Source organism: Dromaius novaehollandiae, chromosome 2 (genome assembly GCF_036370855.1).
Source record: "Dromaius novaehollandiae isolate bDroNov1 chromosome 2, bDroNov1.hap1, whole genome shotgun sequence".
Taxonomy (NCBI): domain Eukaryota; kingdom Metazoa; phylum Chordata; class Aves; order Casuariiformes; family Dromaiidae; genus Dromaius; species Dromaius novaehollandiae.
In genome coordinates, this window is record NC_088099.1 from 37,878,734 (window position 1) to 37,998,718 (window position 119,985).

The following is a 119,985-nucleotide window of genomic DNA, read 5'->3' on the forward strand; positions in this document are numbered from 1 at the left end:
TCTCTGAATCGCACGAGCGAGCTCGGCTCCAGGCTGCCCCGGTGCCGCGGCAGAAGCCCACGTCTTCATCCAGCCCGCCAGCTGCGGGAAGAGGACGGAGTATCCCGGCTGGAGGGAGGAGGGAAGGGGGAGGCGTTGGCCTTCAGCCCTGGAACATGCTTCGCCACCTGAGCTCCCCACCCTCCCGTGATGGGGACCCCAGGCTGCCCCGCCGAGCAGGTGGCCTATTCTGGGGAGCAAAAGGTGTTTTCCAAGCTGCAGCGAGTCCCAGTGACCCCAGAATTGCTCCTGTTCCCTGGGAAGATGGGGCAGGGGATAGTTTTTTGTTAAACTTGGTGAAGCAGGCTGGTGTCCCCCCCGTCCAACCCTCCTTCTTTTCCCAAGGATTTCAGATCACTCCCAGCTTCTTACTTGGTACCTAACCGTGTAGCCGCTGATACGTGGGAAGAGGTGGCGTCACCTGCCTAAATGATGAGGATGCAGCGGGGGGGGGGGGGGGGGGGGGGGCTCCAGGTCTTCCAGCCCACACGTCTTTCTCCGACTCTGTTTCTCCTTTTCCAGGGAAAGTATTCCCTGACTTTGAGTTTCTTCAGTAATTTCCTTAGAGGCCACGTTTTTATTCCCACCCCACGTATCGGAATCCACTTTGGATACTCAATCGCCGTCGTCTCTTCCTTCCTCTTCCTCTCCCACCTCCCTCACGTTGCCTGTCACCTGCAGTCCCCAGCGATTTCCCTGGCTTGCTTGGATGCTCCTCACCTCGCAGCAAACCCGTATCTTTGGGTACTCAGATAGGAGGCGGAACATCTTGCTATGAGCGTACAGGTTTGAATTATTAGGCTGTAAAGTTCATAGCATGATAAAAGCTTCAGCTGTGTTGTTCGATGGAAAAGCTGTTGGCAATAGCATCACTTTTTTTTCACTTCCTTTATCCCCCACTTCATACTTACATTCCCCTCTCACAGATTTCTGAGAAGATCTTTCATGTTCTTTTTTAATATGGCATATATACGTTTCAGGTTTCTGAGACGGTATAGAAATGGGAATGGGCATATGGCAGGAACATTTGATGTTTGCAAACGGGCAGAAAATACTTGCTAACTGATTTCCGTTGTGGAGTTATATGGGATTGTCTTTTTATATACAGGCAACTTGCACGTTCGCTGCGATATTCTTGCTCACAGTTTTTAAGCTTTCGATCCTGTGTTTATTGATAAAAATTAGCGCAATCCACCATACCCCTCCCCTCCCCATAAACGCAACATTGATCTTAATTCTCTCGTTAGAGTAATTGTATGCATAATATCTTCTTCCCAGATAAATTGGCGATTATTTTTTTTTCTTTCGCTGTGGTCTTGCCCTCCCGCCGAAGACGCGAGCTCGAGTGAAAGTAAATTATGAAACGACGGTTGCTTAATTACGAAATGACGGTTGCTTCATTAGGTAGGGTCCAAACTTCAGAGGAACTTCAGCACAAACTTCTGACCTCTCTTTCAGTGAACCCTAAGGTACTTACAGACGCGGAAACACTCTCCCTCTTACCTCCCGATAAGATCAATTGGTCAGCCAAGCTCTCTCTCCTTTATTTGCCAAATATTTCCATCACGCGAAGCGGTGATGACGTGTCTGTTCGTGCCTTCATCACCTCGTGCTGGAATTATTCCTTGTGGGTAAAACTTCCCGGCGGGTTATGGCACCGGGAGCAAAGAGCTCCCGAGCAGCAGGTGGGCTGCCCGCTCCGCGCTCCGGGAGATGCTCTCCAGCTCCTTGCGGGCTCTTCTCAGCCCTGCACTAGCATCACGTTGCCCCTACACCTCTGGCCTGGCTAGCTCGATCTTGCTAACTTCTTAAGGGTGTGCACACAGGTTTCATATCGCATCGTGGCCCAAACGGCATCTCCAGTCCTTCCCAGGTAGAGTCCCTCCACTGAGAGTTTGTTGACCTGAGAAAAGCGAGAACTCACGTCCAGCGGTTATGGATACTTCTGCTGAGCAAAGGCACATCAGCCTTTATGCTTCCTTTGCAACATGACCTACGAGATGTAGCTTTATGTTACATCCAGCTGTTTTTTCTTTTTCTTTTTACTTTTATTTTTTTAGGGGGGAAGGGGTGGCAGCCGGCAGCGCCAGGAGATGGCACATGATTTGACATGGTCCCCACGCTCGGCAAGAGAAATCGCAAAGAAATACGGTTTTTTGAAAGTGGGTGACAATTGGTAATTGCTGGCAGGCAGCAAACATCTTCCTCACAACGGGAAGGAAGTGCCTCGGAGCAAGGGCAAGAGCCGCTGGCACAACGGCAGTTAAATCTGCAGGAAAGCTGCCTCGAGTTGCGTGCAAGGAGACTGCGGCGTTTCTTCCTCTAGGTATCTGTGCTAAAGACTAGGGGGCACGCTTGACTAGAGACTAACCTTTATTGTTTAGCTTCTCATTATTTCACATGTCACAGAGGTTGCTATGAAACCACTCCCTTTTCTCCGTGCCATTATTGGACTAAATATACTTTGGCCCCGGGACATTCCGAATTGTCTCCCGAGCGTGGGAACCTCGGCGAGTGCCCTCGGCTCCACGCTACCCGCTTGGCACGACCTTCCCCCCTGCTCCCTGGGTATCTCCCGGCACACTCGCCGCGCCGCTTTCGCTGGGCTGGGGCCGCCTGTCACCGTCACCCTTCCCCTGGGGACAACGGGGGCCTGGGCCGTTGTCCCCGAGCCCTCGCTGGGGGGCCCGGGGGGGGCAAGTCGTTCGGGCGACCCCCGTGAGCAAAGACCCCCATGCAAACGGGATCCAGTGCGTTCAGGCAGGCAGAGTCCCTTCCCCTAGATTAGAAGTCTTAAGACAAATAAAGCTGAAAGCAATACTGCATAGGTGTGGTCAGGTGGGAACAGACTGAGTGTGCTGTGCGCACGTTAATTAAGGACTGGCTCTGCTACCGATTTTATTGATGAACTCTGTGTCTCAGCGCAGTCCTTTAAGTCGACTCCAGAGTAAACAACAGCTTGGAAGTACAGTCAGCTGTCGCATATTTAAGAATCGGATTTAGCCTTCAACAGGGCCGCATATGTAACCGCTTATCTAAAGAAGGCATAAAATACAGTAAGCTTTGGAAAAAATCATGATTCAGCAAAAATAGAGGGAGTGATATACTTACCCAGAGATGCAAGTCATCAGCTAGTCTGCATTTGGCCAGTGTTATGTTTAAAGGACAACGCTGTATAATTCCTCTTTAGAGAATGTGTCCGCGTGTGGATAGAAAGACATTAGTTCCATCTAACACGAAGAGTAGCGAATATCTCTTGTTATTAAAGACAGCACGCAATATATGCACCTGAGAAATGTACTCTAGGAGCTAGAAAGCGTTTTCTAGACCCTGGCTTTGCTAGTTTTTACTGAATAAAATTCGAACAGAAGTGCATGTGCACGATGAAATGTAAAGCTAATTGGAGAACAGGGGATCACATCACGGTATCGAGTGACTTTCTGCCGGGAGGCGGCTGATACAGGGAGCACCCACAACATAAACGAAGAGCATTTAAATACTGCTGAGGACGGAGCCGGAGCCAGCTGGCCCCGAAAGCGGTCATAGACCCGCGCAGATGGCGCGTCCCTCCTTGCGCACCGCGCTCCCCCACCTGCCCCCGCGGGGACGCCCACGCGCGGGGGGACTCACCAGGGACCCGGGGGGCCCCGCTGGGATGCCGTGGGCTGCCCCACTCCCCTGCTCGCTCCAGCGTGACTTTACCAGCGGAGGGGTGGTTGCAACGCGTCGAGAGTCGAGAGGCACGTGTGTGGTCCCACGCACGCACGCCGGCCCCGCGGGGACAAGGCGGGGGGACAGCGGACCCTGTTAGGCCGGGCTCCGCGGGGCCGCACGCGCGGTTGCCCCGCGCGGTCGGCACAGCCCCCTCACCTCCCATCTCCCGCGTGTATTTTCCTCCAGTGGCCGCCTTAAGCGTTGCACTCAACGTGGGCTGTTCCCGGGGAAGCGGAGGGAGCAAGAGCGGGAGAGAAAGAGATCCATGGAAGGGGCCAAGGGAAGGTGGCGGAGCCCCAGCCAGCGGAGAGCCTCCCCGGTGCGGGAAGCCGCGGAGGGAGGACAGCCGGCTGCGCGCCGCGGGGCGGGCACAAGACGGGGCCTGGGCGACCCGGCGCTAGGAGGAGGCGCGCTGCGCCGGGCACCGCGGGGCAGGTGCATCGCGGGGGTCCCGGCCCGGCGCCGGGCTGGGGGCCGCCGCCCCAGGCCGGGCGGGTGCAAAGGGCCCAGACTTGTCCTCGGGGCCTTGAGCCCGGCGCCACTCAGGGCCGGCCGAGCTGGCTCGGCAGGGCCGTCGGCGGGGCGGGCAGCTCCAGGTGTCCGGGGCAGCCTTGCCCCGTCTGCGACCCAGCCCACCGCCCAGCCCCGCGGGGCCTGTGCTCGCTGCCAGGGGCAAAGCTGCCCCGGGCCGGGCCGGGGCCGGGGCCGGGGCCGGGGCCGGTGGGGGCCGGGGCGAGGCGGGAGCGCGGGGCCGGCGCGGAGCGCGGCGGCGGGGCCGGGACGCACCGAGCGGCGGGCCGGGAGCGCCCGCAGGGACCCAGCCTGCTGGAGGAGCCCTTGCAGCCGGGGTGATGACGGAGAGGGGCTCTCTGCTAGCGGCCGGGAGGAAGGGCTGCCGGTTTTGCCCCCGTTTCCACCACCTTTGATAAAAGTGCAGAAGATCCAGCATGGCTTTTTCTTTTCTCCCTTCCTTTTTTTCCCTCGCGGGGAGGACAGGAAGACCTCTACTCCTCATGGCTCAGGTAACTTCCAGCTAGGGTCTCCTCAAAAGTCACCCTCCAATCCCGCCAGTGTGGTGAGTATCTTGGAGGATTATGTCTAAAGATAGCCGCGGTTATATCCTCGGGAATGTACCGTCCCATCTGAGCAAAGGGCTGGAAAAGTGAGGAAAAAGAGCTGTTAGACAGACACAGACATTGGAGATAAACTCCCTCCATCAAGTCAATGTTTTAATCACTGAAACCACTTCTGAAAAGGGAACCAGAAAACCCTCTTGGAGAATGCACTCAAACAGCTGTCTTCCAGTAAAGGCAAACATGTCCAATATTTCCTGTATGGTTTTTTTTCTCCCCTTTGTTTTTCTAGATACTGCGCACAGTCGCCTTCAGCACTGACAGCCTCGTTGTTTCCCTAGGTGGAGATACGGCTTCGGAGCCAGCGTCGAAAAATAGAGACCCTGCTGCTTCTGCAGACAAGAGCAGCGCCCGCTCCTGCTACCGAGCGCTCCTAATGGGACGCTGTGTAAATGTCACGCTCCTGCAGGAATGCGGTGGCGAGCAGGGCTTTGTGGAAACGGTTTCTCTCTCATTGTTAAGGAAAGAGCGGCTTCGGCTTCTCCCCGGAAGCTTTTCAAAGGGAAATAAAACAGCACAGAGTGGGCCTGAAGCTCAGGAAGAACTTTTTTGGGAGGGTAATGAAAAAGGTGGAGGGATAAGTTTAATTGTAATCAGGCTGCAACAATACACCATGTGATCATGTGGTAGCAATTATTACAAGCTCCTAGCAGAAATAGAGAGGATGTGCCATTACAGCTCACTGTACCCGGGGTTTATTTTCTTTTTCAAAATTGTGACCCGCTGATAGATAAGGCGAGAAAGGAATTTTACACTCAAAACGTTGAACCGCGAAAATCGGAGGACAGCCCAGCAATATCAAGGAATATTACACTTGAGTAACATTTTGTTATTTACTGCTACTACACGTTCATACTAGAGCATTTTTAACTGGAAAATGTTACTGACCTGATAAAACTACTGCAGTGGATATCTGCACAGACAGCCTGGCCTCCTCGCTTATCAGAACTTACTAAGAGTGAAATTAAAATGTTCTCGGCTTCCTTTGTGCGAGCGGGCAGACTTGATTGCGAAGGAATCCGTCTCAGTTTGCATGGCAAGGCAAAATTAATTGAAATTGTAGGTGGGACTTTATCACTGCATTCAGGCAGTCTGCGGCTGACAGAGAGCCTGCGAGGGCTCCCGTTCATCGGTGTATTTACACGACAGTTTGGTAAAATATTTTCTGCTACCTACCAACGTGTAACGACAGACTTCTATTGCTTTCCTCCGCCAAATATAAACAGAAATTTATCGCGTCCCCCTGGAAATACGCTTACGAAAATATTACAGAAAAAAAAAAAACCCAAAACAACAGAAGAGAGACCTTGTTCGTGAGAATGAAGTCAGGATCATTCCCCTTTTAAGTTTAACCACTGGAAATACCTCCAGCGTGCTTTCTAGAACTGAAAAATAGAAATAATACAGGGTGAAAGGATCTTTTAAGAACTCGCTCCATAAAGATTAGCCCATGCCCTACACTTAGGATGAAAGCAGTTACATTATTTTCGAACACACCTTGTTTATAGTAGATGGCAGTTTAAACGTTAGGGTTGACTGAAATAGGTAGATCTGTATCTAATGTGCGAATAAGGGGTTTTGGGTCGCTTTTATACCTGAGAGAAATGCAGAATTAAGCCCTAAGCAAATCTTCCTGGATTTAACCTTTCTGCATTTTCTTTCACGAATTCTTCGTATTTTGCAATTATCTCGGACCCCCCCAGCCCGCAGTGGGAGGGAGAGAGTTAAGATGTCCTGCGAGCCCTGCTCGTAAAGCTGCTTAGTTCCATTAGAAACACATGAATATCCTGAAATACAAATTGTCTTTGAAACGGACTCAGGAATGTTTATCTCAATACTTGATGCTTTAGAAATTACGGAAGAAAACAGCGGTGACAGTACTGCTGCAAATTAACCTTGTGGCAGGTAAATTTCATTCGCTCGTGAAAATCAAATTCGATTAAGGATCTTGCTCCTACTATCATTTTACCCCTGTGTCTTCCAAGACGTCTGGGCTGCGAAGGAAGGAGATTATTAGTAACTAAGATCACCCTATATCCCCTCTGTTATCAGCTAAGATCTTTTAGCGGCTTTAGAGAGATTTAACTGTGGCTGTGATTTCAGAAATGAGTCTCGATTTTTTTCTTAACGCTCATTAGCTAACTCTAAGCAATGGATGGAAAAGTAAGAGTGGATTTCCTTTGATTCACCATAGGTTTTCGTCTGTATTCGTACGATTTTGATTATCCTAGGAGAAATTGAAGTTCCTCTCAGCAGAGCATTCCTGTGGCAGCGCTCGCGGGGGGACACGTGTGTTATCACACAAAGGCTGGTTTTAGAAAAGCCTCCTAGATATTCTGTGCCGACAAACTTCGTATTTGCAAAACATGACATTCAGCTGAAAGTACTTTCTGTTTCTCTAAGGAGAGAGAAGTTTAAAGGCCTCTTTAGAAAAATGAGTGGCCATATTCCCATCATATGAGAAGACTTACAAATCGTTTGTATATATTGGTTTAAGGCCAAAATCCTGCAGTCCTCACTGTGGCAAGACTATCATTGGCTTCATGGCGTCAGGAACACACAGTGTCTTGGTTCAGACTTTTTATAAGGTCCATATTCTGCCTTTTCCTACACCTGCGAGTGGGGTGAAGCGTAGCCAAGGGAAGAATACAGCACTATAGGGTATGTGAAATGGTCATGGCTGTGCGCTGCGAGGGGCGGCTGCCAGTGAATATCAAAATCAGTTAGAAATTTTGCCTGGTACTGAAAGAATTCAGCACATTTTAAAATCCTCCTTCTGATAACGGTTCTTCATCCTCTTGCCCCCTAAGGAATTAATACTCATTTTAGAGGAAACGATTTCACTGGTGTATTTCTTTCCGAGATGTTTTACACGTGACATAAATGCAAAGCAGTGCGGAAGTTTGCATCAAACCTCTTGAAAAATGCTGACGCTCTATCATACGCTTGTATTTGGGATATCCTCACTTTACTCATCAATAAAAAGGAAAAAAATGGAAGAAGCTTTCGATTGGTCTTCTGGTTGCATAAATGGAAGTAATCAGTTATCAAGTTGATTTCCCCAAATTAACCGTTTGTAGAGAATGGCCAAATCCAATCAGCGGATCCAAGTAAACTCTTGCTTAGTTTTGGTTAATTTAGCGAGCTTGTACTGGGAAAAATAAAAGCTCTCGAAGAAATGGCAGCGAATAGTATATGTTCAAGGCGGGGGGAATGGCTCAAACATACTTTTATCCCTGATGTTCATTACAGGGTCCATGATTTTAAAATAACATCTGTTCTGCTCAATGCCATCAGCCCTCACGGTTCCTTTCTAATATTGAAAGGCAGAGAGCCTTGAAGGCAGGAAGGAATTACAGCCCCATAGTTGGAGAATGAAAATTGGGTATTGGAGGAAAAAAAAAAGATGAGCCTTTTCTCCCTCCTCGGTGTCGATAATTTTTAAAGATCAGTCCTCACAAAATTAGGGCAGCAAAACAAGCGCGTAAGCTCCTGCATCCGATAATAACTTTTTTTCCTTTGTGGAAATGAATACGCACCATGCAGATGTCATTTTCACTATTTTGAGAAAATGATACAATTGCGCGTCTCCCACCCACGTCACAGCGAACAAGGGAAGGGTACAGCTGTATCACTCTTCTTATCAGCGGTCAAAGGCAGGGTCCTCTTCCCTAATGACAAATACAGCTCTAGAGTGAGAGACGTATATAGAAGAGAGAGAAACAAAAAAAGAGAGGGACCTCTTTAATCTCTCTTCTGCCTTTTGCACACAGAGTTGGAGCAAGTCCAAGTGGGTAAACAAAACAAAAAAACAACCACCAAGACGCAGCAGACCGGATGCCCCCCTTCTTCGCTCCCCCCTCGCACTGGGTCTCTAAATTACATTTTCGCAGAGCTTCTCCCTCCCTATGGAGAGACGCTGGAAAAGCGAGGCAGATAAGCGAGCAGTGCTGCGCAGCCAGGGGAGAGGAGAGTGGGGGGGGGGGAGGAGGGCTGGGGGGGTGGTGGCTAGCCGGGCAGAGCGCTGCTCTCATGGCCACCCGTTTTTAACAAATCAGACGGGTCTTCGGGCTGTGAATGACAGTTCTCACATTGGCTAGACTGCAACTTTCAACTTGACCTTGGCCTCTAGCCGTGTCTAACCCGCATGTAAAACAGCGCTGCCCCATAGAGCTGCCTTCCCTTCCCCCCGTTTCCCCCCCCCCCCCCCCCGCCCCGTCCCGCTGTAAGGCGTTTTTAAGAAGCAGCTCGAGAAACCAGAGGAAAACAAACCGACCCAATTCATGGCAGTCAAGCAATGTTTGACCGGGGGAATCCACAGGTTTCAAAACTGGAGCGTGAAAGAAAAGGGAAAATATGCGGGGAATAAATATTTGCTTTTGGCCATCAGGAAGAATGCGGAAAAGAGTAAGCAAAGTCAAAATGGGAACTGTTTATTGGCTACAATTAAGAAAAAGTTGCTAAAATATTGCTAAATTACCAGAGGAATGACAGCAGCTTCATGTATCCCAAGCAATCGCACCTAAAAATCACCTTGAAAAATGCATGGGCGCCAAAGGGAGACTTCGCCCGGCTGGCAGATGTGCTGCCTGCGACAGTCAAGGAAAAGCCTGCCCGTAACAATGTGCGTCCCAGGACTGCTCTGCGCTTGCAGCAATGCGGGCAAAACAATGCTGCAACGTCAAAGGGAAGCACAATAGTATAATAAATACGCCGAGCTGTCAGGCGCGAAACAAAGCAACATGCAATTGCAAAAAAACAGTTTTCGGTTTGGGAGGACTGGGGATGTTTTGTCCACACGCATTAAGGCTGAGCGCTGTTAAGGATGAGACTAATGCTGCTTTGGGTCAACTTTATTGATAGCTCTGTGACAGAGCAGTTTAAGTTCAAGGCTGTGGGCAAATAATTGAATACTGGGGGGAAACGCATCCACGACGGTGGGAAGTGCGGCGAATATTAAAACCGGATCTTTTTTCGCTCTTGAAAAATTCCAACCTTTTTTCGTGAAAAGAAAATGCATACATTTTCTAGTTCTCTTTCGCATAGAGGTATGACCATTAAAAAGAAAAAAGAACAACAAAAAAGCATTTTCAGTTGTCTTTCCCAGCACAAAAGAGCATCGCGGGGCCATACGCACACTATACAATCCGACGTGATATTTTACAGCCAAAGGAGGGAGGTTCAAGCCGAATTGTAGGCCTCGGCTTTTATTATTACTGTAACAAATAATGCAGCAGAGTTGCGATGGAGTTATAGTTAACCCTCCCGTTCCCCGAGCCCATCCTGAAAAATCTGGGTTTCCAAACAGCCTGATTTGACTTCTGAGGCTTTGTGGCAGGACAAGCGACATAGGTCTTTGGCTTTCGATGGGCAGGAAGAAAAAAAGCAGGAAAAAAAATAAGAAGAAATAAAGAAAGTAAGTCCCCCTGGAGACCTTGCTTCCAAAGCCTTATCTGGTCCGGCGGGTGGCCCTGGGAACACCTTCCGCCACAGTGTGCGGCAGGGCCCGTGTGCCAGCATCCCGCGCCCCGGTACCTGGAGGGGAGCCGCCAGCCCTCCCCTTCGGCCCGGGGTCTAAAGCGCGGAGAGAGGGAGGGCGTCAGCCTGGCTGCCCCCGGCCGAGGGGGCTCGAATCCCGCGGGGGGGCACAAAATCAAGCCGAGCAGGGGAGAAACGCGCGGGGTGCCGGGGGGAGCCGTGCACCGCGGGGAACGCGCCGCAACAACAACAGGGCAGAAACGATCACGCCTCGGTGGCGAGGGGAGGGCGGGAGCGAGGGAAGGAGGAAGGGAGGGAGGGAAGGAGGGAGGGCGGCGGCGGGCAGGGGTCCCCCGGCGCTGCCCGTGCCCGCGCGCGGCGGCGGCAGGGGCGGCCCCGCGCCCGCGCCCGCGCCCCCGGCGGCCGCCCCGGCCCCGGCCCCGGTCCCGGCCCGGTCGTTGCATGATTTAATTATCGCCACTCGGTTCCCTCAGATGTTTATCAGCTGCTTTGCATATCACGTGGGGGCGGGCGGCCCAATGGGGGCGCGCCTGGCGCGACACTGGCGCGTCAGCCTTGGTCAAGTCCCGGAGATTTAGTATCTCTTTTTTCAGTCTTTGGGGCTTTTAAAAAAGAGCCACTAGTCTCAATGCGGATCGGGCTATGACAGCCTCCGTGCTCCTCCACCCCCGCTGGATCGAGCCCGTCATGTTCCTCTACGACAACAGCCTGGATGAGATCAATAAGAACATGGACGGGTTTCACGCGGGCAGCAACTTCGCCGCGGCGGCCGCGGCCAACCCCTGCCGCAACCTGATGGCTCACCCCGCGCCCCTGGCCGCCCCCAGCGCCGCCGCCTACACGTCGAGCGAGGCCCCCGCCGCCGGCATGGCCGAGCCCGCTGTCAAGCAGTGCAGCCCCTGCTCGGCCGCCGTGCAGAGCTCCTCCGGCGCCGCGCTGCCCTACGGCTACTTCGGCAGCGGCTACTACCCGTGCCGCATGACCCACCACAACGCCATCAAGTCCTGCGCCCAGCCCGCCTCCACCTTCGCCGACAAGTACATGGACACCTCCGTCTCCGGCGAGGACTTCACGTCGCGGGCCAAGGAGTTCGCCTTCTACCAGGGCTACGCCGCCGGGCCCTACCAGCCGGTGCCCGGCTACCTGGATATGCCCGTCGTGCCCACCATCGGCGGCCCCGGCGAGCCGCGCCACGACCCCCTGCTCCCCATGGACAGCTACCAGCCCTGGGCCATCACCAACGGGTGGAACGGGCAAGTGTACTGCCCCAAGGAGCAGAGCCAGCCGCCGCACCTCTGGAAGTCCGCCCTGCCGGGTAATACACCTGCATGGCCCCCGCCCCGGCCCCCGCCCCGCTCCCCGGCCCCGGCCCCGGCTCGCCCCGCTCGCTCCTTTCGCCAGAAAACCCCCGGGCCGGCCCCGGCCCCGCCGGCCGCCCGCACACGCCCGGCGCCGCTGGCGGGGCACAACCCCCCCAAACCCCCGGGGCGTCCGGCCCGCCCGGTGCCGAGCGCCCACGGGAGGGAAAAAGCTGAAAACGGCTGCTGGAGGCATGAGGTGTTCGCGCCCAGCGAGGCTTTTCCGTAAACACTGCAGCCTGCACCCTTGCAAGATCGCTGCGAGCGGGTAGGTTCCTCCCAATCTCCTTCTCGGGGTTTTATTATGCTTGTTTGTCTGTCTGACAGCAGCAAGGCTTTCCCCAGCTACAAGCTGCTTGCCGCAGCAAAAAGAGAGAAATCCCAAATGCTGAGCGGTGCTCCGGTAGCTGAACCGAGCCTGGGGAGCGGGGCAGGCATAGGAGGGCAGGGTAGCGCTAACCTCTGTACCACCTGAAGATGTCCTGGTCGGTTATAACGATTTTATAACGCTTGCGTGCATGGTTTTTCTGTTCCAGACGTCGTTTCGCATCCCTCGGATGCGAACTCGTACAGACGTGGGAGAAAGAAACGAGTACCTTACACAAAGGTCCAGCTAAAAGAACTCGAAAGGGAATATGCTACAAATAAATTCATAACCAAAGACAAACGAAGGAGGATATCGGCAACGACAAATCTGTCAGAGAGACAGGTCACAATCTGGTTCCAAAACAGAAGGGTCAAAGAGAAAAAAGTTATCAACAAATTGAAGACTACCAGTTAATGGATTAAAATGGAGAAGCAGCAGCTCACCAGTTTCAGGACTTTTTTTGTGTTCAGATTAAAATAATTATTAATAATAATTAAAAAAGAAAAGACAATGAACCTCTTCTTTCAGAACAAGAGATCTGTATCTTTGGAATCATAGCATTTTTTTTTAATATTGCTGTAGCGAATGGTTAAAACTGACAGTTCTCCCGAAATCCAAGGCAGACAGTGTAACTGTAAAGCCCAAATGCCCAGCCCTGAGAGATTCAATTTCAGTTAAGACACACAATTTTCTGAGAAACTTGTAAGTACTTCTATGACCTTACTATTTTAGAACACTCTTCGTGGCCACGATCTGAGAGCTGGTTAAAGTGAGGAGGTCGATGTGTACACATAAGCTTTTTTTTCTTCCATTGCAATCCAAACTGTCTCTTGAATGACTGCTCAGGTAAACCACAGTGAAAAAAAATAAAAAAGTACAATTACTGTATGTTTTTAAGCAATGCATTTTGTGTAAAAAAGTAATAATAAACCTCGAAGGTACTGAATAAGGATTTCAGAGACACCAGTAATGAAGGAAGCTCTGTGGGGAATTTATCTTGATAGCAAATTAAAAACATTGCAAACTATTGGGGATAGAAAGGAATATATTTACTTTGAGATATCTTTCTGTTGTTTTCGGTTTTTATTTTTTATTTTCAGTAGATGATTTCTTGTAATCTGAACTGTTTTTTTTTCCTGCAGACCGTACAATAGATACCTTTTAAAAGACTCTGCCTATTTTTAACCTCAAATGATCTTCAAGAATTAATATTGTAAGTCCCCGGAAAATTTTAAATGTTTGACTCTGGGTGGATACAAAAATATGAGCATTGGCATTATGTTATAGTTAAAAAAAAAAGCCACTCTTTCTGGAAAAAAATATCCGAGAACTTCGAACTGAAATACATTTTTCCCCAGAAGTATTTTGATTTATATAATCTATATTTTGATCTATAAGTAATTAGTCGTTTCTCCTTGTTTATTGTCTGTTATGAGGCCGCATTAGAACTTGTAGGGATTCTTTTACAGCACCTTTTAATCCAATCAGTTATTTCAACCAGCACATTATTTTGTTTTTATTCACTATAAGAAGCTATCTTGTAAATAAAAAAAAAATTCAGCGCACTGTGAAAATGTACTTGTGCACCCTCATTTTTTTATATTTCTACTGAAAAATGGAAATCCAAGACTTGTAGATAGGTATAGTAGTATTAATACTGTTAATAAAATAGTCACTGTAATAAAACCTGAAAGAAATACTCTTTATTTTTCGATACCTACGTGCATTTCGTAAAGAAATACAATGTATCTGCCTTGTAATTGTAATATTGCTGACTGCCATTATGTAGTTGGTATATACGCTTTTTTTTTCCGGACGGTACAAGTGTGGTGCAGCAGGCCTGATAACCAGCCTTTCTAAAGTATAAAGGATTTAGTAATGTTAACGAGCCAGGTATTTTGAAGAGGGGCTGGGGGGATAGCAGAGGGGGAAAAAAAAAAAGATGATATCGAGGTAGTGCTGCCGCTTTTCTCGGAAAATGGAAAACAGCCGGCGGCCCCTCTAGCGCAGGGACTGCGGCACCGGCGGCCTACCGCCGAGCCCGGCGGTGCCTACGCGGGCAGGTCCGAGGTATCGGTTGCAGTGACAGGGCTAGGGAGGCCTTAAACCTTGACCTTGACGAGGGGAAAAAAGGAAAAAAAAAACGAAAAAGACAATTTGTGACCTTGACTTTTGACAGCTCGCGGCGCCGGCGGCATTCGCGGGCTGAGGGCGCCACCTCGCGGCGGCCGCCGCCGCCGCCGCAGCGCCGGCACCTGGCCCGGCGCCGCGGGCCGCGCTGCCCCGCGCAACGCCCGCCAGTGTGCGCGCCTGCACCTGCGCCCGCGGAGCCGGCCCGGGCTGCCGGGCTGTGCCTGTGCATCTCGGCAGATATGCATATATATATACGTATTTTATATATATTTTGTGTGTGTGTGTGCGTGTGTGTGTGTGTGTGTGTGTGTGCGTGTGTGTGCGTGTGTCCGTGTGTGCGTGTTTGTGTGTGTGTCTGTGCGCGCCACCTGGGGCCTTAGGGATGGGTGCGAGGCTCGGAGCAGCTTATGCCACGCTTTCCTTCTCTGTCGAGGCTGGCGACTCTGATTCCCGGCGCCAGTGTGTGGCGCGGCGGTGGCCTGCCGGGGGGGACCGCGGGCGGCAGTGAGCAGCGCCCCGGAGGCTGCGTGAGCGACCGGCGAGTTTGGTCGGGCACGCAGAGAGGTTTGCTTTCGCCGCTTTTACCTCCCCACCTACCCCCTTTCTGCCGTGGTGGTCTGCGCCTCTAATTAGAGTTATTGGGAAACCTTTACGGTGAATTTGAAAGGTATCATATACCGCGCTAACTGTAGACTTCTAGACTTTCATTTCTGACATTGAGAAGGACCCACCTCTGCAGGGATCAGCGCGGAGCTTTCTGACGCTCAGATCTGGCTGTAACGCATTCGTGTAATAACTTACATTAAAAGTACCTGAAGGAGAAATATCTGCTTTCCCGGGAGCTGTCGTGGCTCGGGCTTTTCGCCGCTGCCTCTCAGCGTTTGCGAACGCGTGCGACTTTTCTGAGGGCGCCGCGGCCGGGCCGGGCGTTACCGGACTCCCCGCTTGCGGGTCTGAGGCGCTATCAGGTCTGCGGAGCGCCGGGGTTTCAAGTGGAGCAAGGCTGCGGTGTGACCTGCAGCCGCTGAGCGTGGGAATATCTGTGGCATCCCTTCGGGGACCGGTGGGGACTTTCTGAGCCAGATTTCCCTGACCTTGCTATGAAAATTACGGAGGAGAGGTGCCTATGTGACACCAATTAGGAGGCCTTGCAGTCGGACTCTGCTCTGGGGTGGGCTCTGTCTCTGCAAGGGGAGCAGCCCCACGGCACGGCACGGCACGGCACGGCACGGAGGGAGCGAAGGCAACGCCCGGCGAGCCGGGCACTGGGGCGCCTTGGGCTGCCAAGGGAGAGGGGAGCCGGGCCGGACCCCCTGCCTCTGGTAGCCAGAGCCTCGGCGGCCAGGCCCCGCTGCCCGGCCCCCTCCGCGGCCTGCCCCGGCCGCAGGGGAGTTTTCAGCGGGGCAGCAAAACGCCACGCTGGGGCTGTTCGGAGCCGCAACCGGTCACTTCTCCGGGAGCATCACCCCGAGGAGAAGGGGACGAGCTCAGCGGCCGGGCCCAAGGCTTCAGCCCCGAGGGCTGCGGCCTCGGCCCCTGGGCGGCCGCGGCTGCCCCGACCATACCCGCTGCCCGCAGGCAGCTGCCCAGCGCCCGGCTCGCAGGGCGCTACAGGCGCCTCTTCCCTATTGCGCTGCAACGCCTTCTCCTGAAGGAGCTAATTTGCTTGGAGAAAGCCACTTGAGAATTACACTTGCTCTGGCTCCGGGTGGATATTTCTATTTATTCCGTTATATTTCGCAACCTGGATAATTATTGTATGAGACGCCGCAAATTACATGTATTTCAGGTAGGAGGTGTGGGTGATCCGCACGATTCGAGCTGAGTTTCATTAGCAACAGTCAGTGACGACTGTTTTAGTGTGTCCTAAGAAGTATCTTCTATTTTCACACCGTGCCCCAGAGCGATGCAACCGAGGGGCGCCTTGCGAGAAACCCACAACGGGAATATGGCCGACTGTAGTAAAATAACAGCTCTTTCTTAAAGGTAACTTTTAATCGGAGCTGGCGTTTGAGGATTATGCTTGCACAGTGAACTGCTTCCCGTTCAAACCTACTAAGGGTTTCTAGACCGAGCGGGGATCAGAGAATTCAAATTCCCATTACTGTTCAAATAGCTGCGCCGCTTATGTGTTTCACAGCGCAGAAAGGCGAGCGCTTGGCCTGCGGTAGCTGGCCGGGGTAAGGTAACGCTTTGGGTCGGACCCCTGCTAACACGTAAGTGAGCGTCGAGGTCGCCGCAGGCTCCAGCGGAGGGGCCGGTCGCCTCTCCCGGAGCGGGAGCCCCCGCTGGCAGCAGGATCGGGCCCGCGGCGGAGCCCCGCGGCCGTGCCCGGGCGGGCCGGATCCCGCCGCCGCGGCCTGCCGGGCCCCCGGGGCTGCTCTGGGCCCGCCTGGGGAGCGACCCCCGGGGGAGGCCCTTGACTGCCGTCGGGTGAGCGAAGGCCGGCAGCTCCGCGCCTTGCTCACCGCGGAGGCACCGGCCGCGCCGGCCCCGGATCGCCTCCCGTCGGGCCGGGGTGCGACCCTCCGCAGCAACGTTTTGAGAGACGTAGGACACCGACACGGGGACGGGCGCATCGTCTCCTTCGCGAAACACGTCGCGTCTGCGGGGCTTCTGTGCCTGGCTGCCCCCTCCTCCCCGGGCCTGCCGGCCGCCTCCGTGCGCCGTCGATGCGCCCATGCGCGCATCCCCCCGCGCTCCGCCGGGGCCGCGCAGCGTGCGGGAGAGCCGCGCGGGGGGGTGGGGGTGGGTTGTTCACGTTATTTATTGCCGTCATTTATCGCCCAAAAGCTGTTGGCACATACATTTTCAAGTACAAATTGCTGCCGTATTACATATTCCCCTCTCACCAATCTGCCACCAGCCTCCTAAAATATATCTCTAATACGTTTTATAAATATGTATATCACCAACGAAAGTAATTAACCAGCGGGATACGTTACTTCCCGACGTCCGCCCATGCACGCGGTTCAAAGAAAAATATTATTTCTATTCCCTGCGTTATCCAAAATGTTTTAAAATGGTCGTGGGGAAGTTATTGTGCCGGGCTTGTGTGGTGGAGTAGTATATGCGAGGAGTTTAATTTGCAGACATTAGAAAAAAGTGCCCTGGAAGAAGTATTTGAAAGCAAAACAAGCATAAAAGTAAAAAACAAACCACACACAAACAAAATCGAGACTTTAATTTCTCAGCTCCCTTGAAAAAAAATGTTGCATACAGAAAGGGATGTGTGGAAGGAAGGAAAGGACAGAGGGAAGAAGTTAATATTGTATTTTTAGCGGATTTGTTTAAATATTGTCAGAGTAATATTTCTGTCCCAGCAAAACACAATTAAAGATAAAAAAGATTAGCTCCGTTTCATTCCAAATAATTCATGCAGGATTCAGAGATATATACTTGAATTCCAAGTGTCTGAATATGTGGATCTATAATCCTGGCGTCGTCTGTCCCTTAGATTTGAAAAGCTTAAGCTTTTGACGCGGACGGAAGGGTACCACATTTTTTTCTTTTCCCCCACCAAGAGAATAATCCGGTATTTAATCTGTACCCTCTCGAGCTCTTGGCAGTAGCAAAGGTGGTTTGCTATGGGAAATAAACCTTGACAGGAGCATATTTCCGAAAAAGAATGATAAGTAGAACTGCAGAGTTGTATTTTTCTTCCCCTTCGTTTTCTCGGAAAGACTTCTGCTTAAAAATGCTCGGGCTCTAAGAAGTCTTTCTGAAGCAAAGGGGAAAATATATGGTGCTTGACATTGAAATGATCGGAAAAGAAAATCGCGTTGTGCTTCCAGAGCAGTGACTTTATTTTGCGTTCGTCTGAACAACCGGGCAAGCATCTCGGCCTTTAGCCTATAAATTAAAGTTTAAAAAAGCTGGCTATGGCTTTAATAAAACCCCGTTCCTCGTACATTTCAGCATTCTCCGTGGGCAGTGCTCGCAATAAAATCAAGACAGCGTTTAATACAAAAAAAATATTGGCAGGCGCTAAAAGGCCGTTTGTTGCCATTCATAACTTTTAGATGCGTTTTAATGCACTTTAATGATGATTTGAAGAGATGGCCTTGCTCATACTCGGCCGGTAAAGGAGTCCAAAAGAGAAGTGGGGGGGGTCAAGAGGCGGCTTTTGCCCTCCCCCGGGGGGGGGCGGCGGGCTCGGGGTGCCCGGGCCGCAGCGGCGGCCGCGGGGGCTGCTCGGCGCGGCGGGCCCGTCCCTGCCCCCCCCCCCCCCCCGGCCTGGCCCCCTCCCCCTTGAATGCAGTTGATTCATGAACTAGGGTACGAAATGCAAATGTTCATTAAGCCTTTCCTCCCTCTCTCCTCCCTGCAGCCTCCCTCCCGCCTCTCCATCCCCCCCGCAAAAAAAAAAAAAAAAAAAAAAAAAAAAAAATTTGCTCCAGTGAATAGCTTCAACATGGCGTGCTGAAAGGCAGGACATTTGCCCGTTCCTAGATCTGAATTGTGATTAAACATCCCCAAAGAGAGCATCTCCCTTCCTCCCGCCGCTCCCCCCTCTCTTCCCTCCCCGTAGCGTGAAAGAAAGCGCCCTCTTCTACGTAGGAAAGGTCAAGTCCTACAGCGCACAACCCACGGTCATTACTGTACTGTGACCCGGGGTGTACTGGGGAGGAACGGCCGGGTGTCCCGTGATCAAAAGCACTTGGACTTTTTTTTTTCTTCTCCTGCGATGGGAACCCATGGAATTAGGCAGCATTTTAGCCTCCTGCAGTCACCTTGTTTGTGTGCAAATCGCCATCGGAAATCCTAGGGGATCAGGGGAGAGAGAGAGAGAGAGAGAGGAAAAAATAAATGGCAGTAATAACAGTAATAATAACAGCCATTATAATAATTAGCTTGTGATACTGGTGCATTTTGCAGAGAGTCTGAAGCTTATAGGAAGGACGATGTGCCCTAGTGGCTAGATTTCTCTCCGTTCAATTAAAGGCAGAAAAACAACAACTAGAGCAAAAAAAGTAAAAAACAAATTTCGCAACAAGCTAAGTCACTGAGAGCTCGAGAAGGAATGTTTTGTGGACCGGGTATATATAATCTGTAGGGGCGGAAACCAAAAAATGTGCAATTCATCCTTATTGATATGGAGGTCTCCAGCCCAGCGCGGGATCCCAGCTGTCAGTCTCCGCGGGGATATATGCTTGCGCAGGCGAGAGGCTTCTGGATGCTGGGGTAAGATTTTCATGCTCTTCCTGGCAGTGGCTGAATGTTTCTGCTCTCCCCGTGCTTGGTGGTGAATTAAGCAAGCAAGCAAACAACAAACAACCGCCCGGTCCCCCCGGCGAAGCGCCTGCACGACCGGAGCAGAGTCATTTGGGAGGCCTTTGTGGAGGGTTTCCCAGGCCCCTGCTCCCCCCCCCCGGCCCACCCACCCACCCACCCGGCTCCCTCTCTCCCGTGTGAGCCAAGCTGCTGCTCCGGGGACCTGGGTGAGGAAGGCAGGCTGGGAGGATGCTAATAGGGGGCGAGGAGCCCCTTTAGAAAAGTAAGAGTACTTCTGCTAGCTTGAGTCCTAGCTCCACCTTTCGCAGAGATGCTGCTCCCAGCCTCGCCTAGGTGGAAAGCAAGGAGGGCTCTTGGCAGGCAAGTGGGCCAGAAGAGGCTGGGGGCAGAGCCCAAGGTGCGGGCAGGATGGTCGGTAGAGCTGCCGGGTGCTTGGCTTCGCATTGCGCTGGTTTTGCGGCAGAATTAAGTCAGGCTGCATTGGAAAGCGGTTCCTGGATTTTATTCCCGGCTGTCTATACGTGTTCGCCTCCGTATTAATTTTAATCTTTCATGAGACGGGGAGCAGGGTTGACTGCTCGGTGTGGAGTAAAGCAGGGGAAGGAGGTATTGCCTCGGAGTGGCTATTTAACCTGTCTGCTTTTCTCCGTTGCATGTGTGTGTCTAGAAAGAGAAATGCCAGCCGGGCGTTGTAACCTGCCAGTTTGAATTAATCTGAACTTCGTCGTAATCGCCTTGATTGGAATGCATCGAGCAAAGTGCTCCTATTTATTTCAGATCGTATAAATCGGCCTCTCTAGTTGGCTTTGGTTAGGAGTAATCGAAAAGCAGGGAATTTTAAGTCACTCCGGTTTTAGACTTCGGGATGCCTCGGGTAGGCATACAAAAGGCTACGTTTTAATGTAAAACAATCTTGGATGGGCTTAAATGTAAAACAGTCTTGGTTGGTGTATATCTAGATATGTCAGTTTTAACAAAATGAAAAAAAAAACCCACACATACTGCCTGGATACTTGAAGGGAAAATAAAAACGAAAGAGAAAGGACCTTTAATCCACACACCCCGCTTTATCTGCTTCGAGTGATTTTGCCAATACTTCTGTGACCTCTACGTCGTGGGCTCGTTGTGTTGACGCACCTCAATTTCTACCAAAAGCGATATTCGAATCGGTGTTTTTTGAAGGCCTGGGAATGAGAAATAAGCGGTACATGGGGCATGTTTGACCCCAGCATAGTCAAAGGAGCCATATTAGGGTTAGCGGCAGAGTTATTTTTATGGGTATCTTTGCGTGACATATGAGAGAATAAACAACAAGCAGTCCTTACAGAGCAGGCTGATATGCGCATGGGAATACAACTGCATTTTGCAACCCAGCGCGTATTTTAAGCTGGTATCAGACAAATAGATAGCTGTAAAGGTTACACAAGTGTTCTAAGAGTCCATCAAAAATGTGAAGTTTGGGATTTAAAGTCGATAATTTGACAGCCCCGGTAAAGTGATACTTCCTGTATCCGCCCCCTAAAACAATTCTTGATGAAGAAATGTCTTTGCTTTGTTGGGTTTCACGATATGCGAGTAAGACTCTCCTATAAAGTTAGCAGTGTGGTACAGAAAAATCGGATGTGTTTCTTGGCGAGTTGGGCAAAATAAAAAAAAAATAGAATGCCTTTATAAATGACAGTTAAAAATCAACGTGCATTAGAGAGAAGCTTATATCCTATAAAATTAAATTTAGCTGAGAATCACAGGCGATTACCTTGACTGTGACTTTCTGTACCGAGTGCGGCAAACTGTGGGTCTTGGCGTCACAGAAACAATCTAAATACAATGAGTTTGTGTCTGCTTTTAGCCGTTTTACTTTACATGCCTTTCTGCTCCTAGTGTAGAGAGTAAATTAGATATTTTATATGTCTTGTTGTTTGCATTCTGAATTTATCGGTAGAAGAATACTCGTTTGCTAGAAGTAACACAATAGGAAATTTTTTTTTCTCTCGCTGCATATATTTCCTGGATTAACAAATCTAAGGTCAAGTTCAAGGCATCAGTTGTAGCAATACTTTTAAATGTAAGTCGGCATGGGAATGTGTTGGTGTACTTGTTTTATTAATGTGTAGGAAAGTGGCATTGCAGCCTCTGTCCTGCGTGTGGACTTTGGATGGGAACATCGCCTGAGATGTTGTCTTCTGCAGGATAACTGCGTTTTTTAGTAGCTCGGCTCTTGCAAAGAATTGCTGGAGATATTCCCTAAACCTCTCTGCCTAATTCCACATAAAACACTCCGACATGAAAACTGACTGGAACCTGCTTACTACAACCGATGTTAATTACCTCTGTTCTCTGTGGGTCTGGATGAAAGTCGGTAGGAAGTGTATGGTTTTCTGTATCGAGGGATTATAACCAGGCAAAGTCGCTTTCGCAGGCATTTTAGAGCCTGCCGTTTGGTCTGGACCCCCCTCCCGGCACCCTATGTTTGCTAGAAGTCTCTTGCACCTGTATGTGGGTACAGGGGAAGAAATGAATGAATGAATGAATGAATGCACGTTTTGAAGTGTTGGGATAAGCCTCGCCGAGCATTCAGGGGGAGAAAAGGAGACATTTATGGTAGCATCGTCAGTCAATCAATTCCCGAAATACTTAGCCGTCTAAGATAATACCTCCTTATACCCACCTTATTCCCGAGTCCGCCTCGACTCTCTTTCAGCAGGCAAGCTAATAACACTAAATAAAAGCAAAATTTAGAGGGGCTTCAGAGAAACAGAGCCTAGGGCGGAAAGTGCTTAGAGAACCGGGGTTTTTGAACACACACCGTTATGAGAAACTCTCCGCGCTTGTAAAGATGCTGGGAGTGTGCTACAACAACTCCTTTGGCCGAAAAAGGGCAAGAAAGTAGCTCTTGAGGAAGAGAAGTTATCTTTCTGGAATCAGCTGCCTGGTTTGAAAAAATGCCTTCGATATTTCTGTTTGTTGCAATTATCAGCATCAGGCTCTAATTTCAGATATAGCGCTCTAATGTCCATCATCTGAAGGGGATGTAAAATATCATGGTTGGCCGCCAGAGACGGGGAGATCTCTTTAGATCTGTAAAGCGTTTAATCCTAATGTTCAAACTAAACCGGGGGGGAGGTCGTGAAAAACAACAACCCCCCTCAAATTTTTCCATCTCAGCAATTTAAAAGGAAAGAGAGGATGACAGAATAAAGGAAAGAAAAGGACTTCGATAATTTATATGAAAAATCAATCTAAAATATTCTAGCTCAGATGAGCACAGCATTTTGATAAACTCATGCCTCGGAAATAATGTAATGCCATTAAATATACCAAAAAAACAGAATAACATTTACTTTAATTCGGATAATATTTGCTTTCTCTTTATACACATTCAGTAGTTTCCTAGCGAAATCACAACCATGCTGACTCAGGTTTTCAATAACAAATACTCTGGCCCATATCACAAAATTGATATTTCATCTTGCCGCTACCAGAAATCACCTTTTAGTTGAATTATGAGGTGGATTAATGTTTGAAAAAATTTATCTAAATACTGAAAAAATTCATTCTATGACAGTGTTAAGGGAACATAGATAGGTAAAAAAATAAAAATTAATAAATACAAAATGCAGGCGAATTCGTATAGCTCCTTACCACAACGGACAAAAAGGCAAGCAGAAAAGAGCAAACGCCTGTTGGGAACGTTTGTGTCTGAAATATTTAAAATCAAAACAGTAATCACATTTTTCTGAAGCTGCGTTCTTGGCACATTTTGCAAAGAATTGTAGCCTTATGGAGCTGTTTTAATTGGAAAGGGGGAAGGTGATGTGCTTTTCGTTGGCAAAAACGTTGCAAATTCCCTACAGTTACGTTTTTCTAACAACCCTTTGTATATTGTAATCAAATAGTAGGTTTACAACACGCTCTCCTAATTCTTGAGCTATCTTCTCATGTTCGAGTCCTAACAACTCTCACCGTTTTGATACGTGCGGAACATAAAAGATTAAAACTAGCAATCGTGTAATATTTTAATTAGCTCTTCTTGAGATAAACTCCTTTCGGTACACGCTTCTCCTGTTAATTACAGACACCCACCGTCTTGGCAAGGTAGGCTCAAAATTTTTTAAACAAAACACTGCACAAAAAGACAACAATTTAGACACTATAGAACTTGACCTTTAAAAGAACAGCGATAGTAAGTTAAACAGTTCCCTTTGCACGCGATCTGTATATATAAAAGCTAGGCTATCGAGGCATCCTAGCTTTGTTTATATTCCTCCAAAGAAGAGATGTATCTTTTTCCTCGCTTTGTTTAGCTTAGCTATGGTAAAATGTGCTCGGAGCCTCTCTCCACCTCTTGGCCACATTTGTCCTTTGCAAAATGTTCTGCAGCAGAGCTGCAGGATTCATAACATTTTTAGCCGCGTTACCCTCTCTAATCCGGCCGAAATACTTGGGAAGGCGTAACGAATGCATTTTGCTTCCCAAAATGAAATGCCTCCCTTTGTTTATGTTGTTTTCACTGAGGTTAGCAAGGGGAAGGCTCGATTTTCCCCCTTCCTCAACGCGGAAGTCCCAATTACTGTATTAAAAGAGCAATTCAACATTAGACCAAATAATCAACATTGATAATTGTGCTGAACACAGCAACTTAACAGCAGGCTCCCTGCAATTACCCGCACATTCCGGGGCTTTAAGCGTACATTATCTCTGTTTCACTTAACAGCAAATAAAGCGGAGAACTGTCTGTGCCTCGGGTGTCTACTGCCTCTCGGGCGAGCTGCGCCCCTCGCAGCCTTCCCCGTCGCCCTCCCTAATTGATCTGCCGACGGCACCAAGAGGCATTTTTGGGTCTCCTTGCGTGGAAAACCGGGCTGAGCAAATCTGCTGCTTGTTTGGGGGCGGGGGGGGGGGGGGGGGGGAACGCACACGCACCCACGCAGCGCCAGCGATGCAAACCTGGGCAGAGGGGCTGCGCGTGTGCGCGCTGTGCAAGCACACATGTGCCCGTACACACACACACACACACGCACGCACGCACACGCACACACACACGCTGCGTCTATTTCAGCAGAAGGGTCGCCGGACTTAAGCTGCCTTTTCGCCCTCCTTGCCTTAACTTGCCTTTGTTTCCCAGAGGCAGCCTCGATCCCTGGCAAGGCAGAGCCTTGCGCGGCGCGACAGCCACCGAGTGCAAAGAGGAGCAGGAAATAGCCACATACAAACCTTCACCAGCTTTGCTCCCCATTTCTATCCCCAAGGTTTGAAATTTATTTAATGCAAGAGGGGGAACTGCAGTGAGTCCAAGTAGGTGGCGTCCCGCGATTAACCGTCGGGCAGCTCTGTCGTGTCTGCTCTGACACAAGCTGAAGTTGACTGCCAAAGTGCTATAAAACCGCAGGTCAGTCTAGAACTGTTTTCGGTTCTCCTAGACGCGCCGTGTTCAATTATAGCCTTAAAAGCCCTAATACAAGTGCAAGAATTTGTTTGCCATCACACAGAGGCGGGGCGAGTCTCTGCAATGGTGGCGCCTTTGTTATCTCAAAGTCACTGAAATCCTTATACATTCCTTTTTGTTTGAAGGGAGGGGTGGTGTGTGCGTGCGTGCGAGCGGGGGGGGCACGGATTTTTCATATACAGAATGAAGCGGGGGGACACGGGAAGAATAAACAGTGCTCGGAGTCCAAAAGAGGACTGCCAAAATCCCCCCCCCCCCCCCAAAAAAAAACAAGGGGGAAAAAAAAGAAAAGGGGGCTAGGGGAGAAAGTAAATGCGAGCAGAATTATAGCGTTAAGCAAAAAGCCAACCAGAGATCTTACACACACGCCCCCCCAGCTTAAAAATAGAGAGAGAGAGGCAGACAGACAGGCAGACAGACAGACGGAGGGAAAAGCCCCAAACACTTTTACAATCCCTAAACGACAATGCAGTCTTCTGCTAGCGGTTTTGACGACATGCGATCTCTTTCCATCCACTTTCTAGCAAATATGTCAGACTCGAAGATTAATTCATTAATTTCAAGTTCAGCAACCAAACATGGAGTAAGCATAAGAAGTTCTTGCAGCAAACCAAAATACAGAGTTCATTACAGGGATATGTCCAGAGCCTTTGATTTGTGAATGGTAACCCTTGTAAAATAAGAAAAAGGCATATAAACATTAATGCTAATAAATTAGTTTACTCCACTACAAAGTAATTACTTGATAATATTGATATTTACAGCTTGAATCCAAATTAAATAGTTAACTATAATGTAAGGAAAATACATAATGAGAATATTTTCTCTGTGCACAACATGATTAGATTTGTTATTGAGTCAGTTACGATAAGCTAAGCAATAAATAAACAAATCGATGTTGACATTTAAATACCGAAGTTCTCCAGAATTTACTATAGAACTTTCTCCGGATATATAAATACTTCTACAGCACTGCAGAGGAACGGGGAGGGGCGGGGGGGGGGCCAAATTCAAATATTATTTCCTTAACATTTTAGCTTCCCTCCCATTAGTCTCCAAAACCCACAGGGGCATGGGTCTTGAAATATGTCTAATTTCATAAGATCGCCAAATTCATAATAATTGTTTGCAGGTCTGTTTTTTCTATTTTGATTAAATCCAGCCGGAACCCAAATATTTCTTTTCTGAAATCGAGCATCAGAATAGCAAAAAAATATTTTTTCCAACAGCCTAGGGATGTCCATGCCTGTAAAGGTGCTGTATTCTTTGGCGTATTTCTCTGTTTTCTTTGGCTCCACACATTCGGTGGGGTGTGCATTTTTATTGGCAGAGCAGTACTTTTTAGTCTCTGCCCTGTACAATCCGCTTTCTATATCATCCCTTTCATGCAACAATAGTAAAAGTTTAACCACGTTTTTAAAACAGGTCTCCCTGGGTCTCAGCCTTCAGCGACGGTATGAAGCAAAAAGGAAAGTATCTTGGTACTGCAAGTTTGTTCCTAGGGGTTAATAGTATGTCAAATTATTTTAACTAGGCTTCTGGCAATTAAACTTCGAATATTTGTCAAAGCGGGATAGCCCAACATCCACTGGTTTCCCAAGTATTTAGCAGCACTGTTGAGGCGAGGAGATCAGCGAAGACTTTTTGCTCAGTGGTCTTCGATTTAAAGGACTTTCTCGCATTGCAAATAAAGCGAGCAACGGTTTGGAGGGCATGAAGAAAGAGAACCTGCGTCCTGGGAATCAGATATTGTTAACTACCTCTAGTAAAGCTCGGATGAAGCCGCGCAGGGTATTTGAGGTTAATATGTAAGTAAGGGAAGGAAGACAGTAAGCGCTTAGGAAGTGAACATGAATGCAAGCATGTAATCTATTCACCATGAAAATCAGTACAGACTTGACCCTGGCACATTCTTCCTAGTAACGTTCCCAGAAAAACCCTGCAGGGCGAGGGCATTTTTTTTCGGGGAAAAAACCAAACCAAAGTAAACTGAAAAAAAAAACCAAAAAGAAAAAAAAAGAAAATAAAATCCGACTGACTTCTAGGGAGCGTTTCCCGCTCGGAAGCAGCTTTCTAGAACAAATCGTTAGCTGAACTCTCCTATTCTTCTCCTTTTCGAGTATGCCAGCGAGCAAACAAACACACAAGCAAGCAAACAAACAAGCGAAAAGGTCTCACCTAACACTGGGAATTTCTAATTCTCTCTACTCCAGGGCGCCTGGGTGCAACCGGCCGGGCGGCCAGGCACGGGGAGGAGGCAGGCGCCTTTCTGTCCTCTAAGGGGGCCCGAGGCAGAGCGAGGGGCGTTAGAGAGAGCGTGCTTTTGGGGGAGACTAGCGAAGTGACGATCTGTTGCTTCCCCTGAGATGGCTACAAAGAGCGGCGGGCCCGTGCGCGCAGCTTGTCAACTGCAGCGCGGCGTCACGTGGCCAGCACCTCCCTGCTAAGGATGGGGATAGCTTTCCACGTCAGCTTACGTCTCCAAATTTCTTACTTCACGGATCCGCTTCAAAGAGGCAGCTGCATTAGAGAATCATGTTAAGCTCAGCTAATGCGGAGAGCCCGAGGTAGCCCTAATGATGGATTTTGATGAGCGTGTTCCTTGTTCCTCTAACATGTATTTGCCAAGTTGTACTTACTACGTCTCGGGTCCTGATTTTTCCAGCCTCCCTTCTTTTTTGCCCCAGACCCCGTCTTCTCGCCCTATGACATACTCCTACTCTTCCAACCTACCCCAGGTCCAACCTGTGAGAGAAGTTACCTTCAGGGAATATGCCATTGATCCCTCCAGTAAATGGCACCCCAGGAACAATCTGCCCCACTGCTACTCCGCAGAGGAGATCATGCACAGAGACTGCTTGCCTTCCACCAACACTGCTAGCATGGGCGAGATGTTCGGCAAAAACACAGCTAACGTCTACCACCCCAGCACCAACGTCTCCTCCAATTTCTATAGCACGGTGGGCAGGAACGGGGTCCTGCCCCAGGCTTTCGACCAGTTTTTCGAGACGGCTTATGGCACCACGGAAAACCTGGCCGCGGCGGACTATGCGGGAGACAAGAGTGGCGAGAAGGCGCCCGCGGCCGCCGGGGCGGCGGCGGCAACTTCAAGTTCGGAGGGCGGCTGCGGCAGGGCGGCGGCGGCGGCGGCGGAGAAGGAGAGGCGGAGGCGGCCGGAGAGCAGCAGCAGCCCCGAGTCATCTTCCGGCAACAATGAGGAGAAATCCGGCAGCTCCAGTACGTATAAAGGCAGCGCCCAAGCGCTTTATGAAAGGGAGGTTGAAATCTAGCGCACCACCGCTGTTAAATTTTTATATGCTGTTTTATAAGCATATAAGGTTTATGAAGGGCCTTTAGATTTCCCCCAACAAAACTTTGTTATAAAAGGCGAGATCACGTGTTTAGTGCTGAAATTGGCCGTGAAATACCCACCGGGCAATGGATGCCTTAGAAAAAAATTCTTTCTCCTTCCTCTTCTTTTTAATAATAATAAAAAAAGAGCTCTGTGGTCAACTCTCGAAAATATAAGAACGCACGTTCGGTGCCTGTAAATTCGGCAGAAAAGGAGATCCTGACTCCTTTGATATCAGTGTAATCCAGTGATTTTATAAAAGCCATGTGTTGCACCAGAAGTCTAGTTAGGAGCTGGATTCAAAGCCATCGCCGTTTTAACAGTTGCGCTAGAATAGTGTTTAACAGATAAAGTAGCCGCCTGAACTGTAGCAATATATTAAAAGAAACAAATTAACCTAAAGCTGGCCTTTTTGTCTAAAGGAAGCCATTTTACTAAGGCACTGTGGCAATTACGTGTTGCCTTCTGTCCAACAGTTTGTTACTTACAATTGTTATTCAATCTGTCAAAGTCTGATTTTTTATGTGGGCTTTTTAAAAGGCAAAGCTAGTATACAGCTCGGGGAAAAAATACCTCGACAATGAACTGTACCAGAAAATGAAGCTTTAAAGGGGAAAGTAGCTATATTTAATGTAAAGGGCTTCTGAACCTTGAAACCTTTTATATTCTGCTTAATGAACTTTAAAATGGTAATGGCTAATCGAGAGGAGAATACCTTGATATCGTGCAGAGCGTGCTTTGAAACTGCAGGCTGAGGGAAACTCCTGCAGCGACCTAGCAGCAGGCTGAGTGGCTTTTTCTCTGCTGGAATGGTATGGCCAGGATTGGCTTAGAGAAGGAGAAAGAAATCCGTGTGGGTACGGTGCGGAGGCAGGCAGGGCTGGGAAACGTGTGCCTTACGCTCGATACCGCGCAGTCTGGCTGAAGGCAACCAGGTGAGGGTTGCGCCCGTGTCCGCGGCAGCGCGGTGTGCGCGGAAGCCCGGCGGAGCAGAGGGATTTCCTACAGCTCCCGAGCCGCGTAAGGCACCCCCTGCCTCCGCCGGCGCGGCCCGAGGCGAGGCTGCGGCCGTGGGGCTGCGCGGGTTCTGCCCTCCCACGGCCCGCGGCGCTGCGCGGGGCTGCGCGGGGGCCCGGCGCGGCCCCGCGCTCCCCGCGGCCTCGGGGCGGCGGAGGGCCGGCGCCTGGCGAGGGACCTGCCAGCGCCGGCCGCGGAGAGGGCAAAACGCGCATTTTCCGTAGCGGTGCGTTTGGCCCTAAGCGTCCCCCGCGCTCAGCCCCCACCCCGGGCGGTCTCCAACGCCTCTGCCTTTTTTCGCTCCACAGGTGGACAACGCACCCGTAAAAAGAGATGCCCCTACACCAAATACCAGATTAGAGAGCTGGAGAGGGAATTCTTCTTCAGCGTCTACATAAACAAAGAGAAGCGCCTGCAGCTCTCCCGAATGCTCAATCTGACCGACCGCCAAGTAAAAATATGGTTTCAAAACAGAAGAATGAAAGAAAAAAAAATTAACAGGGACCGATTACAATATTACTCAGCTAATCCACTACTTTAAAACTCATAGCGTTTTTCAAGACGAGATTAAATTCAGATTTCGCCCTTGACAAGGTCAAGCCACGGGGTTACATGGAGGAAGGCAGTGTGTATCTGACGGGACTAGAAGAATCCAAGGTTTTACATAAATGTAAATCTACTCTGGACCTTTAATGATTTTGTTTTATATATTTGCATATCAACTGGAATCGATTTGATTTTGACACACATGGCATCCATTTCTAACGTGCACGTCACCTCTGAGTGCAAAACCCATACCTCTTACCTTTGCAAGCACTGCGGTTCACCCTGCTAAGGCTTTCGGGAGTCACGAGTGGGGACGGCACCTCTGTGTACACTGACTAGCCGGGGTCTGTCTGTCTGTCTGTCCCTCTCCCCGGGTTTGCTGTGGAACATGCGTATGGAGATTTCCCATGTCGAGCTGACGTAACGAGGACCACTGCAGAATACAAACTTTGAGAAATAATCTTTTGTCCTTCCTAGAGGAAAATGTCTGTGTTAGTGGCAGTGCTCCCTTAACCATTGTTTTGAAAGGAGAATTAAAGGGGGGGAAAGAGAATGAAAGAGGGGAAAATGACATTCCTACACCTTCATGAGGCCAATCACGAGCAGTTGTAATATGGATGTAGTGATGGGTATAATCGCGTTTCCTTGGGGGTAGGGGTGGTAAGGAGCGGGTAGGGTAAGGAAGGAGAAGTAAAGTAAAGACTTAATTATTTACTTTAAGAATATCAGGTATAAATTTGCCATATATCGTAAAGAAACAATCACTGAAAAGAAAAAGCAAAGATTTAGCAAATTTTAATTAGCTCACGTTTTATTTATGACAACTGACTATGTGTTGCCATCTTTTTGGAGACAAATCATATATAAATGCTAAAAATAAAATGGCAAAAATGTGTGAATTTCAGTGTTTTAAGAGAAACAAATACATAAAGGAAACTAACTTTCTGGCTTCTGGCTCACAAACTTTCTTCAGGAAATACCTGTGGAGAACGACAGTTTGGCAAATACCACACAACACCTAATTGAAACTTGGAGTTGTGCAATGCACTAACATCAGATCATTAAAATAACTGAATCGCATGTTTTTTAGAAGGTGACTAGTGAGGAGTTTAATCAGAAGCCAAACAATGTAAATATGGTAATTTTGTTGTTGTCTACTTTAAATGTCACAAACTCTACTTTGTCGCTCAGTCGACATATGCAAAGAATGGAGAGTTGTTTGGAGTTATTTTAAATATCTATAAATATATATATTTCCCTGCAGGAACCAAAGCGTGAAAAAAATGCAATTTAAAAAGAAAAAGAAAAAAAAGGAAAATATTTAAAATTCTATATCAGTTTACAAAGGATACCGTGTTCTATCGTTAAGGTAATTTGCTGTTGAGAATATCTGAATGTATATTTCATACATGAGCGGTGTTTTACAAGACTTGTAAATAATAAAAAAAAGAACCCATGACCTATTTTGTTCAATTTTTTTTTCATATTTTTTTCCTTTGAGGCTAGAGGGTGTGGGATTTCTTTATATGTGCAACAACGTGGTGATAAGAATGTTTTTTGAACAATAAATTTACCAAATGGATATAATTTCTTTGACACAGTTCACAAAAGACAATATCTTTATATGACATCACTGTTTTCAATATGTATCATCTATATGTATATACAGTTTTCTTTTAATATGCGAAAGTATTTGGTTGCATGTATACAGTGGAACAGCGCACAAGGAAAATAAAAAAATGGAAACTTTATATTTTTATTCTGGTGTTACGTTACTGCATATTATTTTATCTGGTGTAAGTTTGGGACTCAAAAGTCTTCATGGCCTTGTTCAGTCACTTTGGGCTAATTATTATTCCTTTATGAATCTTCGCTTTTTAGTGTGGAGTAAACAAGTGAACCCAGCCTTGCCAAAGCATCGTTTCAGCGGGTTACAGGGGAAAAAATGGAAATGAAGAATATTCATAGCTCACTACACGTGTAGCCCTTTCCTCATCCTTTGTACAACACAGGCAGGGAAATGTCTTATGTTCTGGGGGTTGATGTGACAGTGCTGTTTGCTTCAGACCACATGTGTCCAGGAGAGCTACTTTTGAATTGTTGATAGTGTCGGCAGCGGCTGGGGCATATTTTATAATGCCACCACCAAAGCGAGGGTACAGGCGAGCTGATGCGTGTGTTTAGTAGCGTGAGAGCCCTAAGAAAATTGTTGTCTTTGGAAAAAAAATCCGCATGGCGGTGTGGTGGAAATGGTCTGTTTGAAATTGTCCTTGATCTCCAAGGCAGGGCGGGGGTGGGCCGAGGCGGTGGGGGTGGGGGGCACAGGGGGAAAGTTAGAAACGGGGGGGGGGGGGGGGAACCCCAGAGAAAACAATAGCTGAGATGGGAATGTGTTTTGGGAAGAGCGTCCGAATCTTTAATGTTGACCCTAATCCTAATCAGGAAAAGAGAGTACATTCTGTTTTCGTATTGTTTACTGGCTTTGAACTTCTGTATTGCTTGGACATCACCCATAACCTTGAGGTGAAGGACTTACTGACTTCGGGCCTTTGTTGACACCCGCCACCCAGTCAGACAACGTCTAGTCAAAGGAAATGTTAAAAAAGCGAGGGGAGAAAAAGGGGACTTTGCTTGTTTGTTTGTTTGTCTGGCGTGCTACGGTGGCGTGCACGTTAAAAAGAGGTGGACGGACGGACACAGGCAGGCGGCTGGGGAGGGACAGAGGGACGGATGGAGAGCTGAATGGCAATGAAAGTTTAGCAAGAAAGCTTCCTCTCCCGGTTAAAAATTAACTGGCATTCATCGCCAGTCCTGGAGACAGTTAAGCCATGGAGTTTCTCTGGTGGGGGTTTGATTTCCTAGCCCAATAAAATCGCATCCTCTGTGCCGCTGTGACAATGTGGCCATAAAAAGTGTCCGTGACTTGTCCGCTTGCATATGCCGAGTGCCTGGCGATAAACGCCGCGGAGGTTGCGCAGCCGCGTCTCCGCGGCTGGAAGCAGGGCCGCTCCGCGGGGCCGGGGCCGGGGCCGCGGCCGGGGCCGGGGCCGGGGCCGGGGCGGCGCAGAGCCCGGCTTGCCACGAGATGGCGATCTTCAGATCAATGTCAAAGCCGCCCCGGGCGAGGCGAGCAGCCCTGGCAAATCTTGGCCTTTGTTCGCTTTACATCCTAGGAGCCGCGCGCTAAATTATTTCCCTTTCTGGGCCAGGGTTTGCTCAAGCGGCGGCGGCGGCCGGCTCGCTTGTGAACCCGAGCGCGACCCTGCCCAAGGGCTGCCGAGGAGCGGGAGCCGCGGGCCCCGGTGGGCGATGCGCGGAGGTAAGTGCTTTCCTGCACCCTGCGTGGAGCACCGAGAGGCATGTGCTGTTACCAGAGCGGTTCTCAGAGAGTTTGGACGGCCCCTGCTTCGACTTTGCTTCAATTAAGCACGTTGAAAGAGAACCATAGGGAGGGGAAGCGATTCAAAATTTGGTGATTAAACTTACGAGGTGAAATAATATTGAAGGAACTTTCTGAGTTTCAGTTGACCTTTTCCTTTGTCTTCATAAAGTTTTGGCCAGCGGCGTGGAAAATCCACGTTATCTGGAAATATTTTTTCAGAGAAACTTGTAGATTTCTTCCAGTTATAAAAATCGTAGCACTGGAAATATTATGAAACTTGACATTTATGTGTGGAACAGTAGGTGTCTTCAATCAAATAGATCTATGGCAACACAGACTGCAAATGACAGACAATTCTGACGATCTTATTGGACTTGAACTGTAGTTCAGTAAATGTAGTGACTTTAGAGGCTAGTTGTTTCATCGCAGCTGGACCCAGATTGTGGTAACAAGGTTTGACACACTTATGCTAAAAACTGCGATTTGGTTGTATATTAAGTCAATGGTCGTATAAAATCAGATTTAGATATTTGGATATTTGGATATTTGGATATTTGCATGGATATCTATCTATCTATCTATCTATCTGGAATAGCACGTGTTGTAAACAAACAATAGTCACACATTCTCCTGTGCTGAGGGCTGCTCTGGGTTGTAGCTTTGAAACTCTATCCTCGCTACGAGTATCTCTAACTCCAGGTTACTTTTCTCGCCCATAAAAGTTTCACATGTTTTTGTTATGTCTCCATTTGAGAAGTGGGGGGAGGTGGTGTTATATGGACATACTAGTTTGGCTGCGTATTTTAATCCACGCGTTTCTTTCGAGAGAGTACATAATATTTAAATATCTGTCCGAAAAAGGGATCATTTTGTCCTTGTTCCCCTAAGCGTCTTCATATGTAAAGTAATGGAACATGCCTGCAGTATTTCTTAAGAAAAAGTCCTTTCAATTCGTGCTTGTAGGGAACTGCTGAAAGTATAGTTAAAAGCACATGTTCGGTCGGTAGAGAGCAGTTTTGAGATGGTTATCGGAACCTATCGATTTCATCAAAGATGTTCCACTAAAAGCTCGGGGATTTTGATCTCTTTTGACCTCTCCTCGGAAATGTCAGGGCTTAAGAAGTCACGTCTCGAGGAGGAGCAGGGCAATTGCCGAGGGTCCCTTTGCTAAATTTCATTTTACACCAGTCGAGTTAAACTCAGCATATTTGATCAAATATTTATTTTTCCCCTTGTTGTTTCCCTGCCCCATTCAATGCTCAACTGAATAAATCAAAGGGCCCCCAGCAGCAGTTAAAGCGCCCTCTGGTTACGAATTGTTTACTGACGGCCGCGGTCATAGGATAATATTAAAAAAAACAAGCTTGTTTCTTACAATAACTGTTTATTATTTCACATGATTTGGGTTTGCATGTTTCGTGGGAAGAAGCGAAACCAACTCAGTGTCTACACTGTGTTTAATTAATCGTGTACTCGACTTCAGTTCATATACCACATCCAAACCCCTGGGAGGCTTTTTCATAAGCTCTTCGGGTTTGTGTTTTGTTGTCTTTTTTTCTGCCACAATCTTTTCATTAAACGCTCTGAAATCGAAACTTCAGGCCAACATGTGTGTCTGAGAGACAAGCTATACTGCAACCAAAATGAGATATTTGTGTTTGTACCCAGATCTTATTTAAAGAAAAGACTGCTACGGAAAGGGGAGAAGCGATACGGTTTCAAATGCTTAATACAGCTGTGCGGCCCATTTCTCTCAATAAGGTTACACTTAAAAGACAGGCCCATATATTTAAGATTTTACCCATACATGTATAACCCGATATCACTGTTGCTTCTGGACGGTGTTTAGGGCTATACAGACAATGGGAAGCACCGTTCTTCTCACCAGAGGCGTAGGAATGGCGGTGATACAAACCCTTCACGAATTGGTTGGGGTGTATTTTGCTCTGCCGCATACAAGAATCCGGAGCCCATCAGAATTACTCGCAAAATATGTTCCAAATCCAACTGAGTAAAACGATACACATATACTATAAAATATACTTAGGGGAACAGGCCTCTGGATGGCTGAAATAACTGGAATAAAATTAAATCTCACCCTAATTTTTTACAAGATAATCCGCCACAACAAGCCAACCCCCCTCCCCCCATTGTGAAAGAATTTCTAGTAAAGGTAAAATTAGTGGGGCCGTCACTTGTCACCTAACTTGTCACGGACGCAGTTCCTAAACCTCCTGCTTGAATTCCGCCTTCTTTGGAGTAGATCCAGACAAAAAAAATAATTAAAAAAAAATCTGGCACACACGCACGTTCCTGACAAATGACAGTTCCAATATTAAATAACTGTACTCTGATTGCATTATTTTTTTGGCGACGTATAAAATGTAATCTGCAACTGTATCCTCAGATAGGCGGCGCATGCACTCCTGTAACAAACTGCAAGGCCATTTGCATTTTTGCAAATTGCAGTTTTCCCATGTCTATAAATGAGAATGCATTTTAATTAGCTTACAAAATGCGTCTCTTGATTAACAATGCAGTATCTTTTGATTTATACAGGATATAATAAACGGATAAATCATGATTTAACATGATGCATTTTGGAATTTCCAACCAGAGTTTGCTTAGGCTGAGCTGTCGGGTTTTATTTATTTCCTTTTTGTTTTTAATTTTAGTCAAACCAATAAAACAGGTTAACGACTCTATTAATTCATCTATTATATTTTTCTTAGATCGATAAAGCTTTATTTGGATAGTGTTGTTTATGCACGCCGTGGATTTTGATTCTCCCGAAACCACCTTATTACTGGTTTTGATATTTATCTGAATTTTATTTGCTCGATTTTATGGACCCTCGGATAGCTTTACTTACAGAATTAGAATTAAAAAGAAAATATTTCTCCTCCCCTGGCGTCCACAATATTCTTTAAAATTTCTTTTAAATAGGGGTTAAGCTCCAAGGGACACATTGCTAAGCGCTGGAAACGCAGTAGCTACACACAATGCATGCCAAATTAGCTCAGTTTAGTCAGAATTGACCATTATCTTTTATAGTTAAGAATCAAGCGAACATTATTAGTTTTACTTCACTGGGTTTGATGATGCTGGTTACTATTTGCCTTGGCCTTGTTAGCGATTAAAGAAAGCAGGGATAATACACCGCCGAGCTGAGTTCATGATCTAGACGGAGTGCCTTGACCATCAAAACAGCACTGCTCATTATGAAAATCTCAACAAAAAAGGGCACAGATCGTTTTTTTCCGATGGCAGCTTCTGCAGGACCCGGGCACTCTCCTTTTGGTCAAAGTAACCGAGGGCTAAAACCGAGCGCCTGCGTGGCGAATCTTTTGCCACAGAACCTATAGGGGGGGCAGGAGAAAAGTTAAGTAAAAAACTAGTTTTCTTCTTCCAAATAGTCTCTGGCCCCTGTGTCTTTTGTCTGATTTCTCTGCATCAGCTTTCAAAGAGGAAGGAGAAGCCAACTCGTGTTCGTTCCGATACGTTTTGAGTCATTTTATTTAGGCTGACGAGGATTGTAACGTAATTTTATAGGCCGTTTCCCCCTTTAATCCAATTTTTAAAAGCGAGCTGCTTATTTTAAAAACAGCTTTGGAAGGATTTCAAGTGTTACTCCTCGATTCCGCATGGGTTTTAGGTTTGCAATCCATTTCTATTTAATTTGGCAAATGCAAAATAAACATACCGCAAGAGCGGACTTCCCCGGAGTAATTTTTATACCTGGCCTGTGTAGAGAAATGTATTTGGAACGTGGAGTTCGGACTCACATTTCATTTTATTTAGATCTGTATTTATAACGCTAAGCCTATTGATAATAGCCTTCCTGTATACTAGCCAATAAAATGGTTCCTTATATGGTATTAATTTTGTTAGCAGTGATATGGCCCTCATAGGAATCTGATAAGGTTTGTCCATCACACATTAACACATTGTGGGGTAAGTTGGGTTGGGGAAATACAAATAACATTACAGAAGGAAATGCGGGAAAAAAATCGAAGGGTTTCTATAGGCTGTTGGATCCACTCCTATCACCGCATCCGACAGGCAAGACCCGCTTAGCACTCATAAGTAAGCTGTGCTATAACGCACATTTGCTAACACTGGAAAAATAAGACGCCTTTCCATAAAGGTTTTATGGGTATTGCCAAGTTGTTACAACCTCTCCCTGCTCCAGCGTTTCCATCTGACAAGGACGGAGCCTCGGGAGGCCCCACCAGCTTAACTCGCCTGCGGAAACTAACATTCGCGTCCCGCTGTCTTCAGCACGTTTCAGAACAACTTGTCCAGGGGAATGTCAAAATGTGGGAAGAAAAAAAAAACAGAAGAGGAAGAATTTCCTCGTCGGAGGCAAACCCTGAAATGGGAAACCACGTGAGGCTTGACAGATCGATAGGCTGCAGGGGAAGCGGCCCGGGCGCCGCCGGGGCCAGCAGCGGGAGCAGCGCTGCGGGGCCGTGCGAACGCCAAGGGGCGCGGAGGGGCGCGGAGCGGCGCGGGCCGCGCTGCCCCCCGCCGCCGCCGCCGCCGCCGCCGCCGCGCTGGCCGCGCTCCGGGGCGGCAGCAGCCTCCGGGCAGTCGCCCGCCGCGGGGAGCAGCCCAGCCCGGCCCCGGCAGGCCTCGGCTGCCAGAGGCCCCCCCCGCCCCCGGCTCCGACCTCCTCCTCCGCCTCCGGCCCCCCCTCGTGGAAGCGGAGCCCGGCGGGCCGCGGTCTCGCGGGCGGAGGGGCTGGAGCAGGGGAGCCGGCCCTGCTCGGCGGCAGGGATGGGGAGCAGACGCTGGGAAAGCCCTGAGCGGCCCCAGACTTTGTTTCGACTAAAGCACCCTTAATCCTCCGGGCCAGGCAGTTAGGCGACTTCGGAATAGCATAAGCGAGGGATGATGGAAGTGAAAGCAAGAATCATTTAGCGAGTCATTAGAAAATCTATCTGTCTCTCTGTCTGCGTGCCTGTCTGTCTGCTATCTGTCTGCTACCTCCGCCACAATTGCATATTGACTGGACAGAGCTGTCTAATATCTCTGGATTCATCTACTTACTCTTTCCATTATTTAGTACTTTGCTTGTGAACGAGACGGTGCTTTTGAAGAGACGAGAAGCGAATGATGATCCAAATCGGGAGGGGGGAAATAAAAATGATCGCCCAAATACAAACACATCATTAAACAGGGTGTGTAGCATCCTGTGAGAATCCATTTGGACTGCTCACGTCTGGATTCTTTCTGTGGCATATGTCTGGCTTTATATTTTAAGTGGCGATGAGACCTGGGGAAGAGTCCAGCGTTAACTAAAGCACTGGAAGTTGCAACCACACAATCAATCCTCCTAGAGTGGCATCGGTCCCTAATAGATTCTTCAGCGCAGCAGCGAACATTTTATTTCTAGTAAATTTAACTCTAGCCTGGGGTTTTGGTGGCGATGTTAGGCTGGAAACTGCCCATTCATCAGTAGTTTAACGCTAGCGACACGAGGCCCGTTTACAGTTTCCAATGATCCGTGATAAACAATAACATGTCTTTTATTTCTTAAAAACGAGACGATCCAATAAAGGGCGCCGAGCCTAAGCATACAAAGCAGGGCGAGCCGTGGCTTTATTAATTTCGTGGCAAACACAGGCTGTGCAGCGAGGTGAGCACGCATTACTTCCTGAACGCCCGGCTGCGGGGAGAGGAGTGATAATAAAAGCTTCATCTGTGTACCGCTTCATCCTAGGTATAATAAACATCGCGACCGCTGGGCTATTTTATAGTGGTGCGCGCGATAACGGGGAACGTGAAACTCGGAGCGAGTGCCGCCGAAGCGCACCCCGTCCGCACGCCGGAGCGCAGCGCTCCGCACAGGCGCAGGCACACGCACGTGCGCCCAGTGCGCGCGCGTGTGTGTACAGAAATCCATATCGCACATTTATATACATATATATCCCAAATTCAGAGGTCGACCTGAGAGCAGCTCCGTGCATACGAAACCAGACTGGGAGGGGTTGCTGGGGAGGCCCGGGTTGCCATTGGCTGCAAGCGTTTGCCGTGGTGCGGGGGTATCTCTAATCATATTCAGCATGTTTTGCACAAGAAATGTCAGCCAGAAAGGGCTATCTGCTCCCTTCGCCAAATTATTCCACAACAATGTCATGCTCAGAGAGCCCGGCTGCAAACTCTTTTTTGGTAGACTCCCTGATCAGCTCGGGCAGAGGGGAAGCGGCGGGAGCAGGAGGCGGAGGCGGAGGCGGAGGCGGCTACTATCCCAACAGTGGGATCTACCTGCCACAAGCGTCCGATCTGTCCTACGGGCTGCAAAGCTGCGGACTTTTCCCCGTTCTGGGCAAACGCAATGAAGGTACTTCTCCAAGCATGGTCCCCACCTCGCACCCCTACGTGTCCGGCATGGAAGTGTGGCTAGACCCGCCGCGGTCCTGCCGCATGGACGAGCCGGAGCAGCAGCAGGCCACCTCGTGCTCCTTCGCGCAGAGCATCAAGGAGGAGAGCTCCTACTGCCTCTATGACTCTGACAAATGCCCCAAGGGCTCGGCCGCCGCCGAGCCCGCGCCCTTCCCGCGCCTGAGCGCCGAGGCGGCCGCCGCCGGCGCGGGCGGCGGGGTGCCGGTGCCGGGCTATTTCCGCCTGTCGCAGGCGTACGGCGCGGCGCGGAGCTGCGGCGCGGGGCCCCCCGCCGCCGCCGCTGCCGCCCCCCCCTTCGCGCCGCGGCCGCCGGGCCGCTTCGAGGCGCCGCCGCCTCTGCCCTCGGTGCCGGGCGCCGCGCGGAGCGAGGACGAGGAGCGCTCCCCCAGCCCCCTGGCCTGCGTCTCCCAGAGGGAGGAAGAGACCCAGGCTTCGTCCTCGACGGCAGAGGAGCTCTCGCCAGCTCCGTCGGAGAGCAGCAAAGCCTCTCCCGAGAAAGAGCCCGTAGGTAAGCAAACTATGGTGGTGATGGTGGTGGTGATGGTGGTGGTGGTGGTGACGATAGGAACGAAACAGAAAAAACAAAAACAGAGAGAGAAAAGCAGTTGAGGATCATAGTGGCATCACAGTGCGAAAGGAGGATCCCAGCAGCCCTGCAGGACTGCCAAGAGGCGCTGCTCAGACTGACCTTCTGAACTTTGTAGTATTCGCGCATAGGGTTGCAGTAAAAATTAATGTCCATCCTATAGTTAAAAACCCTTAGAGCCTTCGCTCTGGGCAACTTTAGCCTGCATGCAGCTTAAACGTATAGGAAAAGAAGATCAATCTTTCCCCAGTGACGTGAAGGTGCCTACCAGATAACAGAGATGCTTGTAAAGCATCCAAAATAAGCAATAGGCAGTGCCAACAAATAAACCTATTAACGCGGTAAGTTATATTTTACGATCCAGAATGCTTTTCGAAATAACAGCCGCGCTGAAACGTGCCATCTATGAACTGCTATCAAATTAGACTGATGAATGTACCAGGCAAATCCTTCAGCGTCTGCACTAGGTAACAGGGTTGTTATTTATTAATTTGCCTATTTTTTTCGCTTCCTGAACCTCATGGCAAAAAATTACCTCCCCTTCCCTGGGCTGCAGACTTTTCAGGCACTTCTCTCCGGCCTCATTTCAGACGCCCTGTTATTCCTTCAGGCGTCCCGTTGGAAAATAATAAGAGCAAAACAAAAAGCAAGCGGAAAACAACTAGAGAGTCAGTCCCAAACCCACGAACCACTCTGAGCCATCGAGGGATCGGTATTAATCATTCCCGTCCGCTTTCAATAATAGGAATAAACACCCTGCGAAGGGGGATATTTTTTTCCCACACAAAATCGTTTGGAAACAGAGAGGCAGCGCGAAGCTTTGCGGGAATGCAGGGGCCAGAGGCAGGGATTCTCCGGCTCTGCAGCTCACCTTGTTTTCCGCCACCCGAGCACACTTACGAAGTTCTGACCCGCAGGCTTTGTTCTTTTGGAAACAGGTGTTTGGAGGGGGGGGAAATGCCCCCTGGCCGGCCCCCAGGCCGGCCCCCAGTAACTGCGGGCTGTCAGCGGCCGAGGGGGAGCCGGCAAAAGCCTGTCTTGGGGAGTCCGAGATGAACAGCCCACCGGGCATCTTTCCCCGCCGGAGGCTCCCCAGGGTTTTGGGGCAGAAGCAGGCTTTTTCCAGAGAGTTCTCGGGCCTTTCGGAGCTGTCTTGAAGCTCAGGGAAGCGAGGTTCCCACACGGGCTCCCTACATTTAACCTGTGCCCGGGGCCGCAGCTGGAGGAGGGAGCCCCTGCGCACAGGCACACGCTTTTTCCGCCCCCTCCCTCCCCGGCTCTCTGCCTCGTACCCGCTGGTAATGTCCCTTTTTTACTTTCTTAAAACTAGGCAATTCAAAAGGAGAAAATGCAGCAAACTGGCTAACCGCAAAAAGTGGCAGAAAGAAACGGTGCCCCTATACCAAGCATCAAACTCTCGAGCTGGAAAAGGAGTTTCTATTCAATATGTACCTGACTCGTGAGCGTCGCCTAGAGATCAGCCGCACAGTCCACCTCACAGACAGACAAGTTAAAATCTGGTTTCAGAACCGCAGAATGAAACTGAAGAAAATGAACAGAGAGAATAGAATTCGGGAGCTCACAGCCAACTTTAATTTCTCTTGATGAACCTATAAACACATCTTTATGGTTTAAAGAGCCAGTATCATTTTCCTAGGCTGTAGACATCCGCACCTGTATGGATTAACGATTTTAGACATTCTCAGTATGTCCTTAACCTCTTTATAGCTACTTCTTGGGGGGCGGGAGGAGGTGCGGGGGGCGAGCCATGCTAATGCACAAAATGCCTTGTATGAACTTCCCTCGTTCCTTTAGGTTTCCCCGGGTCTGAATTGTCCTTTTTAAGGCTTGAAGCAAAGAAATATTATTTCAGGAGCTGCAAATATCATTCCCCCCTATATCTCTCTCAAAAGTAAATAGACTCGGTTAAAAGCGCATTCTTTCAAATTATAGGTGATGTAACTTAGACTGTATGTAGCTTCAGAATGAATAATTTAAGCTTTGCCATATTTCTATATATTGGGTGCTCAGCTTTTGCCCCTCTGTTTTCCTTTTCTCCCCCTCCCCCCTTTTTCCTTCTAAAAACAGGACTTACAATAATGAAATGCAGGCATGCTTTAAAAGGGTTTCTCGGGAACTGGTGTTTAGAGCTTTTTTTTTTTTTTTTTTTTTTTTTTTTTTTGCTTTACCTTAGAAGTCAATAATACAGCTTTAAAATTGTCCAGGAAAATGAAATCTCTTCTCTTTAAAGGTATAAAAGAGTTGTGTTACTTATGGACTAAATTATGAAACTTACCTCTGAATTTCTCTCTCTCTTTCTGGTTGTGGAAATTTACTTAATGTAGTTTTGCTTAAATATGTGGAATTAGTGAATTTTTGTCTATAAATAACGTTACCGTTGGTAACGCATGACAAGCACACAACATTCCCCCCTTGAGAAAAACATAGTCACTTTTTCCTCACTAATTTCACTCAAAAGTGTCTATCCTGAACATCAGAAGGACTTTCTGAGCCAGAGTCTAAGATAGCGAGGGAGAATATGTCCGTCTTCCTTTATACTGTGAAGTTACATGCATTAAAGGGTCAAACATATAGGTGAAAAAAAGAAAAAATAAAGAAAGAAGGGGAAAACTATAAATACAGATATGTATAAATGTCTATTATTATGAAAATGCCGATACTGTTTTAAGCAAATGCATTCTATCGTTATTATAAATGTTAGTTCTAGCTATATCTAGTTCTTACCTTAAATCGGAATAAATTAATATTGTAATGCTGCTGTGCGTGAAAAGACGATGTTTATGTTCTCATAGAAGAATAAAAAACGTGGAATGGATCCTTTTAATTTTACCTCTTTTTGTGACTGTTTATCCTCAGGTTCTACTTTATGTCTTCAAGAACTTTTACAACAGGAATAGTTGCCTAAACCCCCTGCAATTACTTTAGGAATCTATTTAAATATTACCTAGACGGTCGTAATTTGTCTGGGCCATATAGCGATGGTGCTCTAAGGTTTGTCGGCTTTTGTTCAGTTTTATGACTTGCTAGTATATCTGGATTGTTGCTGTCTTGAACGAGTGGTTTCAGTTGACTGAGGAGCTGCATAGACTGAGGAAGCAAATTACTATTTCTTGAGGGTAGGGAACCGATTTTTTTATTTTTTTTATCAAACACCTACGAGTGTGCGGAGATCTCTAACTCCAGAGGACAGTGACAAAATCCTAGCTTTATCTCAGGGCTCAGAAGAAATCGTAAAGGTGAGCACATGGGGAGGGGGGATGTTAGACTCTCCCTGCTGCCACCGGGCTGCTTCCAGCCCCCTCAGACAAGGCTGCTCCCTACCTGGCTGCATGCGGAAGAGCTTATTTAACCGATGCTGCTTTTTGCATCCTCCCTCCCTTCTTTGCTGCATGTTTGTCTAGTAGGGTCGTGCACAAAGGGAAGGCGAAACGAGGGCTGGGGTAAGAGCGACAGCTCATGCTTTCTTCCAGGGTATGTGTGCGCTGGGAGGAGGGAGGTAGACTTTGAACCCGGGCTTATTGGGAGCCGTTAGCTTTTTATGATGTAACGTTGCCGTGCACGGCCTTTTCTTCCCCTTTCCCCCCGCATGTAGAGGCGAAAGCTGCCCGTAGGGGAGGTTATTATTATATTTCTCTTGTTTTCATTAACCCGCCAGGGCTGGCCGGGGGGCGGAGGGGTGCCGGCTGGGTGTGCGGGCGGGCGAGAGGGATGTTGTAGTCACGTTTCTGGTTTTATTTTCGTAGCGGGATCCTTGCGTTAAAGACCACGGCTATGGGGAAAGTAATAATTAGCGCCTGAGAACTGCTCTGTGGTTTAGGTAGTTTCATGTTGTGGAGGCTCCACCTTTCTCTCTACAGCACGAAACTGCCTTAATTACTTCAGTTGATATCATCACCAGGTATGCTTGGTGCCAGGGTCCTTTGTGCCCGAAGAAATCTTAACGCCGAAGTTATCTCTAGGCGTCAAGTCTCAATGCCATTGTTCCCCGCCGCAACGGAGGCTCCTCTGATTCCGCAGATAAACACGGCAGCCGAGGGGGGGAAGCGTGACAAGTTCTCCAAGGTTAGCTAGCTCCCGAGCGAGTCCCTGCCTGCTTAGGGGATTTTAATATCTCTAGCAGGCTGCATTCAAGGTCAGGTGCGTTTTTGCATTCTGCTCGGCGTGCGTCGAGCTCGGGCGGCGGGGTGGGGGGTGGAGGGGCCTTCTTTCATTTTTCTGTCTGGATTGATTCAAAAAGAGCGAGCAAAAGGCTCTCTGCTGCCTGGTGCAGGGGGAAGAGATCAAGTCTGACCCAGCCGAGCACCAGCACGAGCAAGGCCCCGGAGAGCGTGGCCAGCGGCCGGGCGGACCGCACCGTGCTTGGCCCTGCTCGTTGCCCTCGGCCCCCTCCGCACCGGGGCGGGGGGTCGGGCTGGCACCGGGCAGCCACGTCGGTGCCTGGCGGCCCCCTCGGCGCCGGGCTCGGCAGGCGCGGCCGCCCGTCGGGCCCGCTCCCCCGGGGCGCCCCGCAAGGCCTCGGTGACGATCACGACTGCGGCGAGCCCGCGGGCCGCGCTCCGCCGCGGCGGAACGGGCAACAGCGACCTCTCCGGGCCCCCGCCGCCGCCGCCGCCGCCGCCGCCGCCGCCTTTTGTGTCCGCGGCGCGCCCGGAGCCGGAGCGGCCCCCGGCGCCGGTGGCAGGCCGAGCCCCGCTCCCGGCTGGCAGGGTTTAGGGGGGAAGCCTGGGAGAGGGCACCACCCTTCAAAGCAAAAAAAAAAGGCAGAAAAAGAAAAAAAAAGACTCGGGAAAAAATCACTCGTTTGGGGGTGTTTGTCTTTTTTTTTTTTTTTTTTTTTTTTGTCACGGCGGTGATTTTTCTCATTCAAAAAAAGAAAAAAACTTTTTTAGAACTCCCAGCCGAGCTGCAGGAGCTCTGAGTAGTTTGGGAAGAGGATTTTCGCTGCTTCCCTAGCTGGATCCTTGTAGAAGGAGACGCCTTGCCTGGGGCGGGAGCAGATCTTTGCACTGCAGTCAAATATCAGCGTCTGTGTCTGTCTCTATACACACTGCGCGTCTAACGGGGTTTCTGCTACGCCTGTGTACATGCGGGGAGTGTGTTAATGGTAGATATGTGTGTACGTGCCTGCCTATATAGCGCTTGTACGTAGGTTTGCCTCTGTGCGGGATTTCCCATTTGAACCGCATCATTCTGATTTTGGATTGCATCCCCCGAAATCTGAATCTTTTTTTTCCTGTCCGCTGTGCCAAAATGCCTCTGTGTATTTGCAGAACGGGCGAGTCTGTACGAAACGTTTGCAATGGCAGGAAACGCTGAGAAAAGGCGATCCTGAACTTCCAGTTCAATAGAGATCGCAAATGCCTGCAAAATCCTCCCGCAAAGCCCCGAGCCTAGGTACTCGCTCTGCAGTGTGCTGCTCATGAAATAGCACTCACTGGTGCCCCTCACTTAAAAATGACGATGTCCTTCCTGTTGCAGCTGGGAGTAAGAGCCAGCGAAATCGTAGCTTTGCTAATTTGATTATGCCGGGATGGAGGTCTGGGAGTATTTTTATTTAGCCACGATTGCTAAAAGAGTGCTTCATTCCTAACTCTTCCGATTTCATTTTACGATTTGATGTGAACGTGTATTTTTGCCCTGTTTGTGGTCTGTTGCATCTATGTAACTCATTGTGATCCTTGAACTATTTGAAACGCGTATTGTACGAGGCTAATGCCGCCCCTCACGAGCCTCGTGGCCCGTTTGTAAGATATACTTCGGGAAAACTCGCTGTAAAAGGACAAAAAGAGAGGCGAAAGCTCGAGTGTTATTATCAAAAAGTTGACCGCGTGAAAATGTCTGTAATTTTTTACTATATTTTAACTGTTGCTTTCTGTACACCCTTTCCTGACACTTGGATGCTGGCAGTGAAAAAAATTTAGAAAAATACAGGGAAATAAAAATACAGACACGTTCTTTTAAACGTTATTGTTATTGTTATTCATTTGCTATTATTTTTGGTGAGGAACCAAAAAAATTAAACCCGCTGCAAGTTGAGAACCCAAATTCGAATATAAACATCCAGGACTCCTGCAGCTAAGATTATTTTTTCTGAATGGAAAAAGGAAGTTCTACAATCACATTTCACCACAGCTGACTCTTAATAATAAATACAAATGACGTCGAGTTCCGTCTTTCCAGGAAAGAAATACATTTTTTTTTACGGCGTGTCCATACGATGGCAACAAAAATAGGCGAGGAGATCTTTATTTGCATTTTGTAAGTCGTTAGAAAATAACGGGCTGCTTGTTTGGGGAGATCTTGTAACTATTCCGTAATTTTCTAACTCTAAGACGGGATAATAGTTTAATTATGGGCCTTTACAGTCCCGAATGGGGAGAGAGAACGTTGTTAAAATAGGATATCTGTAAGATTTCTGATTAAACTGCTGGGAAGACATTAAAACAAAAAGAAAGAGAGAAGGAGAGAGGGGGAGAGAGGGAGAGGGAGAGACACAGAGAGGGAGAGGGAGAGACACAGAGAGAGAGACAGCCCACATAGCGATGTAAAACTAATTAGAACCACACTTTTGTATGCACAATATTTACATGTGATTTTAATTATTAGCCAGCCGTCCCTACCATTTGCTGGGCTGTATTTTCAATAAAGAAACCTTTCGAGTAAATTGAGCCTCTGACGGAGATTTTCGTCCCCCCTGCATCACATTGACCACACTTCTCTGCAAACGACAGGCAATAAAGAGCGTGCACGTCCGCCGGAGAAAATCACGAAGTCCACAGTCATATTTGCAAAATGTCCAGCCACCACTTTAATTCGTAACACTGGACTTGGATCTGGCCGCGTCTCACTTTCCGCCGCACACCCTCCCCTCCTGCTGCGGCGCACTGTAACCCTCCGCCGGGCGCCTGGTGCTGCTAGCGTGGGTCCTGGAGTCAAAGGTCGTGCCAGCAAATAACTAACTATTTGCACGTAAATTTGATTCATCAGCATGCGGTACAGGCGAAAGCCAGCTCCCCTTTTACAGCCACCCTGAGAAACAGGGTGCCTTTCGGCAGCGGGCAGCACAGGGCTTTTCCTCCCCTTTGCCCCTGCTGCTTTGGCGCCTATTTAAGGACGAAGCGGCTGGACGAGCGCGGCCGCCCCGCTGCCCTGCTGCCCCTCTGCCGCTCCGACCTCCGAAATGCCGCCTGCGCCGCCCCGCGCCGCCGCGGAGCCGCGGGCCCGGCCAAGGGCACGGGCGGCGGCGGCGGGGCGCGGGGCGGGGAGGCGGCGGGGCGGTCACTGCCGCTCGCGGCGCGCCGCGGAGCGCAGCGCGGTGCCGGCCGCGGCCGCCGGCGCGTTGGGCTTTGCCGCGTCCCTGCCGAAAGGTGCCCCCCGCTCTGCCCCGGCGGGGCGGCGAGGGCAGGCGCTGCAGAGCCGTTTCGGCAGGAGGATACGTTGAATTTGACTTCTCACTTCCAGCCCCAGTTAGCTCTGAACTAAGCAGAACAGTATTATTTACAGTTAGTTCCCAAACTAAACACAATAGTATAATTTAACCTTTCCAAGCACTCGTAAATTTTTACTGCTGTGAAACACAGCGATGCAAATGAGTACGCTCATAGTTACTGACTTAATAACAACCCCGTGGCTCCTGAAACAATAACTCCTTATGAAATATAATAAATATATATTTAAATACAGTATACCGCAACTGCTATTTTGCTTTTTTATTGCTTCAATTATTGTATAATTTTATGTGAAGGTCTCCGATCAGAAGGGTTTTTTTTTTCACAGGGAACACGACCCACTGATGGGATGATTAATTATGATATAAAATAGTCCGCTTAGGGAAAAAAAAAAAGGAAAGAAAGAAGAAAGAAAGAAGGGGGGTGGCTGTAATAGGGAACCCGATCTTTTAATCTCAGTTGGCCACAATTAAAACAAACTTTGCCGTATAACTCAAATATCCCTTTGCATAAAAGCATATGGCCTCGCTATAAAAATTACGGCTGGAAAACACTGACCCATTAATAGCCTGCGGACTGATTTATACTTTATTGTTCTGCTCCCGCCACGTGACGCGGGCGGCCAATGGGCGGGCGGGCAGCCCTCAACTTATTAGTGACTCTACTTGTTCGCCAGGACCGAGTTGTTTCGGGAAACCCGCAGCCCGTAATTGCGGCGGGTCCGGCCCCCGCGCCATGTCGGCTCCCGGGGCGCTCGGCGCTTACTACGTGGACTCCTTCCTGGTGCAGGAGGGGGACGAGCTGGCGGCGCCCCGCTACGCGCCCGCGCCGCTGGGGCCGCCGCCGCGGCCGGCGGCGCTCGCCGAGCACCCCGAGCTGGCGCCCTGCAGCTTCCAGCCCAAGGCGCCCGTCTTCGGCCCCCCCTGGAGCCCCGCGCACCCCGCCGGCGCCAGCGGCGTCCCCGCCGTCTACCACCCCTACGCGCACCACCAGGCGCCCGTGGCACCGCCCGACGGCAGGTACATGCGTTCGTGGCTCGAGCCTGTGCCGGGCTCCTTGTCCTTCCCCGGGTTACCTACCAGCAGGCATTACGGCATTAAACCTGAACCGCTGGCGGCCAGAAGGGGTGACTGTACCACGTTTGACACTCACACTTTGTCTCTGTCTGATTATGCTTGTGGTTCTCCTCCAGCTGATAGGGATAAGCAAAGCCACGAAGGCGCATTCTCTGAAAGCAATGGAGAAAGTGAGGCAAACGGAGAGAAACCGCAGATCGATCCAAGTAAGTGGCACTGCAGGGGAAACGGGCTTCAGGGCGCTGCGCCGGCCGCGGGGAGGTGCCGAGGCGCCGGGCTGATCACGGGCTGCGCACCGGCCGCCGCCGCCGAGTGCGGTGCGGGAGCGGGAACAGCCTGCGGGGCTTTCTGAGGCTGCTGAAAGGGGGTCTAGGAGGGCTCGAGCTTCTCGGGCTGAAAGGAAAGCGAAAACCCACCCTGCAGCAACAACAACTTAGGAAAAAACAAAACCCGCCCTCAGCCCCGTTCCCCCCGAGCAAACCCCGCAGGACGTGCCCGCAGCCCCCTCCCCGCCTGCGCTCTCGGACGTGAGCAGGCTGCGGGAGAGGGGCTCGGGGAGCCCCGGGGGCGAGGCCGGTCTTCTGCGGCCGCTCTCGGGCGAGGGTGCTTATCCCGGGGCTGAGAGCACGAACCTCGCCGGTGGCTTGATTCCCCCCCATGCACATACCCCCACCTCCTCCCCTTCTTCTGGGTGGAAAATCCTGGGTGCTCCCAGCACTGCTGGGCAGAGAGCAAAGCCCCGGGAATTGCTACTGCTAATAACACCATGCAAATAAGGGTGCTAAGCAGGCGAGGCTTTAATCATGCCAGCCGCAGACGCAGTCGCCAGCTCCTTGGGTCTTGCCCGTGATGACACGAGAGAAGGTCAAAATTTTAAAAATGAAGCAATTTCGATGACATGCTGGTCTGGCTGGTCACTCCCGGGCTCGCAGTCCGAGGGGTGTGTGCGTGTGTGTGTTCAGGGAAGGAGGGAGGGAGCTGGTGGGGAGAAAGGGAGCGAGGGCGAGGAGGCGAAAGGGGATTTAAAAATCGCACCCCACAAACAATAAGGCAGGCGAGAGGAGGCGGGGGGTGGAGGGGCCCGGCCGCGTATGGGTGCGTGCGACCTCTCCGCGCGTCTGTGTGTTGAAGTCGTTGTGTCCCACCGTCCCGTACGTCTGGGGAAATGAAAGCAGTGTTGTAAACCCCGAAATGGGGATACCTAAGCGGTTTGCAGCCAGGATACCAAACTGCGGAGCTGCGTGGTTTTCTCTCCCTCGTCCTCCCCCCTCGCCCCCCCACCCCGAGTCTGAACTTCTCCTGTTATGTTTTCTTGCAGATAATCCAGCTGCAAACTGGCTCCACGCAAGGTCCACCAGGAAAAAGCGGTGCCCGTACACCAAGCATCAAACGCTCGAACTGGAAAAGGAGTTTCTGTTCAATATGTATCTCACTAGGGACCGTAGATACGAGGTGGCCAGACTCCTCAACCTAACCGAGAGACAAGTGAAAATCTGGTTTCAGAACAGGAGGATGAAAATGAAGAAAATCAACAAAGACCGAGCAAAGGACGAATGATGGTGATACGCGGGTTACATTGAAAACGCTTAAATTAAGAGAAACAACAAAAGTTAAAAACAACAACAAAAAATTCCTCCCCTCGAGCCCTGCCATACAATACGTCTGGGTCCAGGCCTCGTTTTTTCCCATGGCAAATTCTGGTTATGATTGTACCTTGATTGTCACAATAGCATGGAGAGGCCAGTTTGCCAGGAGAGGTACAGTAAGACTTTTAATTTTCTAATAGGAAAGCAAAAGGGGGCATTAGCACGAAAAGGCTGTTTAGCTGGCTTGTATAAATCTACCTGTTTCTTCACTTACGGAAAAAAAGAAAACAAAAAAACAAAAAAACTACCTTTTCATAATGCACAACTATTTACGGACTGTATAGTTTAGTCTACGTAGTTAATTTTATTCGCTCTTTGCGCGGCAGAGAGAGCTCTGCTCTAATACTTGAACACTGTGTTTTATTGTGGTAATTATGTTTGTGACTCAATTTATGTGCTTGGGTGCTGTACCGGATGTAATTGTGTAAGCTAGGATTCAATTTGAACTCAGGTTGTTTATTATAAAAATTGCATAGAGTATAGCTCTGTAGTGTATTAAGTCTTTTCTGTATAATTAGACAGTTAACCTTTGATTGTAAAAATATATATTATATATATATATATACCAATTTAAACACAAAAAAGTAGAAAAATAAGTTTGTCCGGGATGTCTAGGAATTACGGTTCTCAAAATATTTCGAAGCAAGTCATTTTAGTATGCACAGTTGATATATATAGTACTGTCTTCGTCAGTTGTATATATAATCTATATATTAAAAAAAGTAAATACGCAGACTAGCTTAAATATTGTTTTTGCACCAGTAAGCAGTTATCAGATTTCGGAGCTATACGTATATGTGAAAAAGGTAACTACCTATCGTTTACGTTTTAATTTTAATCAAATAATTTGATGGTTATTGTAATGAAGGTTAATTTTATTGATAATAAATTATACACTATGGAAACCTGCATTTGGTTATTGTAAATTTTTATCGATTATAAAAAAATAAATCTGGGAAGTTATGTTGATGCAGAACATACACTGTCTATTTTGAAATAGTTACCTCATGGCCTACTGACCAAATCGTTGTGTTGAAATGATATTTAACTTTTTGCCAAATAAAATATATTGATTCTTTTATATTTTGTGATGTTTTAAGATTATTAAGAAGGGGTTCTTGTACACCACTGCGCGTATCAGCCAGCAGGCGTGGCAGTGGCAGGGCAGCTACAGAGGGGAGTATTATTTTTATTTCTGAGCCAAGGCAAACGGCTCTATAAATGCAGATCCGAGATGATAATTTGGGCGGATTTAAGTCCTAAATGTATTTGCTTCCCCGAGAGGAGGCACAGCTCGCCCCTCCCGGATACAATTTCGCAAACTGGTGCTTAGCAGTGTAAGAAGGAAGCTCTTTCAGATACGGAGGGGAGCATGCTCTGAAGTTAACACATTTTTAATAAATTTGTCTGGCAGAGCGGGGGTATTTAAGACCAAAACAAAATGTCCGATGTTCTATAGCGTGGGCAATAATGTAAATCAGATTAGACGGCTACATTTAAGTTGAGATGGTTAATTAGCCTACGGTAAAACGTCCAGAACTAAGTGTGCTTCGCCAAGCTTTGTCAAAAGGCTCGCCTTACTACTACGTCCATTTTAAATCCCTTCTAGAGATAATTGCCCATGCAAAATATGTTATTTAAAGGGTCACCCATTTTTTCTTCCCTTGCGTTCACATTTGCGATTTTTTCCCCTTTCAAATGTCCCATGGCGAATAAAAACAACACGCTGTATTTTACTAGCGCCTCAGATTATATATGCACACATATATATACACATATATATAAAAAATTTTACTGACAATTATCGTAGAATTTATGGCGTCAATTTTACTCGCTGATTTAGCCAAAAGGAAGGAGCTGGGCTGGCAGCAGCCTAGAGCAGAGGAGGCAAAATAGTTCAAAAAACCCCACAAAGCATAAAGAAGGCTTCTTTCGGGTGGAAGATTTCCACACACACCCCCGTTGCACCCACCCCTCCCCCCGCCGCCCCAGACCAAACCGAGCTAAGTAACAAGGGAAAATAGCGACGTCTGTGAGCCTGCTGAAATTTAGCCTCGTTTGTGGCAGACATCTTACTGCTCAGCGTGGATATCCTCCATAATATGAGTCCCAACACACTTCTGCACAACACCAAACTGCGAATATGCCTAATAATGAAACCTCGTTGTTATACGGGCACATACTTACATATATATATGTAAATATATATATTTTAAAAGTAAAATAAGACGGAACACAGTTATGGTCTTGAAAGAAGTTGTTGTTAGGAAAATTCAGAGCCATACAGTGCAATAAAAGAAAATGACCGCTGTAACCATTTATGGGGTGTAAAACGCTGCAGGGCTGAAGACAAAAACTTAGGGAGCCGCTAAGATGTTTACAGATGTGCAGAACCGCGGGAGACAAAAAAAATAATTTTGCTTCACCTTAAAAAAAAAAGAAAAAAGAAATCCGCGATAAGATGCGATGAGCTCTAATTAGCGAAAGGGAGCTCGTTCTGGTGTGCACACACAAAAAGGACCCTAATTGATCCCCGAGCCAGTATTTGGGGATGCTGGGACGCCCTCTGTTGTTGCAGACAGAGGCAACTTCAAAGACTGAGCATTAAGAGTGTGTAATAAATGACGGGTCTGCAAACTGTCTGGAATTCGGCTCTTAATGAGTTTACAACTGTCCAGCCACAATTAAGATTTTCTACAAAAGCCTTTTCATTTGTTTTGTCTGGCTGTTTTAGATAAAGCGGGCGAGCGGAAATAACAACCTTTTATTGGCCTGCCCCTTCTTAAGCCGCGCCTGGGCGGGGGACATTTATCTTTGCGCGGGCTGGCGGGCCGCGGTGCGGCTCCGCGGGCGCCGGCTGCGCGGGGCGGCGCGGACGCGGGCGGGGTGCTGCGCTGCGCGCCGCGCGGCGGCAGGTGGCGCTGCGCGCCCGCGAAACGTCGCCCGCCGCCGCCATCAGCGCGCCGCCGCCGCCCTCCTAAAATGTCGACTTTGCGGGAGCGTAACCGGGGGGGGGGGGGGGGGGCACGGGGCCGGTGTTCGCCAGGGCCCGCAGGGCTTTCTCGCTGCTTTGCTTTTTTTTTCGTAGTTTTTGGCCGGGGGCGCCTTTTCCGCGGGCCGCTGTGAGGAGCGCCCGCGCTGCGCGGCGGGCAGCGGTTGCAAAGGCAGCGCTGGCTCCGGGGACACAGTCTGCGCTCAGTAACCCCCACGCCGAGGTGTTTCCCGCTGATGAGTAGTGAACGGACGGAGCTCTGGCTCAGCGGCGGGCTTATCCTTCCCTTTCCAAAAATACCAACTCTTCCCTGATGCAGCTCCGCGCCTGCGGGCAGTGTCCTGGTGAGAAATGTACTGTTTGGAGCAGTGGGAATGTGAGGGCTGGGGCAGGAGGGGGCTGCCGGCTGCCGCTGCCTCCCGGGGTCCCGGCCGCCCCCCGGAGCTCTGCGCGGCGGCAGCTCCGCGCGGAGAGCAGGCAGCAAGGCGAGGAAGCGATCTTCATACGCAACCCGCCTTGCGGAGCCCGCGACACAGCAACGGCAACGTTAGAAACCTTAATTTGAAAATTATTTACCGGCGAGGGAAATTCTGCAACAGTTGTCTTTGATACAAATAAAAAGCCCTGCTTGTGTCCCCAGCAGTTCCAGCTCTCAGGGACCCGCTGCAGTAGTGTTACGCAGACGCCAACAGCCCGGTGCTCCGCAAACTTGACATGTCTCTCAAAGTCATTCTGAACTTCTCCGAGCCTTTTATTTTGATTTCCCCGAGCCGTCTTCATATTTTTTTCCGTTTCGCTTGAGCTGAGCTTCACGTCTTCAGAATGACGTTTGGAGGGGCACCGTAGTGTATTGTCAGATGTTAGTTGCCAAAAAGAGAGGGGGAACAAGTAACTGTAAGGAAAATAAAGGCAGGAGGAAGGGAAGTATAAAATGTGGTCTGAAGTATGAACGCTATATTTTTCAAGTCAAAGCCACACAGGTAAATAAATCGCTGCATAGTACTCAGTAAGAGAACTACTTTCTCTGTGTTTTATTTACATTTCCTTAAACCAAAGCCAATTCCTTTACATCGAAATTCAGCATCGGGAAGGAATGTGAACACTGTGCTATTTTTTTCCACGCACCATTTCAAAGATTTAATTCTTTCTAGGGATGAACTGTAACAGCCACTCCCTGCTTTCTAATAAGAGCCTTCCTATCAAATGTTTGTCTACAATAGCATTGTTAAACTTGTTATGATTAATTTTTTTTCCTTGGGCAGTAAAATTATATGGAGATTAAAAAGTGTTTATGCCTCGTCATACTAAGTAATAACTTGGCACGGTATGTTCCATTATATTCGCGGCTAAATTACGGCGAGAAGAGATTTAAAAACAACAAAATCCTGTCTAGTATCAGCCGCATCAAGATCCTGCTTCACATAGAAACCATAATCTTGTAGTGCTCCCAGGTCGCTTATAACTTATGAGCACCATTTTATCACTACCTTTTACTTCCCAGAAAAGCTCAGAATGCAAAGAGGGGTAGCCCAGACTCATGCGAAAAATAAATAAAATGAATCCCGCCTGGAGGAACCTTTTTAAAGCGTGTGAGAGTATTGCGCTGACCGAAAGAGTGCGATTTGTGGTGGTTCATGGTTTCCTCGGGTGCAAAAAATATGTTCAACCGAAAAGTGCATTTTCAGACGCAGGGACCCAGCGTTTTTTTATATGCGGCAGCATGACATATTTAAGAGTCTGTTTCAGAGGTAGCGTAAGGGGACGGAGGGAGTAAAGAAGGTGGCGGGGACCCATGTCTAGGACTCCCGGTAAGTCTTATTCAGTGAACATTTCTCGAGAAATCTTAGGAGCCGTCAGAAAGGGCTGAAAGCGAAAGATAACAAAAAGTGGCAGTACTAGATACACACGCACAAGGATAAATACATAAACATGGATATATTACAGAAACAGAGAGCCCAAAATACAAACACTCGGCTATTCCATTCGGTCCTGCATTATCAATATTTAAGTCTAGACATCGGTTATATTTGCTGTTTCTTTCTTCTTGCATCTTGGTTTGTTGTCACCACAGGAGCAATTTATTGGTCTAATGACATCTACTTCAGCCTCTTTGATCTTCTTAGTCGTTGTCTTGTTTGCTTCGCATTCGTTTAACTTCTTGGGCCTTTATTCCTTTCCAGCAGCCTTTTCTGCCGGAATGTTCCCACATTGCGTTTCGCAGCCGCAGGGATATTGCCTAATATAGGGGAATTGAAATAAAGAAATGAAGGAAAGGCTCTTTCTCCAGATTCTCCCTTGCGCCTGCGAATAATAACTGCATTTTCAGCTGCTTAACACTTGGCAAGTATATAAATGCAGGGACCAAATTTGCATACGCCGAAGCACAAATATCGCAGGGATCTCGCCTTAAAGAATTTATTTGCTCTTGTCAGTAACCGATATTCATAGGGTTGCAATAACCACGCATAAAGAGTCCCAGAGGGTGTGTGCGCGTGGGGGGGGGGGGGGTGCGCGGGGGAGAGGGTGCTCCACGGTTACCAAACGTAAAGTTTAGGGTCCGTGCGAAATATCGCCAAGAACAATTTTAACTGGTGAGAAAGTCTTTGTACACAGGGCACCAAACTATAATTGAAAGGAGAATTTCCGGGGCAATTCCATTGTGCTCCTTCCAGTTTATGATGTGCAATACAGGCAGGCAGTAAAAGCTGTCTTTACCCGGACTCCCTGTCTGAGGGAAGGAAACTCATTTTACGATCCGTTTAAAGGAAGGGCACGGTGCAGCATCCTCAATGGAAAGCCCTTCTCATTGTTGAGAAGCCGAGTGTTTAGAAAACCAGCAACGTTACCCGTGATCTAAGTGTAACGTTGCCGTCTCAAGCTTAGGACTGCAAGGTATGTACGACGGAAAGGTAAAAGGGGCGCTAAGTAGGCGGCTGAGATCTGAATCAGCCCTATAGAGGAAATTCCTGCAACTCACCTTTCTTTTTTTTTTTTTTTTTTTTTTTTTTTTTGAGGGAGCGGAAGGGGATCAGAAAGTAGCGTCCTCGCTACGGTTTGCTTTTTTTTTTCTTTTTGTTTTATGTTTTTCTTTTCCTCCAGCGCGGGAAATCGGTGCGAGCAGGGACGGGCTGACTCTGGGAGACGCAGCCTTGATTTTCAAGGTTCAGGCAGAGATTTAGACACGGCCCCGGGGCGGCCGCCGCGCTGGCGGCCGCGGGCCGGTGCTGCGGCGGGGTCCGTGCGGAGCCGGGGCTCCTCGCCTGGGGGAGCCCCTCTCTGGGGGGGGCCTTGGTTTGGGGGGGGGGCTTGTTCTTAGGGGGCCTCGCCCTCGGGGCGCGGCGGGGGGCAGGGGGAGAGGGGCCACCCCGCAGGGCAGCCTGCGTGGATACGCCCGGCTGCAGACTGGTTTCACGGCTCCTCTCCCTGGGGGCAGAATCCCGCGTGGGTGGCTGGAAGTTTTTTGCACCCCGCCCCACGGGGAGCACATGGCCTCGGTGCTGCTGTGCCCCCCGTCGGCGGCCGCGGGGCGCGGCGCTGCGGGGCGGCTCCTCGCGCCGAGCCGGGCCGCGCCGCCGGCGGCGCCGTCCATGGCCGGGCAGCGGCGGCCCCCGGCCAGCACCACCTGTGAGGCGGGCGGGGATTGGCGGGCGGCGTCATATGACCGGTCACGTGCTGGAGGCAGCTCAGTCCAAAAGAAAATGGGGTTTGGTGTAAATCTGGGGGTGTAATGTTATCATATATCACGCTACCTCGTAAAACCGACACTGAAGCCTGCCGGACAACAAATCACAGGTCAAAATTATGAGTTCTTCGTATTATGTGAACGCGCTTTTTAGCAAATATACGGCGGGGGCTTCTCTTTTCCAAAATGCAGAGCCTACTTCTTGCTCCTTTGCAAGCAACTCCCAGAGAAGCGGCTATGGACCAGGCGCGGGTGCCTTCGCCTCCTCCATGCCCGGCTTGTACAATGTGAACAGTACCATATATCAAAGCCCGTTCTCTTCCGGATACAGCCTGGGCTCTGATGCCTACAACCTGCATTGTTCCTCTTTTGATCAGAACATTCCCGTCCTCTGCAATGACCTAACCAAACCCAGCTGTGAGAAAGCGGAGGAAAGCAACCTGCACAACCAGGCTGAGGCCAATTTCCGGATATACCCCTGGATGAGGTCTTCAGGTAGGGGCGAGCGGAGAGGGCTGCAGCTGTGGCAGCCAGGCAAAGCGTGTCGCCAGGATTACTGTCAGCACAGCCTTTCTGCTTTTAATTATAGCCGAGGCGCCATTGCGTAGAAAGCCCGTGGCATTGTATGTAAATGAGTATCATAAAACTTTTTATTGCCCAATTAATAGGTTCTATCCTCGTAAATTTATTTAACTCCGTTCGCTATGGAATTTTAGCACTGAGTTTATTTGCGCTGTTTGCTGTGGAAATGTGGAGAGCTGGCTGCGTGCTCTCAGAGCCCCCACGGGTGAGCGTCTCCCCTGCCCACTGCGCAAGTTGGGCAAAAAATCCTGCTTGGTGGGGAAGGCGGAGGGGAGAGGGGCGCTCAGGAGCGGGGCCCGGGCTGACAAGGAGTTTTCCAGCCCACGTTGCTGAGACGTGTCACTCTGGTGCCCCTGCCTTTTCCATAGAGATAAAAATCTATAGAAATGCGCTAAACAGGAAAACGCGGGGCGGGGGCGGCGACTGGGGGCGAGACTGTGTGAAAAACGAGAGCGCTGTTCTGGAGCTAAATGCGATGTATTGTTTACGATCCAGGTGGGGGAGGGGGTGTGGGGGAGCCCCCGACATTAAAATAAAATAAATACAGCCCAGCCTTCCAGCTTTTTATTTTCGCTTGCGAAATGCAAAAGTCTGGAAGGTTTTAGGGAAATACATCGCCTGGGGGAAAGTTCCTCCTCCCAAAAGTAATTTCCTCCCCCACCTCCTCTCCTGAATGCTTTCTCTCCACTTTTGCTATGTCTCGAGCAACTTAATTTTTGCCCTGCCTGAGCAGGGCAGGTCGTGTAGCAGAAATGTCTTTGTTAGGGCAAAGTGTGTGTGTGTGGGGGGGGGGGGGGGGCGGGTGGAAGGGAGAGCAGATTATTGACTCCCGCTTGGCCGTTTTGTTTTGTTTGCTTTGGTTGGTGTTTCTTTTTTTTTTCTTTTTTTTTTTTAAAGCAAACAAGCAAGGAAAAAATAAAAACTTTCCACCTCTCTTCCTGCCTAACTCCGGGACGTGTGTGCCTGCTTTCAGGTCCAGATAGGAAACGAGGGCGCCAGACCTACACCCGCTACCAGACGCTGGAGCTGGAGAAGGAATTCCACTTCAATCGCTATCTGACTCGCCGGCGGAGGATAGAGATCGCCCATGCCCTCTGCCTCACGGAGAGGCAGATCAAGATCTGGTTCCAAAACCGGAGGATGAAGTGGAAGAAGGAGCACAAAGAGGAGAGCTCCAGCACCCCGGCTCCCAACGAGCCCACGTCAGCAGCAGCGTCTGTGGAGAAAGTGGAAGAAGACGAAGAAGAGGAGGACTAAAGCGTCCCATCCGAGGAATCAGTCCCTTAGTATAATGTATGCACGTGACAGTTGTAAAAGCTCCCTTAAAAAAAAAAAGAGAGACTCACTGTTTTTATTTAAACAAAAAAAATCAGTTCCCTTTAATAAGTATCTCGCAAGCGAGCGTTTGCAAACATGAAAACGTTTCCTGGGCTGGTTTTCCAGCCCCCTCTCCACTCTCCCATCCTCCCCAAACCTGTCCTGTGCCGAACCTGTTGGTAATATCTCCTAAGAGCATCCAACAATCATTTGGTTTTCGTTCACCCCAGCTTGGGTGGCTTTGTCCAGGGGCCATTTCAGTGGGAGAACTGCTGCTTGCACATATAGTAAACCGTGACCTTCCGAAGTAACTACCTGACTCAATAGTCCCAATCATTTGTAAGGGGGAAAAGTGCATTAGGCTCACATTAAGAAAAACTACCTAATTTTGAATGAGTAGCTCTGCACTTCTCGTTTATTTCTTTATTTTTAATCATTAATTAAAACTAACAGCTATACTAACAAAAGGTTAAACTGCAAGGGGGGGAAGATGTTACACAAACCACTACAATCTACAGCAATGATTTGTACTACCTATTTTCCAGACTACCTATATATCTTGCTCCGCCTACCTATCTTCGAAAGTATACTGTATTTTAGTAGTCAAAAGAAGAATAACATACTAATGTGATTCGCAAAATGCTTTTAGAAACGTAAGTGTAGTCGTTTGAGAAGCATGCATCAATAGCTTTGGTATAGAATTTGGTACCGAAAAGGCTGAATATATTTAAATTTAAAATAATATATTTATTCCAAAGCAATTATAAATGAAAACCATATGCTGCAATATATCTCTGTTCTCGATTCTTTACTATTCCCGGTGAGGAAGCAAACACACGCCAGTATTGTACAAAGCGGTTTAATATCTTCCGTTGGCTTCTACCTTTGACTGCTTCTGCTAAAGGCCGTTTTCTTATTCTAGTTTGATCTTACTTAATATAGCGGAAAGTGTTATTTGAAAAGTGAATTTAAATGACCATGTTACCACCTTTCAAAAAACTGTTTATTCTGATTATCCGAATGTGTTAATATGTAATACCGTGAATTTTCCTACAATAGCAGATACTGTATATTTGAACGATTTTTTTGTCATTTATATTTGTCTTGGAGCTCATTTGTAAGATCATGTCATAAATTGGGAAGTATGTAATTAATTTGGAAACTTTGTAGCATGATGTATTGTTAAGAACTCTGTATAAATTCGTCTTGAAGGTTTGGCTAAAGTTTATTCAAAAATTGTATGTTACAATGTGTTTCGACGTGTTCGTTGTGAAGATTTGGATATGCCGTGTAAGTATTGGAAGTGGAAAAAAAAATGTCTGTGAACTGTCTTTGGAAGTGATACCGTGTTCAAATATCTCCCACGATAAATGTGTTTTATGTTACACAGAAAATAAATATGCTTGTTGACAATGAATTGTGTTTCTTTATTAGGGAAGCAGTTCGAAGGAAGCATCAAAAATAATTTACAAAGACAAATAAAGAAATTAGACCATATAAATCTCCCCCCCCCCCCGTAATCAGAAAAAAAAATCCAAGGTGATGAATTGATAGGAATCAGTCAGTTTCTCTATCTCGACTTCATGATTTTTTTTTCTCGCTAGCGCAGTTGATTAATAAAGCGGAAAGCCACCTTATGGGAGGGCTTCCTTCCACTGCGCTCCAGTGTCCTCTTGAAATCATAAACCCAATCCGGGCGGCCCGTGACCAAGCCGAAATCGCAGGCAGGGAAACAATCTTTAGTAATGAACGGAAAGTGCGATACGAAACTTCCCAGGGTAAATTATGTGTTCGGGTGTGTGTGCGGCTTGTGTGTGCGGCTTGCTCTGGGAGGGGGCACCCGGGTGGTATTAAAAGAGGGAAAACCACCGTGATTCAGAAAATACATTATTTTTTCCAGGTACCAAAGAACGTCAACGGGATCAAATATTTTCAATCATTAAAAAAAAAAATCCGAAAAGTCCCTTTATAAGGTCAGATAAATACAGGTAGGATGCGAGCATCATTTGCACAGAACTTCCCTATTTCTACTACGTTCAGCTGCTGGTCCACGCACTAATCGTAATTTTAATAAAATTAATACAAACTCTAGGTCTTTTAAAAAAAACTCCAGAGCTGCCTCTGTGGTAAGATGGCGCCTCTCTAAGACCTGCCTCTTCTTAGTGATGAGGAAAAGGCCATAAATCCGTTGTTGTTTATGAAAATTTACAACTTTGCAATACAACTTTATGAGTTGTTCGGTTTTTCCATTGGTCGTTGTCGGTCATGTGGATGGTAACCGTGAACATGAACTTTTTTATAATTTCCCTTGCGAGAATAGAGCCGCATTCTTTTGCTGAGCTCTGTCCTGCTTCGGATCTCTCTGGCTTTCAATCCCCATTTCGTTTGTTCTTTGTAAGGCAATAGTGAGCAAAGTGTGCGGAGGTTCGGCATAAGCAGCCGCCTAGAACACAGATCCGGGATGGCAATTTCCAGTTCCCCCGCTGGAAGGTGTGGCATATTGGATTCAAAGCACTGGCGTGGCAGATTTTCAACTTGCAACCTGGCTAATTTCCTGCTTCTTCTGGCACCAAAAGGAGGGCGATTCGTCTCCTGTGCAGCCAAAGCGACAGCTGTCAAAGTCGCAGGGGCTCCTGTGAGCCAGAACCTAAAAGGTGAGAAATGTATATGACACTAATGTAAGCAGGAAAACATGCTTTAATACATTTAAATATTAGACATGTGCAATTGTAGCAAATGGAAATGTGACCGGCCAAAAATAGCTGTGCCTGCAGCTCAGTTTATTTTGACTTAACCCGTGCATGCAAAAATAATCATAAATAAAATGTCTACTTTCTATTATTTAGTAAGGAAGCCGTGGATTTTTCACGAAGTTTATTTCTGTTTGCATCTGTGAGGGGGTTGCTGTGACGTGTGGATTATTTGCTAATAATTCAGGTTTACAACCTCAATCCGAGGGGATTTTTTTCCAGCACGAAAAAAACCCCCAAACACTAATTTTTGTTTCGCAGCGTTAACCTGAAGTTAATTCGCGTCGCTATAAAATGCGGATGTATTTATTTTTGACCGTTTCAGAAAAACACGAGCCGGCACAGTGTCTCCTCGCTCCCTGGCACAGCCAGGGGAAAGGTTATTTCTAGAGCAGCAAAGCAGCCTAAACGTGCCTTTTGGTTGTCGTTGTCGGAGAAGCCCTGCTGCAGGGCGGCTGCGCCTCGCAGCGCGGCCGTGCGCGGGCGCTGCGCGGAGCTCGCCGTGCAGCGAGCAGCCCCATTTCAGCGCCGGCGAGGAGGCTTTTGCGGGGCGCCCCGCTCCGCGCAGGCAGCCGTGCCGCGGCCACGGGCGCCGGTGCCGGCGGGGCCGGGAAGGCGCCGCCGAGCCGCGCCGAGCCGCGCCGCGCCGACGCGCCGAGCCGAGCCGCCGACCAGCTCCGCGGCCGGTTCCGCGTGGGAAGGAGCCGCCGGGAGCGCGTGAAATGCTGGCGGCAGCGCCGCGCGGAAAGCACCGCGCTCGCCTTGCGCTGCGCTATCCGCCGGACTGGAGCTGCGGCGAGCGCCGGATTATTTATTGCGGGGCCGCGGGTGCTCAGTGCTGCCACGGCGTGGCGGAAAGGCGGAGGCGGGCGCGGGCGCGCAGCGGCCCCCGCGGCCCCTGGGAAGGGCAGCGCTGCGAGCTGCAGGGCTCCCGGAGACATCCCCCTCCGCCCCCCCGCCAAAAGAAAAAAAAATATATATCGGCTATCTTACCTAAGGCAGCACCGCGGGTCGCCCACGGACAGGCTATTCCGGCCGGGCTGGCTCTTCCCCCCGCCCTCCCCCGCGGGTTTTACCTTGATGCGTGTCAGCTGCAAACACCGCCCTGGGTCGGGCCGGGTCCCCCCCAGCCGGTCCCTAATGCCGGTCCAGCCTAAACAACAGTTCGTGCTGCCCAGACTGTTTGGATTAGAAGCTATTAGTTAAAGGTTGTTTTCTGTGACGCTGCCGAGCATGAGAAGGATTTGTAAGCGGATTTATACACGAGGAGAAGGAGGCTTTTAAGCTCAAGTGGGTGATGCTCCCGCACCTGTACCGGGGCGGCCGGAGGGCCCGGGCGAGGCGGCGGCCGCGGGGAAGGCGCAGCGCGGGCGGAGCGGGGCTCGGCGCTCCGGGCGCGAGGATGCGGCGAGCAAATAAAAGGCGAATGAAATAAATGGGTGTTTGCAAAGTGTGACTTAGTTGCAATGGTAAAACGCAACGGCTGCCTCTCGGCTTTCCGGAGGGAAATGGTGAAGGAAAACTGCTGCGAAATGCGCCTAGCCAGGACATTTTCTTGGCAGAGCTTGCAGATTATTGTAATTCGGGGGGTTTCTGGGGGTAGGGGGAGGAGCGGAGAGGATGCATGAATGTGACTGAAGCGAAGATTGCAGTGCAGATTGTTTAGCTGTCACTGTAACAACTCTAACACGACCCAGGCAGGCAAATGTGCACATTTCAGTCTTTTTAATATTATGGGATCAACGAAGAACTGTTTCCACTGCCTGTGGCCAGGCTTTCGGCAGTCTTATCAGGACGCAAACAATAACTTGAAAGAGGGAAAGAAAGAACCCAAAAGAACAGAAAAAAAGACAAAATCAAATCAATGTGTAGCCGACGCTATTAAATGTGAACGCGATTAAGCCTGGCGCGACTTTTTATTTTTGTTGTGTGTGTGATGGATTCAATCAAAAGCCCACTTAGCCACAACTTTTTAAAGTATTGGCTAGTGGGTTTCACATGCCCCGAGTTTAAATTTTTCATGGTACATTTTCGTTCTGACCTACGTTGTCAAAAATCTGCTCGTTTAAATACGACTTTGTATTTACTATCTTGCGTGCTTGTTTGCTGTTGTTTCCCCCCTTTTTAGCTCTATTTGCACAGGGTAAAAAAACTTTTCTGAGGAAGGCTGGCTTTCAGTAAATACACTTTTCCTAAATGACCTCCCAAAGCATGCAGATAGGGAGATGCAATTCTACCAGGTGTGTTTATGGATTAGCCTGGATGAAGAGGTTAAGGAAGTTGAAAAAAAATTGGAGGCAATCAACATCTGAATGTGAAAGTCCAGCTGAGACTGTGAACAATACAAACTATTGTGGAGAGATGTTTTAACTCACTACTGTTTTATAGGTATCGTAATCTGCCCCCGGAAATGAGATAAATAGTCTTCCAACAACAACAAAAGTCTCTTTTTAAAGCTACTTTAGGAAAACAGAGCTCGTACGAATGTCACTTTCCACTAGAGCACGTTTAAAATTAGGCTATTCAATCTGTTGTAATGGGCGCGTATTATGAGTAAACACAGCTTGGAATGAGCAACCTCATGTTATCTTCAGGAACTGCAGGGTTACGGCTGAATTAAAAGCATCTCAGCGAATTTCATCAGCACTGTTACTGTCATTGCCCTGGGCCAAGAAATATATTTCCGCTATGGGGTAACTGCCATGTTGAAAAATGAACGTGGAAATGTTTGTTTCACGATTTTTTTCCCTCTCTTAAAGAAACACATCCGCGTTTAATCGAATTATTTGGAGCAACAACGAAAGCGATTGGCTTCTGCTGACTCATCAGCGGGGCTATATTAATTAGCAATAGTCCTCCTGGTTCGTGTCCGAGCGCGAGTGTTTGATACCCTCAGACCGACTTTGGTGGGGGGACTCGGAGAAAACAGACACGTGAAACTTTATCTGAGGCTGCCGGAGGGCGCCGGAGACCTCGCCCAGCCCTCACGAGGGGCTCCTTCCCCGGCACTTCGCACAAAATAAAAATCCCCCCCGGGGACCGCAGTTTCCTGCTCCAGCCATAACCTCTGCGGGAATTACCGGAGTGGCCGCGGAGATAGCAGACCTCCCCACGGAGGACGCGCCTTAGTTTCGCCTCCGCACAAAAGCGGGGTTTCGCGGTGGGGCGGGCTCCTGCAGCCCCGGGGCGGGGGGGTCGCCGTCCAGGGGCAGCCGCAGACCGTCGCCCCCAGCCAAGAGGGCTGCGACCGTGGCGGGGAAACGCGGGGCTGCGGCCACGGCCCCCCCGCGCCGCCGCGCCCGGCCCGCCGCCCCCTTCACGTGCTGCCCCGCGCCAACCCCCCCGCAGCACGCCCGCCGCCTCCCCCGCGCCCTGCCCACGGGGGCCGCGCGGTCCCGGGGAGGTGCCAACTTTTGGGGAGGGGTGCCAACTTTTGGGGGCTGCCCCCCACCACCCGGGGGGGGGCCCGCGCCCGCTCCTTCCCGCCGCCGGGGCGAGCCCTGCCCCCCCACCCCCCCCCCAGCGCGGCCGGGCGCGGCGGGGCCGCGGTGCCGGTAAGTTGGCGGCGCGGTGGCGGCGGCCCCGGGGGAGCGGGCGCCGCGCGCGCTCCCATTGGCCGCGCCGCCGTCAGCTGCTCCTATTTTCTGCTGTCGCTTTTGGCGCTCGGCCATCCAGAAACAAACCACTTCGATGACTACTAATAGTTATAGCCAGATGTACTAATACACAACAAATCACGGTCCGGGAGCGGGGCGAGCAAATGAGTTCCTATTTCGTGAATCCCCCTTTCCCTGGGAGCCTGCCCAGTGGCCAGGACTCTTTCCTCGGGCAGATCCCCCTCTATCCGGCTGGCTATGATGCTCTGAGGCATTTTCCGGCTTCCTACGGGGCAAGCAGCCTGCAGGACAAGCCTTACACCTCACCTTGCTTTTACCAACAGTCCAACACCGTCCTTGCTTGCAATCGGGCTTCCTATGACTATGGAGCCTCTTGTTTTTACTCGGACAAGGACATTAGTAGCGCCTCTCCCTCCGGCAGTGGCAAGCAGAGGGGACACGGGGACTATCTGCACTTTTCTCCCGGTCAACAATACAAGTCGAGCGGCGTGCACACCAAAACCGTGAATGACGAAGGCACCGACCGGAAGTACACGAGTCCCGTTTACCCCTGGATGCAGCGCATGAACTCCTGTGCGGGTAAGTCCCTTGGACGGAGCCGAGGGGGGAGGAAAAGTTTCTTTCCCGAAGATTTTTTTTTTCCTTAGATAAAGTCCAGACTGCCGGAGAGAAATGGCTCCTGCAGGGCCATGTGTAACACGAAACCTTCCCAGGTTATTTTAGACCTGGCACATGGGCACCCTGGGAACAGTGGCCGAGAGCCCAGCGCGTGGGTTCAGCGGCGAAACTTACTGCGGAATCCTTAGGAAAGGGAGCGGGGGGAAACGGGGAAGGAGCAGGGCTGTTTCACCGCTCTCCTTACCCCCCAAGCCCCACTTTGCCCCTGCGCTTTCAGGAGCGGTGCAGGACAGTGCCCCCGCCCCGAGGCTGCGGTGGCGGCCCGCTCCCCGCGCCCCCCCCCCCCCCCAGCCCATTAGCCCGCGGTGCTGGATACGGCGAGCACGTCTCGGGGCCGTGCGCGCCCCTCCGCGCCCCGCGGGTTTCCCTGCCTCCCGAGTGGACTTCCCCCGAGTGAGCCATCCTGCCTAGGAGTGGTGCTAGGGCGGTCGTACTGGAGGGGCACTTATTTTTAATAATCCCATTAGCACGGTTACTTCCAGTCCTTGCTCAGGACTTCCCTACTCGCCCCCCCTCCAGGGTTTCTGCTCGCTGGACTCGGGGTTGCGTTTCTTTGGGGAAAGTTTAACTCTCGGGAAGACCATTCTGGTGCTGCTTTGCATTTCGGTGCAATAAATTCCGGAGCAAATGGCAAAGGCTGTTCTATGCTCTTTAGCTGATGTCTATAATTATACCTAAATTACAGAGCCTCTGTTGTCATAGCCATGGCAATAGAGGGTGTTTGTGTAAACACACACATGCACACACATGCGCGCACACACACACACACACGCACACGCACACACATGCGTGCACCTCCCTGGGTCGCACACGTCTGTGTGTGTGTGTGTGTGCGCGTGTGTGTGTGCGTGTGTGTGCGTGTGTGTGCGCGCACAGGCTCTCCACATGCAGAGCGCAGGCACTGTTCAGCGATTTATAAGCGTGTTACCTCCTTCACTTTTCCTCGGTCCATCTTACAGCCTCTTTGTATCCGAGTTACCCCGTTGACCCTAAGCACGATGCGCGCCCGCATTTACAACTCTTCAGACAGGAGAAAAGGATAAAAAGGGTGAAAAAAGCCTCCAGAAAACCCGACCCCCACCTCCCCCAGTGTGATAGTGCCTGCAAAGGGAGGCAGAATGCACTAACAGCTCTTTCTGGTCTGAAATCACTGGGCCCTGTCCAACGCGATCATTTTGTCTTTACTTCTACAGGTACAGTATATGGAGCTCATGGGAGACGAGGGAGGCAAACTTACACCAGATACCAAACGCTAGAGTTAGAGAAGGAATTTCATTTTAACAGATATTTAACCAGAAGACGACGTATTGAGATTGCAAACGCTCTCTGCCTTACTGAACGCCAGATTAAAATATGGTTTCAAAACAGGCGGATGAAATGGAAAAAGGAAAACAAATTCATGAATTCCGCACAGCCCAGCAGCGAAGAAACAGAGGAAAAGTCAGGGGAGTAGAACCATATTTAGTAAACGCTACCAGGCCTTTCCTTAGCGCTCACTACTATTATTATTATTATTATTTACCTTGTGTTCCTTCTGCTACTAAAATCCTATAGGTTTGTCACAGTCTATTAATTCCCCAAAGGCTTGGTTAAAAGATGTACATTTACAATCAACTGTGACTTTCTTTAATATATGTAGAAGTCTAAGCTTTCGAGCGATGTCATGTATATATGTAACCACTTCTCCTAAGCATAGATGGCTTTGCTTAAAGTATTTGAGAAATGGCCCAGATTTTTAAATATTTGAGGTGAGCATCTGTGTGCGGGTGAGTGTCCATGGCGTGTCTGTGTGAGAACAGATAAGCGAGGGTGGGTTGTTGGTTTTTTTTTTTTTTGGTAATTAGGATTGTTCATATTGTAGAAATACGAGAGATTTTAGAAAATCTTGGTTTTACGTTTTCACTAATTCCCGCTACGTCGGGCCGTCTCCTGTTGTGTTTGGGAGTCTATGGTTTGTAGAAAAAAAAAGTTTAACACACGTATAAGGTATTTAATTTGCAAAAAGAAGAAATTTTCTTAAAAAAAATCGTTGTATAAAAACCTGAGTATGAACTTGCAGTTAAAGCACAGATTAATCGCAGGGAGATTTATAAATGCCGCTATACTGTCTCTAATCTGCACTACTAGTACTAAAGTAAAAACTCGGCGTTAAACTTTAGCACAAGCGAGCGAAGAGGTTTTTAAGGCGGGTGAATTTCTGTGGTTCCCGTTGAGCTTGCACTGAGATTTCGGTGAGCTCAGCTCTCCACGGAGGGGCTTTGAATTATGCACTACATTTCTTGCGTTTCTTGGGGACTCGTGGGCTTGGTTCTTTCTTTCTTTCTTTCTTTTTTTTTTTTTTTTTTGAATTAAAGTGTCTGTCATATTGACTCGGGGGTATTCTTCCCTGCTTTTGTGGTATCTTAATTCACATTCGCGTTTCTTAGCATTGAAAACAAAATAAATAGATAATCTAAAGAACAGCAGCTGCGATAAAAATGCTTCTATTTCGAGTTCTCTTTAAGTAAAATGAGCGCAGTGAAAATATTGACTAGTATATACATTATATTTATTACGAGTGTGTGAGTGTGCGTGCGAAGGTGTGTACAAATGTACATGTAGACGCATCGAGGCTCTTTTGTCTGAAAGGAAGCACAATTTGGGCTACCGCTCTAAATATTTTTAAAGCCACATCGCGAAAACGTTGGTGCAAAATGGCTACCATCGCATTTGTATTTTTTCTGGGAGGCGTAAAAATAACGCCGACCGTGAAGCCGCCTGGAATTTGACCCCTTAGTTAGAAAAACGCCTCGCAATATTTATCTTTCATAGGTACCTGCCATTTCGGACCGGCAGGACCCGCTTGCCTCTCGAAAGCTCTTGCACGGGGGGGGGGGGGGGGAAAGGCGGGGGGAAGGCACATCAGCGTTGCCAGCACGCGAGGATTTATCATACAGCGTTGCTGGCCTGGAGCGAATAAGCCGCTCGCGGGAGAGAAAACACGGCGGCGGCGTGATTTCCACGCGCCAGGGCCGCCGGCGGCCCGCGGGAGGGCGGGCGGGAGGCGCCAGCCGCGGAGGCCGCCGCGGGGGAGCGCGGGCCGCGGCCCCGCCGCGCCGCGCCGCGCCGCGCCGCACCGGCCGCCGGGCCTCGCCGCGGCCGCCCGCCCGGGCCGCGCGGCGCGGAGCGGGCGCGGCGCCGTCGGGGGCCGCTCACCCCGGCCCGACCCCGCGGCCGCGCCTTCCCCCGCGCCGCCAGCGGGTGGCGCTCGAGGCCGGCGGACGGGCGGGCGGCGGCGGCGGCGGCGCGCGGCGGCGGCGCGCCGCGGGCCGCCCGCGCCCTCCCAGCTCCCCCACCAGTGCACGAGTTTACCTCTAGAGGTCATCAGGCAGGATTTACGACTGGACAACAAAAGCACGTGATTTGAAGCCGTACCCCATATTTGGGTGCCTACGTAGGAGGGAACCAAGTACATGTCCCAGTCATTTCCATAATTCATCATAAATTGTGCAAGGGTGCTATAGACGCACAAAACGACCAAGAGCCACAAATCAAGCACACATATCAAAAAACAAATGAGCTCTTATTTTGTAAACTCATTTTGCGGTCGCTATCCAAATGGCCCGGACTACCAGTTACATAATTATGGAGATCACAGCTCGGTGAGCGAGCAATACAGGGACTCCGGCAGCATGCATTCCGGCAGGTACGGATACGGCTACAATGGCATGGACCTCAGCGTCGGGCGCTCCGCTTCCACCCACTTTGGTGCCAACGAGAGATCCCGCAGTTACCCGGCCAACGCCACCTCTGCCTCGACAGAGCCCAGGTACAACCAGCCCGCGACGTCCTCCCACTCGCCGCCACCTGACCCTCTGCCCTGCACCGCCGTGGCCGGTTCGCCTGTCAGCGAGAGTCACCACGGGGTGAAAAACTCCCTCGCCAACTCCACCAGCACTTCGTCCAATTCCAGCAGCACCACGCACATAAGCAGGGACGGGGTTGGCACCTCGTCTGGGACTGAGGAAGACACTCCAGCGAGCAGCGAGCAGGCAAGTGCCCCGACCGACCAAAGCACAGCCCAGCCTTCACAGCCCCAGATCTACCCCTGGATGCGAAAACTGCACATAAGTCATGGTAAAGCAAATACCCTGTTCTTTCTTTATTTCTCTGGAGGAAAAGGAGGATTTAATGTAAACCGGGTGTCTGCGCTAAGCAAGGTCGGGGAGAGGGGGAGAGGAGGGAGTGAGAGCGTGCAGCCTCCGCACACGACTCCGCTCGCAGGGAAGCCAGCTCCGCTGCCTGGGCAAGTGCCCCCCCCCAGTAAAAATGCCCGGCCCCGAAAACAGAGCCTGCCTGGCTCCCGCCGCCGGCCCCGGCTCGCCCAGCCTTGCAGGCACCGCGGGCGCGGAAGGCGCCTGAGCGCGGGGACTGCGAGCAGAGGCTGCTCCCGGGGCGCCTTTTAAGGGGGATCCTCCAGTGGCAACAGCGCTGCTGAACCCATCTATTTTTCTCCGAGCTACGCTCAGAAAGAGAATAGGAGCGGGCGAGGAGGGCAGCTTTCGCTGCTGGGAAGCTCTGGGGGAGGGGGGCAGCAGCCCCGAGCTCCGGGTGAGGGGCGCGGGGAGCCCAGCAACTTTCCGACCTGGCTACCTGCCGCGGCCCCGCCGCCGGGGGAGCAGCCGAGGGCTCGCTGCCGCCCGCAGCCTGCCCCAGCCCGCCGTGGGAAAGGGCTGCCCGCCCCAGCCTTGCTCTCCCAGCGCTGGAAAGCCAGCTCTAGCATCAGAGGCATCCTCCAAACAGCTTCTCTGGGCGGGGGGGTGGGGGGCATGTGGGGATTAGTCTCAAGGAAAAAAAATCAAAATCGAAATCAAAATCCAAGCGAAAACTTATCACGAGCACTAAATCCCTCCCCCCCCCCCACCCCAAGCCCTTCTTAAAAGGGGCTGGAGGGGGAAACTTGTTGAGCATTTATCCAAACCAGTACAAAAAACAAGCAGGACTGAGAATAACGGTCCTGGTTGCTCGTAGCTGCAACCAGACATGAAGGCTCCAAGTCGCTGCTGAGACTCTAAATCATGTACTTTTCTCTTCCAGACAACATAGGGGGACCAGAAGGGAAAAGGGCTCGGACTGCTTACACCCGATATCAGACCTTGGAGCTGGAAAAGGAATTTCACTTCAATAGATACCTGACCCGCAGAAGAAGGATTGAAATAGCACATGCTCTTTGCCTCTCAGAGAGACAAATAAAGATCTGGTTCCAAAACAGGAGAATGAAATGGAAAAAGGATAATAAGCTGAAAAGTATGAGCATGGCAGCTGCAGGAGGGGCATTCCGTCCCTAAGCATTTGATCAATTAAAAGTACTGAGCAGTATTAGCTGACCCTGCGTCTCATGTCAGTACTAAGTTGACTTTCTAAAACTTCCTTGTGTTACTTCTGTGAAGAAACCCTGTTCTTGTCGCCCTTATTCATCTTTTAATCATGAGCCTGTTTATTACCATTCTCTCGCGTGTATAAGTAGATCTGCTTTTATCGTACATTTCTTTGTCTTGAATGGCTTTGTCTTGAAAAAATAATAGATGTTTTAACTTATTTATATGAAGCGAGCTGTGTTACTTGAAGTAACTGTTAAAAAACAAAGCAAAAAAAAAGAACAAAAAAAGGGGAAAAAAAGAGAGAGAGAGAGAGAAAGAAACCCTCCCCCGGTTTAGTACAAATGTTATGTGTTGCACTCAACCTGCTTAACTGTGCATGTGTGGTCAAGTGTTAATGTCTGTATAGCTCCAAGCTGTTAAAAATATTTTTATTCAAACTACCTATATAATTCCTGTGTAATTAATGCTGTTGTAGAGGTGAAATGATGAAATCAACTGAACTTGTCCTACGTGTAGTGAATAGTGAATCTGTGACGAAAACTGTGATTCCAAGCAGTATGTCCTTGCTGTGCCTTTGTATATGACTCTTTGCACGAACTCTTAGAAGTGGCTCTTATTAAGCGCAGCTTCTGTGATGTATGTTTTTTTGTGAACAAAGTTACAAATATAGTCAAAGTCTGGCTGTTTGAGCAAACTGTGATCAGCTTTTTTTTTTGTATTTGTTTTTAAAAAAACTGACTGGAAATCAACAAAAAAAATAAACTTTCTATTGTAAAGTTTTCGTGATCTGGTTTGTGCAAAGCAAGGAGTTGTGCTTCCTGATTTGCCTCTTAAGAATATGAATCCGTGCAGAGTTTGCAATAATATTTTACCTGGCTTACGCTGCACGTTGCATATGATAGAGCTGCAATTGTCCGCTACCAGTATTTTTAATCGAAAGTTTCGCCATAAGTTCCTCCTTGATGGTTTCTCGTTAGGTGGAAAGCTGCATTGCAGGACCACAATCAACACCCTTTGTGGGTGAATCAACTGTTAGCTGTTTGCTGATGGTCGGAAAAAAACATGTGCTTTGTTAAAACACACTGCTAACTCCAAGGCGTGTTTGCATCGCTCTAGCATTTCTCCTGTGGTCTCATTAAGTATATTTGCAGGACAGCCACATCAGAGCCCTCTGCGTCTATTAGTAACACTCGATAGCCACATTCCCACTTTTCACCCTTTACAGATTTTTGGCTTTCTTCGCTACGATTAGTTTTCTATAAACGCAATGTTACTTACCCCATCAGAGCTTGAATGGTTAACTCTTCTGAGCTTCTAAGAGCAACTAAAGATTTGAACATTTACTGACTGGTTACATTGATGCCTTCCCTTAAAAGTTATAAAACAGTAAACTTTATAAGCCCCAGTTCCGGCTATATGACATTTGGGTGCCAAATGAATAGGGTTTTGTCTATGAATTAGATCGTAAAATCATCCATAGCACAGACAGATAGGCTCACTGGCTATAAAAAGTCACGTGGTGCCATTAAAGTAAGTTTTATGGTTTTGGGGAGTTGACATCCAACATTATATACCACATAACATATAATCTCACTGACGCTGGACTTCATTTGACTCTTTTGCAGGCTACGTGTGCCTCCTGGCCATTCAAATTGTCAGTTTTAGGTACAGAAGTATCCAAACCACAAGTTCTCAATACTGTATGAAAAATGGCTCCTTGCAAGTCAAGGTAAGTTTTGTGCACAAGTTGCTTAAAGTTTATTTGTACAGTTGGGAGCTCCAGGTTCTTGCTCGCTGGTTCTCTCTCTCTCTGTCTCTCTCTCTCTGTCTCTCTCTCTCTCTTTCTTTCTTTCTCTTTCCCTTTCCCTTTCCCTTTCCCTTTCCCTTTCCCTTTCCCTTTCTGTCCGCCTCGAGCTTTTCAGGACTGTCCCACCGAGCCCGAGAGGCAGATTCAACCACTCATGATACAGGTTACGCTGAAAATTCCCCCATCCCTCCACTCTCGAGCAGCGAGCTCTCTATTTTAAAGATCAAATCAAAGTAAACCACAATAAGCGACTTTGGCAGAGATGGATTTTGGGGCCTAGCTTTAATCACTTTGACTACCGCAGAAGATAATTACTTCCTTTGCTCCAATAGACTCTCCAAGTTTGGAAAGGTTTTGTTTAGCAAGGAGTAGTTACTGCCGGCGATTAAGAAAAGGGAAACAAAATAGATAGGGCTTGATATTGTCTAGGCAGTGTCTTATGGAGGCATGACAGAGTTGGAGGCGTGCTGATATGGTAATAATTTTTGGATTGGCAAAATATGTTGCGCATCAGAGCTGGTGTTAAAGTGGCGTAGATTGTACTGGAGCGCTTAAGATTCCTCTTTTCTGCATTGGGTTGTGCAGGAAGCTTTAGCTACGTATATATGTCCATCTGTGAGTGTGTAGTGTGTTTCGGTATGCACATTTATAACATTGCTGTAACTTTTTCCAGATCCTATATATAAATATATAAATATAAAACATAAATATAGATACGAAAATTATATGCGTGTGTGCACCTATGTACAAATCTATGCACATGCATGTGTAAATCTGTGCACATGCGTATGTGTATCTAATATCAGTGTATTTATGTACAGACGGTGTGTGTATGTGTGTATACTTATATACGTTATTGCGACTTTTTTTTTTAAGCGAGCCAATTGACTGTAACTTGTAGCATTAATATAAGAGACTACAGGTCATTAGAGTGCTGCAAACTATGAAATACGGGCTTGGTTTATTGAAGATTGTAAATATCCCCACAGCTCTGTGCTCTGCCTCACTCCTTCTATAGCTGGCTGGCCATTGTGGGGTAGGCCCCAGCTGCATGTTTACTTCCACATTCTTTTTATTTAAGTAGACTGTTCTCACCAGAGTGTGATTACTCAGCAATAAACTTTATGGCCGGATTTAACTTTAGTCTTTGAATTTCCAGGGCTTGAATGAAAGGGTGAAAGGAACTCTGTCTTTCTCTGGGTAGCACTAAGGCCTGATCCTTACCCATATGACTCTTACTCTAGGCAAGTAATCTCAGGGAGTGCGGATGGACTAGTCGGGTGCTAGGGAAGAGATCTGAGAATTAGTTTCAATACGTATGTGTGCAAACCAGCTGCGAGAATCTTGCATCCTGCTCAAGTTCGGGGTGGAAGTGATTCAGCACGAACGTCTGGGCAGATTGCATTGTTTTTCCTCATGTGTCACGAACTCGAGCTTGAAGAAGAAATGGGTTTTGGGGAGCGATATGAGCTTTGTTTTATTTTGCTAGTGCTCTTCTGTCGGAATATTGCAATTTACGTTATATGTGGTGCTGCCAGCAAAATGAGAGAAAGGTATTGGGGTACAGAAGAATAATTAAGATTGTTATGTGCCTCTATATGGTCTGCACGGGGTCCAAGAATGCCATTGCAGACTGATCCTATTTTTAATTTATTCCCCTTTAATAATAAAGGAACAGTAATGATTAATGCTGGTTCACCCAAAAGATTTAATAATTTTAAAAAATTTTAATAATTAGAGTCACCCCCCTGTGTAAGATAAATGGAGTCTGGAGCCTTTTGTGTTTGTGTATCTTTCTAGGAGCACGAAACAAAATACATACGAGTATACTCTATATTAAAAATATGGAGAAAACTTGAAAAGTGCATATTCAAATGCACATTTGGAAAATCATTTCCATAATAAACAGCTGGAGATTTTATAGTACAATAGTTGTCATACTTTCATCAATAGGAATACCAGAAAGTTACATATGATAGGCACATAATATATTATATTGTATGCCATAAAATTTTATAGCGTGAGGCAAAGGCATAAAAACACTTTAAAAGTTTTGGCTTCTTTTATATACGGGTTCTTTGCTGAAGGAAAATCCTCTGCTTGTCGCATAGAAAGATACTATCTGCAAACAATTCACGATTACTCCATATTCAGCAACATTGCGTTATTAGAATTATCTGATATATATACAAACAAACACACACACGTTCAACTAATATTTTAGAAATTTGTATATCATCTCAGATTGCGATTTTTCACTGAGTGGAGTAAAAGGATTTGCTACTATTATTTTCACATTTTTTAGTGTAGTTCCTAGAGTATATTCTATGTAATGCTGTGTACAGAAATTCAATAACTGTGGAAAATGAAAAATAACAGAAACCCCCATAGGCATATAAACCGGCAAGTACTGTAAGAAACTCTGCAATAGCAAAACAAAGTTATCTAGAAATGACAAGTTTTCAGTATTTCTGGCCCTGCCCTGTCCTAACCAGGACAGTTTAAGTCCTTTAACACCAGCAATGCATTAAGGTTTTATAATCCACTTCGCAATTTAAAATTCAAACAACTTCAGAATGTCGAACTCTAAAAAAAATATTCCCAGGTCCTAATTGTTTTCAGAGTGAAAATGTCATGGAGAATAATCGCTTGGAATCAAGAGACAGTTCTTATCTGTGCACATTATTTTTCTACTGTGTTTGGGGGATTAATGCGTGCGAGTTTGTTTTACTTAAGGCATGGCAAGTGGCGTTCTGCACATTGAAATATAGTTTACCTAATCCTTTGAAAGAAATACTTGGGTGTAGTGTGTCATGTCTGAGCGTAAGGCCAATTAAAGATTAGGCAACTCTCTTAATGTGTGTAACTAGCGACTTTATAAGTCATAACTTTCTCTAAACCAGAAGTATAGCAATTCGATTGAAAGTCATCCGTAAATTACAGCTCTGCAGCGTTGGCTAAGCCCTGCAAACGCCCTAATTGCAGAACATTACGGGGAAATTATTATTCTGCCATTTCCTTACATTTAATAAGTGTGTATCTGTGGAAGGGTGACAATACAAGGGTTTGCAATCTGCTGCATGGGAAATTGAACGGAACAGATCAGGAGGGGCGGATCAGGAGGTTTCGATTTCAAACCCTGGATACTGGAGCAATGCCTTTTCCCTCCCCGCAAATACAGATTTAACGCGTTAAAAGCAGACATAAGTAAATCTCCTGACCAAGTTAAGACATCGCTTTGCTTTCTTAGCTCTTTCTCTTTGCTGCCCTTAAAATATTCCCAATTTATTGTTAGAGATGATAGTCAGAGCGCAGAAATACAGCTCCCACAGCCGCCTGATCATATTTGAAAATATTATCCCTTTAAATTAAAGCATCCTCACTAATGTCTCTCTGGAAGGCAAATACTCATGGACCATCACAGTCACATGTTCGTGTAGCTACACGCACAAGCAATATCAGATCTGACACAAACAGCGTGTAAGATTTGCAAGGATTTCGCCTTATAACGCACAGAAGGAATCTTTCCTATATCCCCCCCAAAATGTCTTTTCAATAATAATATTTGCTATGAAGGTTATTGGGTAATTATTGCAATTTTTGTGGAACAGTCCTTGCTTGAGGTGAAGTCTGTCTCTGGATAACAAATGGCAGCCCGTGCAGTTCACTGCCAGGTTAAGTAAATGCAGAAAAGATAAATCTGCACACCCTAGGAATCACCAGCAGAGCTCGCTTTAGACCAAGTTCACAGTCAACTCGTTTGCCTAGACAAGGCTTCGCAAACAATTAGAGTTGTTTCTTTATGTTTAAATCAAGGCGAAATGACTAAGACCCTAGCAGCAGCGAGCCCCAGCTTTTCCCCCAACGCTAGTCGCTACATTCCTTCCAACCTCACGCCCCAAACTTACCCAGCGTTTCACCTGCAATTGTAACCATAAAGCGCCTTTGAGTAACAGGCTTCCCTCCAACGCTGGCGAAAGGGTGTGCAAACTGATTTAACAGCACTTTACCAAGCTGAGAGGTTAAAAATAAAAAAAAAAGCAATTATTAAAAATGCAAAAATATCCGTATTTCTCAACAACAAGAAGAAGGAAAAAAAACACATTAGCAAGCTGGGGGAAACGGCAGAACTATTGAAACAGACAGTGCGAGTCGCTTACTCCTAAAAGAAGCTGCATAGCTTTTGTATATCTTTGTGGTTAAGGGCGTTACAACTGCAGGTCAAAAAGTTGAGGGTCAAAAGTTTACGTTTTGCACCACTCTTAGTCATTCGCCCAGACAGAGTTTGATGTCAATGTTATAGCCGAGATCTTGACTATCAGCACAAAAGATAAAATAGCTTTGAGTTACGTGTGTATCACAGTATGGACTCCAGGTGAACCCTACTGGCTGAATGACCTCAATTACCGAGGAAAGGATAGAAAATTCCTCTTTTCAAGAGTAATACACGTTGTATTTCATCTTGAATTATCGGCCACATTTGTGGCTGAATATCTCGGGTTCAGCGCGGCAGGTAAACATGCATGTTACCCCCACACCAGCCACTGGTGCTGTCTCCTCAAAGCGTCAGGTAGCAAAATGTTTCATCCTTGTTTATGATATAATAACCTGTTTAAAGAGGTTTAATGTTAAGCCTTCTCACTTTGCAAAATGGCAGGAAGATAAGATAGGAGCAAAGCTATTAACGTGTCTATCGATCCTAGCTGCGTCTTTGTTTTTGCTCTTATTTCTGTAGCGACCACTAAACTGTGCTTAAACAGGACACGCTGGAGATAAAACTGGCTGGTTATACGTTTAGTTCGAAAGAGCTCGTTTAAAAAGCAGAGCGATGGGGACATGTTGTGCTACCGATGGGAAATGCTGCTGAGGACCCGGCGCCCCTGCGCCGCCCGACGGTGCGGGGGGCTCCCGAGCCTGCTGGAAGCACCCCGAGACGGCGCTTCGCGGTGAAAGGAGCGTCCGAGAGGCAGGAGGGTGTCCCCTTTCTCCAAAAAACGTTTAGTGGGATTTCTTTGTGCAGGGAGTTATTTCCACGTTGCTGGGATTTTTTGTTGTTGTTGTTCCCAAAGCCGCCTCAGTGTTGAAGCTCTAACTCCTCAGTTAGGCGTGTCTGGAAGAAAAACTGGGTAATATTAGCAGGGAATTTCATTTTGAGGGGAGACAACTGTGCACCGCTTCCGGATTGAGGCTGAAACTGTACGGATCGGGGTCTGTGGAAGAGGGAAAGGGTTTTCCAAAATATTCAGAAGCAGATGTGAAAGGTGTGGAGGAGGGGGCAGTGCAATGAGGAAGCCAGAGCAAGAGTGCACCTCGCCGCCATCCATGCGTAGCTGCTTCTCGACCCCAAAGGCAGGCGTGTACACCGTCCTCTATGTACCGGGTACACGTGAATTATTTGCCAGAGACACAGCTGGATCATGGTATTCTAGCGATATTTCTCGAGAACAAATATGCGAGGTGTTAGATTTCAGATTAGCCGAAGTTATTGTTGGAGATTTTGCCTAAAGTACCTGCTGAAGCGAAGAAAGCGTACATAAGTATTTGCTGGGCATGCAGACATTGTTCACAGGATCCTACTGCTGCTAACTTGTAGTGAGCCCCTGTATTACACATCTGGGGAGCCTTTTCTCACTGGAGATATTCTACAACCTTTCACGTCTAGAGTATTTATTTGGTGTAAGAGCAAAGTCTGATAACAAGCTAAAAACACTAGCCAAGTATCTATTTTGTTAAAGAATAGTAGGCAGATTGTTTCCAAGAATAACAATGCGTCTTTCATACTGCCCGAACGAAAGCTGTTACTGTAACTGGGTAACTCAAGAGTAGGTGACTGAAATACATGTTTCCTTATCAAAACAATTAGTCGCTCGAATTCCATATTTTCAATCTAGTTTAGAATAAAAATATCAATGAGAATATTTTCAAAGAAGTTCAAACTGCAACTTCAACAAATATTGACTCTTCTTAATTGTTGTTTAAATTATGCCTTAAAAAAATAAGGAGCAGAACAGTTTTTAATTCGAGACGCACTATTTCTTTCCTTTCACTCTCTGCATTCAGCACATGGCATTCTGGCGCGGAAGGTCTGGTCAAAAGACCATTCATTCAAAACCCGAGCACAAATCACATTTTATATGTGTTTATTTAACCACGCCAGGACAGAGCGAGCAAATCCCGCCAAACATCCAGTTGTTACGAACATATCCTATGCCAGCAAAGTCATCGCTTTTGTAAAATGATGAACTTGGGGCAAAAACGTGAGCGCCTTGCCCCAGGGGTGACCATGGAAAACGCCCGCTTGCAAGGGCGAGAGGCAGTAGCTGTGTCGAGGGCTTTGGAGAGCCGGGAACAAAGGAGGGGATACAGTCGATACATCCCATAACGTTTACATTTTCCCGCGATTTTTTCTTAATTTTCTCTTAGAAGTAGTGACCTGGGCAAAGCACCCTGCTATCTAAAAGACACTGTTATAGACCTTTTAGAAAAACTAAGTCCAAGGCCGAGGTGAACTTCAGGTCACCGCGTCTAACAAATATGAAAATGTCGCCTGGTGAAGGGCACGCCTTGTTATTTAACAAAGACTGTCAATGTGTAAGATTAATAAGAAACAAAATGCACACGGTGTCACTTTTCGGTCACTTTGAAACTTGGGACAGCCTTGCATTCAAGAGGGGAAAGCGGGGCTAAATATATTCAAAATGGTTTAAATCAAATTCAAACCAGGCTGCTAGCGCGATTCTGTCTCCTCCGTCCACTTTCTGTGCAGGGAGCCCGGGCACAGCGAAAGGTTGACTTGAATTATGATTACTATTACGATTATTGTGATTATTTTCTCTTTCGTGGTAGTTGTGCTCTAGCCGCGCACGTGGAAGCTAGCAGACGTGCTTGCACGTGCAGGAGAAACAGGGGGATCCCCCTGTGCCACTGTTTGGGTATGTATGAGGATGGCTCTTCTTGGTGCATGGAGATTAACTCTCTCACTCTCAACTTGATTTCGGTGGACACCCCATCTCTTCCTCGGCCCTATTCGGCCGGTAAACGCTCGGTCCTTTATTAACTGATTAAATTCTCCTCCACCAGTTAAAGCGAGCCTTTAGTCCTTCTATAAAAATAAGGAACCCAAGGGACTTTTTCTTTTTCTTTCCTTTCCTTTTCTCCCTTTAAGCGGCTAGAATGATGCTACAAGTTTGTAAAGGGAAGTACCAGGGAAAAAAAGGTTCTGAGATTGTTTATTACAGCCATAAATCTTGCAGTAAAATGTCGAAATGGCCGTGTGCAAGATAACACTTGGTGGTCTTGGCTGGGTTCTTGTTTATGATAACAAAACCACAAAGACATGGAACAGGCCTTTTGGAGGTCCTGCCTCAGCACATCTTTGCGGACTAAAAGAGCCACACGAAAAAACAGACTTCAGCTCAGCAGCTCAGGTCACCTTGTAAATTTATAGTCGTATACAAAATTGCATCCTTCTCTGTTTAACCAAGCGCCAGAGACACACGGTAGAAAGAGGTGCAGTTAAACAAGTATACTTTGAGATCTAATCACGATAAATAATGTGAAGCAGAACCTGGTCAGCTCTCCGAATATAGCACTGAGCGTGCAAGTTGAGGTACCAGTTTTCGTTGTGTTTCGCTGTGGCTTGGAAGCAAGGTAATCTGCTGTTATGGTCTAGCCATGGTGTCTCAGGACTTCCCTTATGCCGAAGATAATATTTACGATAATCCAGTGTAATTCATCTGGTGCTGCCCAGCAGGTATTTGTACGAATGTGTCTGCATGTGTGCATGCTGTATCTCTTTACGCCGGGAAATGCTCTCTCCTCGTGGTGGTCTTTGAGAATCTTTTATTTCTACGGCAATGTAGGTTGGAGCTTTATTCTTTTACAATATTTCTTTTAATAAAACAGTCTCTTCTTTCCTGTCAAACGTGTGTTGCTGAACAGTTGCGGCTGTCTCTATCTGCGTGTGTGTAACCGCATTTCCTTTCCATGCAGAGTAAATAGAGAAACTTATCTATTACACCAGTTAAAGAGCTCCATAGATGTGCTGTTGGAAATGAGTAAGTAAATGTGTTTTAACTCTCTTTACAAATTGGACATTCGATATGAGCAGGAAATGAGTGATTGTTTGGATAAGTACCCCAGTATACCCGAGTGCTGGAAATGTTCTAACATATTACAAGCCGTCTGCAATGTGCGTGTGTCTGTGTATAAAATATAAATCGATACGATATGTGTCTAGTTAGACAGAATATATATTCAAATAGAATTTTATTGCACGTATCCATTATCTATAAAACTGCAAAAGACAATAATCTGAATTTAAACCAGGGTAACTGTTAGTGTAATATCTTTAGGAGGGAAAGATCTAAAACGTATCATATTTACGCTTGATGTATTAGATGTATTTTGCCATACCAGAAGATGAGATTACCCACTCAGCAATTATATTCTCGAAGGGTGCGGTAAATATTTCTATGTGTTTATATGCTTCCCTGAAAAACGGAAAAAATCCGAAAAGTTCGCTTCTAACTTCCAATCACCAAGAGCAGATGATGTTCAATAAGTATTTTTCTCCCCTTAGAATAAGAGTCTCATTAGTTTAACCATCCAATTTCAATTACCTAAGGTCAGGGCTGTTGCCTCTTTTCCTTCTGAGCTGCAAATATCGTTAACAGTCTCAGTTTTAGCAACGCAGAAGTGCCAGAGTGCCCTCTCCCTCCTACGCCAGGGTTTGAGAGTTACTTCTGCGAAGGCGCTGGCGATTTCTTGTGGAATTAAAAAATAATAAATAAAGCCAACACGAGGCATAGCAAACCGGGAAATTCGTAGTTTGGAAAACGCTGCTATGCGGGGAGAGAGGCTCGCTGTTAGCCCTTCCGTCGGTAGGAAGTATTTGATATCAACGTGTCCTCCTTCCCCTCTGTCCCTTCCCCCTTTCCTCCCCGTTATTCCCAGGCTCGCTGTATCCCTCGCACCCCGCAAGACGCTTAAAGAGACCCTCTTCGGCCTTCCCGCGACGTTCATACTAACTTTTGCATCTATTCCTCCAGCTACCGCGGCTGCGGAGGTGCGAGGAGATAAGCAACTTCCAGCTCTGCGAGCTCAGCAAGGCTTGCGCTACCGCGCGACAGACCGCAGTGAGAGCAGCGCGGGCTAAGGGCGCGCCGGCAGCCGCGCAGCGCGCAACCCCCGCTCGGGCTTTTGGCGACGGACGCGCTTAGAACCACGGCGCGGTGCGGCTGCCCCCGCGGAGCGCGCGCGGGCTGCTCCTGGGCTGCGCGCCCCGATTCCTGCGCTCTCCCGCGCGGCCCCCGGCGGAGAAAGCGTCGCGGGGGAAAGCGTCAGGTTGGGAGGGTTGTTCCTCGCGTGACAGCGCTCGACGTGGCCCCGCTCCCGCGGGCAGGAGCAGCCGGCGACGCCGGCGCGGAGAGGGCGAGGGCAGCGGCTCTGCCGCGGCGGCTCCCGGGCGGCGGCGGGGGGCGGCGGGGGCGGCGGGGGGCGGCGGGGCCGAGGCGCGAACCTGCCCGCGCCCCCGCGGCCGCTCGCCCTCCTTCCATTTCCTGATCCGGGGTCCGCGGCCCCTCGCGGTAATTGGCGCTGGCGGTCAGGTGGTGATGGTGTGTCGGGTGTGTGTGTGTGTGTGTGTGTGTGTGCGCGCGTGTGTGTGTTGCGTGTGCGTGTGTGTGTTGTGCGCGCTCCAGGGGTGGGAAGAGAGGAAGGGAGGGGAGCGCGGCGGGGAGGGGGGGAAAGCTGGAGGCCCAAACTTTGGCAGCGGCGAGCACTTGACAGCAGCGGGAGGGGGAGAGGGAGGGTGGGGAGGGAGGGGGGAAGGGGAGGGGCCTCGCCGAGCCCAGAAAAACGACAACGCGAGAAAAATTAGTATTTTTGCACTTCACAAATTAATGACCATGAGTTCGTTTTTGATAAACTCCAACTACATCGAGCCCAAATTCCCTCCCTGCGAGGAGTACACGCAGCACAGCGGCAGCGCCGCCAGCTCCGCCAGCTACCACCCGCACCACGCGCACCCGCACCCGCACGCCCCGCCGCCGCCGCCGCCGCCGCCGCCGCCGCACCTGCACGCCGCGCACCCGGGCCCGCCGCTGCCCGAGTACTTTCCGCGGCCGCGCCGCGAGCCCGGCTACCAGGCGCCCGCCGCGCCGCCGGGGCCGCCGCCGCCCGAGGCGCTCTACCCCGCGCCGGCTCCCTCCTACCCCCAGGCGCCCTACAGCTACAGCGGCGCCGGCAGCGCCGCGCCGGGCCCCGAGCAGCCGCCGCCGGGCGCCTCGCCGCCGCCGCCGCCCGCCAAGGGCCACCCCGGGCCGGCGCAGCCGCTGCTGCCGGGCCACGCGCTGCAGCGGCGCTGCGAGGCGGCCCCCGCCGCCGGCGCCGGCACCGGGCCCGGCTGCGCGCTGCTGCCCGACAAGAGCCTGCCCGGGCTCAAGGGCAAGGAGCCCGTGGTCTACCCCTGGATGAAGAAGATCCACGTGAGCACGGGTGAGTTGCCCTTGCCAGGGGAGGCTGGGATGCGCCCGCAGAGGAGGGCAGAGGGGAGGGTGCTCCCGGGGCCGGGACGGGTGCTGGCCTGTGTGGGTTTTTTTTCCCCTCCTTATCCTTCCGCGTTCCTAATTAAAAAAAAAAAAAAAAAAAAAAAAAAAAGTGAGAAACCTTTTGTATCCGGGGTCCTTTATCAAAAGATTTACGAGACGCCAAACTGTTAGGGCAGTAATTATAGCCCCCATAAATTTAATTGCCCTGCAGTGGCTCTGGGCCATGTGTCTTTGAAGCTTTTCTTCTAACCCAAATGCCCATCACCATTTTTTATTGCTCCTCGATTGTCCCCACTGCCGTGGGGGCTGTGAAACAATTTTTCTTGCCGTTATGTATCTTATTTGAACCTGGTGTCACGTTATTATATAATGATTATGTTCAATCGCTTCCCCCCCCCCTTTCTTTCCCTCTGCTCTGCGTGTGCGTGTGCGTGTGTGTGTGTGTGTGTGTGCGCGCGTGTGTGTGCACGTTCAGTCAATCCCAACTACAACGGAGGGGAGCCCAAGAGGTCTCGCACTGCCTACACCAGACAGCAGGTCCTGGAGCTGGAGAAGGAGTTTCACTTTAACCGGTACCTGACCAGGAGGCGACGCATCGAGATCGCGCACACCCTCTGCCTCTCCGAGCGCCAGGTCAAGATCTGGTTTCAGAACAGGCGCATGAAATGGAAGAAAGACCATAAACTGCCCAACACCAAGATGCGCTCCTCAAACCAGTCCACACAGAGCCAGCAATCCAAAGCACAGACACAGGGCCACCCCCATCCCCTCGATGGGGCTACACCCAACGCAGCCGCGCTATAAATATTACGGTTTTTTAAATACATATATATATATACACACACCTATCTTTTGGGCTTTTCCAGCTGCCCGTGCTGCTGGCTGGCCATTTGGACCAAATAACTGTGTAAAACAAAAGAGAGCAGAAGCAGAGAAGGAAGAAGAGACGTGCCCAAGAACGGGTACATGTTTAAACCAAAACCCGGACGATTGCCTACATTGTATATAGATAATGGTTCCATGCCCATCATTTTTTTTCTATTTATGGAAACACTCTCTTGCCCTCGGTGTAAGAGAGTGCTGGATACTGTCACGGACGAATTCTCTGTACCTAAGAAGGACTCCTTTTTTTGTTTTTTTGTAGAGAACACTTAAAAAATAAAAGACGGTTAAAACAAAGCAAAGACCTCGTGAAACACTTGTGTAAGGCATTGACTTGAATAGCGCTGTTCCGTGGCGTGTTCGTGGATTCTCGGGGGTGTGTGTGAGGGTGCACACCCACGTTTGCACACACACAAACACACCGAAGAGAGCGAACGCATTCACAGGCGGTCAAAACGAAAACTGCCCCCCTTACACTGTCTAAAAGAAAATGTTTTATGTATCAAAGGTAACTTAACTGGTTTTAGGTGTAGCCCCTGCAGTAGCTGTGATATATTAGTTTTTCTCCACATTCCCTATCGCATTTATTTAAAAAAATATTGCTATAAAGGCTCTTGCTGTTTTCATATTTGGCACCGTCTAAATCGTTTGGGTCCATGTACAATTTGTGGATTTTTGGTGTAATGTATACAGTGCCAAATGCTGGTAATAAAGATTATTCTGTACAAAAGAATTAAACGCTTGAAACACAAATCCACTCAGTGCTGTTTCATACACCTTGTGCTTTGCTGGTATTGGCGCCAGGGATGGAAAAAAATATGGTTTAACATATTGTTTTAACTTGGAGTAATCATGTCAATAAGGTAATGGTTGTATTAAATATAGTGAAAAACGTGCTCACTCCTAATTGCTTGGCTGGGAAAAGAGCACTGTGGGACAAGGAGAGGTCTCGTTTTATTGTATAGGTGAGTGGTATTCTTTTTAGCCGTCTATATGGTAGAATTAGTCTGTCTCTCCATCTCTGTGCATATGACTATTTTCGACTGCGTTACTGAGAAACTGAGCTTCCACTGGGAGCCAGTAAGCTCCCATGACGGATTTTACTGCAGGAGAAGTCACACATGCTCCCCATGATAACACTTTAAATCTTTGGCCAGCCGTGATTTATTCGTTCATTTTCGTCCGATTATGACTTTGCAATTGGCTAGCGCTTTTGAAGGGAAAATACTTGGGCGGTAACCTAAAGTTTCTCTAGCTGCCTTTTCTGTTCCTGTTTCTTCTTTGTTTTCTTTTTTTTTAAAAGGCAATTTCGAAATGTGTTGAGCAAATCCCAGCAATGATACGAAATTGTGTACAACTCAAGAGGTTTATTTGATAGAGATTCTCGAAATGCTTGTGGCATAATGGGGTTCAAGGGCTTCCAATTCAGACCGTGCTTCTCGCTGTCTCCAGGCAGCTACTGAGCACAGCCAAAGTGGAAACGCTAACGGGGAGTGTGTGCCACTCTACCCTGCAAGAGTTTTCACAACACTTTCTCGAGAGTAGCACCGCACTAGGTAGGAAAAGTCATAGAAATGAACTCCAATGCTAGTAAACCTTCCAGAAAAGGACTGAAGGCCAAGATACCCTTACTCACCCAAATATCTCCGAGAGTAATTATTGGAATCAATGTTTTTTTCCACGTGGGTAAGACCGCCAGGGTAGGGTGCCTTGTCCCCCGTCCCCCCCAGTAAGAAATCACACTGCCCCAACAATACTGTGAGCATCACTGCCTGTCCAAGGAGCACGCACCATCCAGTGAAAAATTTAACGTGTCACCGGCAGAGTATGTTCAGCATCAAAGATGTGTCGGTTGCAAATACACTTAGCAAACACTGCTGTCTCCAAAACTGACCAACAAGCAGGCCCGAAAAGCGTGCTTCCACTCACATATTGCTGCTTGCTAAACCCTAAACTGCCAGCTGCCACCTTATAAAGGCAGCAGAACATAGCTGTAAGTGAGGTAGCTGCTATCTGCAGTCGTGTAACTCTCGCTTTGTTTATTGCTGAAGAATCCCTCATTTAAAGACAAAATTAGCCCGAATTAGCACAACTGAACAAAAATCCGGTTGAAACATATTAACTGGCAATGCAGAATGTCTTTAGTGTGCAGCCTATGCGTGTAAACCTGGTTTGCTCCCATTGTAAAGAGACATGAAATCACGCTGCAAATAGCAATTTTAGCGGGAATCATTAATCACCTACTACAATAAATACTTCTTTGTAATTCAACAGAGGTTCTGAAAGGCATTCTCTTGGAAAAGTCTGTGAAGACGCAAAGGATTTTCCTGGAAAAAAAATGTGGTCATGTGTAAAGACACAGCATCTTGGCTGTCTGCTAAAAAAATGTACACTCACTTGGTGGAGATTGAACCGCGGACTGCAAAATATCCCATGGCAGATTATCATCATTTAAGGTAATTTTTCCTTTATACCCCCTTCCCCCTCTCCCTTTTTAAGAGCGGCACCGCGTCCTCGGGACGGGAGCCCTCCTGCTCCCGGGTCCTTACCGCCCGTCTTACAATAACTTCGAAAATTACATCGTCCAGCTTAAATTCTCGCATTGTGTTCCCTTTGCTAAGGCAACCAGGGGTTCACCGAGAGGACAAATTTTCTATCCCATTAATTGTTTTTTTTAGAGAAGCAGTCTGACCCTTCAAACCCTTGACCTTTAAAGACAGTATTCTTTTTAATCCGGCACTTGGACCTAAAGGTCTCTTTCTCTCCCTCCCTCTCGCTCGCTCTCCTGGTGTCTCTCACACACGTATTTATCTGCTCTCGCCACAAAGGCGAGCGCGGCCCAAAATGCTGGAAGTGGAAGTTTGTCAATATTTCAAAGAAAGACAAAATCACCCCGGAGTCAATCTGATGGCCGCAGGGAACGGCACGCCGCTAGCCCGGCACCCACCTCCCCCCACCCAGCAAGAAAAATGGTAGTTTTCCAAGGTCTCCCTCCTCGTTTCTCCTACAATCTCTTGCTATACCTGGTGTTTTATTACAGGGGGAACTCAGCTGTGACAAGCGCCTTGTGGTATTTAATAACTAGAACCATTCTGCATTGGAGGTTTACCCAAAGCTGTGACTTTTTTTTCTTTTTTGCAGGGTACTTGGTGTCCCAGGGACACTCAGTTTGTAAGCGCGGGAGCGGGGGAAGCTCGCACACGGGCAGGGATCTTGACAGGCTTGTCATGAACCTCCGTTTTTCCTCGGGGGCCTGCCCCACGGCTGCCCTGCCCCACGGCTGCCCTGTCCCGCGGCTGGGGGCCGAGCCGCATCGCCCCCGGCCCCCCGCCTTTCCCACGCTCCGCTCCGCGGAGCCTCCGCACGCCGCGGCCCGCCCGCGCCTGCCCGCGGAGCCCCCCGGCCTGGGGCGGGGGCAGGCGGAGAGCCGCCCAGGTCTGCCGGGGGCTGCGCGGGGCTGCGCGGGGGGGCGGGGGGGCCTCCGCGGTTGGTGGCCGCCGGCAGCGCCCCCGCTCCGCCCGGCCCGCGCAAGGCAAGCCTGACCCGCGCAAGGCAGGGCAGCCCCGGGGGCACCGTCCCTGATCCGACCTTATTTCCCGGTGCCGTAAGTGCTACGTGCTCCCCCCGCCCCGTGTTAACACCCGCTGCTGAACGAAGGTCTAGATTCAAAGGACTAATTTTTTTTGGGGGGGAGGGGGGGTGCAGAGCTGCCCGCTTCGCCCAGAAGCGGGACAAGCCCGCCTTACTGCTGTCCAAGCGCCCTCCCTAGATACCGAGGAGCTGTCAAAGCCAACAGCGATTAGGGGACCCGAGCACGAGGATCCCTGCGCTCGCAGATAAAGGTGTTGCGTCTGTTCTGGTGGAGATATTGAAATTTTAATCTTTATGGTCACGTGACTCATTAAATAATTAATGCAGATAGTCAGGAATGGATCTGTGGCCGTCAGTCCTCACTAGGAGTGATTCTCTCACAAGTGAAACTCAACTCCTTATTACTGGAGTTTGTTTTTCTTTCTTTTTTTTCCCCTTTAAAAAAAAGCACCTGATTTATCTTGAAAGATTCTAAACTTCTTAAGCAAGCAGTAGGGTCTGTGTTGGTAAGTAGGTAGTGTGTATTTCTAGCTTGATGACTTTAATTGTTTGTGCTTGCTTTGTCTGCTGAGCATTTGCTTAATAAGTTTAATATTTAGAAATGTTAAATCTTTGTTTTAGCTACCTTGTGGCCACATTATGGCTTTTGGCGATTAAGTGTTACCGAGGCAAACACATTTGATAATGTTCTAATCCACACTGTGGAAGGCTGGGTGCCACAGTGCAGGAGGACCTGCTTTGTTCAATTTTCCTGGCGCTAATAAATCACCGGCTCCTAATGCAGGGCCAAGAAAGCAATGGAAAGGCAGCGAGCATTGTAAAGGAAAAGTCATGGGCGAATTTCTCTATGACTCATTAGTCTGAACGATTTATGTACGAACTTAAAGTGCCGCAATGAATATTAGAGTTTGGGATAACAACAAATTAAAAAAAAATGTCATAGCGTTTGTAAAGTGCTTTATTGCTACTTAGCAACTCTTTCAAGAAGAAGCATAGTTTAAAAGACTGTGGCAGTGTAAAATATGGTGGCGTGACTTAATAGCTCCAAAATAAATAACAGAAAGTCGCTGGCACCATTTTCAGATACACACTCCATATTTAACACGAGTGGCGCGATCCAATCAAGACATGCTTGATCAATGTTTATTGCCGTTTGTAACATGACTATTGATTAGGGATCAAAACGGGTAAGGTATGAGTCTGAGCCTAAAATGCCACTGGGTTCCCTCTGTGGCCGCTCTGGGCTGGCGAAGTGGAGCGAAAGGTAGAGAGCTAAGAATAACCCCAGGCAGCAGCTCTGGGGCTCCGAAGATTGCAGATTGAACTTTCAATTTTCTTTTGTGTTTGCCAGTAGACTTTTGCAGTCAGCGCTCTAAAATTTATGAGACGGCAATAAACAGCTTAGTAGGCTATTATTGCATGATTTTATGTAGACTGGAGTTCAACACCAAATTTGAAATTATTAGAGTAATTATGGGACTACTAAATTACCAAAGCAAAGTCTCTACTCTAAAAGTTCTCCCAAGACAGACTTAATATTTCCATGGCTCAGATGACATCCTTCCACGAGAACTGTGTTATTTAATTATTAGCATTTACATTTACTGACAATTTTAAGATGCGTTAGATAGCTTTTAGTAGTGAGAATGAATACGGGGGTACATTATTATATCTGACAAATTCCTATGTAAACGTGATTCAGTAAGTGGCATCCGAATAATGTGACTATTGTCTTACTGGATTGTGTAATATTGTTTATTTTTGGGGAGGGAGTGTTCTTTTTTTTCTCATTCAGTGGCTTTTAATGTCAAAAAAAAAGTTTGGGGCCCAATCCTGTTTCCAGTGAAGTCGATTGTTAAACTCTTTATGCTTTGGTGGTGCCAGGATCGGGCCCGGACTAACTGTTTGAATAAAAGCCCGACCACGATACGTCCTGCATCTAAACTGGAACCCTTTCCGCGTTTTGTTCAACAAAGATGAACACCACTAGTTGTGTTTAATGTCTGTTCTTGATTAAATGATCCTAAACAAAGGTTTCCCAGAGGAAAATAAAGCAGACATTCATGTAACAAGAGTTTGGAATGACAATATTTCCAAACACTTGGAGACAGAAGGCATAGCTGTCTCCGAGAAAGCCCCGCGCGTTCCCCCTCGGACCGCAGCGCTCTTCCCGTGCCGGGGAGCCGCGTCGGGGGCGCCGCGTCCCGCTCCCGTCCCCCTCCCATCCCGCTCCCGTCCCTCTCCCATCCCTCTCCCGTCCCCCTCCCGTCCCGCTCCCGCACGCTCCCGTCCCACTCCCGCACGCTCCGGCCCCTGCGGCTTTCGCGGGGAGCCCGGCAGAGCCCGTCCTGCCCGCCAAGGAGCAGATACCTCCCCCTGCTCTCCTCCTCAAAGCATTGTTTGTTGCTTGTTTACAGAGAGCCTGGGCACCGAAAAACGCCGATCTGCTCGGCCGGCAGAAGCCGGGGACAGTTCAGTCCGACTCTTTGCAATTTTAAGAGGTAAGCGCCCGGGAGAGCGTGCCGTATATCGGGGGGGCTTCATCGCCGGTTGCATCTGGCGTCTAGAAGAAAGCCATTTGCCTAGTACCTGCATGCAGAAAAAGCCTGTCGGAATGAGATTTTTGTTGTGATAAATATTTAACCTAGCTGGAATTTTTCTGGATTGGCTCTGTTCATCTTCTGTGGCTGGTGAATGCGCCTGTCTGGGCAGACAAAGAAGTATATGAGACCTGAGTAATAGCGATCCTTATAAAGGCATTGGGAACAGGAAGGATGCAAAGTCATTCGGAGAGCGAAAGGGGTTGAGAGTTTCTTTGTCCATTGCTCCTTCCCAAATCAGAGTCGTAAGGCAAGAGACAGACAGTTGGAGGCATTTCAGCGCTGCATGGCTTATCGCGGCTTGTTTGTTTGCCTCCTCGTCGAGGAGCTCCGCAGCGAGTCCTGCGTGTTGTGCGACTGGAAATGTTGAGTTGATGTGGCGATGTCAGCAAAGCTGACTTTTGTCTGAGTACCTGCAGCAGAAGGGATCCTAACCAAGCTGCAGGTATTTGTCTCTCCTGGCCTTGTTAGCACCGGACGTAGGTTGATGTTTAATGACGGAGAGTAGTTAGAAGCCGGGGTGCGGCTGTTCCTCTGACAAGAGCAACGCAAAGCTTTCCACAGCCAGCCTCGCCTTGCGGCAGCCCTACAGCAGGGAGAATTGTGTAGAATTAGCTTAAAATCCTGCTAGATTTACCTTCTTGTTTTTGGACGCTGATGTACAATTAGAATATTTTACTACCTTTTAAAAGCAGCCATCAATTACAGGGCTACAAGGGCTCTTTGTGTTGACTTAATGGGCTGCTTAAATCTTAACTAGAAAAAGCCACTGCAAATGCCTATTCACTGTTAGGATGGGAAATTAAGAGCGAAAATGGGATACGAAAGAATAATCAGACCTTTCTCCGGTGGCATGTATCTACAACATTTCGTGCAGAGATATTTTGGATTCCTAAAATGACCCAGCACTCACAGACTGGGCTCTTTCTCAGCAGAACTGCTTTCACGAGGCTGCAGTAGATAGCTGTATTCTTTTTATCTGCTTCGAAATGATCAAAGACCAACTTTATCTCCATCAGACGCACAGATGTAGGTAAACAGCTCTGCATCCTCGCAGATCTCAAATCTTTCGAGGAAGCAAGGAAATAAATACTTGTATCATATGGTGATTCCCATTTCTTCTCCACATGGGAGCGATAGCCTTACCTCCTAACAAGGGACATAAACGTAAACTTGAAAGACAGTAAAAAGCTCTAAATCTATTTATATTAAAGGTAACTTTAAACAGCATTAGTGCTAAGAGTGGCTATTAATGCCAGAGCTTGCACAAAGGCACTCTCTAGTGAATGCACGTTATAAACTCAAATATGTTTGTTGTTACTGAGCTTGGAATTTCAGCTCAGCTCGAAGCCATGTGTATAAAGCACAGAAAAATCAGTAGCAGACCTACTGATAAGCTCCATCTTTTCTTCTAGAAACACTGTTTCAGGTCTCCAAAGCATCGGAGTAATAAAACACAACGTTGAAAGTCCAGAAAAAGGAACAAAGCCATATATGGGGCGGCAGGGCAAATCAAACGTCTGCTACTTATGCGATCATTTGAATTCGTATTTGAAAACTCATAATCATGTTAGCAGAGCAAAGAAAGCGTTTTCTAAGATCAATGGAAGGGAATCATTTTCAGCTGAGGTCCAGGACACCACAAAGCTAGGAAGACTCACCCTCCTGCCTTCCCAAAGCACACCCTGTAGAACGTATTCACACGTCAAGAAGTTACTTTTCTTAAGAATTAATTAGTTTCCCAACTACATACAAGAAGTTAATTGTTAAACAGTAGCTTTAGCATTAACTTGACCATTAATACTAATAAAGATGTTCATAGAAACAGGGTTTTGAAGCCAATAGCCATAGCTAGCGTCAAGGCATTTAAGCTGACTTACGATTGTGATTTATGGCTTTTGTAGTTTCTATTTGCTCAGGACTGCAAGTTCTAAAGCCATCTTTCTGCTTTTGACGCAAAGCAGTCGATAACTTTTTACAACAGACCCAAGAAAGTCTTGCTCGGCTTTTTCAACATCTGCTCTATTCCCCATTAATTTCAGTTACATTGTTGCAGAAGAACTTCTCTGCGTGTTTCTTTCATGGGATCTAAGCGCATTGCATTTAAAAGAGCCCTGAATCCACCACGAGTAAATACCGCTCTTGGTTCACGTTTAGTACGACGCCTACAGAGTTACAAGTCGTGCTCATAGTTACAGACTTGGAGATGCCGTGTGTGGCTAATGCTCTCTATTTCTCAAAGGTATATACTTTTTTATTCCAGTTCTTAGTGAGGGATAATATGCGTGCACCCTGCTACTATCTTAGTCACTTCAATATGAAAAATTGCAAATTCTTCCTCTGTTGTAATGTCACGCTGACTTTTCTGCAATGTCCACTAATATATACTGTTACTGATGGGTTTAAATTCCAGTGTCCCACTTCCACGATCCAAGTGTGAGTATGTAAGGCAAAAATAAATCACATTTAAAAGCAATTCGCATCCTGTTCAGTCAGGTGCAGGTGAAACAGTAAAAGGGGAGAGGCAGTTAGCTGAAAGTTTCCTTCGAGTTCGTGGGGCTGGTGGAAAGGTTTAGGCAAGGGTGTATACATCATGATGCAAAATGCTGGAGTGGCAGAACTGGAGCAGGAACACGTTAAGAGCGTGAACTATCTGATTTTCTTTGACTCTTTCCGGAGAAGTTGTGTGAGTTTAGGGTTTCTTTTGTTTGTTTAGCTTATTGTGTCAACAGCAAAAGTTAAACACCCTTAGAGGGAAGATGTAGGGTGTTCGCACAGAGGCGAAGCTGGTTCACTTGGTAGGCTGGCTCAGGGGCTGAATAGGGCTCTGCTCTTTTTTTTTTATTTTCCCCCCCTTAGGCAGAGAGCTCCCCCCTTCCTTTTTTTTTTTCATCGTTACAAACCTATAATTTTGTGCATCACTCAAACTAGATGTATAGGAAATGCGTAAGCACAGGTTTAACAGCAAGGTCCCAAAAGGTTTTGCAAAATTCAGAGCCACGCCAGTGAAGGAAGGTGTATTCTTCATAGTGTGTTACAAGGACAAAAACCAACTAGCCTCTTAGAAGAGACTCTTTTTTGCCTTTGTCAGGTAATTATAGGTCTTTCTGGTTTCTACAGGAGCCCTGATGTAGAGTGTGGGAGTCGAGCAAGCCCTGTACAATGGCAGGGTAGAGAAGGCTGGGCGTGTGGGGGGAGACTGGTAATCGTCCCACTTGGAAGAGGGCTGGAAATATTAGTATTAAGATTTGGGCTTTCTTAGGGGGTTGCAGAGGACATGCAGCGTGGAGCAGAGTGGCGGGCCTGCAGAACAAATGCCGGTTAATTAGGCTAAGTATCAAAGTGCAGTGTAATCCCGTATTATGGAAAGAATTGCTCTTACCTTCCAATGGGCTTTGTGTAAAGAAATGTTAGTGTGGGAGGAAAGAGAATCAACCCCCCCCCAATCACCTCCATCTCTTGATTTTTTTTCCCTCCCTTAAAACTCTTCTTTAACATATTGGGTTAAGGCTTTAAAAGCAAAGGCTCGCTCTAAGAAATCCTGTTCCTTCAGTGATTCCCTATTTCAAATAAAAGGATTTAAGTTGACGTATGACCACGTGAGCACATAATACAGCGCATTATTGTGGCATTTGGAGTGGAGACCCGGTCTGGCTCCGTCTGCGATTACGCTTTTCCAGTTTCTGTTCAGAGCAAGCACTGCTTTCTATTATTTTTTTTCCTGCCCCCATCACCGTCCCCGCAAGAGCTGGCCATTTCGCTGACAGCTTTCGTTCCTTATGGAAAGATTATTGTCGAGCCGAGAGGACGCAATGCTTCGTTAGAAAGGATGGATTTTATTTTAAGGTATTTCCGTTGATTGTTCATTTATGTGGTGAGTTATTGCTGTTCGAGGCAAAGGTCAGTAGAAAAGGCTGGAGCGAGTGCGTGTGTGTGCGTGCGTGTGTGTGTGCCCCCGAAGCCAGCCCGCTTCCCCCTTTGTTTCAATTTGCTGCGGTAAATATTCAACTCTCCCCTCGCAGCAGAGCAGACCAGGGAGAGTTTGCTTCTTTATTTATTTTTCTCCATAGAAATCCCACACTGCATTTGATGGCCAGCTGCCTCGGCTCCATCCCCTCGATTGCCGTGTTATCGTTATTTATGATCGGCTAGAGATGGGAATCTTCTTTTATTCTTTTTTTTTTTGGTTAACTTTTACGCTTGTGTGTTTGTTTACTTATTTATGTCTTTGGGGGGTTGGAGAAAACGGTGTGTGTGGGGGGATACTCCTCGGCTGAGGTCGCGCTCGGGTGTGCGGCGGCGCCGGTTGTTGTTTTATGTGTGTTTGTTCGGCCGATGCCGCTCTGCAAATCGATGAGTATGCAATTGTGCTGCCATTTTATTTATGATGCTTTAGTGGTACTTTGTTTACCGTGCACGGAGGGCTGCATGGGCGCCCTGCTCGGTGGCAAAGCTTCCTCTTTCCAAACGAGCCGGACTCTCGTCTTTAATTGTCCTCGGTGAGAAGGAGCTGAACCAAGATCGAGCCATGGCTTCTAACAATAAATCAACCCTGGAAATGTGTTTTTTTTTCTCTGAACGAGGATCTGGAAAGCGAGAAGAAAAGGGGGAGGAGAGGAGAGCATACACTAATCCTAAATTCTTCTCCATACCCTCTTATATATAATATATATCAGTATTTATAAATATGTGAGTATATGCTTATGCATATAAATATATGTGAATATAACTATACATAACGAACGCAATTTAAATGTCGAAAATGAAAGAATTACTTGATTATCCAAGGAGGGCAAAATGTTATATAAAATGACATCCCCCGGCGGGTCCCAGCTTTGGGAAAGGTCACAGCGCTGAGGTTTTTTTCCTCCCAATTTGATCAGCGCCTCTTGCCTATTTCTGCTGTACCATTTTGTCCCCAGTTACTGGGTGCTTGTAATTACTCAGCTTCCGAGGGGTCAGAGTGAGGGGGAGAGAGGAAGAAAAGTGAACACCTAGAAACAAAACGTCTGCTTAAAACAAAAAATGGATATTTCCACTTGAAACTATTAGCGGCCATTCTGTAAGGACCTGCAGGGCAGAAAGAGTAGTGCTGGTTTCTCGCTTTCTTGCTCTCTAAGCTGCCTTGAGAGCAGAATCGACCAAAATAAATGCTATTTCCCCTTCTTGCCGCCCTGAATCATGTTGTCCTTTATCGGACACAGTGTCTCTCTTGTGCCTTGCAAGGAGACCTGTTTCACTCCCAGCAGCGTGTCTAAAAGGGAAGGTCGGCTTTGCCATATTTTGAAATGGGCCAAAACGCGCCTCCAAAATAAAGTGTAAGCTTTAATTGCAGCTCAATTACTTGGCAGCGTTTCCTCTGATTTATGACCCAGTTCGTATGTATTTTGACCCAGTTAAGACACTCATAAATAATACCGTCCTGCTCTAGAGCAAAAGAAAGCAAGGGGAGTTTTGTAGAAGAGGGATATTTCGGGCGGCTTGTGTAAATAGCCTCAGTGTGCTGAGCAAATAGCAAAGTGTCCGTTGCGGTTCTTTGGTGTTCGAGAGCACGAGAAGTAATTCAGATTAAACGCGGCTGCTTGGGATTTTGGCTAGCTCACTCCTTCTCTGAGGCAGCTAATATCCCCGACAAACTGTCTAATGACTTGGCTAGGCAACGCTTCCAGAATTTGTCCCATTCTCCTGCGAGTCCCCTCCTCGCTATTTCGTCCCTAAGAGATCCCCCAAACCTGCTATGAATTGTAGTGCTGCCTGCTTGTATTGCGGAACATCCAAGGACAAAACGCTTTACAGTCATTATTTTGTTCGGAAACTAACAATAATTCCGAGCAAGGGGAGAGTCCCGCAGAATGTGACCCTTTGGGAAGAAAATGCGGCTCATTTCTGACTCACGTATCAGCCTCAAACCCTCCCAATCCTTCTCCGAGCTCAGCGCTATCGCTCTCTGCGGAATGTAGCAGAAAGAAAATATTCGGCCTCTGAGGAGAAAAGACAGATAAAAGCAGCGGGGATCTGTGCGTTGAGACATGTTACCTCGACTTATACCTCCATCATAAGACACATAAAAAAATCATCTTCTCGTGTTTAAAATGACCTCTTTGGGGAGAGAATGGGCGTGGGGAAACGGGGCTAACAGTCGAAATATCGCAAAATATTCTTTGCAGGCAGTAAAACCAGCCGCGGAAATACTTCACTATTCCTATGAATCACTTCAGCTCTCACAATTAAAGTTCCTTGCAAATCCTTTCAGTTTAAAAAAGATCCCACTCCCCTCCCCCTTCTCTGTCCTCGCTCTTAAATACTCTTAAATACTCGCTATTAAGGAAATATAGACAGAATATCCAGCTAGAGACAGCTCCAAAGTTTAACCGCACTCGTAGGAAAAGATCAGGCAAGCTTTCGGCAGCTCTCCCCAAACCGGCACCGTGCCTCGCGTCCGCAGGTTTCTGGAGTCCTAAGTTCTCACTTCCAAATTTTCCTCTTTATTCCGGAGGGCTCCATCAGGGCTCGGCGGTGCCTCTCTCTATTTGGTCGGGAAACAGGGCGAATGGCAGATCAGCAGTTTCAGAAGAAAGTGTGGGGTTGATTATTGACTAAAAAGACTTTTCTTCCGATGCAACATTCAGGAGGTTGTTTGAAGCAAAATGCATACGCGGGATTTTTGCCTCTTCTCTCCTCCTACGCTGCCCGCTTCCCCTTTCATGTGGTGCCTTCTCACTTATGCCATAAGGAGCAAGTGTTTTCTGTTTTAGTGCTCTGTTTACAGCTTTGGTGCATGAAGTCATAAATCTTGCATAGCCATAAATGACAAAAACCATTGGTATGCGTAAGAGGCCACCCTAGCCTTATAGTGCTTTTTATTTCTCGCTTCCCCCTCGCTTTGTTTGTGCTTTAAGATGACGCTGGGCTCCCTCGTGCTTTAAACGGACTAGTTATATTTTTAATGCCTTAATTAACGAAGTAACGTCAGATTTACACCCAGACGTTATTCCGAGGTTCCGCTTAGCGCGCGGAGCCCAGAACCTATCCAGGCGGGTAGGGGCTGCAACTTGATTTAAGTTCTCCTGCGTGCACGGTAGCTGCTGCAGACACCGGGGGGAAGGCGGCACCACCGCCGCCGAAAGCCCCGGGCGGCGGCGAGAGCCGGGGGCACCGTTCCCGGCGCTGGCGCGGAGCGGGGGGCACCCACGCGGGACCGCGGCCCATGCGGCTCCGCTGCCCGCCTAGGCAGCACATGCGTGTGTGCCTGCGCGCCCGTCCCGGCGCTGGGGAGGGCTGGGGGGGCCGGGGGGCCCGGTGTGCATCTGTGTGTGTGTGCGCTCACGCATGCATGAGTTAATAATTAGTAACTCTAATGATTTCCATCGCGGCTTGGAGAGCGTTGCCCAGAGCGGGGATCCTGGTGGGCTCTGCTTGGCTCTCCGGACCCCAGCCCGGCTCGGCGGGCTGCTCTCCTCGCCGCGGCTCCGTGGGGCTGCGCCGGGCCCCCGGCGCCGGGGAGCGGGAGAGGGGCCCCCAAACCCCGCTCGTAAGAGGGACAAAACAAACAAGCCCAGCGCGGCACCCCGGAGGCTGGTGAGAGCGACCCTTTGTGAGCGCCGTTTGTCTTCATTAGCATAATTTTCCTGGACTTCAGTGACGCCCGGGTGCTGGGGGGAGCCGCACTCCTTCACTGCCACACTCCTTCGCTCCTTCCCCCAGCCCCCACCCTGCCCCAGGCTTCCCCAGGCGGCTGCCTTTCTTCCTTCCTTCCTTCCTTTTTTTTCTTTTTCCTCCTTATTTTTTCCCCAGTCCCCCCTTTCTCCTTTCCTCTCTCTCCTTCCCTTCCCCTCCAGGCGCGGGGAGCAGCCCGAGGAAACGGCCCCGCGCTGCCGGCCCCGCGCAGGGGGAGCTCGGGGCGCCGGGGACCGCTCGGGGCAGGGCGGGGAGGGGGCCGGGGCCGGGGAGGAGGGGGCCGGAGCCGCCGGCCCCATCGCGGGCGGGCAGCGCTCGCCCCTCCCGGCGGCCGGGGTTGCCGGGTGAGGAGCGGAGCCGGTGCCCATCCCGCAGCCGCAGGGACTTGGCTGGGGGAAAACAGTCCTTGCTCCCTGGGTTGTGTCGCCGAGCCTCCAAAAAAAAAAAAAAAAAAAAAAAAGGAGCATGCTGGCTTCCGCCTCAGTCGTCAGAAGTTAAGGTAAGCAGGCCACAAATACGCTGCTATCAGTCGTGAATGGCGGAGTTTATGTCCCAGTGATTTATGACCGTAGACTTAAATGTCGGTTCAAGAAGAGTTCACAAGCTGGGGCTTCCTTCCAGGCAGTGACTGATACCCTTACACTTCGTGTTCAGGCAGCTCTCTCCCCCCCCCCCCAACCTTCTCTCAACTTTGTCTTTATCTTAAGAAAATCTTTCAGGGGGGCTGCCTGCTTTTTTCCCTCCTAGATTCGGAGTTTGGGGCTCGGCTGGGAGTTATAGGGAAGGGGTCTGGCGGTTTTAGCAATAGGGGAGGAGGAGGAAAGGAGTGGTTAGGGGGCAGCTGAACTGCGAAGTTGGGGAATGGGGGGACCTGCCTCCCCCAAGCTGCTTTCATCTGCTGTCTCCAGTCCGGCTGAAGGGGATGGGGTGGTTGTTGGTAAAGGGCAGGGGTGTATTGCACGAATGGAGATGGAGCCGATGAAACGGGCACTGGAGAATTTGGGGGCCCAGCCGTGTTCGTGAGAGCTGGCCTTTTGTCTTTGCGGGGGGAGCGGGGAGCTCTTCCCACTCCAGGCACCAGTTCCGGCTGCAAACTCTCCCCCCTCCTCTCCCGCCAGGGCGCTGTTATTATCGTTATCGTTGTCGCTATTACTCCCGCTATTACCGTTTTCGAGAGTAGTGGCCGTGTACTCCTCAGGTTACGCCGCTTCTCTGTAAGTTTGTAGGACCTATTTACTTCGGAGGCCGAAAGTGGGTGTCGGCTTTTACTTGCTGGCAGACGGCCCAATATTCAATAATATTTTGCCTTCGAAATGACGTTGCCCCTTGTTGGCGTGCGGTTGTCTGCGGGGCCATCGCGGGCCTCGGCTGCTGCCCGGCAGTGTGCGTCGGGGCTGCTCGGGCAAACTTCAAACCGGCCAGGAGGACGCGACGTATTTGAAGTCGCGATCATGAAAGACCGGTGCAGCTGTAAAAATCACTGTTGCCTCATTATTTCCTCATTTCGCTCTTGCAGTAGTGTCTCTATTCTCCCCGTCTGAAGCAAAGGAATTGAGAAAAATCACACCAGGCCTAGATATCGTTAGCAAAGAGAGGCGAGGAGCTGGAAGTTGTCTATGTTCCTCAGATCTTGTTCGGCTTATTAGCTTAATAACATCCAAAGAGCTTGATTAGCGCAATAATACGGTCGCCGCCCTGCTGTAGGTGTGTTACCTTAATTTCGTTACGACCTAACAAAGGCGATACTGTTTTCTAAGAACTTGTGTAACTTGAAAGGCGTAGCGTGCGGTCATTTGGTGCATCTGTTGTGTAACATTTTTCGCCTTGAAGCATTTGTCCTAGTTAGATGTTTGGGGGGAAAGTATCCAGCAGCATAAATACAAGGAAAGTGGCAGAAAAAATTGGGGCTATTCTGACCTGAAAAGACGGAGTTGTTTGTCGGCAAGGGGAGTGGGGGGAAGGTGAGGAACACAATTTAGTTTTTGAGAACAATGTCTGTGAGTGTGGGAAGAGCTCCTAGATCGGAGATAACGTACAGGTCCCCTTTACCTTTAGTGTGAACAATTCTTTAAATGGTTGTTTTCAGGCAGGTAAGCAGTAGAATTTAATTGGGAAAAAAAAGAGGAAAAAAAGGACGGGGCAGGGGGGAAGAGAGGGAGAGAAAAGGGATTCACCCGGGCAGGAGAGGCATTCTCTGGGTTTGTGTCCACCCTCTCTCTCCCCAGCCAAGTGACCCTCATACATCAAATTACATAGCAGTTTCCAAGACAGAACGTATTATAGCGAAGTTGGAAGGAAAGTTCAAGCCGTGGTCATGGAGATGAACGCTGGTTTTTCAGGTTCCTGGTGTGTTTTTTTCCCCCCAATCCATCATGTTTTAACAGGTAGAATCTGGCTGATCCCGTGAAAAGTTAGTGTCTTGGAAATAACTGCCAAAAAAAAAAAAAAAAAAAAAGGCAAAGTGCCTCTTTCGCCCCTCCTGGGCTCCCTGCGGTGGCTCGGCGTGGAGCAGGTCCAGCCCAGCGGCCCGGAGCGAGCCCCGCCGGGGGCTGCGGGCCGCGCCTCGCTCCCACGCGTGTCCGCGGAGGCGCTGCTTTGGGGGCGCCTGCCCTGGGCGCCCGCAGGTAGGAGCGAGCGCGGAGGGGAGCAGGCGGTCGCTTTGTTTGTTTTCCCATCGAGCATTTCACGCACAAGCCAAAATCTGTCACTTAGGATCGGTGCGCATAAATATCTCTGGCTACGAAACCTTCCCACCCCACTCCTGCCCCCTGCCACACAGCGAGAGGGGCCATCTCATGAGCTTCTTTGAAGTTGTAGGGAGACCTGCAACCTGGAGAGAAAGGCTGAAAATAAACTGACACTGGTTACAAGCGAGGGTTTGATCCTGGAGTGGGAATGAAGGAATAGCCCAGCCCCTCCCCAGCACAGATTCCTCGATCACCCTTATCTCAGAGACTGGTATTAAAACAGCCTCTCGGTGATAAACGAGCAAACCCCTTGCCGTGTGGTGCCCTGCTCTGTTTCTTTGGAAGAAAGGAAGCAAAAAACCTCGAAAGCCCCTATCCCGGTGCAGCAAAGTGCGTATTTGTAGCTGCCAGTAAATCCAGGCAGCTTTTATATCAAAATGCTCTGTGCCTGAGGCCAAGTCATGCTGCTAAATATTGCTGACCACTTTTTCTTTTATGGCTTTCATGTCACTTAGCTATTGAAAGTAAGATGGATTTGTACCATTTCTTCACCCTGCTCTGCTCTCCCCACACCCCAGGTCTGCCCGGAGTGGCCATTGGAGGAAGAGCGCCACGTGACAGAGGGGTGCCAATGTTATTCTCCAAGGGTGTCAAGACCCTGTCAGTTTGCGAAATAAATATTGGGAAACAACGAAATGCAAAAAGCGACCTACTACGACAGCTCTGCAATCTATGGTGCCTACCCCTACCAAGGAGCAAATGGTTTCCCTTATAATGCGAGTCAGCAGCAATATCCTCCGTCTTCATCACTTGTGGAAACTGAGTACCACCGCCCCGCGTGCTCCCTCCAGTCCCCCACCAGCTCCGTGTCCCACCACAAGGCCAATGACATCAGTGAGAGTTGCATGAGGACCCTCCCCAGCCAGCCTCTCCAGCCCCCCGGCCTCGCGGACCCGCAGGCCCCGCCACAGCCACCTCCAGCCCAGCAGGCGCAGCCTCCACCTCCGCTCTCTGCCTCACCATCTCAAAATGCCAGCAGCAACGCTGCCCCAGCCAACCCCACCAAGAGCCCGGCTCTTAACTCGCCCACCATGTCCAAACAGATATTCCCGTGGATGAAAGAGTCTCGGCAAAACACAAAGCAGAAAAACAGCAGTTCCAGTTCAGGTACGAAACACGCTCCCCCTTTCCCTGGGTCCCCCCGGGCTGGCCATGAGTCCTGCGGGAGGAGGGGAGCCCTGTCCGCCTTCACTTCTGGGAGGGAAGGGAGGGGCTTTTTTTCTCTCTGGGGTGACCCTCTCCCCTCTTGGGAAGGGGTTCCCACTGCTTGCAACGGGAGCTCAGCTAACACCCCTTGTAAAACTTCCCCAGCCTTGCAGGAGGGAGCCAAAGTGATTTTGTTTCCCAGTGGCTGAAACAGTTGCGCCCTCCTGCATCCATCGCATTTCGTAGGTAATCCCCCCTCCAGTAAATCATGTCAGTGTGGAGCAGCCTAGCCAGGGGCCTGTCCTGAGTACTTTGTTGGCACAGTGCTGTTAGATTAATAAGACAGTGACCTATCTCTGCTGAAGTGTAACACGAATAAAATAGCTCATAATCATGTGCAGTCAGGATCAATGTCCTGCATGCAGTCAGAAGCTCTTCCTACTTTAACAAGCTGATTGGCAAAGTTACAAGCCTGGTAAACAAAAATCATTCTGGAGTGCCATAAACTTGAGCCAATAAAATATTATTTGAGGGATGGAAGTGTATATTAACACTTTTATTACTCAAGGAAACCCAAATCGATAGCACTGGTACTAGCTCTAACGCCCAGGACTTGTGTTTATGTTAACCTCTTGCTCTTTTTCTCTTAAATGTTTCTTGGAAATAGAGTCCGAAACTTTAGCAAATGTCTTCTCTAGTGTGTTTTTTAAAGCTGTGGTGACATTCCTGTTTACAGCCTTCCATATTGTATATTTATTTTATTAAAAAGCAATAACATTTAAATATGTGTGTATGCCTATATACAAGCATAGCCGCTGTATGTTCTTATAACATATACTTTACCTCCCAATCACTACCATATGTTTGTTTATGCTATATGCTAGATATGGTAGAAACACAGTGTAGTCAATTCTCTGCATAAGTGCATATTCTGTGTTTTAGTAGACACCTTCCCTTCAGACATCTGTACCTGATTTGTATTTTTATTGGGGTTTTCAGAAAAAGAGGGTGGTAGATCTTTGCAGTGCTGAGAAACAACTAGCTCTTGAAGACCCTGATCCTGGGATGTCAGCAGAGCCATAGGTTCAGCTTCACAGTTTCTAAACCCCACTTTTTTTCCCTGGGACTTTCTTTTTCCTTGTTGTAAAGCTAACCAGTGTGCTGTAGTATTGACTGTCATTTCTAAAGGAAGCAAGTATAGTCTATGGTGACCCCACTGAGGTGAAGGAAGTCCATTGTGAGCCATTTGAGGCTTGTAGCTTGACATGACTGAGCTCCAGGTGGGAGTACTCCTTGCACACCTGGGCTTCTCGTGCCCCAGAGCTGGACTCTCCAGGTGCTGGTGTTGTCTCTGGTTGCCGTGTTCAGGTTCGTCATGCTGATTGTGTTCTTTGTGTGATTTACATAGGTGAGAGTTGTGCTGGTGATAAAAGCCCTCCAGGGCAAGCCTCCTCTAAGCGAGCCCGTACAGCTTACACAAGTGCCCAGCTGGTAGAACTGGAAAAGGAGTTCCACTTCAATAGATACCTTTGCAGGCCACGAAGGGTAGAGATGGCTAATTTGCTCAATCTCACAGAAAGACAGATCAAAATCTGGTTTCAAAACCGCAGAATGAAATACAAAAAAGATCAAAAGGGCAAGGGCATGATGACCTCTTCAGGAGGACAGTCCCCAAGCAGAAGCCCTGTCCCTCCAGCTGCTGGGGGATACCTAAACTCTATGCATTCTTTAGTAAACAGTGTCCCCTACGAGCCCCAGTCGCCTCCACCATTTAACAAGCCTCATCAAAATACCTATGGCATCCCTGCGTCATATACTGCTCCTCTTAATAATTGTCCACCTCCTCAAAAGAGATACACGGGGACAGCAGCTGTAACACCTGAATACGATACTCATCCTCTTCAAGGCAACGGTTATGGGAATCCACATATACAGGGAAGCCCCGTCTATGTAGGGGGCAACTACGTGGAGACCATGACCAATTCTGGGCCTTCCATCTTTGGTCTAACTCATCTCCCTCATCCTCCCTCTGCCAACATGGACTACAACGGGGCTGGGCCAATGGGCAACAGCCACCACCATGGACCTTGTGATCCACACCCGACATACACAGACCTTACTGCTCACCATCCTTCTCAGGGAAGAATTCAGGAAGCGCCCAAACTCACCCATCTGTAAGACACAGGAGTCACTAAGTGGAACATGAAGTCCCCAACTTTTTAACAGTACTTGCACCCTCCCCTCTCTCTTTCCTTCCCCGACTATGTGCCCTCTCCTCTCTTTCTTGTTTTCTTTTTGTTCGTTTTGGTTTTGTTTCCTTTGGTAAAAGCGTTCTCTAGTTTATGTGACGTAGCAATATTTGTTGCTTGAATTGCTCTATAGTTTCACTAGTGGATATTTATCTTCTTGAACTGTAGCCTTGTGTCTCACTTTGGGAGTATACATAGGCTTTATACTTTACCTTCTACACTTTTATCAAAACAGGGTATATGAACAAATTTTCTATAAAAGGAATTCTTAAATGTGAATTTGTTCGTACATGATTGATCCCACGGGGAAGCAATTTTTTTTATTGCACTTCTTTTAAATAGCGAGAAAGACATCAAAAGCGCTTGGACAGGGGCTCCCTGGACAGTTATTAATACGTGTAAGTCTTTCAATGTGTGTATGCTGGTGAACATTCAGATTTATTTATATTTTTTTTTTGCAAACATTGAATAATCTAAGTGTTTAAAATTTTATTTATCCCCATTTGTTCATATTTATATATATATAAAAAATCTGTACCCTGAATATTCAGGAGGTATTTACCTGGCCATATGTTAGAGGACATATCGGCATGTGTAGGAAATATCATTTGAAAGGAAACTATAACTCCTTTATTAAAAATGATGATAACGATGATGATGATGATGCAATAAAATCTGGGAAAAAGATCGCAGTTTGAATAATTTATGCTTGCAACATCCAGCTAGGCGGAGAGTCTGTAAAGCTGAAAAGGCTAGATTTGTTTTGAAAGTTATACATTCCTTGCTGCTCACGTTCTGAAAAAAAAATAAAGTTTTTATTCTGAATAATAAAGAGTTAAGAAGGTATTATTTGCAGGGCAAGGGAAGGGAGAGCCCTTCATGACGTGGGGAGCTAGCACACTCGGCTCTAAACTCGCAAGTACCCGCTCTCCCTCCAGAATGGCTTCATGGCCGTTTTTCAGTGTTTTACAGACAGGCAGAGGGATTTTTTTGTATGAGCTTTAAAAACCTGCAGCGGGCGATGTGTCCTGCTGCGCTCCGCGTGCGGCGGCAGCCCGGCCGCAGAAGGCGGCGAGCAGCGCGCCCTCTCCGCGCCCGCGCAGCGGCGGCGCCGGGCCGCGGCCCCGCCGTGGGGGCGGGCTGTGCTCGCCGCCAGGGGCCTCTCCCCCGGCTCCGCGCCCGCGCAGGAACAGCGCCGCCGGCCGCGGAACCCTGCGCGCAGCGGGGGCGGGAGAAACGCGCGGAGCGCTCTCCTCGGCGCGGTGCCTCCCACGCCCTAAGCAGGCGGGCGGGGAGGAGGGGTGTGTGTGTGTGTGCGCGCGCGTGTGCGTATGTGTGCGCGGGGGGCGAAGCGAACCGAGGGCGGCGGAGCTCGGCACAGAGCCGTGCGCGGGCGCGGAGCGGAGCCGAGCACACCCCGCGGTGGGGGACCGGGCCCGCAGACAGAGCCGGCCGCAGCTGGGGGCAGTGCGAGGAGCGGATCTGCCCGCGGACCTGCCACCCCCAACCGCCGGATATATATATTATATATATATATAATTTTTATATATATATAAATATATATACACAAAATTTTCTGTAAAACAACCGATTTTCTCCGCTGTTTTGGGGTTGCTGGTTCGCCTCCCCAGCGCAGCCGCGGGGGAGGGCAGCCTGCGCTCCCTGCCTTCCCGCGGGGGCGGCCGCGCCGCGGGGACAATGTCGCGGAAGCGCCGCTTTCCCGGCGGCTCTCGGCTCCAGACGGGCACCGCGGGCACCCGCGGGGGGCTCCGGGCCGCATCCGTCCGAGGGGGAAGCCAGGAACTCAAAGGCGTCTGCTTAAATCCGATTTTTCTTCCTTTCAGGCGAAATATCCGTAATTTTTAGATTGAAACTTGGAAGATAAATCAAAATGGACCTTAATAGACTAGGTAAAATATACCAGCGCACATTTATAAAGACATAATAATCCTATGCTGTAGAGATAATAACGCACGCTGTTCACCATCTGTATCTTTTAGAGCACAGAAAAAATGTCGCCATTTTGGTCTCGTGCTGAAATATTATTAATCTTTGGGCTTTATCTTGTTCCCAGAGCCATCCTTGCCTGATGCTGAAACATTGTCATGCATCCATGCATCTATACAGAGCCTTTCTGCATAAATAGATAAAACATTTCCAGTCAAAGAAAGGGATTGCAAATGTATTTATACCATGTTGTTTATTATAGATATAGATATGTAACCATTGCAGGAAAGGTTATTTAGTCTGATATTTTTCACTGAAACATAATTATTACCCCATACAAACCACCGACAGATTATTATTTTGTGGGCGAAGAAAGGATTTTTTGCAGCTGATGCAAGATCATCAAAGACTTTGCTCGTTTCAAACAAGCGCACGAATAAGATTCAAAACAGCCCCCCCGCCCCGTATTAGTTACGTTACATAAAACAAAAGGTAACAGTGCAATCGGTGAATTCTTAATGTGTGCCTACTTTAGCACCACGAATTACATTTACGAAAATGTTCAAAGAGAAGGATTTTGGCGTTTCATTCCCCTCCCACTCGGAAGAAAGAAAAATAGAGGCGATTTTGTCCCCGTCTTTTCAGAAAACATATCCTACCCCTTTTTCAGAGTCTGTACATTACATACAAGAATCTGTATCTTTGCATTTAAAATTCGACCGATTGAAAGATCTCTCTGGAGGCAGAAGTAATTGATTTGCCCAAGAATTTCGCGTCCCCTCTCCAAAGGTTTTGTTCCAGGTGGTTTTTGTATTAGACTGACCACAAGAAACAAATGTGCAGAATAGAGACACCCACACAGGTTTTACTCACACAGCCTGGTTAAAGTCCAAACCTCTCTCTTTATTATTTGTCATCCTGCTGTTAATCCCAATATTTTCCAGAAAAAAAAATTAAAGAAAAGAACAAGAAAAGCCCGACCCCAAGGTAGGCGCTGAGAAGCAAAATAAAAACGGGCTCTTCCCACAGGCAGGAGAACAGTCCTCTGCCAGCATATTTTAAAAGCAGCTTTTTTCTTGTTTACTTGCGTTTCTTGCTCTGCCTCTTTTCTCGGCCACATTTGATCTTGGAAAGAGCCAGAAGCTTTAAATGTGTTCTTAAGGGCCAGTAGCTGTCAAACCTTTTGGCGGCCAAGATTGATCGCGCGCAGACACCACCAGAGCTTTGTTTGGACTAAAAGCAAGAAAATTAAACCCCTTGCATTTTCCAACAGCATCGATATTTGTAAGGCATCCCTTTTGAGGGATTAAATGACAAGTCTCGTTCTATATTTTATTTAAACAAGCAACCACCAAAAAGCCCATTTAATGCCTCCCAGCCCCTCCCCTCCCCCTCTCTCCAATGCCTTCGCAGATATGCTACATCTTGTGCGTGCATTAACTTAAAACCGATTTTTTAAATGCAATTCGTGCAGTCTGGACGTAGACTGATCCGCTGAGTACTTGGGGTCTCGTTTTTTGTTCCCTTTCTTTCCCTTTTTTTTTTTTTTTTTTTTTTTAAAGAAGACACTTGCCGACCCCTTTATGGCACCTCCGAAAATAAAGAGAGACGGAAAGGCATCGCCCTGGCGATGGTGCCCGGCTCCCGGAGGATGCGGAGCCCGGCTCGGCTGCGCCGCCCGCGCTCTGCCCGCGCACCCGCCCGCGGGACGCCGCGCCCGGCCTGCGCTCCGCGGACAGCGGACCCGGCGGCGCTGGCGGCGCCGCTCCGCTGCCCACAGGACTCCTCCGGCTGGTGATTTTGGCCGTCCTTGTCGTCGCTCTCCCCCTCGCCTCGGTTTGATCGGAAAATCGTGCCCGAACCGTCCAAATTCGGGATTGCCTCGACCTCGCAGGGGCGGATGGAAACGACGGCAGCGAGAGCCAAGGCTTGGGACGCGAGTGCCGTGCCTCAAGTTATAGCCCTCGCAGCGCTTTCGCTCTGCCTAGCCCCCTGAAAACAAACCCCCTACCAGCCCATATATTTCTTGGTAATCGAAAATACTCACCAGACCCAGCCTACTACGGTTATTAAGCAAATTATGCCAGCAGACGGGAGTATCGTTTGCAAGCTAAGGCACAAGATTTTTTTTTTTAAGAGGCAACAGCCAGACGCTTTTGCAGCCTCGCGATTTGGCTCGCCCAGAGAGATACTCCTAGGGTATATTTTACGGTCCAATCCCGGAAAGCCAACTGGAGAGGGAAGTCATGAAGCACAAGGGCTGCTGCCTATGTGACTCTTCCCCTAGAAGCAAGGTTGCTGAGGAAGATCCTGTTAAACAATGGCTCGGGCATCGGCGGCCAATTGTTCTCCATACTGTACGCCCGATAACCAAAGGAAAAAAAAGGAAAAAAATAGAAAGCGAAAGAAAACCCCCAAAAAAGGAAAGAAACGCAACACACCGAGGCTTCCTCGGGAGCAATAAACTATTTTTGGAGGAAGTGCTATTCCCTAGGAAAAAATCACGACTCTCCGCTTCAGACTCCTGCTTGGGTGCAACTTCTTATGTGGGGGCCTGGAGGTGTCAAAACTTTGAAGATTAATGGATTACTTTGTTAATGACTCGAGGCGTCAGATTGAGGTGCTTAAATGATTTGTGAGGTGCAGAGCGTTTTCCTGACAGTCCCAAACAATGAGAGAAGAGTGCGCGGGTGGAGGCGAGGGAGGCGGCAAGCTGCAGGACAAGCAGCCGCACACACACACTCGCACACACACACACACACACACACACACACACACTCACACGCACACACACACACACTCGCAGCCTCTCACACAAACATACACATGCACACGCACCCCCCACTTCATTTCACATTAGGACGCCAAGGGGCTAGATACTAGAGATATCATTTCCCTCTTTAAAAAAAGTGTAAATAAAGCCTTTCTGGCCCCCAATGAGGCGTTCCTTCCCGACTTTTTTGGATCAATCAAACAGACAGTGGCTTCTTTTGATTAAAGCCCAAATTGTCATTGGGCAGAGGCAATCATGTGACAGCCAATTCGGTCCAATTTCAACCTTGTCTCCATGAATTCAATAGTTTAATAGTAGCACGGTCCCCATACGGCTGTAATCAGTGAATTAGAAAAAAAACACCCCACCAGCGATCTTCTATGATATATTTTTTTCTTCTCTCTCTCCTTTTTCCTGGGCCTTCCCCCCCCAAGCCCCCTGAATCCGAGGGAACTTTTTCTCCGCGGGGGCTGCGAGTTGAAGGCCATGAATTTCGAATTTGAGCGAGAGATTGGTTTTATCAATAGTCAGCCATCGCTTGCTGAGTGCCTGACATCTTTTCCCCCTGTCGGTGATACATTTCAAAGTTCATCAATCAAGAACTCGACGCTTTCACACTCGACACTGATTCCTCCTCCTTTTGAGCAGACCATCCCCAGCCTGAACCCAAGCAGCCACCCGCGCCACAGCGGCGGCGGCCGCCCCAAGGCGAGCCCCCGCGGCCGCAGCGGCAGCCCGGGCCCCGCCGGCGCCCCGCCGCCCCCGGAGTACCCCTGGATGAAAGAGAAAAAGGCGTCCAAGCGATCCGCGCTGCCGCCCGCCTCGGCCTCCGCCTCAGCCGCTGGACCAGCCTGCCTGAGCCACAAAGGTCAGTTCAAAGACTTTTCGCCTTCCCCTCCGTGCCGCTTTATTGGCTTCTCGCATCCCCCCAACTTCGCTGGGGCAGAGGCTGAGGGGCGGGCGGGAGGCGAGGAAGGAGCTGGCGGGGCTCCGCGCAAACCCAAACTTTCCCCAAACTTGTTTAATGTGGGATGATTTATTTGAGTTGGAGCTGACCTCTCTTGTCTCGCTGTCCTAGAGTTAGGATATTTGACAGTAATGAAGAGTGATAGATTGCTCCCGCTCAGCTAAGCAGCTGATGCATTAATTATAAATTGCGGTATGGCTAATATAAAGTTTGCTCCGGTGCGGGGAGGCTGGGGAGCTGGAGGCAATAATTCGGCGGAGGCGGCGGAGGGGTACGCAGCGCCGGGCGCTCAGCAGCGCAACACAATGGGTTTACTGCATCCAGAGGCGGCCATTTTGTTGCAGTTGCTATTTTATGCTATATAGACATACAGATATAGAGACCCATACGCAGGGAGAGATGGAGAGAGCGCTCCCTCCCCGCCCCGGGATGCAATGTGCTTGGATGCTGAAATTCAATCTGTGCATTTATCTGTTTTGTGTGTGCGTGTGTGTGTTTTTGCTTTTGCTGCTCTGGTGGTGGTGTTCTGGGGTGTGTGCGTGCGTGGTGGTGGTGTTTTTCTTTTTCTTTTTCTTTTTTAACAGACCCCCTTGAAATCCCCGATAGTGGTAGCGGTGGATCTAGGCGGCTGAGGACGGCTTACACCAATACCCAGCTTTTGGAGCTAGAAAAAGAATTTCATTTCAACAAGTATCTCTGTAGACCAAGGCGGGTTGAGATCGCAGCTTTGCTGGATTTGACTGAGAGACAAGTCAAAGTCTGGTTCCAGAACAGAAGGATGAAGCACAAGAGACAGACCCAGTGCAAGGAGAACCAAAACGGTGAGGGGAAATTTAAGAGCTTAGAGGACTCGGAGAAGGCGGCAGAAGAAGAGGAGGAGAAATCGCTCTTCGAGCAAGCCCTCAGCAACGTCTCCGGCGCTCTTTTGGAAAGGGAAGGTTACACTTTCCAGCAGAATGCCCTGGCTCAGCAGCAGGCTCCCAATGTGCACAATGGAGAGTCCCAAAGTTTCCCCGTTTCGCCTTTAACGAGCAATGAGAAAAATCTGAAACATTTTCAACATCAGTCACCCACTGTTCAAAACTGCCTCTCAACAATGGCCCAGAACTGTGCAGCTGGCCTGAACAATGACAGTCCTGAGGCCCTAGATGTCCCTTCTTTACAGGACTTTAGCGTTTTCTCCGCAGATTCCTGCCTACAGCTTTCAGATGCAGTTTCCCCCAGTTTGCCAGGATCTCTGGACAGTCCCGTAGATATTTCTGCTGACAGTTTTGACTTTTTTACAGACACACTCACCACAATTGACTTGCAGCATCTGAATTACTGAGAAATTAAAGACGTCCTCTCAAGGGTCCTGCCTTCTCCTCCTTATTCTTCCTTTTTATTTTTCCAGTGAATTAATTTTATTCCCCCCCCTCCCATTTTCCCGGTCAGTATTTTCTGTTTATTACCTCCCTTTGCTGTGTTCGAGAGCCACTTTACCATTTCTTATGAAGTTTTAGTTGTGTTCAATTTTAACCTAGCCACATTCTAGGTCCTTCTATGAAAGCAATATATGAGGTCTGTAAGAAAGTGATCATATAGGAATTGTATCTTCACTTTCTTTTTATTTTTGTATTACATTAGGATGCGTTGTCATAAGTATTTTTGGTAGAATAAATTCTTGTTTGCTACAAGGAGCTTTCTCCTTTTTCTGTCTCCCTTTCTCTTTCCCTTTCTCTCCTCTCGAGACTGATAACACAACGGGTATTTCTCCCCCTCCCTTCTATTATTAATTTACTAATAATCAAAATCCAACGTTCTGACTATGATCTCTCCCCTTTTGACAATTTAGTACATTTATTAGAGAGAAAAAACACATTCAAATTCTTTATTGCAAGAGTTCTCACAAGAAAAAAAAAACAAACTAAAACCATTCACAACTTAGAGGGCTACTTCTTCCTTTTAATATATAAACGTAGCATGTTATCTCTGTGTCGATACAAAGCTTGGATATTCTGAACTGTAACGAAAGCAGAAACGTGCACTTTTTGTTGCAGACAAAACATAAGCTAGAGTCGGTAGGAAAAGTGCTTCCTGTAGAAACTAGCCTGTTACATACACGAAGGGCTGATTTAGAAAAAAAAATCATATTTTTCTAGCATGCAATGCTTAGCAGCCAGCAAGCTTTTTCAGGAAGCGTACCTTAAAAATATAAAAGCTCACAGAGAATGCATTTGATTATTGCTCACGTGCTGAGTGGTCCCAGAAAACAGCCCTAAAAAGAGAGGAAAAAAAGTTATTGCCAGTAAAATCAAAATGATGGCATAAAAGCATGAAAAAAGCGTCAGGGAGGATCACGCCCTCCCCCGGCTCTTTCGAGGGGAAGTGCGGGGACGCGGCGCGGGAGGTTTTCTCTTTAAGCCCGCTGGCGAGGGGAAGGTCTGGCAACGAAAAGGGGGAACTCTTCCTTTCCGAGCTGAAATTTCCTCGGGGCTCCCCACTCTTTGCTTGAGGCAGCAAAGACGGGCGTAAAAAAAAAACCTCCGGGAAATCGCCTGCGGCCGGCGGAGCGGCCCTGCCGGGGCCCGGCGCGTCTGCCGGGCTGAGCCGAGCAACAGATGCGAGCGGGGGGTCCCGCTCCGGGGCGAGCGGAGCCCGGGCACCGCTGGTCCCTCTGCCTCTGCGTGTGTGTGCGTGTGCGTGTGCGTGTGCACAGCCCGAGCGAGGGGCTGGGGAAGGCACCTCGCTGCCCGCCCGGGCGAGGAGTGTCGTCTCCCAGCTCTGCAACGCGTTGTGGAGCTGCGCTGCGTGGGTTATAGCTGGAAGGGCTGAACGCAATTCTTCCGAAAGTCATAAATCAAACTCTTTCTATGAATGAGAATGTCATCAAAGAGATCAATTGCAGGAACACATGCACAAATAAAAATCCTCTTACGTATTTGCCGGGGATGGGGATCCCCGTCTAAAACCATTAAGTGAGAAGGCGTTTAGTCATAATTCATTTTTATTGCTCTTTTAAAACAACAGCTTGGCTGAGCTGCGGACACGGCGAAACCTCGGCCCTGCTTCTTGTCCTTCTCTCTGCTGCAGCCCCGGCTCTGCGGAAAGCAGGCAGCCTCACCGGTGTTTTAACTCCTGCGGCACTGGCTTAAATCGGATTGCAATGTACGAGTTGGGATTTCTTTGGTGCCCAGATATCTGGATACTGACAACGCTTAAAAAAATAAAGAAAGAGAGAAAAGAAAGGAAAAGAAAAATACGCTACGAGATTTAAACTTTTCCCACACTCGAGTTAAACAAATGGAGCGATTCAGCAACCAGGAGTCGCCCACGCCTCTCCCGGTGAGCCCTGGAGCCATAGCGGGGGCACTGGGGTGGGGGTGGGGGTGCGAGATCTCCCACGAAAAAGCCTTAAGCACCGGAATTGCCCCCTTCGCTCCGGCTCTGGACAGGAAACGGCGCTTTCGCGGCCCGGGGCGAGGGGCGAAGGGGCTCGGCGGGGAGACGGACCCGTCGGGCGCCTCTGGGCGCGCAGCGGGGGCAGCTCCGCTCGCCGGGCGGTGGAGGGAGGGGGGGGTTCTGTCTGCTCCGGCCCTCCTTACTTTGTTGCCCCCACGCACAGTGTTGGCAGCAAAAATCCGAAGCGCTGCGAGAGAGACAATGTAACAAAAGAGACGAATCTGTGTTGAACAATGGCACGAAAAAACGAGAGAGAGAGAGAGAGAGAAAGAAGATTCCGGGATGCAGGAGGCTGTAAGAGAGGTGTTGTAATTTGGCGGGATTTACGGGTAAACCAGATCTATTTATAGTAAAATATATTTTTTTTTCTTGGGCAGCTGTTGTAAAAAAAGCCCTGAAAAGACGCCAGCTCTTTTATTAGTAAATAGTCCCAGCGGCCTGCCTTTTTCTCTGCGTTATGCAGTATTTATCACAACTGTTTTCCAAGAATGAAATAAATGTGTTTACATCTGTTACCACAGCCAGCACTGGTGCAGTGTAATTCCACAAATGCCTCCGGAGTGTTGTTGCTACTCCTCCCCGCCACGTCCCCACTGGAGTTTAAGAAACGGAACCTTTCCAGAGAGCTCTTACACATTTGTGCCTGCGCAGTAAAGGAAAGCAACTAGAAATACTAAGGGCATATGGATAAACAGCCCTTCAGCTTTTGCTGGCCTTGGAGAGGCCTTGGAGATGGACTGGGATAAGGGCTGACCTCCTAGCAGTAGGAGAGCCTTGCACCCAAGGGAGGATGTTGTGGTGTAGATGGGAGGAGCTTGCGGGTTGTGTGTGTGTGTGTGTGTGTGTGTGTGTGTGTGTGTGAGAGAGAGAGAGAGAGAGAGAGAGAGAGAGAGAGAGAGAGAGAGCAGGGAGAGGCGGCAGGGCAGAGGAGCTTTTCGGGCTTCAGAAGAGAAGCAACAATCAAGCGTGAGAGCACAGCGGTGTATGATCCGGCTGGAAATGCACCTGCAGAAATACAGAAGGCAGCTCCTCATGGGGTTGCTGCTGGTGGTGGCGAATACTGGTTTCTATCCATCTCTCCCCTAGGTTAACATTTCGCAGGACGCCTCTTTGAAGGTGCTGAAACCGGCTTGCTGGTGCCGTCCCCTCTCCCTACAGATGGGTGGGTGCCCTGGGACGGATGGATGCCCCGTCTATACCTCCCCTTTCTTTTCCCGCATACGTAAAGCGAATACGAGGTCGCAACCCAGCTCCCAGTCGCCCTCCCTCCTTTTCTATCCATGGACCCTTTTTGGGGGGAGGGGGCGAGAGGGCGATTTGAGTCGATGCTCAATGCGGTTCCCAAGGGTCCCGAGGCCGCCCCTGCCATTGGCCATCTGCCGCCTCCCGCCGCTGCCGGCCCGGGTGGCGGAGCGGGGACAAAGGGGACGGACGGGGTGGCGGGCGCTGTGCTTCCCCGCCGCCCCGCAGCCCCGGCCCGGCGGGCCGCGACCTGCGTCCCCGGCAGCCTCCCCCCGCCCGGGCCTGGAGGAGAGCGGGGGGGCCGTGGCGCCGGCAGACGGTCCCCGGCCGCGCCGCCGTGGCGAGCATCACCCGTGCCCCGACACCGGCTCCCCCTCCCCTAGCCCAGCCGCGGGGAAGCCCGGCGGCGGCGCGGGGGAGCGGGCACCCGGCCGGGGGGAGGCCGGGGGCCCGGCCGAGCACAATGGCCGTCAGTCCCCAAAGCGCCTCATTTCCATGCTAATGTCCGCGGCCGCCTGGTGATGCGGCTGGACAAGCCCCTTTAACTCTTGGCGTCGCGTCGCGCCGGGCTCTGCGGCGGGGCAGCAGCAGCGGGAGTCCCTTCCCCGTCCCCGGGCCCGTCCCCGTCCCCGTCCGCAGGGCTGATGCTCCCAGCGCCTGCCCCAGCCTCCCCCGAGCCGCGGCCCGGCCGCCCCCCCCCCGCGGCTCATGCCCAGGAGAGGCGGGGGGGGGGCGGGAGGGGAGGCCGGGGGTGCCGCTCGCCGGCCTGACAGCGCCGACAGCAGGGCAGGCGCCGGGGCACCGTCGGCGGGGACGCTGCGGCATCACTCACCCTGGAGGGGACGGCCGGTGGGCTCCGCGGCACGGGCGCAGCCGCCGGGCTCTGCGCTGCCTTCCGCTCTCGGCGGGCGGGCGGGGCCCCCCGGGGCGGCCGCCGCGCCGCGCCCTGCCGCGCAGTGCCGCGCAGTGCTGCCCCGCGGCGCCGCGCCGCGCCGTGCCGCGCCGTCGGAGCGCTCGGCGTTTAAATGCCCCCGACGCGGCGATCTATCAGCGGCAGGACCGGGAAAGTCCCGCAGGCGCCGCAGCCATTGGCTGCCGCCCCCCACGTGCCTCCGCGCCCGCGGCACCTTCGTGTCATTTTCCTGCCGGCCCCATGGAGGAAGTGGGAAAGTTGGCGCGGCCCCGCCGGACGCTGAGGACGCGGCGGCGGCGTGACAGAGGGACGCGGCGAGGATGAGCTCCTTCCTCGAGTACCCCGTGCTCGGCGGCGAGGCGGGGGGCTGCGCCGCCCGCGCCTACCCCCCCGACCACGGGATTACAACTTTCCAGCCCTGCGCCGTCGGCGCCGGCAGCTGCAGCGGGGAGGACCGCTTCCTCGTGGGCCGCGGCGTGCAGATCAGCCCCCACCGCCACCACCACCCCCCGGGCCAGCCCGCCGCCTACCAGCCCCACGGCGCCCTGGGGGTCTCCTACTCGCACGCCGGCTGCGCTCCGACGTACGGCGCGCAGGGCTTCGGCGCCGCGTACGGCCCCTACCCGCTGGGGCAGGACGCGGAGCTGGGCGCCGGCTTCCCCCCCTGCGCGCCCGCCGTCTACTCGGGGAGCCTCTCCGCCGCCGCGCAGCACCCGCCGCCGGGCTACGCGGGGGGCCCCGCTCAGTACGTGCCCCCCCCCTACGGCCAGGAGCAGCAGAGCCTGCCGCTGGGCACCTACGGCCATGCCCTGTCCCCTCTGCACGCCGGCCCCCAGGAGCACGCCCGCTCCCCGCCCGCCGACACCTCGCCGCCCGCGCAGACCTTCGACTGGATGAAAGTGAAGAGAAACCCACCCAAAACAGGTCAGTCCCGGCCGCGGGGTGAGGGCCGGGCGGGGGGCGAGCTCCTTTCCCTCGCTGCCGTCGGTGGGGCCGGGTGAGGCGAGGCGCAGGTGTCCCGGCCGCTTGCTTTGCAGGTAAAGCGCCCGAGACCCCCGGGAGCAGCCGCAGCCGCCTGCCCGCTGCGCTCAAAGCCGGCGCCGCTTGCGCCTGCCCCCCCTCCCCTCCCGCGCTCATATTTCTTGTAATTCATAAACCACTTATCAAGTTTCCTCTGACACTAGAGGCTGACTCCGGTTTAGCACCTCGCACTCCATCACTCACCCTGCCGGGGCTTCCCTCTTATCCTAAGAAGTTCCTGCTCCCTATCGCTTAGCCGGTGTGGACATATTGATTACGTCGCCTATAAATCACTCGCGCTCACTTAATGCCGTGTGTCCCCTCTTGCAGGAAAGGCCGGCGAATACGGCTTCGTGGGGCAGCCCAACACGGTCAGAACGAATTTCACCACCAAGCAGCTCACGGAACTGGAGAAAGAGTTTCATTTCAACAAGTACCTGACCAGGGCCAGGCGGGTGGAGATTGCAGCCTCCCTGCAACTCAACGAGACGCAGGTCAAGATCTGGTTCCAGAACCGGAGGATGAAGCAGAAGAAGAGAGAGAAGGAGGGGCTGCTACCCATCTCCCCCGCCACCCCCACGGGATGCGAGGAGAAAGTGGAGGAGTCATCGGAGAAGTCCTGCTCGTCGCCCTGCACTGCCTCGCCAGCCTCCTCTACCTCAGACACTCTTGCTACCTCAAACTGAGACGTGCCTGGTGCCCCCCGGCTCGGACCCCCGACTCCCGAGCCGCCTCCCTGCCGTAGCTCGAACCGATTTAACGCTGTTGTGTGTGTGTGTTGGCTGGTTGGTCTCTCGCACAGCCCCAGTGCCCCGAGCGCCCGCCCCGTCGCAGGCAGTCGCCCGCCCCGCGCCCCGCGGCCCCCGGGCCTCGGGGCCGAGAGGACAAGCTCTGCCCGCTGCCCTGCTGCTGGAGGAGGTGCGCTGGCACGTGCGTAAGGGTCTCTCTCCTCCCTGGCAAGGACGTTTCTTTGAGTTTCCCCTGAGTGAAAGACAGGCTGTCTAGGGTACATAACCTCACGAAGAGATGCACTATTGGAAGTGTTTACACGACGTATAGGACTTTCATCCTTTAATTTAATGTATTCTTTGTTCGCGTCTATGAGTTTGTTGCTTGTAAATACTTTGTCCGAGAGATTTATCTTTCTACAGATTTTTCTAGAAATGACGTTTAGATTATCAGGTTAAGCAGGGTGGGTGCGTTCGCAAAACCGGATCCGATTTTATATTGTGAAAACAGACGACCGTATCAAGTGAAACGTGTTAAACTCAAGCAGATACCTCAAAGAGTAGCGCTACTTCTGTAAGTGTGACAAACAAGGCTTCAATTGCACTAGGTTTTGTAAACCTTACCCGGTGTGCTTTCCCTTCCCGCCCCCCCCCCCCGCCACAAGTCTGTGCTGGACTGTGTTGGACCGAAGGGAATAGCTGTCCCGAAGACCTCGCCTCTCCCTGTTTTCGTATCGACCCTCCTTTAAACTCGGTGTCTTTTCAACCCAATGGTAAATGTGACGACTGGCCAAATGAATGTATATTTTATGTGATTGGTGTGTGGGAGTCTGCATGATGCACAGTGCTTTGCTGTACTGCGGCGCGCTGAGTCCGCCAGCCGCGGCGTGTGAGCGAGCTGCCTTCCTCCTCTCCTTACAATCACCGCAGCCTCTGGGACTGCAGGAATCCAGGGCAGAATTTACGGGTCCTTATAATGTCTGTAATAAATATATTCAACTTTCAGGTATCCCTTGTGTGCGTACCTCTGCGTGACGTCACCCACGAGGCACCACTCAGCTCAGCGGTGCGTTTCCATCCTTTTCTCCTGATGGGGCCTTTCCGAGGAAGAAAGGGAGGAAGAACCTCCAACATTGCTCCTCACTTTTTCTTTCTTTCTTTTTTTTCCCTTTTTCTTTTTTTTTTTGCCAGAGTCAGAGCTCGGGCTGTCCAGCCTGATTCATAACACAAACCTTCTTCCTTTTCTATGCTCGAATAATATTATTTTTAGAAAATATAAGCCCTCCTCTCCCTCCACTGTAGCATGGAGGAATTTACGATCCAGAGCTATTTTTGAAGCGCACACACGAGAACTTCCTGGGTCAAGTGCTAACCTTTTCACCTCGAGATGGATGTTGACATTTCTATAAACAGAGCACAATTCAAAAGCAGAAACTGTCTTCAGCCAGTCTTTCCTCACATCGCAGGCCCCTCGCTAAGGGCTGCACATTTAATTAGCCTGGGCGCTAAGCGGGACCTGCTTCCCTCTCCTTCCCCCCCACGGCTGACCCTCCCAGGGCCTGGCAAACTCCCATCCCACCCTCCCCCTCTCCCCTCTTTTTCTTTTTGCCAGAAAGAGCAAGTCCTCGCAGGTAAATTTCAGCCATTCCCAAGAGGTGTCGAATGAACGCCGGGTCGGGGAGAGGGGAGGAGGCTGTGTGGAGACACCGGGCCCCGGGACAGAGCACAGACACCTCCAGCTACACGGGGGTGTCCCCAGCCGCTGGTACCTCCTGAACTTCAGCCCAAACCCGCGTAGCGTCTCCTTTCTCCGGCACATCTGCAGGACAGCGCTGCCCTGCCTTTCCCGAGGCTGCGCTGCCTGCGGAGGCTCTGCTTTGCGGCATCCGCGGAGAGTCAACGAAATTTTCCGCACTTCAGTGTCAAAAGAGACAAGCGCTGATTTGCAAGGCGCGGCGGCCATATCAAGAGCCGAGCTATCTTGCAAAGGAGCAGGGCTGTCTCCAAAGGCTCCCGCGAATGCCCCGATTTCTTTCATTTCCCCGCCTGACATATACTTTACCTTTTGTTTATTAGTGCAAAGCCACAAAGCAAAACAGATGGCCTTCTTCCAGAGACTTGGATGTGTTAAAGTGTCATTTGCATGCCAATGAGGGCATTTCAATATCGAAATCTGGATCTAAACATTGCCGGAATCCGGATCTGCAGCCCGGCTCCCCCGGTGTTGACTTAATGTGTTAGAAAGAGTAGCCATAAATTATAGACTAAATGCGAGGGACAAGACACTTGTCAGTGCGTCAGTCTGCGGTGAGCGCTTCACC

The 119,985-nt window shown here is 49.3% G+C and overlaps 11 protein-coding genes and 2 long non-coding RNA genes across 26 annotated transcripts; 11 read left to right on the top strand and 2 right to left on the bottom strand.

Annotated features, from left to right (window-relative positions):
* Positions 1-10,844: 10,844 nt before the first annotated feature.
* Positions 10,845-13,807, top strand: HOXA13 (homeobox A13). Its single transcript, XM_026103713.2, has 2 exons — positions 10,845-11,700; positions 12,280-13,807. The coding sequence occupies exons 1-2, from the start codon at positions 11,028-11,030 to the stop codon at positions 12,522-12,524; spliced, it is 918 nt and encodes a 305-aa protein (XP_025959498.1). The 5' UTR covers positions 10,845-11,027; the 3' UTR covers positions 12,525-13,807.
* A 4,806-nt stretch (positions 13,808-18,613) lies between these two features.
* LOC112985271 (uncharacterized) lies at positions 18,614-27,307 on the bottom strand. Its single transcript, XR_003259714.2, has 3 exons — positions 27,103-27,307; positions 20,540-20,662; positions 18,614-19,007 (listed from the first exon to the last, which is right to left on the bottom strand). It is a non-coding gene; the product is annotated as an uncharacterized LOC112985271 (long non-coding RNA).
* A 46-nt stretch (positions 27,308-27,353) lies between these two features.
* HOXA11 (homeobox A11) lies at positions 27,354-31,590 on the top strand. Its single transcript, XM_026103732.2, has 2 exons — positions 27,354-28,161; positions 29,602-31,590. Exons 1-2 carry the CDS (start codon positions 27,501-27,503, stop codon positions 29,832-29,834), a joined length of 894 nt encoding a protein of 297 aa, XP_025959517.1. The 5' UTR covers positions 27,354-27,500; the 3' UTR covers positions 29,835-31,590.
* Positions 31,591-37,901: 6,311 nt separating this feature from the next.
* On the top strand, positions 37,902-43,060 carry HOXA10 (homeobox A10). The gene is made up of 2 exons (XM_026103729.2): positions 37,902-40,137; positions 41,546-43,060. Exons 1-2 carry the CDS (start codon positions 39,306-39,308, stop codon positions 41,818-41,820), a joined length of 1,107 nt encoding a protein of 368 aa, XP_025959514.2. The 5' UTR covers positions 37,902-39,305; the 3' UTR covers positions 41,821-43,060.
* Positions 43,061-47,597: 4,537 nt separating this feature from the next.
* On the top strand, positions 47,598-51,487 carry HOXA9 (homeobox A9). Its single transcript, XM_026103735.2, has 2 exons — positions 47,598-48,966; positions 50,079-51,487. The coding sequence occupies exons 1-2, from the start codon at positions 48,420-48,422 to the stop codon at positions 50,315-50,317; spliced, it is 786 nt and encodes a 261-aa protein (XP_025959520.1). The 5' UTR covers positions 47,598-48,419; the 3' UTR covers positions 50,318-51,487.
* Positions 51,488-56,456: 4,969 nt separating this feature from the next.
* HOXA7 (homeobox A7) lies at positions 56,457-60,396 on the top strand. 2 transcript variants are annotated; one of them, XM_026103738.2, is made up of 3 exons: positions 56,457-56,559; positions 57,273-57,575; positions 58,636-60,396. In XM_026103738.2, the coding sequence occupies exons 1-3, from the start codon at positions 56,478-56,480 to the stop codon at positions 58,917-58,919; spliced, it is 669 nt and encodes a 222-aa protein (XP_025959523.1). In that variant the 5' UTR covers positions 56,457-56,477; the 3' UTR covers positions 58,920-60,396. The 2 variants fall into 2 exon arrangements, with proteins under 2 accessions (XP_025959523.1, XP_025959522.1); XM_026103737.2 differs by lacking the exon at positions 56,457-56,559 and having other exon boundaries at positions 57,003-57,575.
* Positions 60,397-61,166: 770 nt separating this feature from the next.
* HOXA3 (homeobox A3) lies at positions 61,167-105,465 on the top strand. Of its 11 annotated transcripts, none has more exons than XM_064506265.1 (8): positions 61,167-61,633; positions 73,010-73,113; positions 80,038-80,944; positions 81,184-81,248; positions 86,898-87,079; positions 90,632-90,715; positions 101,757-102,345; positions 103,793-105,465. In XM_064506265.1, exons 7-8 carry the CDS (start codon positions 101,874-101,876, stop codon positions 104,560-104,562), a joined length of 1,242 nt encoding a protein of 413 aa, XP_064362335.1. In that variant the 5' UTR covers positions 61,167-61,633; positions 73,010-73,113; positions 80,038-80,944; positions 81,184-81,248; positions 86,898-87,079; positions 90,632-90,715; positions 101,757-101,873; the 3' UTR covers positions 104,563-105,465. The 11 variants fall into 11 exon arrangements, with proteins under 11 accessions (XP_064362335.1, XP_064362336.1, XP_064362338.1 ...); XM_064506266.1 differs by having other exon boundaries at positions 80,038-80,123; XM_064506268.1 differs by lacking the exon at positions 80,038-80,944.
* HOXA6 (homeobox A6) lies at positions 65,269-68,550 on the top strand. The gene is made up of 2 exons (XM_026103739.2): positions 65,269-65,925; positions 67,218-68,550. Exons 1-2 carry the CDS (start codon positions 65,490-65,492, stop codon positions 67,475-67,477), a joined length of 696 nt encoding a protein of 231 aa, XP_025959524.1. The 5' UTR covers positions 65,269-65,489; the 3' UTR covers positions 67,478-68,550.
* Positions 69,316-72,160, top strand: HOXA5 (homeobox A5). The gene is made up of 2 exons (XM_026103733.2): positions 69,316-70,140; positions 71,101-72,160. The coding sequence occupies exons 1-2, from the start codon at positions 69,579-69,581 to the stop codon at positions 71,349-71,351; spliced, it is 813 nt and encodes a 270-aa protein (XP_025959518.1). The 5' UTR covers positions 69,316-69,578; the 3' UTR covers positions 71,352-72,160.
* On the top strand, positions 83,018-85,376 carry HOXA4 (homeobox A4). The gene is made up of 2 exons (XM_026103740.2): positions 83,018-83,688; positions 84,217-85,376. The coding sequence occupies exons 1-2, from the start codon at positions 83,094-83,096 to the stop codon at positions 84,543-84,545; spliced, it is 924 nt and encodes a 307-aa protein (XP_025959525.2). The 5' UTR covers positions 83,018-83,093; the 3' UTR covers positions 84,546-85,376.
* A 2,730-nt stretch (positions 105,466-108,195) lies between the features above and the next one.
* HOXA2 (homeobox A2) lies at positions 108,196-111,996 on the top strand. Its single transcript, XM_026103728.2, has 2 exons — positions 108,196-110,221; positions 110,905-111,996. The coding sequence occupies exons 1-2, from the start codon at positions 109,840-109,842 to the stop codon at positions 111,645-111,647; spliced, it is 1,125 nt and encodes a 374-aa protein (XP_025959513.1). The 5' UTR covers positions 108,196-109,839; the 3' UTR covers positions 111,648-111,996.
* Positions 111,997-112,176: 180 nt separating this feature from the next.
* Positions 112,177-115,987, bottom strand: LOC112985270 (uncharacterized). Of its 3 annotated transcripts, XR_010387624.1 has the most exons (4): positions 115,836-115,972; positions 114,767-114,932; positions 113,238-113,516; positions 112,177-112,577 (listed from the first exon to the last, which is right to left on the bottom strand). It is a non-coding gene; the product is annotated as an uncharacterized LOC112985270 (long non-coding RNA). The 3 variants fall into 3 exon arrangements; XR_010387622.1 differs by lacking the exon at positions 112,177-112,577 and having other exon boundaries at positions 113,289-113,516; positions 115,836-115,978; XR_010387623.1 differs by lacking the exons at positions 112,177-112,577; positions 114,767-114,932 and having other exon boundaries at positions 113,289-113,516; positions 115,836-115,987.
* Positions 115,988-116,107: 120 nt separating this feature from the next.
* On the top strand, positions 116,108-118,673 carry HOXA1 (homeobox A1). The gene is made up of 2 exons (XM_026103731.2): positions 116,108-116,840; positions 117,267-118,673. Exons 1-2 carry the CDS (start codon positions 116,237-116,239, stop codon positions 117,620-117,622), a joined length of 960 nt encoding a protein of 319 aa, XP_025959516.1. The 5' UTR covers positions 116,108-116,236; the 3' UTR covers positions 117,623-118,673.
* Positions 118,674-119,985: the final 1,312 nt, after the last annotated feature.

What these genes read in the sequence shown, in the direction of transcription:
- HOXA13 (XM_026103713.2), top strand. Translation starts at nt 11,028, where the DNA reads ATGACAGCCTCCGTGCTCCTCCACCCCCGCTGGATCGAGCCCGTCATG. An exon ending in CTGGAAGTCCGCCCTGCCGG is followed by an intron (nt 11,701 to 12,279) that starts GTAATACACCTG and finishes TTTCTGTTCCAG; the next exon opens with ACGTCGTTTCGCATCCCTCG.
- HOXA11 (XM_026103732.2), top strand. Translation starts at nt 27,501, where the DNA reads ATGATGGATTTTGATGAGCGTGTTCCTTGTTCCTCTAACATGTATTTG. An exon ending in GGAGAAATCCGGCAGCTCCA is followed by an intron (nt 28,162 to 29,601) that starts GTACGTATAAAG and finishes TTCGCTCCACAG; the next exon opens with GTGGACAACGCACCCGTAAA.
- HOXA10 (XM_026103729.2), top strand. Translation starts at nt 39,306, where the DNA reads ATGTCAGCCAGAAAGGGCTATCTGCTCCCTTCGCCAAATTATTCCACA. An exon ending in TCCCGAGAAAGAGCCCGTAG is followed by an intron (nt 40,138 to 41,545) that starts GTAAGCAAACTA and finishes TCTTAAAACTAG; the next exon opens with GCAATTCAAAAGGAGAAAAT.
- HOXA9 (XM_026103735.2), top strand. Translation starts at nt 48,420, where the DNA reads ATGTCGGCTCCCGGGGCGCTCGGCGCTTACTACGTGGACTCCTTCCTG. An exon ending in GAAACCGCAGATCGATCCAA is followed by an intron (nt 48,967 to 50,078) that starts GTAAGTGGCACT and finishes GTTTTCTTGCAG; the next exon opens with ATAATCCAGCTGCAAACTGG.
- HOXA7 (XM_026103738.2), top strand. Translation starts at nt 56,478, where the DNA reads ATGTTTTTCTTTTCCTCCAGCGCGGGAAATCGGTGCGAGCAGGGACGG. An exon ending in ACGCAGCCTTGATTTTCAAG is followed by an intron (nt 56,560 to 57,272) that starts GTTCAGGCAGAG and finishes TCCAAAATGCAG; the next exon opens with AGCCTACTTCTTGCTCCTTT. An exon ending in CCCCTGGATGAGGTCTTCAG is followed by an intron (nt 57,576 to 58,635) that starts GTAGGGGCGAGC and finishes GCCTGCTTTCAG; the next exon opens with GTCCAGATAGGAAACGAGGG.
- HOXA6 (XM_026103739.2), top strand. Translation starts at nt 65,490, where the DNA reads ATGAGTTCCTATTTCGTGAATCCCCCTTTCCCTGGGAGCCTGCCCAGT. An exon ending in GCGCATGAACTCCTGTGCGG is followed by an intron (nt 65,926 to 67,217) that starts GTAAGTCCCTTG and finishes TTACTTCTACAG; the next exon opens with GTACAGTATATGGAGCTCAT.
- HOXA5 (XM_026103733.2), top strand. Translation starts at nt 69,579, where the DNA reads ATGAGCTCTTATTTTGTAAACTCATTTTGCGGTCGCTATCCAAATGGC. An exon ending in AAAACTGCACATAAGTCATG is followed by an intron (nt 70,141 to 71,100) that starts GTAAAGCAAATA and finishes TTTCTCTTCCAG; the next exon opens with ACAACATAGGGGGACCAGAA.
- HOXA4 (XM_026103740.2), top strand. Translation starts at nt 83,094, where the DNA reads ATGACCATGAGTTCGTTTTTGATAAACTCCAACTACATCGAGCCCAAA. An exon ending in GAAGATCCACGTGAGCACGG is followed by an intron (nt 83,689 to 84,216) that starts GTGAGTTGCCCT and finishes GTGCACGTTCAG; the next exon opens with TCAATCCCAACTACAACGGA.
- HOXA3 (XM_064506265.1), top strand. Translation starts at nt 101,874, where the DNA reads ATGCAAAAAGCGACCTACTACGACAGCTCTGCAATCTATGGTGCCTAC. An exon ending in AAACAGCAGTTCCAGTTCAG is followed by an intron (nt 102,346 to 103,792) that starts GTACGAAACACG and finishes TGATTTACATAG; the next exon opens with GTGAGAGTTGTGCTGGTGAT.
- HOXA2 (XM_026103728.2), top strand. Translation starts at nt 109,840, where the DNA reads ATGAATTTCGAATTTGAGCGAGAGATTGGTTTTATCAATAGTCAGCCA. An exon ending in AGCCTGCCTGAGCCACAAAG is followed by an intron (nt 110,222 to 110,904) that starts GTCAGTTCAAAG and finishes CTTTTTTAACAG; the next exon opens with ACCCCCTTGAAATCCCCGAT.
- HOXA1 (XM_026103731.2), top strand. Translation starts at nt 116,237, where the DNA reads ATGAGCTCCTTCCTCGAGTACCCCGTGCTCGGCGGCGAGGCGGGGGGC. An exon ending in GAGAAACCCACCCAAAACAG is followed by an intron (nt 116,841 to 117,266) that starts GTCAGTCCCGGC and finishes CCCCTCTTGCAG; the next exon opens with GAAAGGCCGGCGAATACGGC.